This window comes from Gouania willdenowi, chromosome 21 (genome assembly GCF_900634775.1).
Source record: "Gouania willdenowi chromosome 21, fGouWil2.1, whole genome shotgun sequence".
Classification (NCBI taxonomy): Eukaryota; Metazoa; Chordata; class Actinopteri; order Blenniiformes; family Gobiesocidae; genus Gouania; species Gouania willdenowi.
The window spans coordinates 14,774,894-14,919,072 of record NC_041064.1 but is presented as its reverse complement, the minus strand read 5'-3'; the positions used below and the strand labels follow the sequence as shown (position 1 = coordinate 14,919,072).

At 38.1% G+C, this 144,179-nt stretch overlaps 3 protein-coding genes across 5 annotated transcripts; 2 read left to right on the top strand and 1 right to left on the bottom strand.

The window, feature by feature from the left end:
• Nucleotides 1-6,934: 6,934 nt before the first annotated feature.
• LOC114454861 (protocadherin-17-like) lies at nucleotides 6,935-23,348 on the top strand. Its single transcript, XM_028435679.1, has 4 exons — nucleotides 6,935-9,734; nucleotides 10,876-10,934; nucleotides 11,070-11,239; nucleotides 22,036-23,348. The coding sequence occupies exons 1-4, from the start codon at nucleotides 7,266-7,268 to the stop codon at nucleotides 22,611-22,613; spliced, it is 3,276 nt and encodes a 1,091-aa protein (XP_028291480.1). The 5' UTR covers nucleotides 6,935-7,265; the 3' UTR covers nucleotides 22,614-23,348.
• Nucleotides 23,349-83,854: 60,506 nt separating this feature from the next.
• Nucleotides 83,855-87,873, top strand: slitrk5b (SLIT and NTRK-like family, member 5b). 2 transcript variants are annotated; one of them, XM_028436999.1, is made up of 2 exons: nucleotides 83,855-83,902; nucleotides 84,757-87,873. In XM_028436999.1, exon 2 carries the CDS (start codon nucleotides 84,800-84,802, stop codon nucleotides 87,386-87,388), a length of 2,589 nt encoding a protein of 862 aa, XP_028292800.1. In that variant the 5' UTR covers nucleotides 83,855-83,902; nucleotides 84,757-84,799; the 3' UTR covers nucleotides 87,389-87,873. The 2 variants fall into 2 exon arrangements, with proteins under 2 accessions (XP_028292800.1, XP_028292799.1); XM_028436998.1 differs by lacking the exon at nucleotides 83,855-83,902 and adding an exon at nucleotides 84,100-84,328.
• A 27,821-nt stretch (nucleotides 87,874-115,694) lies between these two features.
• On the bottom strand, nucleotides 115,695-121,305 carry fastkd5 (FAST kinase domains 5). Of its 2 annotated transcripts, none has more exons than XM_028436464.1 (2): nucleotides 121,195-121,305; nucleotides 115,695-118,148 (listed from the first exon to the last, which is right to left on the bottom strand). In XM_028436464.1, the coding sequence occupies exon 2, from the start codon at nucleotides 118,134-118,136 to the stop codon at nucleotides 115,764-115,766; it is 2,373 nt and encodes a 790-aa protein (XP_028292265.1). In that variant the 5' UTR covers nucleotides 118,137-118,148; nucleotides 121,195-121,305; the 3' UTR covers nucleotides 115,695-115,763. The 2 variants fall into 2 exon arrangements, with proteins under 2 accessions (XP_028292265.1, XP_028292264.1); XM_028436463.1 differs by having other exon boundaries at nucleotides 121,202-121,286.
• Between the last annotated feature and the right edge of the window lie 22,874 nt (nucleotides 121,306-144,179).

Below are 144,179 nucleotides of genomic sequence, written 5' to 3'. Positions count from 1 at the left end.
GAGATTGCTCGGTAACTCTTTGTAAAACTCTATCCACAATTATAACAATGAAAACTTATGCCGCTGCATGTGTGGATTTTAAATGTGTAATTGATAATCTATGTTGTTTTTTTTTTTTTTTTTGGCTATGCTGAAATAGTTCTCATTAATTTACTCTGCGATGTCTGTTGATCATTGTTCCCTCTCTGCACCATCAGTATTCCTGTGTGCGGCCAGATGTGTAAAGCAACCAGCAACAGGAGGAAAAAAAAAACCCAGAATGATAAACTATTTAATCCCTGCTCTAATCATGCTTGTGCAGAGCAGCGAGTGAATCACATGAGTGAAACACTGAGATATAACCAGTAACGCCTAAATAAGCAAAGCTACTGTTTGTCATTTCATTTTAAGTGGATTTACAAAAGATAGGATTTTACACCAAAAGAGCAGCATAATATTCTCCAGGAAAGCCACATTTATTGTGAAGTAACCAAGGCTTTTGTGCCGAGGTGTAAAAAGTACTGATGTATCTTACTCAAGTAAATGTACTGTTATTTGATTGAAATTGTACTCAAGTACAAGTAAGTCATACATAAAATACTCAATAAAGTAAATCAAAGTAAAAAGTAGCTCAATACTACTACTCACAGTAAAAGTTACTAGTTATTGTCACCCCTCACATTTATTTTTTGGTAATAAATTTTGCCATAGTTAATGTATAAATGTATAAACTTAAAAAGGAACAGACCAAATCAAGCGTAATTGGAACTTCATTTATTTTCCACAAAGGCATCTGTATAAAATTATAATAATTTACAGTTATCAAAATATATATATATTTTAGTTGGTGTTATTTAAAAAAAAAAAAAAAACCATCAATAAATTTAATTCAAAATCAAAATAAAAAAATAAAAAATAAATTGTCAGGCTTTACATTTATGAACTGTAAAACTGAGAAAATAACCAGCATGCAATGCTGTTTTTGCATTATGTTTAATTTGGTTGGTCGGCTATGATGTGATGCATTTGATTGTTTCATTTTTTGTAGCTTCACAATGTCCGTTGATCATTTCAAAGCAAAAAAATAATAATTTACTACGTAACAGTTCGGTGTAGAAATGTGACAAATTTCTTCTTTTAAAACGTACTTAAAAAGTAACTAAACCCCAAAATCTGCTGAATATAAATATATTTGGGTATGAAATAGTGCTGGTGATTGATCCTGGTCCAACTCTCAACATTTTAGTCAAACTGTTTGAATTTGGCATATTTTATTGTAAAATGTCAGAGTGACTGACCTCTATGGGTTGAAACCTGGCTATTACAGTTGATTTTTGCTATTGACTAAGAACAAGATCATGTGACATTTTGGGACAAACGAGCACTGTTAGCCCCGCCCATTTTATAAAAACTAACACCTGTGGGCTTTACAATCTGTGGTGAGTAGGTTGGATTGATAGAAGAGTGAATAGAGGTATATTGACTAATGAGTAGCTAGTTAACATAGCATAGATTGTTCATTGGAGATTTTATACGATAGACTGGGTGTGTCTTAACTGCTCCAGCAGCCCCGCCCATAATCAAGGCATTTTTTGAATTTCCCTCCAAGTGGCAGGTCAGGAGAAAACATGGTTTTAGTAACTCTTTAAGTACAAGTAAAATGACTGATTTAGAAATATACTCAAAAAATAACAATTACCTATTAAAGCAACTCAATTACAGTAACGTGAGTACTCTGCGTTTGTGCTTTTACAGCCAACAAAGCATGAAAGTTCACACCGATCATTCCGAAAAGTTGCCTGTAAGAAAGTCGTCGGCCAAGGCTTCACCATGTCATGATGTGGTTAATGTAGCATGGATATTAACCTCTCTCTCATTGAGAGCTCGGATCATTTTAAATGCTATGACGGTAACAATGCAGACACAATTGTCAATAGCAGTTCTTTCCTGGGGTTTTAACATAGACTGAATGATAATTAGTTTCCCTTTGTTGTTCTTATCTTATACCTGCAGAAATGGCCAATTTATGCAGGCTGTAGCCTGGCCAGGCAAAGTTGATGGTCCCCAGAGAAGGAATGCAGCTACGTTTCAGACAATGAAAATGAACTCACGGACAACTGAAGGTTGATTCAGATCCTGGGCAACAAGATATTAAATGATGTTGAATCAGCCTCGCTCCCGCACCACCAAGAAGTGCCACTCTTCCCCAAGATCTGGTCGAGAGGGAATAAAAAATGCAAAACTCATATTTTTGAAACGCTGAGTGAGCTAAATGTCAGTCCATTTCTTCAATGTGAGATGTGAGATTGACGTGGATAGGCTATGGAAGACAAGTGTGATTGCTGCAACAAGGCAGGTTATACCAACAGACGTGATATTTGAGCTGTGAAATAAGCCTTGTTTTCTTTACAGAGATATACTCAATTCCATATGGATTTTATCAAAAAATCATGCAGGACACACATATAGTCTGTCCTTTAGCTCAGTGATTCCCAACTAGGGGTACACGTACCATGTAGGGGTACAGGAGCACAATATCATTCAATTAAAAAAATAATAGGAAACTGTTTTCAGGGCTATTCTTTTAACAACTTTACCATAAGCTAACAGCATTGCACAATAAAATACTGTGTAGAATAGTAATTTATTGAAACAGTGTTAATTCAAGTTGTAAAGGCTATTTCATCCCATTTCTGACAGTAGAACACAATAATTAGTTATATCCTACAAAGGAGACAGTATTAACAAATTTTGAAGTAATCACATGAAAGTTGAATTATTTCTTCTTAAAATAAACACTTATTATTTTAAGTTTGTGGATTAAGCCTAAAGGAACCAATGTTCAAGACCCAAGAAGGAGTTTAGGAGAGCCCCCCATTTCCTGTTACTGTTTTTGGACAGTCAAAACAGTGGAGAAGTGAGCCGTCACACTTTTGAAACATGTTTTTCACAGTTTTGTTTTATTGTGCCTGTTTGTCTGGTTGTGTTTCTACACAAAAACATCCAAAATGATGAAGTTTACCTTCCAAACAAGAGGAGATGGCACATCAAGATACCACTGATGCGTTCCTAAGTGTACAGCTTCAGCTAGATGTAATTCTGCTTTGAGTTTTTTTTTTACATGCCCACAAAAGGATGAGCTGCAAAAAAAGTAGATCATCAACATCCGGAGAGATAAACCCTAACCCCTAACACTGACAGGAAGGAGCGATCAAATGCACAAGGGCGCCGGAGGAGCTGTCCCCATTCTTTTTGAATGGAATAATTACTCCCTTCCTGCACCTCGTCCTGGTGTTTGGGAGCGAAGAAAACGACTAGACTTTCCCTCTGAGGACCCCGAGGAGGTAATGGATGTACCATGTCCTGACCACAAGTACTGCTCCTGTGCTGAGCTGGGTGCAATGGACTTAAGCCCTCAGTGTTATAGAGGAAGTCCGGGCGGAGAACGCTGCGCTCCGGAGACGGATGGAGCAGATGGATCAGGAACAAGTTTGGCTTGGAACTGTTTGCTGCTTCAGATTAGGACATTAGATTTTATACAAGGTAAGAAATGCTATCAAAACCTATCTGTAGCTACTGTATTAAAGTAGCATTAGCGCCTAGCTAAACATAAAACAAGAGGAGCAACTCTGAATAAACGGGAAAAACTGTTTGTCAGTGAAAGGCCAGTAGCTAATGCAAATGTTTAAGATGCCCTCTGCTTTTTACTGCTATTGTTGAGTTGCGTGAGATTAATATGAAAACTATAGTCATTTGTAAAATAACAGTAGGGTTAGGAACCGGAAGTTCTTTCATGGCCTTCACTCAAACACGGAAGTGAGGCGTGCATTTTTTTGAAGTGAAAATAACAAGACACTGATTAGTAAAAAAAAAAAAAATGTCTTATGCATTGATGACATCAAATCTGTCTGAGTGTATTTACACATTAATACCATCCAATATCAGGTTAATAAATGGTAATCGAATCTTTAAAAAAAAAAACCAAACTCTTATGCTGTATATTTTAGTCGACTATATCTGTAACAGATTTGGTCGGCTGAAATCTTAATGTCATTTATTTGAGTAAAACTAGACTATAACTGAAATAGTCGTAAAGTGTAAAACTAGACTAAAACTATGGTGTATTTAAGTCAACTATGAACAAGCGCTGTGCGTACGGCCTCGTCTTCGCAGTTGCGTCACCTTGTGCAAAATGTGGCCCCCCCATGTGTACGTGTAGCACATGTAGAGCACAATCAGTTCTCGCGGAAGTACAGGCAGTTAAAGTAAACTATCTACCAGTTGACTAGTAAGCCCATTTGCAGCAACAGTAGTGGCTACATGTGTATCCTAGCTTACTAGTGTAAGTATAAAAAAAGCACTAGTCAAGAAACACAAAACAACGATAAGGTGGGAGGAGCGTGAACTGAGGCTTCCAATTGGCTGTCCAGTCCAAAATGAAACCTGACAACCAATGAATGCTCAGTATTTTGTTCTTATCCTGCCTGTTGCATTTTCACTAGTTCACTATTTAACACGTGTTCTCAGGAAATGCAGAGTGTTAACTTGAAAGTGCATCTTGGTGTGTAGAGGTTAACAAGTCATAAGAACAGTGCTTAGTTAACTACCTAGGGTTTATTGTGCATTTACATAATTGATTACACCCCACAACACAATATGCACAACTGTTAGCATCACATTGCACTTTCAACATTCAAAATGGTTGATCCTTACCCACCCCTTCCATTGTCCTACCCTGACTCCCTCTCCCCTGTAACTTTCCCCTCTCACCAAGGTGTAATATTGCCCTCTCTTTTTATATTCTCCCTTTAATAAAGTTGTTCTTACTCTTCATTAGAGGTCTTGTGATGGTCACTACTATGCAATGAAATAATTGTATTTATTTCATTGCAGTAATAAAACATGCATAGCTGTTGTGAAAAGATTGCACACTTGCATGTTTAGTTATTTTTTACTCCATTTTTTTTCTTTAATATTTATTCATTTATCTATTTATTAATGCTTTATTTTTTTATTGTACAGCCAAACTACTGTATCTGTACTTAAGGTACATTTATTAATACTAACCAAGGCTGTCAAGTTAAATGCATGTCGTTATACGATCATTTTGTATGATACATTAAATATGAGGTGAGTTGGGGGGGCCCTGAGATCTAGACCCAATAAGGGCTCCTATTTGGTTGGGTGTGGCCCTGCTCATGCATAAAGAGGGGGTACAAATGATTTAACAAAAATGCAAAGGTGTATAGGGCTTTATGGACGATACGGACCAAAGCGCATAGCTCAATATGTTTTTCTCACAATGTTAATTTAGATATTTTTAACTCAAAGTCTGATCAGAAAGACAATTCAGGGTTAAATTTGCTGATTCAAAATGTGACACAGGCACATCTATTAACAAAAAGCTGCACAATATGTGCCACTAATGGCTTTCTCTATACTCTAAGAGACAGCAGCGACGACTTAAACAAGTATTTCCAATACATAAGCTAGAAAATATATATCTCAGAAATACGAAAACATTGTAAATGACATTGTCTGACTGGACTGAGTAATATTATATACTTGTATGATGTGATCGTATGAATAAAAACAAGTTAAAAAAAAAACTTATATCAATATCCAATATTGTCATTATCTGTATCGCCAAAATAGAAAACTTGATATATCTTGAATTTCGATATATTGCCCAGCCCTAAAAGTGGGGTGCACGGGACAAACAAGGCACTGTTTTATTCTATGTTCTCATAACTTATAATAGCAGTATAATAAAAGAGACAAATGATGGCCCTTTGGCTTTAAATATTGATAGGAATGTCTTGCTCTGAATTTCTTAGCGAGCTTCATTGACTGCAAGGACATAAAAGTTGGAGTGAAAGAACCTGTTATTCTTCCAACAATTTGTCTCCTTTCATTTTAGATCACCCAGCCTCTTTGGCCATCACATGCACTTCCTTCTTCTCAAAAATGACCACTTGTCAAGTCATCTTTTGTCTTTTTTTCCTCCTCCAACTACACATCAGCCAAGCACATTTCATCTATTGATCCACTATACCTCACTCCCGTCCACATGTATTAGGAGAAGCACGTTTCTCCTGTGATGCTGCTGATGCTGATGCTGCTGCTGCTGATGCTGATGCTCAGTGCGCGCACATCAGTAAGTGTATCACGTAGCACTACAACAGCCTTTCTTCATGCGCTCTTGCCAGACCTATTGGAGAAATAATACCTCCGGGCAAGATCTGTCACCGCTAAGTCATTTGCTGGAAGACGATCAGAAAGTATGTTAAATACACGGGAGTGTGTCACCGAGACGTCGACAGGATCCCGGTCAGATGAGCTCACAGCAGAGGGAGCAGGTTTCAACAGTTGACGCGGAGACCTGAGCGCAGCAGCAGCAGGAGCGATTAATTTCCATTATCCCGAAATCATCCAGTAATCTGCTTTTTTTCCCCCTTCTCTTTCTTACACGGACTGGGTTTGAAGAACATTGTCCGGATGAAGGATGTGAGACCACTGGGTCCAACTGGACTGGATTATGGGATTACTGGACTGATTATAGGACAATCATCGGGCAAAAGTGGCAGCCTCGCTGTGGATGCTCTTGAATGAAGGGGACACAAAAGGTTGGAGAGGAGTAAAAAAAAAAAAGAAAGAAAAGAAGCTGTACATCGTGCTTTTATTCCACTTTGCTTTGGGGCTGTGCGTGCTACAGCAGCGGTGCACAAATGCAACAGTGTGTCGCACAGTAGAGGGAAGTGAATGCTTTGGGAATGGCAACGTCGGGCGATGCTGCATTTTGAAACGGGCATGTCAGAGTCTGCTGTAGCCTAGGTGGAGATGTCGCATGGGGGCAATGCGCTTTTGCAAGCTACGATCTAACCTTCACCACAGAGATTCAAACGCTTTAACCTTGGATGCAGAAGGGTGGGTGGGGGGGGGATATTAATACTTTATAATCATCGATTATTCATTAAGTCTCCCCGCTGCGAGGCAAAGAAACAAAAGCATTTTTGCACACAAATATGCTGAATTTGAGATTTAATTCATACATCAGGTGCGGTCATCTTTGTTTACAGAAGGAGTTTATCACATCTGATTGGCTTGTAAATAACTGTAGAATACACATTTAATACCAATTTGGTGTCTAATCTGCTTGTTCACATGTCTGGGTTCCCATGGTTTGGGTTTAGTTTCATAGAATTGCTGTAATCAACAGGTTGAAAGTCAACGAGGTTTTTTTTCTTTCTTTTTTCTCTGCCTCCACTGCAAACCCACTTGAAGGGATGCGTCTCTCTGTGCCCATTTTCTTGCTGCTGTGGGTTAAAGCCCTAACATTAAAAAATCTCAATTATTCCGTCCCCGAGGAGCAGGGACCGGGAACTGTTATAGGCAATATAGCAAAAGATGCTGGATATGGGAACATGGAAAGAGGGAAAAAATCCAATTTTAGAGTGCTGGAAAATTCTGCACCACATCTGGTGGATGTTGACCCAGAGAGTGGACTTATCTTCACCAAACAAAGGATTGACAGGGAAACATTGTGCAGGCGCAACCCTAAGTGCCAGCTCTCCATGGAAGTGTTTGCCAACGACAAGGAGATATGCATGGTCAAGATTGATATACAAGATATTAATGACAACTCGCCCAGTTTTCCTTCAGATCATGTAAATATTGATATATCTGAAAATGCAGCTGCTGGGACACGCTTTCCTCTGACTATTGCACATGACTCTGATTCTGGAGAAAATGGGATTAAAACGTACCAGGTCACAAGAGATGATTACAATACATTTTCTTTGGATTTAAAAGTGAGGGGTGATGGGACTATATATCCAGAGCTGGTGGTTCAGAGACCTTTGGACAGAGAGGATCAAAGCCATCACACCCTTCTTCTGACAGCCATTGACGGAGGGGAGTATCCGAGATCAGGCTCCATGCAGATCAACGTCAGGGTGACTGATTCGAATGACAATAGCCCTGCTTTTGAAAAAAACTCCTATGTGTTAGAGATGCCAGAGAATTCGCCCCCTGGAAAAGTGCTCATAGACTTAAATGCCACTGACCAGGATGAGGGAAGCAACGGACAGGTGGTTTACTCCTTCACTGGATATGCTTCCGAGAGAATACAAGATCTGTTCTCCATTGACCCCAATACTGGAGTCATCAAGGTCCAGGGAGAGATAGACTATGAAGAGAATCCAATTATAGAGTTTGATGTTCAGGCCAAGGATATGGGTCCAAACCCGATACCGGGTCATTGTAAAATTACCGTCAAAGTGCTGGATAAAAACGACAACTCACCTGTAATAAGTTTTGTTTCTGTTCGACAAGGAGCTATCAGTGAAGCAGCACCTCCAGAATCTGTCATTGCGTTGGTCAGGGTGACAGATAAGGACGCCGGCCGTAACGGTCAGCTCCAGTGTCGTGTGCTGGGAAATGTACCTTTCAGGTTGCAGGAAAACAATGATAATTTTTACACGCTTTTAACAGATAGACCTTTGGACAGGGAAATGAAAGATGAATACAATGTAACAATTGTTGCTAGAGACAATGGGATTCCGTCTTTAAACTTCACCAGGTCCTTTACTGTGAAAATCCTGGATGAGAATGATAATCCACCACGCTTTACAAAGTCAGTTTATGTACTACAGGTGCCTGAGAACAACATCCCAGGGGAGTATCTGGGCTCCGTTTTGGCTCATGACCCAGATGTTGGTCGAAATGGAACAGTGTCGTACTCCATTCTCCCGTCTCATATAGGAGAGGTTTCAGTTTACACCTTTGTGTCTGTAAATCCCACCAATGGTGCCATATATGCCTCACGATCTTTCAACTATGAACAAACTAAATCATTTGAATTTAAAGTTCAAGCTAAAGATGGAGGTGCCCCTCACATGGAGAGCACTTCTATAGTGAGGGTCAATATTCTCGACGTCAATGACAATCTTCCAGTTATCATCTTACCCCTCCTCCAAAATGACACAGCTGAAATCCCAGTGCCTAGGAACGTTGGCATTGGCTACATTGTTGCTACAGTGAAAGCTGTGGACCATGACCATGGAGAGAGTGGCCATTTGACCTATGAGATCACAGAAGGAAATGACGAACACCTGTTTGAGATAGACCCGATGGGAGGAGAAGTCAGAACTGCCCATGCTCCGTGGGAAGAAGTCTCAGCAGTAGTTGAGCTGGTGGTGAAGGTAACTGACCATGGCAAGCCGCCCTTATCAGCTGTGGCTAAGCTGATCATTAGGGCGAACACAGAGACAGCATCAGGAGGGGGTTCCAGTGCAAGCGGGGAACAACAGCACTGGGATGTGTCCCTTCCCCTCATAGTTACCCTCTGCATTATCTCCGTCATGCTTTTAGCAGTCATGACCGCCATTGCTGTCAAGTCCAAGCATCAAGATAAGGAGACTGGGAATTATAACTGCCGCATGGCTGAGTACTCCAATCCTCCAGTGGGGAAAGGAAAAAAGAAAAGGATCAACAAAAGTGACATCATGCTGGTGCAAAGTGAGATGGAGGAAAGAGATTCCGCCAGCCGGATGAATGTGGTGAGCAGCCCCTCGCTCATCACCTCACCAATATGTTTCGACTACCAGAGTCCGCTACCACTGACACTGCCCAGGTCAGAGGTCATGTACCTGAAAACCACCCCAAACAGCCTGACAGTCCCCAGGGCCGGGTGCCACTCCAGCTTTGGTGGGCTTAGCACAGATACTCCAGCAAATCGAATGTCAGTTATCCAGGTAAGTAAGATGCTGAACTGTCTGCTTCATCTTTCACTCTTTCTTATCTGCACACACTTAGCCATACATATCTGACGAAAGAAGAAGGAAAAAAAACTGAGTGCAGACATCATTATCTGCTCTTTTTCTGGTATATGCAACCTGCTGTTGAGCCACACTCATGCACTTTTTAAATCAAAACTACTATTTAATTGAAACTAGTTCTTCTTTTTGTAAATCTTTTGGAATTTTTTTACAGTGTTCTCCCAACAACCAGAAAGTCTTCATAGTTAGAAAAACAAACAATTTCAATCCCCAACTAGGCGTTTGTGACCCTGCCTGCTTCACTGCTTTAGACTGAAAACAAAACCTTGCATGAAATGTAGGATTGGACAGGTGTTTGAGCAGCTTGTCCGATCACATTACCAAACCAGTGTGCAGCAGACAGCTAGATGCACACAGCATAACCTCACAATCACATTTTTTCACTACCCCGCAAAGTTGGGCCAAAATCACCCAACCAAATCCAAAGTTGGCACAATAATGCAATAATACGGTCCAGCCTTGCCTTGTGTCAATGGCAGTGTTGCATATCTGAGCCAGCTAACATGCTAATTTGACAGCATGAGCGTGTAGTGGAGTTTAGCACAGCAACATTATTTGTTGTAAATGATGTAAATATCTAGGACAGCCTCGCAGACAGCCTCATTTGGAGATGATAACACAGATGACAAGGCCTGGCACTGTCACCAGCCACTAGGGTATGTGGGTGTGATCAACACAAACACATTATCCTCAAGATAGGAAGAGAGGATGCTGATGACAGTGGCTAATGCTTAGCTCTTTGTCTTGCCAGGGACTACTTTAGAGATTTGTTCATATCATGCCTTTTTGACTGCCAGGCTTTCTGTGTATCTAAATTAGAAATTCTCAATACGATATAATGGACTGGCACCCTGTCCATGGTGTGCACCTAGGGCCCTTTGAGTGCTGGAGATAGGCACCAGTAGACCCCCTCCCAATCCTGATCATGAATGAATACTCCAAATTACTGTTGAAAATTCAATACCAGATTAGATCATTTCTTTGCCTTTTTGAATATCGCATTGCTCTAAATTTCTAACACGGCTAATGCAAAGTATAATTTCCTTTTCTTTTCTAGACTGAAAATTTCCCTTCTGAGCCCAATTATGCTGGCAGCAGGCAGCCATTTGTTCAAAGGTAAGAGAACATGCCATTACAAAGGATCTTGACCAACTATCATTTGCACAATGACTATAGCCATCAAAAAAGTGCTCGCACACCAGTAATGGTCTTTTATGTTTTTTTTCCCCTCCTTTTTTGACTCTCCCGCAGTTCAACATTTAAGGATGCAGAACGAGCAAGCCTTCGAGACAGTGGCCATGGTGATAGTGACCAGGCTGATAGTGACCAGGATACTAATAAAGGCTCACAGTGCGACACGTCTGCCAGGGAGGCCCTCAAGATGAAAGGAGCAGCAGTTAATGGCCAGTCGTTTGAACAGGGTGAGTGAACATCTTGAAACTGACTCTTGTAACGAACCTTGTTTGTAGTTTATGCATAGCGCATGCTGCTTCTTTGTAGTTTGATGGAGCACCAATGGTTTCCAGGTAAGCACCTTCGCGATTAACTTCGACCATTTTGTTTTTCTGTTGTACCCCCTTTGAAGAGTGAAACATTTTCAACAAAATGGGTAAAAAAAATGAAAACTTTATTGAAAAAGGTAAAACTTGTGATTATTAATATTTTGTTTTTCAAAACATGAAAAAAACACAAGATGAGCAATCACATAAAGCCATTTTTTTCCACCACACTTCCACTATTTGACAACCTGCAGCAAGTTGTGTTATTCTATTCCAGTGTGCATTAGAGAAAAGCAATTTCAGATATGGCATTATAGCCAGTTGGATATTTTCAAGGATAAAAGTGTCCATTGGCTAGAGGTAGACCTCCTAAACAACTTCCGTCTGATTTAGTCATCAAATAGACTCATATGCATTGCAAAGTGTACCACTGCCTGCAACTCTTTTGATCGTGTCAGCATTTGAACACATAACCAGCGCATGCATGTTTTGAAGAACACAACCGAGACAGGAAAGCGTGACAGACACTTGCAGAGCAAAAGTGACAGATATTTCTGGTGCAACACGACAGAGTGTTTCCACCTTTTGCTTGGAACGATGTTCACGGTTATTATTGGTTCTGCTGTGGTTACAGTACTTTGCAAAAAAAAAAAAAAATGATAAAAAAAAAAATTTTTTTTTAAAAAAAATCAGACTTTACTAAACTGAAAACAGAAATGGTACATTGCAAATTTGACACAATCCATTCTGCCAGCAGATTATTCATAGATGCCTGTCAATCTGTTACAACCAGGACAACCTCAAATGGTATGATACATTTAGCAATTGTGGTCGTAAACTGAAAACACGAAAGCAACTCTCTCTGGAAAGATAAAAGATAATAGAGGACTTGAGTGAAGTAGTGAGGTTTTTCATTTCCTTGTCTGTGCCCTTGGCAGAGAATGGCTGTGGTCATCATGTCTCTATGCAGCATTTTCTACACCATTTGCATTGCTGTGAACTGTTTGTTTGTGGCATGCTCGGGGGGGCACGAACGGGAACACTCTTATGGCTACATGAGGGATGTGTGAACCTCCTTCTCTCCCTTGAATCTCACGCATAAATGTGAGACTGTGTATTTTTACGTGTGTGCATATGTGTGTGTTATAGCTGGAAGGAATTATGTCAGACTGAACTTGACTCTGTGGGAGGTGTAAATTCAATCAGCTTTTGTTGCACACTTTAGAATGATTCAATCTATGTTATGAGGCCAATCACATGGAGAGATATTATAAATGTGTTTTATAAGTGCAAGGCTGAATATTTACTTCTGGTGCTTAGCTGACAAAAAAAAAAAAAAAAATGTTTCATTTAAAAACCTGAAATTGTAAGATAAGAATAAATGCAGTGAAGTGAAGCATTGCTTTTAATGCCAATGAGTTCTTCTAATGCATTTCCTGTCTGCTGTTGACATATATAAGGAAAAATAGTTTTGATTAAATTCAGTTTTCTTCTTGTGGGGTTGGTCAGTTGAATAATAAATTGATGTCACCGTCTGCTAACCAGTGACGGAAGGAACACCTACATTATGTATTGTGGCTTAGACTAGATCACATAAAAACATCAACTCCAACCCACTCACTCCTTCTCTCTCTCTCTCTCACACACACACACACACACACGCACACACACACACACACACACACACACACACACACACACACACACACACACACACACACACACACACACACACACACACATATGCAAACAAACAAACACAGGTACATTTACTCTGCTGCAAAGCCACCGTTTTACTGATTTGGACAAGATAACGCTATTAAACAAAATGGAGACGCCACCAAATTTTTTGCTCCAACTGCTCCAACACATAAGCTTGCGGGTTAAGTAGTATTGCTTTTATATCTTTACCTTTACCATCCCTCATCTCTAGGCTGCTTTGATACAGGTAATATATGCACCTGTGCAGCCTCCACTATCATGCACTCTGAATATTTATTCACTTTCACAGACACCAGATGCACAGTGACTATGTTGCTAGGCCTTTTTTTTAATTCTATTTATGATGGAGAGGCGGTTTCTTGCTCCCTCTCTTTTTTTTTTTTTTTTTTTTTGAGAGCACGCTTTTGTTCCATTCCACCGTTGCACATAAGATCACAGCTATTTGTCCTTTTGTGATATTCCTGTGATGTGACACAGTGAGTATGACTGGAAATTGGAGCCACTGTATAAGGCCTGTAATTTTAAAGCTGGTTTTCATGAAAAAAAATAATACATGTTTTTAGCCAATAAATGGAAGTCAGAGGAATACATCTGCAGAAGCAAAGAAAACAGGAAACAGAATTATTTTTAAGCATTGTTTTATTTATTTTTTTTCCCACTATTTAACACTAAAATTTCGATTTCTTACTAACATTGTAATGTGCATTTTGCTATATACTTTATATATATATATATATTTCCCCGTTCTTAGTAGTCTTTAACAGTCGCGGCATCAGCCAGACTCCTGTACACACTGTGTGTACAATTTTTTTGAAGGTGTGGGAAAAACATTTTTTTAAAGGTTTTTTTTTTTTTTTTTTTTTTTTTTCGGGGGCATGGGATACTGGTTTGTAATAGACTAAACATGATGAGTCCATTTATTTTTTAAGCCAATTAATTTAAGCCTAACATAAAGGTCATTTACTGTACGTCATTTGGTTGATTTCACGTGACGTCACATTGCTTCATCGCGAGAACGCAAAATTCAGATGGAGGGCAGGAAGTGAAGTAGCTTGAGAATCTGAAATAATCATAATGCCCATGTTTAGCTGCTCCAATCGTACTAACCGAGAAAAGGAAAAGATATTTTATAGAGTGCCGAAGGTTGTGGTTCACAAAGGTCAGAAATGTAAAAATCTCACAGAACAAAGCTGTAAAAAGTAGATTTTAAACCTACGTCTGCGGTCGGGAGGAGCAGAGTCTGTTGATGCACGTGTCTGTAGCGAACACTTTGGCAGAGGTATGTTAGCGAGCTAACTTTGTTTTGTGTTTATATAGCATTAGGTTGTTGCTAAATGCTCATTTACTAAGTAATGATAAATCTAATATGTTGTTGGTGATATCAACAGCCTCGATGGTCAGCATATTTTTAGATTCTGTTGAAAACACACTCATCTTAATGAGATACGGGTCACGCCCAACATATTTGTGAATTAATTATTTGTATTTTTGTCTTGAAACTGGATCTAAATTAGTACAGTACGGACTCTCTGTAATTGTTTCAAATTAGTAGGAACATTATTAGCCAGTTTTTATTTTTATTATTATTATAAAGTGTGTTTTTACCATGTGTCTCTGCCTGGTGCGCCCTCACCATAACGTTTTGCTGGGCTGTATTCATCTGTGTTTCTGTACGCTGTTACCATCCTCTGCTATAAAGCCTAACTGATCGTCATTTTTTTGCACATCTGGTGGGCCGGGGGGAGATATCGGGGGATCTGTGCGTACTCTGAAATTGAATCCTGGCGGTGCCACTGGTCTTTAAAAAGCTTGTCGTGTCATAACATTATTTTTTTCTCTGGTTTAGCTCAGTTAGTACATTAATCATTAGCACTATATGACCCCTAAATGAATGGCTGTTAACACACAGGGTGCATTAACATTAAGTGGTTGTTTATGTGTATCCTAACATCCTCCACTGAGACTGCATACTGTGTAATATTACTAATAGTATTTCCTGTTAGGTATTGTGATGCCAATGTTAATTTATACAGTAATTGAATAGAAAATATTTAATGTTGAATGTTTTACAATGCCCTAGTTTCTATAACCACTTAAAATATGTGCCACTGATTTATGCTAAACAGGACCGTATGTGTCATCTTGTCAAGAACTAATTCATATGTAAACATGGAAGCATGCTACTTCTGATTACCTCTGCATGTCTCCCTGTAGCTCAGTTGCAAAACATAACACACACACGCACACACACACACACACTCACACACATTCACACCTGACTTTTTTGTTGCCATAGCTTTTAAAGAACACACAAACCTTTGCATCAGCCTCCATTGCTAGTTTTTCCGCCACGGTGATGGGTAGCATGGAAATTATTTGTGCATCTCCCTGCTCCTTTTGGCTTGCGTTCATTGTTCTGGCCTCTTGTATTCATGCATAAAGAATATTTTTCTCTGAGGTGCAACAAGAAATATGAAGAAGCACACATACTTAGGGCACAGAGCTGTAATCTGGAGTAGTGATGCATCAAACTGAAGCAATAACAACATGCAGGTCCATGTTGAGCTTTTGTCAAATCAAAAGCATCCTTTGGAATTGCCAAGAAAATAGTACTTGGTGTGCTGTCGAGACAAAATGTCACAAAATTACAATGAATGTTGAGAATGTGTTGTACAATATTATTGTGAGTTTTAGGATTTCTCTCTTTTCTTCAGCCCTTACATTTTCTCATTGACATGACAGAAGAATTATAACTATTTTTGTTAGTTTGGTTACCAACCAGTTACTACCTGGAAACGTTGATGCAGGAACGTTCACAAAAGGGTTAAACACCTGGTCAACAAGATATCAATTTGAAAACTGGTCCAAGCAGTGCCTGCACCTGAAAGGTTGCGAGTACAATCACAGTGTTTGAAATGCCATACTCCATACTATGCTCTACAAACTCAATGAGTATATACCGTCTATTATGTAATATAATTACGGTTAGGATGGTTAGAATGATGATCGTTCCCACTGAAGTATACTTCCAAGTTTCCCAAGATGTATTTCGAACTACACAACTGCAAAAACCTGAAACACAATGAAGCTAAATATCTCTGTTGACTCGCCACCTTTGAAAGCTCTGAAAACATTTAAGCAAGAAAAAGACTAAGAAGAATATCAATATGTGGTCATTTGATCCATTAAAACTTACGGATCACATTTCATGCCAACATTACTGAGATTTTCAGAGACTCGTAATTGTTCTACTGACAAAACTTCCGTCAACTTCAAAACAAGAGCCCTATTTACAAAATTGGTAAAAACTAATGGACGACAAGAAGAGATGCTTTTGTTTTGAAAAGGGGATGTTTGAGTTTACCTCATACTGACATCGATTATGAGCATGCCCACTACTGGAAAATTAATTTTTGCTAGTTTTGCTATGAGTTTTTCTCCTTCCGTCGTGCTGAGATTGAAAATTAAATTTCAAAGTTATTTTAAAGTTTTATTTTTCATTTTTATTCAAAGTTATTAATTTCAAATGCTATTTGACGAGTGCTGAATGGCTCTTTTTCTTGGGGAAAAATAGGAATAGGAATAGTTTATTAAATTAAACATTAAATATAAATAAATAGAAATTAAACTGTACAGTTGGCATTTTATATATGTATAGTTATATTTATATTGTTTTTAATAGATGTGGCTTGCATAATATATATTGTTTGTATTGTTTGTATATCTGGAGCTGTAACAAAAATAATTTCCCCCTGGGATTGTTAAAGTATTTCTGATTCTGATTCTCCAAAAAAACATGATTATCGTAAAACTCAACACAAAAAGGAATAATCCATTTTCCAAAAAAACAGGATTATAATATACATTGCAATAAATAACAGTTAACATAATGTAACTTTACAATAATAAGCTGTTGTGTTCATATAAATCTGATCATGACAATCATATTTTTTTTTCTTTTATCACTGGTTGATTTTTTTAAAATCAGTACAGCAATCTCTGCGCATGGCTAATCCAGCACGGGTACATCTCAGTACGTAGCAGTCACGTACTGAGATTGTAAGAGAATCTCAGTACGGAGGTAAACTCTGACCGTGACACCGGTCCCTTGCATTAACTGTAGGACTGGACCCTTCATGGTGGTCCTTGCCTTTCACCCGTAATAATCTGGAATCAAGCACCTTGTGACAGTAGGAAACTAAGCAGGTTTCAGATCTTACACCTTGAGTAAGGTGCGATAACTCCTCGGCACAACTAACAAGATGAGTGCGTAGAAACGTTGAACAGATGGGAGGATAATGTAAAACAGCCTTGATGTAAAGTCAACAACCCCTTTTAATGTTGTCTGGTACTGCATAATTATCAGTTTCATTGTATCCCACAGCTCCAAGTGGCTATGTGGGAGTGTTGGTGTAGGTGTTCGTAGACTTGAGCAGCAATAAGTGATAGTCGTGGCATGTACTTTGCAAATGAGCTCGCTTTGCATGTGTGGTGCTGCTTTTCACACCTCTTGGGAGTTGTGGCACGGAGAAAGGAAATTTTTTTTCAGTCTTTTGAACTTACTTCCTAAGTTAGTATTTCCTCCAGATAACTAGTTCAGCCTGCTGTATGTGGAAGATACTGTTTTCTTTGAATAGGAGAATTTTCCACACCTGTTTTGGAGCAGCTCTGACAAGTGAAGCCTCCTTTTCTTTCCCTCATACCCATCAGAGCCAGGCTTGAAAAAAGTGATCAAGGAACATTTCACCAGCTACCGGTTTACCTTTTTTTTCTCTTCTTGTTTTGTTATTGTCTTATTTATAGACCAACAAGCTGAATGGAATAAGTTTGTAATTGAATAAGAGATGAGATGACAAATGTTAACAAGGTGTAAGGACTTTCAAATTTCCTTTCAGACTATTTTGCTCGTGTTATTGATTTTCTGTGGGAGTGAATGAAAAAGAGATGTTGCAGACTTTTTGGGTGACATGATTTATTCATCTATACCAGGAAACATAATGAAAAATAGCCAAATAGAAAACGGAACAATTAATCTGTTTCTCATTGTTTTAATGACTTTGCATTTATTGAATGGTTGTTAGAAACCTTTTGGCAACTACATCAAAAAGAACATTTGTTCAAGTTGAATCAGTCAGCAGAACAACGGGACGGGTTTGCTTGAGAAAAAATAGATCCACAGATGAAATTGCTGTTTCTGTTTCATGTATAACAAATGAGGAAAAACTATTATTTACCGCTAATTTATGAGGACATGTTTGACATTTTGCATCACGCCTCCACATGCAAAACTCATCAATGCATCATTGTCAAATTATGTTTGATAGCACTGTGTAATGGTCCCGAGTTTGGGGGGGGGGGGGGGGTGTGGGGGTGGGAATGACACCTTCTACATTATAACCACATGGAAAATGGCTTCTTTTCTCCTGGTGCCCTGTATGTGTTCTTTTAATGCTCTGGGGTTAGAAGTGGTTTGAAATTGAAAAGATGGAGTGACAGCACAAAGACAACAAAAGCCTCGTCCATTTCACCTCTTTGTATTGTTGACACTAATAAGCATGGTGCATGTTGTTGTACAGTTACAACCTACTGAGCAGGAAAGACGATCCTATGAAGAACATAATAATGTAAAGCGGGTTCAATCTGCATTTATTAGCATCAAAAGACATAAACGTTTTAAATCTTTATGACTTTGGCTGGCAGGAGAAAATAATAAGCCATGATAATAATTAATAAGCCATGAATTCTTGTGTAAATCAGTGGTTCCCAACAAGGGGTACGTGTACCCTAGGGGTAATTGCAGGGGCTACATGGAAACATTTATGAATTTATTTCCAACAGAATGAATAATTTTATAAGCCTATTTGAAACACTGTACATGCTCGGCAGGCTGCTTTTCAAACAATATAGTGGCCTTCAAAATCTTGATTAACATAATAGAGATTATTCAACTTATTTTCAAACAATTAAAGAAAATATATTCTCTGATATACAATATTTATGTATGCATTACTTAGTTTTAAATATTTGCACTTCTGAAAACAATTGATATTTTATGCAGGATAAACCGTGCATGTTGATATGAATACGCTGTTGTTGTTCAAGCTGTAGAAGAGAGTTCAGAGGTCAACATGTAATTAACATGAATAAAACTAGGGGGTAATTCAGTTGTAATTATGTCACATGATGGCAGTCATTTTTAATCACAAATTACTGAAAGAATTCAAACATTTTCCAAAATCTGTATATTTTCCTGAAGTTACTCCCCAAAATTTCCCAAATTGAATTCAAATTGGTCACAAATTGAAGGACATTCAAGGGAATGACTTTCCCCACTCCTTCCATTGTCCCACCCTAACTCCCTCTCCCCTGTTCCTTTCCCCTTCACCAAGATGTAACACTGCCCTCTCTTTTTATATTTTCCCTCTATTAAAGTTTGTCTTACCCTTGTTTAAGGAGAGCTGGTTATGATCACAGATATGCAATACAATACATGTGTTTATTTCATTGCAATAATAAAACATGCAATAAAACAACAAAAACAGCGACTGATATCTGTCACTAATTGAAAACTGGCAAATTAATGTTGAAATAACTTATTTTTGACCAACTATAATCTGCATCCCACTTAAGATCAAACTGCTGCGTATTTGGCCCCTGAGTTAAAATGACTTTGAAACCCCTGCTGTAGTATGTGTGACTAAATACGAGGATGCCAGTCCAGCACGGGGCACACACACAAACATTACCATTCACGCCTCCAGTTAACCTAACATACATGTTTAATGAATGAATGTGGGAGAAAACAGTAGTAGAGAAAGCCCAAATAAGTACGGGGATGCTAATTTATCATAGAAAAGAAGGGTCACTCATTATACAGTTTTTCTTGTTGCATCTGATACATGATACTTGTTATGTTAATGTGCAGCTCTTTTTGCTGGGCTCTGACTATGTTTAACTTCTTCACAAAATAAACTGATAAATCCATTATTTTCCATTCAAAAATTGTACGTTTCCTGAAATGACAATTTTGCGATGAGTTTGCAGGAAATGTGCTATTTTAAATTTAGATATGGGGAATGGTGCCCTGCATTTCAAAATATGTGTTACTGATGAAATGCAAAAATCGTCTCCTACTAAATTCCTTTTAATCGTGTATAAAATTGTAAATTATTGTGTTGTCAGCGTGACATTTGAACATTTACAATAAATACCTGTGAAATCAAAAAATAAATACTTTCACTTATAAATACAATTATATGATAAGCCAGAAGAGCCTATAAAGAACTGTAAAATGACTAGTTAATCTCAGACTTGGTTCTTGATCCATTGTGCACAAACTGTTGATTATAAAAATGTAAAAATATAAATGAAAAAGAGAAAGAAAAAAAAAATGTCACTTCCTCTGCACCAGATGATATATTCCAGGAAACACCTACACAGGTTGTTGAGAGCTGCAGTGCAAAAAAGGACAAATCACATGTTTGTTACAGTCAGCTGGAAAATCATGATGAAAAGACTAATGTTTGTATATGATGACACTCTTTCTGTCCTGTCCAGGGTGTACTTTACTCTTTTTTTTTTTTTAGGCATTTACTCATTTTAGCAGAAAAATCACAAAATAATAAGAACCTTACAGCAGGTGTGCAATATTCTGCAGTGAATGTATTCATATACTGTATGGTTATAAAACATACTGTTTTCAGCCTTAACTCTGCCCTTGAATACATCAGACTGTATATATTATGGTAAAGAAATACCGCTGTGAAAAAAATATGACAATGTGCATTGGTTGAGGCAGATATAGTTAATGAAAAATTCAAATCGATTAAACGGCAACAACTTGCAGTGAAATGATATTACTGGTAGAATGTAAATGGGAACTTTGCACGGCGTCGTATTTTAACTAGCTCCTGTTAAGTTTTACAATAGATTTTAAGATTGTACTGTATATTTTTAATGGGTTGGCAATGGCACCCTCTTATCTTTCTGATATTTGAATCATGCACAATCCTTCTCGTTCACTGAGGTCTATCTGATGACCAGCTGCTTCTGGTTGTTCCAAGGTCTATTCTGAAATCTAGGGTAGATCGGGCCTATTCTGTAGTTGCTCCTAGACTTTGGAACAGCCTACCCCTCCATAAAAGGATCTCTCCTATAGTTGATACTGTTTAAACTTGTTTAAAAACCTATTTATATGCTGTGGCTTTTTAAACCGGACTGAGAACTGGCAGCTGACCTGCCACTGTCCGAATTGATCTCTTTTCCATTTATTTATATCTTGCACTTTTATACTGATGAACGTTTTATACCAATGCACTTTAATTCGGATGAACTTTTTATTTTTCATGAACTTTTACCGTACCTAATGCTGTTTTTATACTAACTGTTTCTGTTTTGGCTGTAGTGTAGTTGAATGTGGTTGGGAGGAGCATGAGTAATTTCATTGTACTTTGTGCAATGATGATACAATGATTCTATTCTATTCTATCAATAAAAATATGTTTACATATGTATATAATTTTAATATTAGCATTTGGCACCTTATCATTCATTTGCACCTTTTTATTCAGTTTACCTTACGACCTTATTTTCTGCATGTGTATAATTATTATTATTATTATTATTATTATTATTATTATTATTATTATTATTATTATTATTATTATTATTATTATTATTATTAATGCTGTTTTTTTTCCATATGCTGCTCAATGATTCTGATTCAGATTATTGGTTCTACAATTGTTTTTATTTATTTTTATCTCTTTTTATTTACGTGTGTAAATGTTATAACCTCTGTACAGCACTTTGGTCAATGTCTGTTGTTTTGAAATGTGCTCTATATTGACGTGACTTTATTGTTTTCAAATAGAACTTAAATTCATGTCTCTTGGAATTGTCATTCTTTTAATAATGATTTACACCTTCTCTAGTTTGTTTGTACGTTCCCCGGCCGGGTCCGATAACAAATGTGCATTTTTCCCTTGTTTTTGCAGAGCAAGACAAATCAGCCCACTGCACAGATGAATGCCGTGCACTGGGACATTCTGACAGATGCTGGATGCCAAAGTTACGGGTAGGAAGCCAAGCAGACAGCGCCGATAATCGCACCAACCTTTTCATCCCTGTGGGAATGGATGCCATGGTAGAGACAGAGATTTATGGCACCACTAGTTGCAGCAGCAGAAAAACCCTCAGCACATTTGGAAAAGAACAACGGGACACTACAATCCTTGTGGCCAATGTCAAACCTTACATAAAATCGCAGCGTGCACTGAGCCCACCGCTTCAGGAGAGTCCCTCTGCATCCAGTAGTCCCACCAAGAGTAGTGTGCCTCTGGACTTGGCCAACCAGAAGTCTAAAGAAGAGCAGGGCAGGGGCTCAGACAGCAGTGCCTACGGCCCTCCAGATGGCCAGTGTTCCCCACTGCACACTGAAATGGAGGAGGCGTCTTACCTGACCTGCGTACTCAGGCCTAAGTCCCTGTCAAGCAGTCTCATTCGCAGCTCTGTCATCAGCCAGGAGTGTGGGGGGTCCGACTGTGCACTCGACCCACGGGACTCAGGCAACTGACAGGTCAGATGTTACAGCTCACGCTCATCTGCCAGGAGTGTGATGATGATGATGATGATGATGATGATAATATCGATATCACAGGTTATTTGACCAAGAGGCGATTTATTTTAGCCCACAGAAGTGTGAGACACGCATTGTATAACCAAAAACCATCTGCTTTCTATGTTTCTTTGAGTTTGTGACTTGTTGTGTTTCAGTGGAATATGTGTCCTTGACTGCTGTGAGGGGGTTTTTCCCAGGGGTTGGGGGGTATCAGTCCTTATCTGACTTCAAGTGTTTCCATGGTGTACTGTACTCGTCAATTTAGATGTCTGTATTTTACACATTTCAAACTCCAATTCTGTGAGGCTGTTGAACAAAATTGCTACTGTTAAGCTATTGAGTCCTGTCTGCTTTTGTAAAGTGAAGCTCTCTGTCTCCGTTTAGTGTTTAAGGAACATCTCTTTGATTATCACAGACAGCTGAAATACATATCAGTGACGTTACATTCAAAAGTGAAGTGTCTTATGAACTGTTAATGGCGGGGGACACGTGGAATGTCCCCCTTTTCATGAAACCATTTCAGGTTCCTATGGAAGAAAAAAAAAAACAAAAAACAGCAACATTTTTTTAAGAATGTATTTGTAATTTTATCGTTGTCTCTCCGCAGTTTATGTGAAAATAAGCTGAGCTTACACGTGAATGTGGGCTACTGTACTTGTTGTGTATTTTATTAAATTTGTATACACCGTGTGCATGGAAGGCAATTATTTTTTACCAACAACTTCCAGAAGTGTTCTATGTGAGAGAAGTGCATTCATGTGTACAAGGTGCTTAATGTGTGTTATTGACAGATAGCACTAGTGACTCTGCAGATGTGCCAACTTTAGCTCTTTACTGTGTACCAACCAGCACATGTCATTTAGGACTAGCTCGGCTGTTAGAAACATCTAAAGAAAACCCCCAATGAACGTTTTCCTCAATCGTTTATATTTAATAAAAGTGAAATAAAAACAGGCACTATTTATTAGTGCACCCAAAAGAAGATGACTTGACTTCCTCTACTCACTGCTCGTAATAAAAGTATGCATCATCCTGTTGAGATGGAGACCTCGAAAAGGATATTTTCAAGTTCGAAGCCTTTGGTGCTGCTGTCAGTGAATGTCTGCAAGTGATTAGATGTTTGTATAAATATGAATGTCATGAGTCTTTAATCCAGCTAGCATCAAAAATGTAACATCTGCAACTAGGATACAAGTCTTTAGCAGGACGTTAGCATTGAATACTTTGATTAGATTAAATGAAACTTTAATGATCCCTGTGGGGGATCATTAAAGGGGGATCGAACATAAGCGCAATAAAGGTTAGAAAAAGCACATATGGCTGAAAAAAAAAATCATCAAAGTCACAAAAAAAAACTTCCTCATCCAAGAGCTTATTTGAAACATCGCTAATTTTAGTTCATTTTTGAGCGTGCATAACGTCAATCCATTCCAGTCTTCATTAGACTGCATGATAATGTGTAAATTACCGTATGCATTTTGCACAATTTTCAATTCAGCCAAATGTAGAAAGCGTTGATGTTATGAAAGATCCCCAGTTTCTACAGAAATATTTCATACTATCCCAAATAATTGCAAACTTCCTTCCATCCATTAAAAAAAGAAGAAGTACAAACTGGTTTGAAATCATGGCGGTGGCATATTTCCTTCCTCTGCATCGACATTAATGTAGCTAAAACCTGAAAATTATTTGTTTAAAAATAACTGAAACATTTCTGTTGCATCTGCCTGTCTATAAACAGCGATTAAGCAGAAACATCAGTGTATGTTTACCGAGCTGGATGACTAAACTTGGAAACTCAAGGAGTACAGCGTTGTTTTTCTGTTTTGCATCTATTAAACAATCATACAAAAAGCCTCCAGTTTCTTCTCACGTTGTTCAGTTTAGTTTCTCCATCTGGAGACATTGACTTTTGTACCCGAGCTCAGTGAGCGGTTTGAGTGTTGCCTTGTTTTTTCACGAGCTCTGGATAACAGAATCCTGTCATCTACTGAGAGCTGACTATAAGTAAGACTCGCTTTCTCCTTGGGGAAAACACATTAATTTGGATTTTGATTTGCATTTGTTTTGGTGCTGGTATTGACACAATTCCAGACCTAGATGTCTCTTCTCAGCAGGCAGCTCTGATGAGCTCATCTGCATAAGTTGAAATACTCTTTGAGACGGGAGATTGCGTGGGTCACAGCAACTCATCCCATTGAAATACAGACAGAAACATCAGATCATTTTATCTGTATCAGTCCCAGGGTTTCAGAACACGGGGGATGAAGGCAGGTGAGCAGAATGTCAAGTAGGAGAGGGCTGAAGAAGCGTTCGCTGCGACACTTACACCTCCAACTTTCCAGCACCAAATCACTTAAGAATTTAAAACAGGTTAAACTTCCACTTCTGTCATAATTATGCACAATTTTCTTTGAAGCAAAACCCTTTCTCAATTAACGCAGTGCAACAGTAGAGCAGCTTGACAAAGACGCGCAATGTTGTTGAATGCAGATTAAGGACTAGCATGCAGGGCCGATGAATATGTCTTGTCTCTCAGAATGATTTGAGTCACGGTGAAAAGGGAATTACAGACAATGAAAGTGATCGGTGTAATACTTCTATTCTTCTACATTTAACATACACAAATGTTCTATTCAGATGAAAATGGAATGAGTACGGTACCATTCAGTTGAATGAAAAATTGACATGCTCACCCTGAGAACTTAAGCTTTTAATTCAATAATTCAATAACACAGGCGATTAAGAGCTTGTCTTCCACATCCACTAAATTCTATGGGAGATGGTTCCACTTGGTTGAGATCTGTCGGTGGGGAAACTGGAGTGAACACAATGCATAAATAGCATTGGGAGTGTAGCTTTCATTACAACCGCAGATGTCATTGAACACAGTATGTGTGCCTTTAGGCTAAATAGAAAGATGCTGCTTTATTCGCATCTTTGTTTTCAGTGGGATCATAAAACTTGGGTTTCAATATGGTACAACTGTGCATCATAAAGTTATTTAACCCCAGCGTCTGTGTATTTGCCAAGGAGGTGTCAAGTTGCCACCATTCTGTTGCATACTTTGCGAATTCATTTAATATTTCATGAAGTGGGTGCGTTTTTAAATGAAAGAATGGAGCTCAAAACCTTTTCCTTTAAATACTGTAAAATACTTGACATGTTACAAAGATGACACTAATGTGCTCTTTGAAATGCAAATAGATTTCATTTTATCAGTTAAATCAGGACTGAAACGTTACTTTTGGGGAAACAGCTTTCTTGCTAAGGATTCAGATGAGAGGACAAATCAGACTTTTTGATATCTAAGAATTACGAGGACATGGATTCTGACTTGAAACTGCAGGAGAGCAAAACTGAAAATGAAGAAAACAACTGAACGAAAAGAAAAATACCTCTGAACCACATTAATTCAGAAATACGCCTCGTTACATAAATTACGACAACAAAAAGCAGAGTTGTAGAAATGGTAGGTTGTGGATTTGTTACAAGTCGTGTAATTCAGTCGGTTTTCAGTCTTTTTGCCTCTAACTGGCTTGTGGGTGCAGTGTACAGGCACAAGACATCAATCTCTTTATCTAACCTGCAGCAACAGCACAAATAAAACTATAAATTATGATTCCTAAAATGTCACAATATTTTTTTTATTTCATTGTTGCTAAATAAAAACTTGTTTTGGAGTTTTAATACCAGCTTGTGCCAAACCATAACCTTCAAGACAGTTCTGTTGAAATAGCAGAAACAAAAGGTAGGTCTGCACACAAAAAGTATATTGCCATAAGTATTGGGACATCTGTCGTATAGCTATGACATGGATTTCCGTACGGTTTAGGAGCCCATTTTGATTTAATGCAATGAGATCTGATCAAACATAATCTTACGGGGAAACATGGCTCGGGTACAAAAGTAATAGTTTTACATTTTGTGCGTGCCATCACTACTTCCGCATTTTTTTGTGCGCACGACACAAATTTCAAACTCTTGTGTTTCGTATGTAAGTTAGTTAGTTCAGCCAATTGCTTCTTTTTACAACACTCCATGGGTTTTGGTTAAAGGGGCAGTATAATGAAAAAAACACTTTATAATAGTTTTGCTACAGTGTCATACATCCCTTTAGCCTCATTCAGAGGGCCAAAGTTGAAAAAGTTGTGTTTCCTCCCTCTCTTGTTATTCCACATTTTGTAAAAAGTCAGCTCCAAACGGGCGAGTTGGATTTTTCTCATGTTGTGATGTCACATGGGAGAAACTCCTCCTCCTGACAATCCTGGCTCATCCTACCCAATATAAGAATGTGAGCTCCTCCCTCTCAAACTACCTCACCGGTAAGACAAACACTGTGGTTTAATATAGAATATACATTATACTTTATTGTCATATATGTAAAACTGCAGACACGAAATGTGTTCTCTGCATTTAACCCCTCCCTGAGAAGAAGCAGGCTGCCACAGAGTAGCACCCGGAGCCGTTGCAATTCGTTCCACTTTTAGTAACCGTTATACTGCCTCGTATTGTCTTTGAGATGATCTGACTTGTTTGTGACCCAATGCAATGCAGCGGTTGGACAAAACAGTGGACTATCATCTCGAATGGACTTCCTGTAATCAGTAGTGGTGAGGATGACAAGAAAGCAACGTAGCAGCTCCAGTGAGTGTTTGAAACAGCTGAGACAGCTGACAGACTGACTGACTGCTGCTGATGTGATAAACATACACCGTGGAGCAGCGTTTGTCTGACTCAAAATAACTTAAATAGCCATGTGTTTTACTGTAATTTGCAGTTTTTTGGCTGAAAACAATAAGAAAAGTGTGTGGATAGCAAAAGAATATCGCTATAGTGATCAGCTGTTGTGTGGAGTCAGCGTCTACAATCATGCCCACTCATACATATGCACGAAGGCCCAAAAACCGTTTTTAGAAGCGTCATGAAATTGACTTTTCAGAGGGCTAAAACTCCTATAAAGCCTACTATTTTGTTGGGGTTCTTAGAACAAATGGAGATGAGTGAAAATAGCACAATACTGGACCTTTAAAAGGGGGGTATCATGTTTTTTTTCAGTCACATAGGACCATTCTGTAGCATACTATATAAATAACTATGCTACCCAAAATTGTTCGGAAAAATCAGCAAATATAAAAAAAACAACTTAAAAGAAATTTCCCTTTGTAGCAACACTGTTCATGATGCTTCAATTACGCCTCTGTCTCTTTAATATTTATGTGTTTGTGCATGCGCAGTCAGTTCCTCAAGATGACAACCATTTACATAAAAGGCAGCTCTTTACGCTGCCTTTGGCCATAACTGTGCTATGCTCAATGCTATACGTAAGTTCGCAGTGCATTAGTGAATTGATCCAGCGTGGCCGCTACAGCTGCTACGTTCTCTAGCTAGTGGGCAGGATAAGACTACAGGCAGGATGAGAGCGCTAGAGACGACAAAGAAACTTTCTTTTTAGGAAAAAACGAACGTACTTTTCACAGTGAATGGTACAAAAGATAGGATTGGCTTTGTGGATGAGCCTCACTGAGGCTGTTCTGAGTTGTTGTTGTTGTCATTTTCACCGTGTTTCTGTGTTTCCAACACAAACAACAGATGTGCTGCCGTGTCATGAGATATATCTTGTTGAGAGAGTATGGAAGCTATATTGAATAATTGTTTATGTTTCTTTAATGGTGTTTTACGATGTTGATTTTGTTTGATTATCACTTGCCAGCAGAAACATATGGAATTGTCATTGGTGGTCTCGATTTGCAACATGCCTAGCCAACCCTAGTGGTCACGGCACGTCACTGATCCCCCTTTAGTATATCATCCCAACATTCATGGATGCTGTTTACTTCTGTTTTTTTCTGTACGCTGTTTTTGGCTACTTTTTACATTTTTTTTCATCTTTATTTTGAACAATGGCAACGCAGGGTATTGTGCAAGCATGCGGTCAAGTACCTATTTCCAAACCAGAGTGATTTACCTCATAAAACTTTTGTATGTTTTCTTTCTTCAAGTCAGAGCAACAGTGCCATAACATTAATATTTATGTATGTGGTTCAATCGGTCTGTTAATCATGTAGTCCATGTATGAGGAGCAATTGTTTGGACTCAACTAAAAGTGCATACAATATGATGGCACGCACTTAACGTCATTAGTAAAGCATCAAACAGTTTAAAAATGTATATTCTATAAAACATACAAATGTGATTCTAACACATCTGTATGTCTTACTACAGTACTAAATTTAAAACAAGGAATATTGTATTATAAGAATGGTACAATGTAAACTTGCTACAATACATAGAATGGTTATCAAAATGAAGAATGCAACAACGTTGAGTTAGAGTATTGCTTACCCGTGCTGCTGCTTCTGGCTCTGAAGAAGTAGTCCTCTTTAGAGTAGGGATCACATTGTTTTTTAGTGTCAGTGTACTTATTAATCCACTTTCAAATAAGCTCTTGCTTTAAAGCAGTCATCTAAAAAGTGCCTGGAACAAACATAGCAGATCTTTTTGGGACAAAGGCCGCTTCCAAAGATGAACTTCAACCATTGTTGATGAATTGTTTCATCTTTGGGAAGTGTAAAAAGAGGGCGGTTTTTGTCGCATCCCAAAATACATTTTCTTGCTGAAGGCAAATTTAAAAAGCAAGGGCAGGTAGCTACTATGATGAGCAAAGTAGATGGATCGACACAAAGTTCTCATTCGGTGGTGTGTTCTGGAAGGCAGTGGGAGGGAAGCAAGTTATTTTAATTATTATATTTTTTAATTCATACATAAATGAGTACAGACAACATAAGCCATGGGTTTTTTACAAAAGTGTTTAAAATAAGTACATTAAAAGCTAAATCTGCAGAGGCGGGTGCTGTGGGCTGAACTAAGGAAGAGAACATAGGAGGGCCCTCGTCCCCAGGCGGAGCCTCGTCACCTCACACAAAACAGCAGACAAATGGCTGCTGGCAGGAGATTCACAGATTACTCAAAAATACATGAATCACTTTGAGCATCAATGGAGTTATGTTTTTCAGGAGATACATACTAACAGCTTGAAAGAGTTATTTTTACATGATACCCCCCCTTTAAGGTGATAATTTACATTTACATTAAAATGAATCATTTTGCAATCTCCACAAGGCAACACCACAACATTTCCTGACACGCAGCATGAACATAAGACGTGTCACGGAGCGCAAATCTATCACAAAAACAGCCTTCTACCACCAAAAGAACATCTCCAGAGTGAAAGGTTTAATGACTCAGAAAGATCAGGAGAAACTGGTCCATGCTTTTATCTCCAGCAGACTGGACTATTGTAATGGTCTTCTAACAGGAATCCCCCAAAAGAGCATCAAACATCTACAGCTGGTTCAGAACGCTGCAGCTCGGGTCTCAACCAAAACAAGGAGGTCAGAACACATTACTCCAGTTTTAAAGTCTTTACACTGGCTCCCAGTCAGCCTCAGAATAGACTTTAAAGTTCTGCTGCTGGTGTAAAAATGAATGGGTTTGGTCCAGAATGCATCAGTGAGATGTTAGTCATGTATGAACCCAGCAGGTCTCTCAGATCTATGGACACAGGTCAGATAGTGGAGCCCAGAGTTCACAGTAAACATGGTAATGCTGCTTTTAGTTGTTATGCTGCAAAGAAGTGGAACAAACTGCCAGCAGAGCTGAAGTCAGCATAATGTGAACATTTTTAAATCAAAGTTAAAGGCACTTTTGATTTTTGGTCATGTTGTTGTTGACGTATTGTGTTTGTTGATGATTTTAAATGTTTTTACTGATGATTGTAAATGTTTTTTGTTTCTTTTTTGCTTTTAATGTTCTTATTGATTTTAAGCTGTTGAATGTTTTCTGTTGCACTTTATGACTGTGTAAAGCACATTGAGTTGCCTTGTGTTTGAAATGCGCTATACAAATAAATTTGCCTTGCCTTGTGTTTTTAAGCCCTCGAGGCTTTAAAGGTCCTTTCTAAACTAATAAATTAGGGTTGTTTTACTAAAAGTCCAACGTCCAAGCAGGATGGATGTGAACACCTCCTGAAAACACTGTCAAAACAGCGCAATTAACCAAAGTGATTAATCTGTTTTCAAATTTCTACCGGCCACAGTGACATGGAAATAAATGTGCATGCTGACTTTCAACATTTAGGAATAATTTTCTTAATTATAGTACAAAGTAAGACAGTTGTGATGTGTATGTGTGGAAGCTCTTTCAGAATGTGTTTTTCTTCGGTAATGGCAGGCGAGCTTGACAAGGCAGTCTTTGGTAAAAATATCCTGCCTCAAACCCTGTGTTCTGCCTCCTATTCTCAAAAGATACATGACATCGCTGACTGTGTTTAGTTTTTAGTCTGACTCGTGGGAATTAATGCCCCTTTTATTGACCTAGTCTGACAGAAAATTCCAGACGAGTGCTTATTTAAAAGGTGTTACTGAGGGCAGTCTCCTCAGGGAGGAGTTCAAATACACAATAGTTCGTCAATCATGATTAATGTCTATCGCTTTTGAAAAAAAAAAAAAAAAAAAAAAGGAAGTGATCCAGCAGAACTTCACATAGGTTTTACTATTTGTTACTAGGTCATGGCATACTTTCCTCACTTTGAATTGAGCAAAAATAGTCTACATGCCTTTTTAAGCAACAAAGTAGGACAATATCTGCTTAAGTGAAAGGCTAATGTGCTCTGCCGTATGCTTGAATGTCCAAAAAGCTTTGCCCTTTAAGTGCTTTGTCTGCTATCATAAATACGTTTTTTAAATTATTTTTTTAAGGAGAAAAGAGGCTCTTGACAGTGCAACACCAAGTAGAAAACAAGCTCTGCTTTTCAAATGCAGTGGACAAGTTATTAAATCAATACAGATTGATGTAGTGCAAGTCTGTCTGATTGAAGTGTTAGATGTTGAGTCAGACGGCCAATTAAGTGACACGCAGGCATTAATGTGCCATGCTTGGGCTTTCAGACACAAAAGGCCCCAGCACTGACCTGCTGTTTGACACTGTTGAAGTAAAAAGGTCTAATATCTAAAACGCCTCCAAAAAACACAGCGTGATAAGCATCGTAAGTGCACTCGTAGGAGCGTTGCCTTGTGGCGTGATGTGTTTTCAGCTTCACTTTGTAATGTTTTAAAGTTTGCAATAAATTTGAAGGCATTACCACCTTAATTGCATATGTTAATTTCTTCATCCTCACAAAAAGAGGTTTATAATCCTAAATGAGGAAGTCCCTTCTTAAATAAGGTGTAGGGCTCCGTACACAATGAACAAATAAAAAATAACGGACACATAAACCACCATTAATAATTGAAACTGATTACAGCTTACAGAACAAGGATATTACTGTGGAAATAGTTATGCAGCATTCACTCATACCACTCTTATAAGACCATTTAAAAAAAAAAAAAACATGAATTGATCAGGTTTAAAGGAACAAATTTAACTTTAAAAATCTACTATCATTTTGTTTGTAATGAACTTTTTGTCAGGTTATCTGTACTGCAAATAATATATTGGGCTTTAAAGGGGACATATCATGGTTTTAAATCCTTCCTTTTAACATACTGTATAAATCATACAGTTGTGGTCTATATAAAGCGGAACTGCAATGCTTGGGTCTGAATTCCTCATTATTGTAGCTCCACAGACCCCTTTTCTACCCCTTTTCTGATGTGCTTCTGAGAGCAACTCGTTTTGGTGCGGTCTCTTTAAATGTAAATGAGACACTCCATACCCCGCCCCCTCTTCAGGTGACACTCGGTTCAACTCCACCCTGCTCGGCCATTTTTGTAGTTTGATAGAAGAGATACGGTTATGTAGCTGCGCATAAAGTTTTTATTCAGAGGTTATTTACAAAATGTCAACAACGGAAGACTTGTCCATCCAGCTTTACATGTTTGAGCCAGAGTCGGACCCAGTGGAGCGAGATGAAAATGAAGATAATGAACCTGCAGAACCCTAACAAGTGAGCTAACACAAGCACCGAGCTAACGCTAGCGCCAAGCTAACGTCACGAAATGCATTTTAATACAGTCTTTTCACAAAAACGGCAAAATGAAATGACTAATGAAAACTTCAGACTCAAATTAAATCACGTTGGCCATATCATCAAGGATCTAAAACGCGCTAACATATGAAGTCTGAAGATGGTGCAACTGCTAATGCTAACAAAACAATGACAGGGACGTCTTATCATCACACTTTTTAGGTTTATTTACAGCTTACCGAAGTGCTCTGTTCGTCGTCTCCAAAGACAGAAGGAATTGAACCCTCAATCAGACGAAGTCTTTCATCAAATCCTTCTTTATACTGGCGGAGGTTGCTGAAGCAGTCATCCTTGAAGTGCTTCGCACACACAAAAATGACCTTACCCACAGATGTGGGTACATTTCCGTGAAAAATAAAACTCAACCAGGCACTTTGAAAAGGTTCTGATGCTGGGAGACGGTGTAATGAAGCGTGTGGGTTACTATATCCAACAACGTGGATTACAAAATTGCAGCGAGAAATAAAAATGGCGGATTGCTCGAAGTGTTGGGCCTGGAGTCGATGTCCTAATTTGGAAGTTCCGCTGCAAATACAGTGACGTTATTGTTCAAAAAACGTAATAGAGAATCAAAAAATCGAAACAGATTGAAAAATATGACCAAAACAGAATATAAAGATATCAACAGAGCACCTGAAGAGACTAATTTGAACTTTTCTGTACTTCTAAACAATCTAAATATACATCAAAATGCATTTAAGGGCTAAAAAAGTGGATTTAGCATGATATGTCCCCTTTAAAGAGTAACTAAACCCCAAACCCACGCTGAATATGTATTTGGGTATTAAGTAGTGCCGTTTATTAATTCTAGTCCCCCAAAGTATTTTAATTTTGCTTTAATGTCAGAGTTACTGGCCATTGAGGGTTGAACACCGACTATTACGATTAATTTTTGCTATTGGCTGAAACAGATTGTTTAGATTCCCCTGCGTCATCATCTTTCACTGTTGGCCCCGCCCCTCCTATAAAAGCTGAGAGGAGGGAGGAGGGTTTCCTCCAATCACAGCATTCAGTGAGCAATGATTCACAGTTTTAATGATGAAGTCCACTGTGTTCCTTGTGAAACAACTCGCAGTAGCGGTGATGTTTTTGACTCTGTACTTCTGTAAAGACACATCTATGCTATGTTTGTATTCCCGTCTGGCTCTGTGTGTGCCCGGATGTGTGTGTATGTCTTATTGCTGTGTGTGTGAGGAGGTGGGAGAGCAGGGCTGTTTGTCCCTGAGTGGTGTTTGTATATGAGGGGTGGATCTCTTCTAAATTCATGCGCACCAGTACAACGAATGCTTAAACGAACGCGTAAACGAACACGTAAACAAACGCGTAAACAAACGCGTACCCTCCGCCTTCACGTCTGCCCGTCTGATCTTCATTTTCTATGCACATAGAATGGGTACACGGGCATAATGCGCAAGTCACGTCCACATGTCTGCTTGCAGACATGTTAACACGTTTGCAGACGCTTTGATGTGCATATACATTAAAGTGTCTGCACACCTACGCCACACCTGGATGTGCACCTAACAAAAATGAATATATCAGTCACACGTAGATGCAGGTGTGGCGTGAGTGAAGCAATAGCAATCAGGTGGGTTTCACTATTTTAATACACTTTCCATTAGTTTATTTCATATTTTTAGCATCTATGTATAAGAAGTGTCCTGAGATAAACACAGTTCTGGCTCTCTTTTTTTTCTATATGGATGCAGTTGTAATGTGATGATGCCCTTAATTATTTTTTTATTGGTGTGCAACCTTTATTAGAAAAAATATTCCATTGTTGTTATGACTGCAAAATGAAATGAAAAAAATTGAGCCTAGACTTAATATTTCAAAATACCATGACACCAAAATAACACTCCATGAGTCAAGGTTATTTAATAAAAAACATCTTATTAAAGGGCATCAACTTTCGTTACCAGGTGTTTCTATTCAACTATTGACTACTTGTGACTTAATATTTGGCTTTTTTTTCAATGCATGAACTACATAGTTGACAATAAAGGTGATATATCACCCCTTTGTCCTTATTGTTTTTCTATCTTTTTCACTTTGTGGCTCTCTGACCATCGTATAGTCTATTAACTGCACCAGTTGACATGGTCACTAGTTGAACAGTCAGCCACCCAGAGTGAAATGTTATTGCCTCCAGCAATATCTGCGCTCTTCAATAACTCGTACTGTTTACAAACCCAAAGGGCATCGTGCTCTGCTCAGAACTCAGAGTCTCAGTGGATTCAAACTCTCAATCTTAAAGCTGAGATGCGGTATCGCGACAGTTTTACTTTCCTGCAAAAAAAAAAAAAAAATGTAGAGGCAGATGTTGTCAAAATTCAACCCACATGGAAAACACTAACATTCTATTGATAGTGCAAAGATATAATCCAAAGGCACATGAGAAGTTTAGCATTTCACATGTATTTCACACATATCAAAGTCTTTCTACAACCATGTTTCTCCCACACAGATGTTTTCACTTGTTTTGGCAGATTAAACCTTGCCCGGGGATTGTGTGGGTGTGTGCAGACGAGAGCTCAGCCGACATTTCCCTAACACACTGCTGTTAGTTTTATTGCACCTGTAGGGTCACTCAGTATACACCTTCATGATTATTAGCACACACAGTTTTGGGACCTCATCATGTAATTCTCAGCCAAGTGCTGCGCAACAGAGGTCTGATACAGCAGAACTGGTGTTAAAGTGCCTGGGAAGAGATTAAACCTTAAAATCGGAAGAGCTTCAAGTTTGGCTTTACACTGTCAATCACCAGACAATGTAAACTCCTATTTCCTGGAAAAATATTATAAAATAGCCCAAATAATTTAAGGAGAAGTTAGCACATGCACTAACTAAATTATTTGAAGAAGAACCTCGAGAACAGGGGTGTCTAACTCATTTTAATTCAGGGGCCAAATACTGAGCAGTTTAAGTGGGCCACAGATTTTAGGCAGGAAAATTAGCAATTTAAACATTATTGTGCCAAGAATAGTTCCATGTATAAAAAAAAAAATGATAAAATATGTACAGCACTGATAATGTCAAAGCAATAAGTGACAGGTTTCAGTCCCTGCAGGATCTTCACATTTTTTTTAGATTTTGTGACCCATTTTTATGTAATATGGGAACATTTTGTGGATAATTTCAAGAAAATGTCAGGATTTTGGAAAAATTGAGAGTTCTTTTATTACTTTCAGATTAAAAAAGGACTGCTGTCATGCGATATAAGCATGGGGAAATGTGAGCCCTGCTAAAATTGTGGAGTTTCATTAATTTGCACAATAATTCATGGTTTTTCTTTTTTACTTTCTCATGCTGGGCCAAATTGGATGCTCTATACTACAAATACCATGTACCCACTACTCCTGCACACCTAAAAACATAATAATGTAATGTAATATACAATGTAGTCCTGCCTAAAGTGAAGTTCACCTATCCAGTTAAGGAATAATATATGATAATAACTAGAATATTTGCATTTGAGGATGCAGGTGCTGGCCCACGTGGTTGGCATTAGCTTATCATTAGCATTAGCATCATCTAGCATTAGCATTAGCCTAGCAATAGCAATAACCAAGCAATAGCGTTAATCTTGCATCAACATTAACATTAGCATAGCACTAGCATTAGCCTTGCATTAATATTGCCCTATTATCTTTAACATAGAATTATAATTAGCTTAGCAATAGCATTATCCTAGCAATATCATTAGCATAGCATTAGCATTAACATCAACATAACAATAGCATTAGCCTAGCATTCACATTGACCCAGCATTAACTTTAACCTAGGATTAACCTAGCAATAACATTAGCCTAGCTTTAGCATTAACCCAGCATGAGCCGAGCAATAACAATATCTGAGCATTAGCATTAGCCTAGCATTAGCATTCACCTAGCATTAGCCTTATAACAGTATTAGCCTTGCAACAGCATTAGCCTAACAATAGCATTAGCATTAACCTAGCATTAACATTAACTGCCCTATTTATATTCTAGTTTCCAATATTATTATTGTTATTATGACGATTTGCATACCCTATTTTGGGAACCAAGGCTCTATAGGGTCAAATTTGGCCCCCGGGCCTCAAGTTCGACAGGTATGCTCTAGGATATCCATATTGTACTAGTCGTATTTACAACTTTATTTGTGTTATATATAACAATAAAAAAGGAGTTACTTGTCTGAATTATGTATTTTACGTAATTTACCTGCATGGGAAGAAACAAAGAGCAACAATAGTGATGTGACGTAGAGGCATTGATTCCAGACTATTCAGTGATAATAAACAGTGTTCTGTTACTGTAGGTGGAATGTTGCGGGAGTACAAAAAAATGGCAAATAATGGGTGTGAATGGTAATTGGTTCTGAGTCAATGGATAACGTGAGGGCAGTGAGTCTTCACATTGTTGTGATTCAATGAAAGAAAATACAGATCTGAAATGGCTACCATCACATGGTGCTGATTCAGGCAATGCTGAAGTCTTAGAATTAATTTACAATAGTGAATCCTGGCTTGCTTCAATCGCACTAGAATTAGTCTCACTGAAAAACCGCTTTGTTTGGCCATGTGTGAACACAACACACAACCGGATGTTAGGTAAGCATACTCTACTTCAAATGAAAACAGTGCTCTCTGAGCATTTGGAAGCAAACTATGCTTATTTCAAACCTCTGACAGAGATCTGACTGACAGTCCAGCAGCTCTGCAAAACTACCATAAAATGTAAAAACGACTGATGTGCAGACGTGAGTAAGGTGAAACAGGCATTTCTGGATGTTTGTAGAAACTCAGTGGAGTCACTCACTTTAACATGTTGAGCGGGCAGAAGACATATGGCTTTACAAGCTCAGGAAACGCACAAAGTAAACGCAAACAAGGCTCTGGTCTCACTGAAGAGAAACGAGTTAGGAAGTCAGAGGCAGCATGTGCCTCACTGTTCCATACCCACGGAGCAGTTTCTTACCTGTGACTGTTTGACAAAGACTTATGACGGACATTAACTGGTTGAACCTCGATTATTGTACACGATTTTTGGATAAAGCTTGCAATTTATGTTTACCACAGTTATCCATTGACTAGAGGTGTAAAGAGTAATGATGTATCCTACTCAAGTAGAAGTACTGCTACTTGATTGAAATTGTACTCAAGTACAAGTACAAGTTAGTCATACATGAGTACTCAAGTACAAGTAAAAAGTTGCTCAAAGTAAAAGTTACTTTCACCCCCCATTTTTGGTAATACATGTTGTATCTCATGTATAAACTTTAAAAGGAAGAGACAAAATCTTGCACAGTTTGAACTTAATCTTTTTTCCACAAAGGCATCTGTATTAAATACAAGGTTTTTTTTTCAAAATGTACAATTTTTTTTAAAATAAAATACCAGTAACAGGTGCTTTGTCATCATAGCTTACATAGTGCTTGTAGAATCTTCTGGCAATGCTGAGGAAAAATAACCCTTATTCAATGCTGTTTTGACGTGATGCACTACTTTTAACCTAGTTGGTCGGCTATGATGTGATGCATTTGATTGTTGTCTGGTAATTTCCTTTTTTTATAGTTTCACAATGTCCATTGATCATTTCTAAACAAAAAAATAATAATTTACTCAGTAATGGTTGGATGTAGAAATGTAATGAGTTACTTTACTTCTTTTAAAATGTACTTATGTACGAGTAAAATTCCAGATTTAGAAATCTACTCAAAAAAGTACCCATTGACTCAACTCTATTACAGTAACGTGAGTACTTGTAATCTGTTATTTTCCCCTTTGTCATTAACAAGCTTTTATTTTTGCAAAAACAGGAAGTACCTGTAAAAAGGAAGCATATCTTCAACAAGGTGGGTATCATGCCTCTGGGCTTTTATTCTGAAGGCCACCTTCCTCCCTAGGTAAGCAATGCCACTTTTACTCTTGCTACCTGCTCAGCTGTTTCACCTCTGCTCGTTAACTCTCCCTGTATTTAAACACTCCCTCTGCCGCTGCTCAGTTTCCAGATTTTCTGCATTACCATGACCAGTGTTTTTCCTTGTGTCTGGGCTGATCCTGCTGTGACCCCTGCCTCGTTTTTGTGATTCTACCCTCGGATTAATCCCTCTGGTCTGGTCGGACTGCTCACCTGTATTAACCTCGCTACGACGAAAGGTCTCTGCTTTACAGATTATCTCATTGTACTGTTTCCTTAGCTGTCTACCTGTGTACTGTAACCTTAGCCTGGAATAAACATTTAAATCACATTCCTGTGTCAGAGTCTGCTATTTGTTCCTGTGTTCTGTCTTACACCTCACAGTGAGTGAGAAACTTTGACTCTATTTTCTTGTAAGCCTGTAATTGTAGACTACAATTACATTAAGAAAATATTTGTCTTAGTATTTATTATTCTTTGCTTTAAAGGGATTCTCCACTGTTTTTACTAATGTGGCCTAAAACCTTTGAAATGTCCTTTACAGAAGATCTAGGCCTAACAAAACCCATTATTTTGCACCGTATTTGTTTTGTTAACTTTTAAAAACTGGGACGACTTTGCCCTGTGTGCCGTCATGTTGCAATGATGTCATTGATGACCCATTGAGTTCTATAGGAAGTGAAGCATTCAGGATTATTTAGCAGCTTTTTTAGTCAAAATGGCAATTTGTGCTGCTCTGGGTTGCTCTAAAAATCAGTAAAAGTAAAAAAAAAAAAAAAAAAAGTAAAAAAATCTGTGACTGCAGGAGGTGACAGTTCCAACTCTGCTGTTTCTTCAGATTTTTTTTTTATTTTTTTTTTACCTTTTACTCCTTTTTAGAGCAACCCAGAGCAGCACAAGTTGTCATTTTGCCTGAAAAAGCTGCTAAATAATATAAAACTCAATAAACTAAAAAACGCGATTTGTGTCATCAATGATGTCATTTCAACATGGTGGCGCACACTCTCAAACGGTAAAGTAGTCTCATTTTAAAAAGACAAATATGGTGCAAAATGTGTTTTGTTAGGAATAGATCTTCTAATAGACATTTAAACAGTTTTAAGCCAAATTTGTAAAAAAAAAAAAAAAAACAGTGGAGGATCCCTTTAACTATATGTACTGTACATGAAAACTGCGGGAGGGGGTTATAAAACAAGTACCTATTTTGTTACTTTCAGTTTTATAAAAGTTTAGACACATTTCTATAAAACTGTCTGAGGACTGAACCATTTCATGAATAATCTAACTTTTAAAGTCAAAATTTGCAGGTTGTTTGTTTTTCATTAACTCTGAAGCTTTAAATGATTTTAGTCACCTTTTGTTTGGCTGTCTTATACATCCTGTATTCTAACACTGCATTCAAATATCTCAGACAGACAAATCAAGTTTTTACTGGCCAAAGAACAATGTTGATAAGTTGCTGTACTCCATAAGATAAAACTTGGGTCACATGTTCGTTCCCAATCTAAAAGACTTTTGAGATTCATTGCTTACTGAACTAAACTCAAAGTGTGCAGCTAATAACTGTCCTTAAAGGATGACAACCTTGCCATCCAACGATTACTGGTGTTCTGGGAACACTAGTTAAGGCTGTTTTCGTGCAACTGTAATACCTGCTTGTATGAAAGTGTTGAGATGTAGCATTGAAGAGAATAATCCCATCTACCTCCATCCACTTCCCATCTTAATGTTTTCCCCCAGAGATGGATCAGTCCGCTGGCATGAATCTATGAAAGGCAGCTGCCAGCAACCCCCTCCGTCTTCGAGTGAGCTAAAGTAGGTTAACGATAACACTGCAAGTTGGGTAAATATCACAGCAAGCTGAGCCTCTTAACCTCATCATGAGAACATTCCTGCTTCAGCTCGTACATACCACTCATCAGCTTCATATAGTGTTGTGACATTAGTATTTCATATTGAAGGTAGACTTTGCGCACACACGCACAAAACTGCAGCTCTCACACAGTTTTAATGGCTTGGCTGGAGAAGATTACTGTTCATACAGTGGGTCATTTATTTATTTATTTATTTATTCAGTTCATTTCCGACATGGTTGCATTCACAGAAATTCATTTGACATTCAGAGCAAAATCACATCATTGTTTTTTTTTTTTTTTTTTTTTTTTTTTCCTTTTACATGCCGGAAAGGGCGACGGAAAAAAGCATTATGCTTATCTAGATCCGTCCCCTAATTTGAACACAGATAATTTTACATCCAACCTCTTTTCTTCCCTTTTTTTTTTTTTTCTTTTTTTTTTGTGATGTGTTCTCGTCTGCAGTCATTGTTCCTGCTGTTACTCCTCTTCACAGTCTTTTTCCCCCGTATTTCCACGAGCTTTCTTTTCCAGTCGTTGTTTACGTTCCTCCAACTCTCCAAACGTGAAGTTCTTCTTCTCTCTGAGAACCTTCATATCCTCTGAGAGTCGCCTCAGCTTACGATCCATCCGGAAGGCACATGCACAGACACATACCCCCATCATTAGCAGGCCAAAGATCATGACTCCTAGCAGATAGATGTCCTCCACATCTTCCACTTTCAGCTGGGAGAGACAGAGCATCTGGCTTCTCCCTCGTGCGTCCACGACATATCCACTTGGGTATGTGTCCTTTGGACACGGTATTTCGTGCTGAAGCAATTGCCTCGTTGAGAAGATTTTGTCAATGGTGCTCAATGACCAGTTGATGAGTTCCATGTCGTTGCTGTAGAGTTCAATGGAGAGTCAAGTTTTGGTGCAATCTTTCATTATGTGTAATCTATTTATTCATTACACGTGTGACATTGTATGGCTGTTAATTTCCATTGTTAACTAAATAGAGCCTCCAGCGACTTTGACCAAAAATCTTTGTCGTAGTTTTCGTTGATCACATTTGTTATAACTAGACTAAGACTAAATAAAAATGTGTGGACAAAAATGATATACAGTAACGAATAGAAACAAACTTACAGTTTCGTCACATGGAACAAAATCTGATCAGAACTCACGTGGTCTTAGGCATTGATCACATCAGATCTGTGTATTTACCAACATTAACACCATCCAGTATCAGGTTGATGAATGGTATATTAATCTTTAAAAAAAAAAAAAAAAAAAAAAAAAGGTTTATATTTTAGTCAACACTATCTGTAAAAAAAAAAATAAGTAGACTAAAATCTTAATGTCATTTAGTATAGAGATTCTCAACCTTGAGGTTGGGACCCCCATTTGAGTTCACGGGTCACTGGGAAGGGGTTGCCAGATGTTTGCTTATTTTTACCTTTCTTCTGCAACTCCACCAAACTTGCCATCTAAACGATGGCAAGTTTGTACCCATATTTTTGCTCCTTTTAATGAATTTTTGCTACATTACTCCCATTTCTGCCACGTCTCCATCAAATGTCAATGCCTGTTCTGCACATTTTTTCCACTTTCAAGACATTTACAGCACCTAAAAACCCTACCTACCACTTTTCCCTTTTCTTGTCAGATATGTTGACCCAATAATGTCGTTTTTAACCTCTGCTAATTTTGCCATTTTAACCACCTTCACAATGAGTTGTGCCCATTATTTGCCAGTTTAAGCTAATTGTTCCAATATTGACACTTTGAACCCTTTTTCTGTCGATTTTTAATTACTCTCCTTTGTAACTTTTAACCAATTTCTGTAGTTTTGAGAATGCCATTGTCCCAACCTTTTTCACCATTTTTGGGAACTTTTAACCCATTTTTATAGCTGATTAAAGCAAAGATTCATATCTTAAAGATGACTATACCGTATACTATGGCCCAAATAACACTAAACGTCCTGGATAACAGTGGATATTATTCAGATGAATAAATAAATATGGTTATCACAGATTCATGTAACAATGGGCCATCATTTTCGCTGATTTTATGGATGGGCCCCAAAAAGCGCCCCCATTTATTCCCCCATATAGATGGCCCTGCCTCCACATGATAGTTCTTCAATGTTCATGTCTGTGTTCCACCACCTTAAGTGGGGGTCCCCGGTCTCTGGACCATGATAAAGTTGAGAACCAATGATTTAGTTGACTAAAACTGGACTAACTAAAATAGTCCTGATGACTATGGACTAAAACTAAACCAAATTTGATTCCAAAATTGACTCTGGTGTCACAAAGGTAATAAACAGTAAAAGTACAAGTGGGAGAGCCACAGAGTTGAATGCTGTTGTTTACTGAACACAGCCTTTTTTAAAGCTGTGGAATAGATTCATCATCAATGCCCAATTAAACTATGTCCCAGAACAATCCATATCACCTTAAGAATTAATGTTTCATCTAATAGTCATTCAGCAGTAGAAACATTTGTATCTGGTCTAAACAATGTGACCATACAACAGGATGAAATATGATTTGTTTGAGGAAGAAGTGCATGACAGGTGCCATGGCACTCAAGTGGATTAGCAATGCCCCCTGGGAAATCATCCACTTTCAGTTCTTGCAGGGATTTGAATGTAATTGCATCAAATACTAATATGTCTCTTTTCTCCATCATGCTCATGATCATTTTACCTTTTTCTGATATGGAGTTATGAAAGCTGTTGATAAAAGGCTTTTTTTTTATGTCTTAAAGGCCTTCCATTTTATTTTCTTGACTCTTATGAGTGCAAGGATTTCAATGTCATGAAAGGATTACAGTCAATTTTAGATGTCAATGAAAAGGGTTTTAGTTGTATCATTGATTATCTGCAGAGTGATGTATTTTCAGTATTCACAATGATCTAACAGCCTGTGTATTCTTATAGAATGAATCTTAACACATTTTTGCACTTTCAGATTTTTGTGGTTCAAATATCTTTGTGGAAACAGTGCAGCACTAAAAAATTGAAAGTGACAGGGACAAAAAGAAAGATTAACTTTAGATTTTACATAAGTCTACACTATAATCCTCTGGCATTAAAACCTACTCCCTGCAATGTTTTTTTTTTTTTTTTTCCTTTCTTTTTTCTTTTTCTCATTCAAGTTTTTTTTTTTTTTTTTTTTTTTTCAATTGTGTTCTTCATGACTTCCACAAAGAATAAATTCTTCCTTTGTAGCCTCAGGTACAGATTTACTAGCAATTCCAGATATGCTGCCATTAAAAGCAACAGTCTTAAAGGAAAATGTTGCCATAACTTTACTGCTGTAGAGTTATGTGATACAATGAACTAGATTTCCTTTAGCGTAGTGACACCCTATCAGTAGCTAGTCTTAATTTTGTTGACTAAAAATGTATAGTATATTTATTGTTTTTGTCGACTACATTTTTGAAGTGACAAAAACAAAGATATACATTTGAACGGTAACTATATACGAAGAAAAACAAATCTATTAATGTTCACATAGGACGAAATGCAATCAGAAGTAAGGGACAAGGCTGTAAGTGATCCAATAGGAAATGAGCTGATTGTGTTAATGGACATAAGACGGATCATGTGACTTTACTCATTGATCACAACAAATAAGTCTGTGTGTATTTTACAAATATTAGTACCATCCCATATCCGTAGGACAAATTGTAATTCAATCTTTAAAACTCTAAAAACTAGACAAGAACTGACATTGTCCTGATGACAAAAAATTGACTTAAACTAAGTTGCATTTAAGTCAAAAGACTATGACTAAATCTAAATAAAAAATTGTTGTCAAAAAACATTGTTGGTAACATACACTGACAAGATGCACCCTGAGTTCTGTACATTAAAATAAATCGGTGGACTAGGGCTGGGCGATTTAGTAAAAAAAAAAATCCGATTTTTGATTATTTTTTTCCAATTCCCCTAAAAATGACTGCAGACATCAGATATATTGTCAGAAGTGCAAATGTATTGCTGTGAAGGTCCTCAAGAGTTAAAATGCATAGAACGATCCCAAAATAAAAAGTAAATGAGGCTCTGTCATTAAACAATTTCAAGCTTTAACCCAGGTTTAAGCAAAAGTACAACAGCGCCTTCACAGTAGCTTACATTTTCTGATTAAGAAATCAGATAACTACATATTCTATAACATTACAAAAAATAAAAAATAAACTCTTCCCTTAGCATCTCAGCATAGTGCGAATGAAAAATTAAACATGCCTGTGGCACACATATAGACAACTCAAAGGGTAAACAAAGAGAGGGCTGGCTCACATCGCGCTACGGTAACCCACATGGACGGAACGCAAAAAAAGTCTGGAAAAAAATAAAATAATTTCTTTTTTTAAACTCGTTTGCCAAATTAAAATAATTTTGATCTACAAATTCGATAAATCGATTAAATTGATTTTTTTGCCCAGCCCTACGGGGGACATAAACTTACTGTTATGCAAATTAAGTTTGATTCCGTCCATATTTTTCTCCCTTTTATCTTGTTCAGATTCAAAGTTGACTTTATTATTTTTCCTTTGTGAAAACTTGTTAAATTGAAAAAGACATTATTTTGCAAGTGTACAACACTAACTATACGAGTGCTGTCAAGGCATTTTTAAAAAAGTATGCGTTTAATTAATTATGCTCTGTATTCAATCTCTTTTTTAATCCTAACTAACAATTGCTGAGGAAAAAAAAAATTACATGAATGACATTAGTGGCAGATGAAAAGAATGATAAATAACAAAGTAGCTTTATAAAGTAATTTATTCTTTTGAAAGGTCTTGCAGGAGTGGCCTTGTGCATTCCGCTGTATTTGAGACTAGTCCCAAGGACTGCTGCAACCTTTAGTTTTAACCGTCAGGTGGAATATTGTTTTATACTTTTGTCAATCTCCAAATAATAGAAAATGCAAATGAAATAAAACATCAGGACCGTATGAAGTGCTATAAGTTAACACATCAAAAACTGTAAGACCACTTTTCTGAGCAATGCAATTATTAAACACCAAACTTGTTTTTTCTCCTTCAGTAAATGTTTATCCAGTGACTTTTATTAATTTGTCAGTTATGGACATATTGATTTTGGCTCTGAGCCCTGTCATCTTGTCCAGTGTGGATTGTAGACACTGCCAGCTTGCATGCTGTAGCTAACACAGTCCGAGTGTCTGCACTCGCTGTTTGTGCTAGCTGCTACTTGTTTAGCATTGAGGTCGTAGCGGGGTCTGCAAACACTCCGGTGATCTGCAAACTCTTTCTTGCACAATTTGCACACAACTGGGCATTTGTTATCCATTTGGTGTTTTAATAAACTAAAATTAAAGCCAACGAAGCACAGCACTTTCCCTTCTTGTACTGTAGTCTGTGCATCAGTAGTATTATGGGTATACTGGGAACTCTTGAAATGAGAGGTTCTACACTGTTAGGAGTGAAAAAGAAGCAATTAACTGCATTATTTTTGTTTTTGTGCATTGTTTTTCTGTAATTAAATAATTGCAATTAACATGTTAAAGTCCCAGCACTACTAAATACAATGTTGAAATACACTTGTCGCACATGTAGTGTCACATTAACGTATTAATTTCTTAATTCTGTGATTTAGCATGATGAATAATGAACAGAAGTGTGTATTTCTATTCTGTTTCCCCTTAATCAACTACTGCTGCGCCTTTCATTTGGATGGTGAACACAAAGCTTCTATAGAGGGGTTTTCACTTGCAATTCATGCATTTTAAAGCAGCTTCTACTCTCCACTTTGTGCCCTGAGTTAACTGTGCAAGGATCCAACCTCTTTTGATACCCTGTACAACAGTCAGTGTCAGTTGGCAGCCCCTGAGCCACATTAGGTTGCAGTGACTGACACATGAAATGACTGAAATGTGCTCGACTTTGCAAAGTTCACCCAAAACAAAAGATAAGTTAGAAACCTTTCATTCTTTGACTAAAACTATGCAAGCAAATATGTCCGAATAAAGATAAGAAATCTACTTATGATACAGAGCAGATAAATCTACACACCCTGTCGCTCCTATCTCTAATATTTCCAAATTGTATGATGCAGACTTTTATAGCAGGCCATCATCTTTTTAAATATACTTGTGATATTCAACTGTGTGATTGCGTTTTGACACCTTTATTAGAAATAAATAGAAAAGCAATTATAGGGTGATTAATTTCAATAACACAGTTTTCATAACACAGCCTATGTCTGACAAGTTTTGAAGTTGGTTTGGCCACAGCACGTATTTAGATTTTTAAATGGACATCCTACATGATTGCAGTCCCACATGCTGTAATTTATATAAATGTTAGGCATTAGATGTGATTTTTGTTTTTTTTTAGCACTATTCTCTGATATTTTGACAAAGCTAAAATTTCACCAACTACTTTTGAAACTCTGATGTGCGAGTCTATTTGAGCTTATTTAATGCAAAACTCAAGCTTTAGCCCTAACCCTAACTCTATCCCTACCCAGGAAATACCCTAAAATGTTTTATTTTCATATATGTATTTTTAAAAGTGGAATTTAGTTTTTTTTTTTTTTCTTTTTAAAAATAAATAAATAAATAAATAAATAAATAAATAAATAAATAAATAAAAAATAAAAGTGGAATTTGTCGTGTTAAATATGTTAACACAGTGGCGGGTCATTTTGACCCGAAGACAACAGGAGGGTTAAAAAGAAAGAAAAAAAAACCTAACCCTATAATACCCTATAATGTTTTTTTTTTTTTTTTTTTTTTGTATATGTATTTTTAAAGGTGGAATTTGCTGTGTTAAATATGTTAAAATGAAAATAAATGTCAGAGGTGGGATTTGAACCCACACAACCGGAAGGAAACGTCCTTTAGTCTAACATGGTGTTAATACAGGCATATTACGCTTATATAGAAAAGGTCCTTCAATGACAGAACAATAGTCAGATTGATCTGAGATCCAGGTCCAACTATAGACACTTCGTTTAAAATAATGACTGATCTGAACATTAGTATACAAAAAAAAAATTGTTTACTCTGATTTTCTTGTGCTTTTATATATATTTTTTGTCTGTTTTTGGAGTCATATTGTGTATTTTTGTTTTCATTTGAGTATACTTATTGTTATTTTACATATTTTTTCTGTGATGTGTCTTTTCGTATTAGTTTTGTATGTTTTTGTAGTCTACTTTTCTGTAATATGTAGCATTTTGTGCATTTTTGCTGTTATTTTGTGTGTTTATCCATAATTTTGTGTGGTTTTTTTTTAAGGAATAATTAACAAAATTCGTGTCTGATTTCTATGCAACAGTCAGGTTTCTTCATCGCTTCAAAACGCACAAAAAACCTCAACGGTGCGGATGAATGCAGATGACACATTACTGTCTGAACAGTAGAAAAACTTAGAATGGCAGTGCTGTTTTTAATAACTCAGTGACCCCTGTGCTCTTTCCATGATTCAAATGGTCTGTAATTAAAATCAGAAATCTTGCTGCTTGAATCGAGCTCCATCTATGCTGATTAGAGATCAGAAAGGTTGGAATGTTGACTTGAATCTCAATTCTTTTTTTTCCTGTAACAAGCCTCTGTGAGTGCCGGACATCTGATGAATCAAATGACGGACATGTTAAAGGGTAAAGCATCACTTTTGCGGTTCTTTATCTGATGTTATGTTTTTTTTTTTTTTTTGCACCCTCAGGACAAAATCGTAAGTACATTTTAAAGGAGTAAATCTTTGGATTTGTTGGAGCACCAGGATCAAATGCTGTTTGTGTTGGAGTCTAAACATTGTTTGCTATATTGACCTTGATGTAACCACTACAGCGAGTTAAAGCTCTGACTGTTTTCCGTCCTAGATTTTTTTGTTTGCCCAAATCCAAACCCAGAAGAGGCAGATTTTCATTTCAAACCCTTTAACTGGCACAGGCCGTCCTTCACATTAGATTATGATTCACTCTAATTTCACTTCTTGATGAGGTTCATCTTCACCAAGGACAAAGACAGACAACTCCAGAAAAATGAAAAAGAAAAAAGAAAAAAAAAAAAAAAAAACACTAAAAATGTTGACCTTGCTAATTAAACAAGCATCTTTTCAAGGTTGGTCGCACTGCTGATGAAATAGAAGAAGAAGAAGAACTAGAAGAAGAAAATATTTTAATAGAAAGCACTCATCAAAGCTTGGGCGAGAAATGTATGTGGCACACTGTCCCCTTACCACCGAATCCTAGGCAGAATTTCATGCAATTTGTGCAGGCAAATTCATTCTATTCACTTCTCCCCTTCCTGAAAAATCCACATGTGAGGATGAAAATGGTAGCCAAAGTGGAGTTTCATTCTGGCTTAGATGAGGTGAGGGAGCATTTACATTCCCTTCATTTCTTATTTTTCTTTCTTCAGTGATTCAGTGAAGGCTGTGAAACTTAACCACCCTGACAGACATTCAAAATCTGACAGAGTAGCAACCGTTTAACCTTTCAACATGATTTAAAAAAAAAAAACACACACACCAAATAACAAATCCAGCATTTGTTTAAAAACTTTATCAAAATGAAGAAATAATTGACTATATATTTTATCTAAAATGGTGGGAGGGAATGAAATAACTACATTTGCAGAGGCAGGAAACCTGTTTGGCCGACGTCCTGGATTCTCACCAAGGTATACAACAAATGAGAAACGAAGCACATTCAGAGCTGCCTTGAACAAATTGAATATTTATCAATGGTGTCCTTTGGGGATTCAGCTCTTGCACCAGAGGGAGGAGTGATTGCGTGGGCTCTCGTCATCTTTTTTTTTTTTTACAATCTTTTATAAAGACTCTTCCGTCACAAGTGATCCTCTCCCTCCGTCATCTTAAGAAAGGATATTAGAGCAGGATGTGAATATACTTAACGCACTTTCCACAGCGGAGCTGGTGTTTTTTTTTTTTTCTTTTTTCTGTTTTTTTTCCCTTTCCTTTTCTTCTTTTTATAACTGCTTCTCTTCGACCTTGATGGAAAAACCCGTCAGAAGGTCAAGCAAAACGACTGCAGTGAAAGTGTTGTAACTTGAAGGGAGAAAAACTACTTTGCTCCAGTCATCAAGCTATAAAAAAAATAATAATAAAAAAAAAATCTGTATGTAAAGATGTGACAGCAGTTTAAGATATTCAAACAGAGTGGCTTCTTGGAATAAGACATATGTCACAACAATATCACCTACTTTTTAATACAGTTATGTTCCATGGCTAAAAAGATGAAGCAGTGAAAAGAGTCTCATTATTGACTTGAACACGACATCAGACAGACACAGTAAAAACTTTATCTTAAGGCCGTTTGGCACATAGTGCACAGGTCACCCTTCTGTCTAAGCTCGTCTTTGTTCTATTGGTTTCATCTCCTCAATGCATTTTCTCATAAAGACTTTCTTTTATAGCCTGTCTGAGAAGCTGTTATAAGATATGGAAGGCTAAATTTGGCTTGGGGGCATTTTTCCCCTCCAAGCCAAATTTAGTCTTGTAGTCTCTACCAGTGACGTGCCGTGAGCACTAGGGTAGGGTAGACAGGGCGTTCCAAATCGAGACCACCAATGTCAACACCAATGACAATTTCATATGTTTCTGCTGGCAAGTGTTAATTCAATTCAATTTAACTTTAATTGTATAGCGCAATTTACAACAAAGTCATCTCAATGCGCTTATCAAAATATAAATTTCATAACAAAGAAAAAACCCAACAAGATCCACATGAACAAGTATTTAGCCATCTAACAAAATCAACAACGAAAAACACCATTAAAGAAACAAACAATTATTTAATATAGCCTCCATACTCTCCCAACAAGATATATCTCATGACACGGCAGCACATCTGTTGTTTGTGTTGGAAACACAGAAACACGGAGAAAATGACAACTCAGAACAGCTTCAGTGAGGCTCATCCACAAAGCCAATCCTTCCTTTTGTACCATTCACTGTAGAAAATATGAACAATTTTCTGACCTTACCTTTGCTGAAGGTCTGGTAGCTCAGGTGTTGGTCTTCCATCTTTTAAAAGCAGATGTTTTTCCTCAAAAAAAAGTTTCTTTATTGTCTCTAGCGCTGTCATCCTGACTGTAGGGTTATCCCGCCCATTAAAGAACGTAGCAGCAGCGGTCACGTGATATCAATTCACTAATGCACTGTTTACTTAGGTATAGCATTTAGCATAGCGCAGTTACATCTAAAGGCAGCGTAGAGAGCTGCCTTTGGATGTAAATGGATGTCATCTTGGAGAACTGACTGCGCACGCGCAAACACATAAAAACACGCTATGAGAACAGAGGCAGAGGAGCAACGTGCCTTTGAAAAGGGGTGTGGCCTCCTCCTGCCTTACAGCGGTTAGGAAATAGCGATGTTTAGCAATTTGGGCTATGAAAAGCACAAAATGCTGACACTTTCAAACTTATAGGTACTTTGGGCTATCAGAAATTGAAAAATAAATAAATTATAATTAAATTCTAATTGAAACAAATAATCAAAATATCAATTCACCCTTGGGTAGGCACTGCCTACCTTGCCTACCCTGACTGCACGTCACTTTTTTTTGTATCACTCAAATGAAACAGTCTTGTGTCAGCCTTCAGACGCTTTTCTTCCTGTTGCCATCACATTTAACTCTCAGAATGTGTCATTGTCATCACCTTCCAGGACAAGAACTGTATGTGAGAGAAAACAACAACGTGGTTGAGAAGTGAGTTGACAATTTCAGTGGGAAAAAAAAAAAAGTAATGAAACGACTTCTTCGTATGGATGATTCAGTGCTAAAGTGATGACAATTTAAAGCTAAAAACACTCAGAATCAGAATCAGCGTTATTTGTCATTTGTCATCACAGAGCAACGGAGCAACGAAATTTCATTTCAGTTTCATCCCGTCCAAGAAAAACATGAAACAAACAAATCACATATATAAATCTTATAACGCAGGGAGATTCAAATGGGTGACTGTAGAAACTTTTTTTAAAAAAAACTTGCATGGTTTTCCTTCCTTGTGCCATGAAAGGCTTTTTATTATGTATTGCACTAAACTCACTCAGTCAAATTTACATACAGAATATAATTGTATTCATCTGTGCTATGAATCCGAATCCATCCAGTCCAATATTCGTCTGGATTGTTGGCTGATAAATGTTGAGTCTATTCATTTCCCATCCATTATAGAGTAAAAAAAAAAAGAAAAAACAAAGCAGATTATATTATTGTTTGTCGAAACAACTTCCAACTGAATCTCTGTTTATGTGTTGTTTATTTATTTACATGGTTACCGAGGGAATTTTCAAGATACCCGAGTGATCTACAAAGAACTCTCGAGGAAAGGAGTGCACATGAATGATATGTTACTTAAGGAATAGCTAATCATTAAGAAATCCATGTGTTATTCTCCAAACATGAATATTAAAAAAAAAAAAAAAAAAAAAAGCAGTTTTGAGTTTACCATCCTGTTCTAGTTAAAGATTCATTTATAAATGTCCTATTTTCTTTTATGTTTTGATCATTTCTTTACAGTAAAGGTTTCTAAAAGTGCTCTATGTCCATTTCCGGTAATTATAATAATTGGTTGGGCTGTTTGTCCACCGTCTGGGTCAGTTTAAAAACCTTTGTGTAGTTTAAAAGTACTGAAAATAATTTATGACAGTGATGCTTATTTTTTTTTTTTTTTTTTTGAGAGTGATGCTTATTCAACTGCTCTAGTTTCGGGACCCAGCAGCACTTTCACATACAGAGCCACAACCCAAACTGCGGAAAAACTTCAACTTCAATACAAAAATATTAAATATGGAGAAGTTTATGTCTCCAATAAAACTAACGAAAAACACCCATTAACCCTAAAAAAAATAAATATTTTTACAAAATATTCAAAAATGGCAAGTAAAGAAAAAAGCAATAGAATGCACTTACATAAAATACACTTTTATGCCTATCATTTTTTAGACTGAATTTCAGATATGTGAGCATGCATGTAAGTCAAAATAAGAAAAAAAATTAATTGTTTTCTTCCTGTGACCCACAGAAAATGGGTCTGCCACCCAATTGTTGGTCCTCAACCCACAAGTTGAAAACCTCTGTGTTATAAAACATACAATAAAGTAGGTCATTAAATAGCTATCTTCTGAGAAACTTTGAAAACTCAAATGTTTATCAAAATATGCTGTTATTTGCTCTCTTTTCTTCACCCTGTTGTGTATTTGTCTCCAAAAAACATAGTATTTGAGGTTTATTTTCCCAAACTTGCCTGTTTTCCAGAGTTTTAGCCTCTGAAAAGTCACTTTCTGAGCAACTCTACACAAACAGGCCGATTTGCAGCCTACTTATGCATATTCATGAGTGGGCGTGTCTATACTGACTTCCTCCTCCCCGCACGGTGACATAGGGCCAGACGACGGCCCGCCCTCCTCCCACCCACTCCGTAGCAGAGCTCATGCTGCTTTATAAACACGAGACAAAACGTGGAGGCGGGGTACATACATAGACTGTAGAAAATACATACACAGCACTGCGCAAAGGACGCTGAAATGTTCACCCTTGTGGGTGTGTCTGTTTACATGTCAATCACGGCAGTGAGCTTCCTGGAGGCGCGGCTTCTCAAGCTCAGTGCCGTGTCAAATTCGTCATCAAGGTGGGAACGTGTCATCAAATTGGAGCGAGGTGTTTGCTCAACATGCAGTAAGAAATAACAATAACAATTGAGGGAATCAATTTGTTATTTCCTGATTAGATATTCGTTTATTTAATGTCTTTTTTTATGCAAAGCAATTTCTGTAATCCAAAGAATAATCAGAGTAGAGCAAAGAAACCAGAACTGTTTATCTCCTCCATTTTTAATTAAAAAGATTAATTTGTTTAAAATATCCAAGATGTATAGTTTATTCACTCTTTCTTAATTTTTCAAAGTTACTCAAGAACTTACCGTACTTTGACAATAGACATGATCAAAGTCAGCCATATTTTGTTGACAATTTCAGGCTTTTTAAACATATTTACAGGTTTTTACATCCAGATTAGAGCAGGAGACAAGCCTAACTGGTACATGCAGGAGTCGTTTTGTAGTTTGTGGTCAGATGTTCACTGCCTGTGTGGGTGAGGACATAAAAATCCAGCAAAAAAAAAAAAAAAAAATCCTTCATGTCTGATCATGGCTGACCAGGGGGCAGCAAAGCAGCATTTTTGTTCCATATTCTCAGAATGTCCAAAAGACCAAAAAAATCCCATAATTTATTTTTCCACAACAGGCTCAGGAAAAAATGAATTTTTTCAGTTTCCTGATCCGAGCTTTTTGGTCTCATCATCCCACACTTTGCTGATGGTTTCTTGTTTGCATTGCTCGGTCTTCTTTTCTCTTTTTAGCATTCACCAACTCCACCAACCAGTGGAGGCAGATGGCCGTTACCCTCTGAGTCGGATACTGATGGAGAGTTATTCCTCTCCGCTGTCACTTTGGCGAGCTCATGTGGAGTTGTTACATTTTCTACTGCAAACGCTCGAGTTTTCTTTCCTTGCTTGGATAAGTGCTGTGAGAGGAGTGCGTTAGTAGTTGCTGTCACGTACGTTCAGATCTTTTTTTTTTTTTTTAATCAAAATCCTGTCACCGCTGATTCTGTCCTGTTACTGTATTAATGATGTATTTTTTTTGTCACATCATTTGCTCATGATTGACCTCCAAACCACTCGACTGTCATCCTCTTTGATCAAAACCTGTTCATAAAGGAAGAACTGTCCACATAAAAATGAAGAAAGGTAATTTATTTCTTAATCTATTCTGGTGATATATTGTCTTTCACACGTAACGTCTCAGTGCAGTCCTAAAACACATCAGTGTTATTCTCTTTGACTTTGTGTCAGTCTTTTTTTTTATCTTTCTGAGGCAGCTTTATGTGCACTGAGCATTATTCTCAGTGGTCAAAATGATTAAAGGCTCAGGTCTGTGTGAACCACTGCTCTGTATCTTTTGACAAAAAGGCTTTCTGCTGACTCTGCACTGAGAAGTCAAAAAGGCTAATGAGCAACATTAGGACCAAATCCCAAGCATGTGACCTTGGTCTGCCTCAACAATTTCTGTTGACAACCCCAGTATGACATTTTGAGTGTCTTTGGTTTATTCTTTGAATGGGTGTTCAATCATCACATCATTATTGGGTTTAAAGCGGGGCCAGCCATTCATCACACAAGCTTTATAGCTTGGTAAGAAATCTCAGATAGAAAAAAAAAAAACAAAAACCATTTGACGCGTTTTCTATTGTCTCTATAGTTTATATCCTGATTAGATATTCTTTTATTGAATGTCTTTACTTTGACAATAGACATGATCAAAGTCAGCCATATTTTGTTGACAATTTCAGGCTTTTTAAACATATTTACAGGTTTTTACATCCAGATTAGAGCAGGAGACAAGCCTAACTGGCACATGCAGGAGTCGTTTTGTAGTTTGTGGTCAGATGTTCACTGCCTGTGTGGGTGAGGACATAAAAATACAGCAAAAAAACGGTTTGAGCTTCATGTGAAAGACCAGTCGCATGTTCTCTCTGTACATGAAAAGCACAACTGTGCTGTTTAACACCCTACAGGGTTAGAAACAAAGACGTCCCCAGAGTCCTGGGTAGGGGTCAATTATAATTGTAGCTGTGTAATTGATAATTAATTACAATTATGAAGTAATTATATTTGTAATTGTAAATCTGTTGCTGTTGTAATCGTAAATACATTGCAATGAGATTAGATAATTGACTTTATAATTGTAATGCAAAACTGGGGAACCATGTTACAATTCTATATACAGTACAGTTCTACACAAATGTAGTTAACAGTAACATCAAAATTTGTTTCATATCAAGCTTTCCCACATTTTACCATTTAAAAAAATGTGAAACCGAGGGATTAACTGACACCAAATATATTAAAACCTATATTTTCAATGATTAGGAAGACAAATAAGGTAACCAATAGAAACAAATGAGATGATAGATATTTGATTTTAGTGTATTTTACCGCTGATTTAAGACCTGTTATCATATAGATGCTAACAGAAAACTAACACAAGAGGACGGTTCACTTTTATTAGGATACGTATTTCAGGCTCAGTATTTGTGATTAATTGTAATTCAATTCAATTTAACTTTATTTATGCAGCGCAAATTACAACAGTCACCTCAATGCGCTTAACAAAATATAAAGTTCATAGTAAGAAAGAAAGAAAGAACCCAACAATTGAACTTTAGTAATTGAGAACGTAATTGTAATTGACTTCCTGAGGATAAAAAAAATGTGTTTTAATTGTAATTTGAAAAATTCTGGACTCTGTAATCGTAGTTGAATTGTAATTAAAAATGGATAATTGAAAACTTAATTGTAACTGAAAAATAAAATTGTCACTGAAAAGTGTAATTGTCACTGAAAAATGTAATTGACGCCAAACCTGCCACAGTCCATCGCCTATTGTTAATGTTGCCACACTTATTTTATTTACCTTACATTTTACACTCCTTAAAGCTTAAATGACATTTTAAAATGTGTAATCTCGGAGCTCAAAGGGAACAATAAATCAGCTGTCATATTTGATCATTGTGGGTATTTTGTACCAACGTGTGCTGTATTTAGTGCTCAATTCCAGATGTACGAAGACGTGACACATTTTTTAATAGTTTAAGTGTTGTGTTCAAATTCAGTTGAGCCCAAACTTACAACGAAAGCATACTTTTCATGCTGGCACGAAAAGTGTCAATCACCAGAGCTAAATCTAACTACTGTAAGCAGAGACTGGAGCTGACTAGAAATGGTAGAACACGTGTAGGGCATCACCCGGGACCAAATACCAAGCCTTATAATGTTTTTTGGGTTTTATTTGGCTGTTGCAGACTAAAACGTGACGATTAAATCTATTGGGTATGTTGAAAGTGCAGGGGAGATCATGTGATTTCCAGATACAGTACGTGATTGCATGTGACGTTATTAAGCATTTATGCCATTTGAAAATGCAAAACACCTTTAATTGACAGCCAAAAACAGGGTTAGGGTCAATTTTTTTATTTTTTTTTTTTAATTACAGTTACGCCTTCAATAATCCATGTTCAAATACAACTCAATTACGATTACGGTGACCAATATTTTTTCCAATTACAATAAAAATTGCAATTATTATTATTTTCCCCATGAAAGTCAAATACAACTATGTTCTCAACAACAAAACTTCAATTACATTAAATCAAAATTCATGACCCTTCAATAAAAAAAAAAAATTAAATAAAAAAAAAAACATAAAACTTAGCCTTCCTCTTGTGTTAGCATATCTTATGATAATGACCAATGTCTTAAATTAGCACCAAAAAAATACACAAAAAAAAAATATCTATCATGCAATTTGTTTTTCATCTCTAGGTTACCTTGTTAGGCTTCCTAATTAACAAAAATATTGGTATTCATGTTTTAGGTGTGGGCGTCTGAGCTATTTTTCTGCCAGTATAACCCTTGATTACATTTTTTTCTTGGTATAATGATCCTGAAAAGAACTTGATCTGAAACATATTTTAATCATTATTAACTACGTATGTGTAAGCCATAGAACTGTAACATGGTTTCTACAGGTTCTAATTTAATGAAATTATAATTGACTCTTTTTATGCTGCTTTATAAACACAAGACGAAGCGTGGGGGCGGGGCGTTCACCGGTACATGCATAGACTTTAGAAAATACATACTGTACATAGCAGTGCACAAAGGACGCTGAAATGCTCACCTTCGTGGGCGTGTCTGTATACATATCAATCACGACAGAGAGCATCCTGGAGGCGCGGCTTCTCCAGCTCAGTCGTCATCAAAGTGGGAAGGCGTCATCAGTTGGAGCGAGGTGTTTGGGCTCACCCTGTAGTAAGAAAGGAGCAAATCACCCTCTCACTAACGATTGAGGGAATCAATGAAAAAGCACTTTGGGCATGTGTATGAAGCCCAAATAACACTTTTATCATGTTTAAAGCACAGAAAAGTCCATTCAACATAACATGGGCCCTTTAATTTTGTTCTTTTTACTAATTAAATTGAAAATATAATGCAGGAAAAACAGAAGACTGACCTTGACCTTAAATATGACCTTGTGGGAAGGTCACGGTCACACATTGAAATTGCCAAATACAATTACGACCACGAGTGTTAGTAATTACCAATTTCACAATTACAATTATAATTGACCCCAAGCCTGGCCGAAAGCCTTCGCTGAATACACATTGTTGCTGTTTCATCTAAAATCTATTGTGGTGTTGTACCACAAAATGGCAAACTGCTGACATTTGCATCACTGTCCAAATGTCTATGTGCTAGATAATTAATAGATGCAAATGGGCTGTTTTGCATTATTATTTCTACCTTAGGTCTGGTGGCGCTTTATCCAACAAAAGCAATTTACAGCTTTATTGATCACAGCCTCTGTTTTATTAGTCAACAAAATCAGTCTCTAACTGCCAAGGGTTTTCTATTGCCTCAAAAAGCCCCATTGTTGACTAATCCTGATTTTCAGTTTATTGTTTTCAGGGTCTTATTTTTCTTACTTCTTACCTTCCATCACACTCCAGACTGCTGTAAAGCTTAATATAGAAAGAAAAACACCCTCCAAAACCCATCTTGGTAAGTAAATATAACTGCTTCTCTTCAAAGCCTGTTGAGTGCTTCTCTTGACTCACATTGACTGGGCATTGTCTGGGAGTCACGCTCGCACACACATGCACGCACAAGTGTTAGCGCCAATTAAACCCCTGGCACCACTATGTCAGTCTTCACTTTCTGTGACACATGAGTGATAACACACACCCTTACCTACAGCTCTCATCGGATACACATTAAATGGCACTAGACCCTTGCGTTTCCTGACATTTGGCTGGAATCGATTGCAATTTAATCAGCGTGAGCATGCTGCTATCAGCAACGCTCACAGCAGCCGTGTTCTCTGCTATACCTATACCTCAGTCCCAATGCAAAAACACACACACACGCATCCACAGTTATTTGAAACAGAACATGAAATTCTCATCGAATCAAGCGTGAAAAGATCAAGCAAAGATCGCGGCTCCAAAGCGGACTGATGAAAACGACAGATTTGATTTCCTCTCGAAAGCATGTTTCCATTCAATTTGCACGCTATTAAATATATTGTCTATTTTGAACAGTCATTACCCTCTTTTCGCCTCCCACTCTTTCACTCTCTTGCTGTCTTACGCATTGTGTGCATGTAATTCTCCCTTCTTCTTTCCTGCGGTGGTAAGTGCAATAATTATCCCATTATTCTTTGAAGTTGTCATAAAATTTAAGGGCCCCAAACAATCCCTAAACATGTAAATACATAGTTCTTTTAAGCATTTGAGCTCCTATGAGGTAGATGAAAGCTGCAAATGTTCTTTTTTAAACTTCAACATGTTAAAATTAAGCCCGGAAGAATGTAGTTTCAGAGCATGAAAATACTCGCCGTGTTTTTTTATTTTTATTTTTTTTTTACTTGAAGCTTAACTGATACACAAACCTGTTTCATTAAACCGAGGTGCACTAAGGCCAAAATTAAACTTTGAAAAATTATCTCAGAGCTCACAGCACTGCGGCTCTTTTGAATCCTCCTTAAAACACTGTTGCTTACTGAAGAGAAGATGCCTTCAGGTGCACACAAATAAAGTCGATAGAGCGAGGCAGTGAGATTAACAGAGTGAGCTTTGAAAAAGTCCTCAGAACCAGTTTCCAAATAACTTAATGAGGTGATGAAGTGTTAAAGTGAAAAATTGTCTCTATTTTGGGTAAAACCTTGAGTTGTATTGCCATTTGCAAATCCTCTCACGAACGTGCAGGCACACACAGACCCGACAGTTATTATCATCTCATCTTTTCAATTTGCAATTAAGTATGCACAGACGTTCTTCTGGTACAGATAAATTGGGGGAAATGGATGAAGCACCACATGCTATAGTCTCGACATTACATTCACTCAATGATTCACCCCTATGGGCAATTTAGAGACTACGGTTGATCTAACACGCATGTTTTTTGCGTCGTGAACCTGCAGACATATAGGGAGAATCACTGCAGTGTAGATAGAATATGTACACTCATATGTACACTCTACACAGGAATCCTTGTTTATCCTAGGAGTTCAACTCAGGGCCTTTTTACGCAGATGCCAATATAGCTAATCACTATGCCGCCAATGATTGTGAATGAGCTGAGATACTAGGTAGAAACATCTCGTAAACAAGCGCCCTTACCGTAATTGATTAAAAGCATGAATACATTACTGTGTACATACGCCTGAGTCCTACTCTGCTTCACAGCCTGAGGCGACACATATGAGCTGAAAATGACAGCACCTCCGTGGTGCCTTGTCTGATAAACGTGGCAGAAATGTTCCTCCTGCACCCTCACCTGCTACATTACAGTGTTCGTTTTGTTGACTGAACATTTTCTTCATAGTTTTCGTCGACTGCAGTGACAATAATGAGACTGTAACTAACTTAAAAAATACATGTAAACAAAACGTTTAAAAAATATATAGAGTTTTTTTTTTTGTTAACTAATGAAAACGATACTTAAATCATTAAGACACATGAAACGAAATCCAATCAGAACTAAGTTTTTTTTTTTTTGGAACGTTTCCAAAATGATTTATGTTGCATGGAGGCATTGATAACATCAATTCTGTCTGCGTGTATTCACAAACAAATATCATCACATTCATCCTGTAGTCACCGGCTTCATAACAGTATTAATTCTTTTGACTGAAAATGTTCTTCATAGTTTTTGTTGACTACAGTGACAATACTGAGAATGTAACTAAAAATAACATTTTAATAGTTTTTTTTTTAAAAAATACAGATTTTTTTTCCAAACGAAACTTAAATAGTAACTAAGCCCCTGCTTTCTTCTGACCTGCCACTATGCCTTGATAATGGGCGGGGCAACTGGAGCAGTTAAGACACGCCCAGTCTATTCTATAACATCTCCAATGAACAATCTATGCTATGTTAACTAGCTACTCATTACTCAGTATACAGTATCTCTCTATTCAGCCACCTCACCACAGATTGTTGAGTCCACAGGTGCTAGTTTTTATAAAAGGGGCAGGGCTTTTTTGTGATGCAAGATGGTACCAAACTGTTACATGATCTAGTTCTCAGCTAATAGCAAAAATCCATTGTAATAGGCGGGTTTCAACCCACAGAGGGCAGTCACCCTGACATTTTACAACAAAATATACCAAAATGAAATACTTAATGTTGTGAGTTGGACCAGGATCCATCAACAGCACTACTTCATACCCAAATATATTTGTATTCAGCAGAAAAAAGTGTTTTGGGGGTTTAGTTATTCTTTAAGGACAAAATCCAATTAGAACAAAGTTTTCTTTTTTTGAAAGGTATCCAATCAAAATGACTTTAGTAGCATGGAAGGCAGGTTTTGTTGTCTTACGCATTGATAACATCAATTCTATGTGTGTGTATTCACAAACATGAATACCATCAAATATCAGGTTGGTAAATGGTAACTTATTTTTTGAAAAATACATAAACTCTAACCCCCAATTTCCACTGGATGCGGCTCCGCTGCGTTACGTCTTCCCCGCCCCACCGGAGCTGACAGGTTTCCACTTTAGTCTGTGTTAATTTCCATTGGGTCCGCTGCGCTGTGTGTTTGCTCCTTCCCAGCTGCGACAGTCCGATGCCCTCCGCCAGATATACGCAGGATTTCTATTTCTGGCGGACACCGGAGCACGACGCATCAATCAGCACAGAGCAAATGAAGCGAAACAGGAAGTTAGGCAAGTACTCTGCAATAAAATATCCGGTTACTTTTCAAAAAATAACACTTCCGATTATATTTCAAGTAACTACATCACCAAAACTTCATAATGTGTAAAAACAAAATGACATTCACTATATTGTTTCCTCTCATACTGTAGCTGCACTGTAAACTGCAGCAACTTTGATTGAGTTCTTGTTTTACTGGTGCAGTTTTATCTCTTCTCTGTTGGCTGTTGCTAAAAAATGTGTCTATGACAAATCCAGAGAGTCCAACCTTCTTGTACTCCTTCGTTAGGAACACTGACCGGTTTATCTGTTTATTGTTGTGTTTATAACACATACATTTAACTGAGTTCTCGCACGATTATATAAATGTCGTGAAAAGTTCTCTGTCTCGTGACGTCACAGTCGTCCAACCCGAGTGCACCGTAGCGCACTCAAAACGCAACCGGTGTGGATAACCAGACAGCGGGGCAAAACCGGTTCGGTGCCGTGGTGCAGACGTATCCAGTGGAAACCCCGGGTTAGTCGATTATATCTGTAACAGATTGTCGACTAAAATCCTAATATCATTTAATAACATTAGACAGAAAAAGTCAAATTTGGGCTGAAACTAAGTTGCATTTTAGTCAAAAGACTATGATTAAAACTATATAAAAATTTGCTATTAAAATTAACACTCGTTCTTAACTAAATCTGCTTGACATCAGAGGTAATGGTCAGTCGAATGGTCATCACTAGTGCGGAACATGGACATTAGACCAAGCAGCAACAAACACATGCTGATACATGCATTCATACAGAAACATGCAGCAAGAGACTGTCAAACAACAGGGTACAACATGCATGCAAACGCACACTGGGAGTCAATTATCACATGTAAACAGAGAAGTAGGAGCACAGTGTTTCCCATTACCAAATGCATGAAAAATGAGTGAAACAAATTCATCCCGTTCCTTGTTTAATACTCAGGATCAGCACAAACACATGAACTCTGTTGCTCTGTCTGATGGCTGCAAATGATTGGGGCAAAATGTGTTGTAAGCAGAGGCTGTCATTAAATGCACAATGTGTGTTACCGTGGCAACATCATAGAGGCCTCCATCTTTATAATTTTGTGGTTAGGAACAATGGGCGTTGCACCCAATCCCCTTGTGAATTAAAGCATAGCTAAATAAAGCTCAAGTACTCTGCCACATTTTAACAACTACTTTGTCACCTCTCTGTGGGGAATACTGCAGAAGCCTCTTTCTGTGGAGAATGTAGGCACAGTGTCAATACTTCACAATCAGCCTCATTTAAAGTTCAAACCGAAATGACACACCTGTCAAGATTCGACTGTCATGTTTCGCAATTGTACAACATACACTGATGTTTGTTTACTTCCTGTTTTGGTGAATGATCGGCCGTGGTTGCAGAGGTTCATCTACATTTTCATTTATTGTTCACGCTCCGCCAGGGTGAACTGTAACTATATTTAGCTTCCAACACTTTTCCACTCTGCTCCACGATGACCTCTCTGACCAATGTAATTACCTAGGTTTTTTGGAGTCATCTGAGTCAAAGATAAAACCCACAGAGACTATTCAGCATCAGATAAGAGGTGTCTGTGTGCCTTTGCACTTCACGGTGGGTTGTTCATTCGTAACAAGCAACGGGATCTATGGATTTTTCAGGGGGTTTATTTTTTATTAGCATTGGATCCGTCTGCCATAACAAAGGTGTTGCTTTTTTAAGGTAGTCTCAGCTGTGTGAGAAAGCACGATAAGGTAAATGTAGTATTTAATTAGGAACCCAGGAGTGTCTCTGTGTACATACAGACAGCACGAGGCAAATGACCTTAGTGAAGGTGTCAAGCTATTATCTTGCTCCCATCAGCACTGAACAGGAGTTGTGAAGACAGTAAATAGCTGTGTTCACAGGAAGTCTTTGGATTTTTATTACGTTGCTTTGAGTGGGTGCTAAGCTTGTTATTTTCCAGTTAAATGAGGAAAATGTCATGTATTGTTTTTTTCCCCCCACCCAGCACAAATGAATAATATTTGAACAAATGTGTGACATTGGAGATTTTCTATTATTATAACTCATACAGGGATTATGTCGTCATGCTTTAGAGCTAATATATGGCAGGTCAGCAACATGTTGCATCCTCTGCTGCAAATCCTAACATGGTCAATTGTACGCAACTAATAATGTGGCAGTTCCTGTGTTGGGTCAAAATGTTGCCATTTTATGTGTTTCACACATCTATTCAAATTATTCACGCTTTCTCATCAGATGTCTTCCTGCCTGATGTCTGTTGCAAAGAATATCAAAGAGGTCCAGATGAGGGTGACTAAAGCAATCATTTCCTAAGTCAGCAGCGCCACTCAGAGGCTGAAAGTAAAACTGCATGGCATTTATGAACAGAATGAAAAGGATTTTCAATTTAACAATACCACACATTATAATCTATAATCTTTACTGTAAGCAAAACCTAACTTATGAAATTGAACATTTTGTCCCCTGTTTGACAATTAGACACGCTTTAGACCAGTGCTTCCAGCGCTACCAGTGTCAACATTTTGCTCAGAATACTCTAACAACTATAGAGCATAATATTGGAATGAATGAAGGCTAACACACATTTTAAAGACTCTAACTTTGTAAATAAGTGGAAAGAAACAGTATATTCAGTCCCTCCTGAATATATTTTTTTATTAATTCCTGTAAACTCTCGCCTATTGTGGGACCAAGACAGACCCTAATATTTTCCTTTCACGTTCTAATCAAGAAAATTTTTATCATCATTATTATGATTATCATTTTAAACCAAAAGTATTCTCTTCCCCATTTGAGAAACACTGCTTTAGACATAGCCTTAAAGGGTCATAAACAGAACTATACAATCGTGTCAAGAAAGGTTCAGTGAGTGCGGCCACTGTTCTAGTTGATCACTTAAGTTCAGAAACTAAAAACTAAAACAGGTTTCGGTATAGGTTACATAGTGTTTCCAGGAGACCAGAACGTTAGCTTTAAGGTCTTATGTCCCCCCCCCCCCCATCCTCTTTTTTGTTATTGTTGCAAATTTCTGTTGTCATCCAACTTTGAGAACATTTCCGACAAGGACTTCTTCCATGGAGAATGATGTTGCTCCTTTGAAATCTCTTGCATGTTCCTTTGAATGCAATTGATCCAGTCATCAGTGCACAGGTGAAGAAAAAGACCGTCTGCAACAAGTCCGTAACTAACCTAAAGTCAACTAAAGGGATAAAGTAGCAATGGGAGATGGAGAATTCTCTCAATGAGAAAACATGTCTTGACTTGCCAGTAATGATTGAAGCCATCAGGAGTATTGGAGAGTATTTCATTTCCTTAATCATTGGGACTTTTTTCTAATCATTGAGTATCTTTGCTAGGTCCACAAAAATTATTGGTGACATGGGAAGATATGGTTAGCTACCTGACCCTCTCATTAAGGCCTAAAGGATGGGTTTTTGTCTTCACAGAGATTTTTTTCTCAGACTTCACTGCGAAGTGTCATTTTCTTGTCCATCACTTCACTATTTTCCAACACATTTCAGGACCTTTTGTGAAATGACTGTCTTACTGTGTCTTATACCTCAACACAGTGATGTGGCGAGCTGTGTTGCTGGTTTGCCTTAACAATCTTGCCACATTTAAAGAGAGAATGGGCTTTCTGAAAGTTATCATCCAAGGTTAGTGACAGCTTGAGTGTCGGACTCAGAAGGAACTCTACATTTTTTCAAAGAATATTGTCTTGATCATCTGATAAACATACAGCCTTATTGAGATGTAGTAAATGTATTTATAAGTGAAGGTAAATGCAATTTTCAATTAACTGTTCTTCCTCCTATTCTCCTTTTACTACCTTACACAAATTATCATGTTTAGTTTTTCTCCATTTTTGTTTTTCTATTGTGAGACTCAGACCACCAGGGGTCCTCAAAGTATTATGAGAACGAGAGCATATAGCGATGGCATAATAATAAAAACATCCTTTAATTTTAAGGCCTGATACTAAACACAAATGTGTCTTTACCATATGATGATGAATGTTGTCATCATGTGTATAACACAACAATCTGTCCATCATCCATCTTCCAAATGCTTGTTCCATCCTGGTCATGGAGGGTTGCCTATTATATCATTGTTGCCTTTCAGGAATATTACAAAAGAATACATTTTATTTTATCTCATAAAAGGTTGTATTGCATACTAGCTTGAAGGGTAGAACAAATATAGAGAATGAAATATAGAAGTGGATTTTATTAAAATGATCCTTAAGGGAACAAAATAAAATACAAGGATAGCAACAAAAGAAATTGGCCTATTATTATTATCTTCTGTTTAATCTGTAGATGAATCTTTTAAAATTGCTTGTAAAATGCAAGGTATTTGGTCTACAGTGATAAATGCTAATATAAAATAATAATGCAATGTATGGGGGAAACTTACATTGCATTTGTAGAGTTTGCATGTTCTCCTTGTGCTTGCGTGGGTTTTCTCTGGGTACTCTGGCTGTTTCCTTGACTGTAAGGTTGATTGGAGTCTCTAGATTGCCAGTAGGGATGAATGAGTGTGTGTGTGTCTCTGTGTGTTTGTGTTGCCTTGCAATGAACTGGCACCCCATCCAGGGTGTACCCCCACTTAGCGTCCATCAAGAGCCAGAGATAGGCACCAGCAGATACTCACAATCCTGAAAAGGAGCAATTGGGTTGGAAAATTGATGGATAGATGATAAAATATAAAAAACATTTTTTACCAAGACATTTTTTTACCAAGAGGAGGAAAAACCTGAAACTGATGGCTTGACAAGTTCGATATTGAAGTAGTCAGCACTGAGTGATAATAGAGGATGGCATTATTTTTAGTCCAACCACTGTAATTATACTAAATTGCAGAGAAAAGAGAAGACAACTAAAGAGGCAGCAGAGTTGGAGAAACATGGTGATTTGTGTCTTTTATTAATGGAGCTGCCTGTCATGCAAAGAACTGCCCTCGGCTCTTACGGTTGGGCATGTGGTGGATTGGAGGTGTCATCCATTAAGGTCAATATTTTAACCAACACATTTCACTACCTTACTTTCTCAAGGAGACACAGACATACCCTCAGAGGCATTAAGTCAGGCTGCCTGTCGTTGAGTGTGCTTGTACACATGGAGGATTTTACAGCCCCTGCAGAACCATGCCGTTTCTTTGGCTGCAGTTTGTTTCCCCTTGGCGTTTTTCTCACTGCAGCCTCTCAGTGGTCCCCTGCTGTTCAGTGCACTTTTAAGTTGGTTATTAACCTGATAACGCTGCAAGCAAGGATGTCCTAAACATCTTCCACATGTAGCTCAGGGTCAGCTTTTGTGAGGGACATCTCCAAAAGTCTGGATAGCCAGTGTTGTTTAACCAGTCAAATATCTTATATAGAACTTCCATTGGGGTTTTTATATAGAGCCACATAGCACCTGCTAAACACAGCAACTGGCACTAAGCAGTTTTGGCTTTGAAACATATCCTACAGGTGAGTTTTGCTTCTTCTTCTTTTTCTTCAATTTGTGTGTAACTCAAGACTCCTCAGTTGCTGTCAGAGAAAGACATTTTACTACTAACGGCAACAAAGAAATTACCAAACTACGGGAAGAGATTTGATGCCTTTCTAACGAGCTAAAAAAGAAAGATGAGCTACTCCCCGAGTATATGGACACGGTCGTACAACAGTCAATAGGGCTGTCGTCCCTCTTCCACAGTATTCTGTGAACCAACAATACAATTCCATGGGAGAATCTGGGTTCAAGGCTGTTCTGTTCCTGACCACGCCAGCCATCGTGGGCTGAGGTTGTCATCCGAAGATGGGAGAAAAACACGGAGAATAGCATCCCCCTTCCACTTCCACTCTCCATAATCGCTTTGAAGCTCTTTCAAATGAAAATGGAGACAAACTTAGTCCAATTAAGCCGACTGAAACAGCCGCAAAGAAAACGATTCCGCCACCTCTTGGATTAAATTCCACCGGTTGAAATCATCTGCAGCCTGTCGTAAACTCCTGAGAGCAGTCATCGGAAGGCATTCTAGCACCACGCACACAGCCATCAACAAGCACCGCCCTACTCCATCTGTTGCTAAATCAATTCAATGCCAGCTGATAACGGAGGATCCCACGCAGACATCAATGACCCCCTAGCCGTTGGACACAGAGCCGCTTCAACACCTAACAGCGCCGATAACGGAAACTTCCTTGCAGCCTTCAGCAACCCGAACACCCAAGCACAGCTGCCCCAAAGCCAGCCAACTCCGGTGACGGAGGCTTCACTGCAGCCAGCAATGACCTCCGATGACCGCCCGCCGCTGGATGCTCCAGGTCAGTGGATCAAGCCTACACACATTCCCAGCTTTCTTTTCCCCACGACATCACACATTATTGGAAACTCAATAACAAAGAACATTTGATTATTTAATGCCATCACACACTGCATCCCAGGTGCTACAGTTCACACTATCTTAAACCAAGCGTTACTAATATAGTGTTGCATGTAGGGATGAACAATATCACCCGACGTGAATCGATACGTACCATGAGCGAGTTTAACCTTCTTTTTATAATCCACCATACTGTTCACACTGCTTACACACCATTTACACCCATACTCATTCTAATTCCATTGTAGTCTTGTATCTGATCAGTGGTTCACAGCTCAACTAGTCTGGGACAATCAGATGGTTTATCTCTCTATTTTTTTCTTTTTTTTCTTTTTTTTTATCTTGTCTGCACATACTGCCAAAGGTCAACACTATAAGAAGTGCAATCATTATGAGACAGCAATGCATGTTTTGTTATTGCAATAAAAAAATTATTTATTTTATTGCTTAAATGTGACCATCACCAGCCCTCCCTAAGGAAAGGTAAGAAATCTTTTATTATAGGGAGGATATAAAAAGGGAGAGCAGTGTTACACCTAAGTGGAGAGGGAGGGGAAGGGGGAGGGGAAAGGGAGCAGGGAGGAGAGACTCAAGGTAGGAAATAGAAAGGGTGGGAAAGAATAGATTGTTTTACAGTGAGGATGAGATGTGAAGTTATAGAATATATTGTGCTTATTATGTTGTGTAATCAAGCCAGTATAGTGACAAGTGTGAAGCTTAGCTATAATGGTGGTGGCTGTGGACAGGGGGAATGAGTGAGCGATTGTCCCTAAAGCAGGTATTTGGGATTAACGTGTCTAAAGTTAAGCCCAGTATGAGTTTTATCCCACATCCCAAGGCATGCCAGTGTATCGTATACCAGTAAATGTGAAAAAAAAACCCTACCACAAACCCAGATACTGCCCTGGGCCCGCAGATGCAGCCATGCCAGCAAAAAGAGTGGGGGCCAGGGAGCCTCAGGCCACCCCCCAGACGCCCCCAAGATTCCAGGCTGAGAGGCAGCCACCGCCCCCCACATACACATCCGAGGAAGCCCCAAGCAGCCGAGCACCCGGCGCTTCCCGCCACCGACCCCAACCACCAACTCCAAGGCCCCCCGCCAGCATCCCGCCCCCCCCACCCACCCACACCCAAGCACCCAACCCCCGAGGGGAGGGCCCAGAGAGCGAGGCACCCCAACGGCACACAACCGATGCGGAGCAGCAGCCCACCGCCAAAGGCACCAAACCCACCCACCTGCCAGCCCGCAGATAGCAGGACAGACCTACCAAGCGGCCGATACCGACCTCAACCACCGGAACAGCTAGAGCAGCCCCCCAGCAAAGAGCACCATCTCAGAGTGCCAAGCAACGCCGCTCCAACCCCGGAGCAGAGGCCAGCGCCCCCCAGCGCGCCCACCCCCCACACCGGCGCGGCAGGCCACCCTAGACCCATACGCCACGAGGCACGCCCCCAAGGCAACCAGGAGACGAGACAAGCACCAAGCCCCACCCGTTGGGAAGGGGCACCCCCACGCCCCACCATGCTGGCACCGCCCGGAGAGACCCCGCAAAGAGAGCCCCCACCAACACCCCCCCACACCCCCAGAGACCCACCGCCCCGCCACGCCCGACCGCACCCTCCCGATCCCCACACGGCGGTCCAGCCATCAACAGAGGGGCCCGGCCCCCACCCGACAGGCCCAAATATGTGAAGTTACCCACCACCCTGTTATGGTGCCTCTCCATTCCCCAATGGAGAGGCACTTCCCTATCCCCTGAGTGAATGTATGTGTTTAGTGAATGCATGAAGTGCTATTAAAAAGGGTGGATGGAGGGGAGCGGTGCTCCCCATCCTGCCTATGTGTATATATGTGTATGTGGTGCAATAGCTCCGGAGGGTGGAAGTGGTTGTCCCACCCTCCGGGGGGTGGTGTGTTGAGGTGTAATTAAAATTGGAGGGATTAGTAGGGCAGGCAGAGGTGGGAGTGCCGCCCTGTGCCACTACTTAGTAGCACAGGCGGCGGCCTTCTCCACCCCCAGCCCCACTATCCAGCCCCCCAAGGGTTGGGTATGTGAGTGTGGTGCAACAAGTGGGTGAGCCAGACCAGCTGGGAGTGAGTGATGTGAATTGCCCGTGTAGGCGGCCTGTCTGGTAGGAGCCCGGCCTATCCGCATGGTGGGCCACCGGAGAGGGTAGATGGCGCAAACGGGCACGCGGCACTGCGGGCCCCAGGGACTCGCCGAGCAGCACAACCGGAGACCCCCCGCGGCACCCCCCCCCAGAACCATGCCGGCCGTACGGAGCATGGCGGGACCCCCCTCCCCCCAAGGCGGAACTAGGTACCAGCCACATCCCCCACAGCCCAGGAGGTGACCCCCGCCGCCAGCCGGCCCAGAGCAGCCTGCCCCGCCAAAGCAGGCGGCGGCCGAGCAAGACAGAGGCCAGCCCCTACACCAGGGCCAGCGCAGGCCAGCACGACACCACGACATAGCACCCTCCACAGGTGGGCGGCCCCGGCCCCCCCAACGAGAGAGGACGCCACCAACCACCCAGGCAGGGCCACCCCGCCAGCCACGGACCGACAGGCAGGCGAACCCATGCACCCACAGCCAGGCACCGCAACCCCACACCAACGTCGCCAGCAGAGCACCCCCCTCCCACGGAGGCCACCCCCAATCACCCACGCGCCGACATGAGACACCCCCGATGCCAGCACAGCCCGGAGGACAGCGGGCCCCAACAACCAGCCCCACCCCGCCCAAGGCGGCGCGGCACCCCGCTGGACCGCGGCCAGTCCCCGGGCAGACGGCGGGGGGGCGCGCCCCGAGATGCCGAACCCAAAGATCCAAAAATGGTTTATCTCTCTATCCTGTTCCCTTCTTACTCCTGTTCACTACCCCCAACCAGTCGAGGCAGATGGCTGCCACCTCTGAACCTGGTTCTGCTGGAGATTTCTTCCTGTTAAAACAAAACTGTTAAAAGGGATTTTATTCTTCCCACTGTCGCTTATGCTTGTTCATGTGGATTTGTTCAGTTTTTTCCTTTTAATTGCGATTTTTATATTTTGGAAGCGCTTTGAGATTACTTTTGTTGTAATTGGCGCAATATAAATACATTTGAAATGAATTGAATAACCGAAGAATAGCTCTCAGAAATATGTAAAGGACACATAAACTCGATGACATTGTGATATGATGCTATCCAATGAGACGTATCAGACAAAGAATTCAGGCTTGGAGCTAAACTTGTTTCCAATAAAAGCAGATGCCCTGAACGGCTATGAACAATGACACAAACCTAATATAAATGTATGTGGATAGATGTAGGCCAGGTGTGGCTCATCAGTCAAGGGTGCAAAGGTGCCATGGCAACAGTTTGTCTACCAGTGCCACAGTTTCTGTGATTCAATTGGACAATACCTTTGGCTTGCATAATTAGGGTCAGAGAGAGAGCGAGAGAGAGAGACAGAGAGAGAGAGAGATTTCATGGTTGACAGCCCTGAGAGTTTTCTCTAAAGCAGCTTTTTTCAAAGAGTGGTCTGCCAGCAACTGGTTGTCTTTGAGACACCCCAAAGTGGTCCATTAGTTTATTGCCCTAACCCAAGATACCACATCGAACAACAGACAGCCACCGAGCAGATGGGCAAGCCCCCAGAGAGTTCCGCTAATAGACCCACCACCCCAGACCCCATGGCCCTGGGCCCCCGACTCCATCACCCAGGACCCAAGCCCCCCGGGAGGCTATTCCTCCTATCAACCCTGCTGGCACAGACCCGACAGCCTTTGCCTGGCTACCCGGCCGATGAGAGACTGTACCCCCCAATCCCCAAACCCTCAAAGAGCAGGCACGAGAGAGGAGGAAGAGGGGGGAGTCAAGGCAGGAGCACAGAGAGAAAGAGGAAAGGGTGACAGAGAAGCATGCATACCCTTTATCTGAATATGAAAATCAGATTTCTATAAAATCAACACTGTCTTTGAGGGGGATTAAGTGTAGAATGATGAGTCAGCAAATTTTGAAAGACATCAGTATGAATAAAAACAGTCAAATGAAAATGTTTTTTTTAAATGCAAAAGTATTTCAGAAAGCAACAAAAGAAAAGAAGCAGAAATGTGAGATTAGCAGACGTCCCATTACAAATATTGGGGCAATATAGGCAGAAAATATTAAATTGTGAAGAAATTACAAAAAGGTTGTTGAACACCAGAACATAGCATTCTGAAAAATTCAAAATTATCCAGAATTTTCAAAGTGTTTTGTAACATTAATCATTAAAATAACCCCAAAACTAGTTAGAAGCTATGTCACTGATTTAAAGATTTTTTAAAATTTTATTTGATCCTGTTTCATTGTGTTTTAATGTATAAAGTGTCTTGAAAAGTGCTGTACCAAGTACCACGCCCTTAACAAAGAACAACAGCAACATGAAAGCAATGTTCTCTGCCATTTGCTTTCACTGTGATCTTTGATTGTTATCTTGGCACACAGAAATCTACACCTTGAGAAACTTTAGTGATAATTTTTTGTAAGATTCACTTGTTTTGCAAGAACATTGAGAAAAATGGAGATAAAACAACAGAAAAAAGTTACTGCTAACTGTAATAGTCATGGGACCTCATCCAACAGAGGTAATAAGGCTTCCTACTACAGGAAGGGTAAACCAAACCAAGCTTGGTGGAAGAAAGATGGTTGCAAATTTGATGGACGTGAGACAAGAGTTACTTCAAGTGACTATGACTTGGACGTGTCTTCCTTTAATAAAAACATTAGAGATTCAGTCCACCTGAAAGGAGAACCAGCATTGAAGAGGGATGTGACGCAGCTGGTGAAAGCTACTGTCCCAAAAGTGGAGCAACCTGCAGTGCCTAAGAAGGTTGAAGTTAACCAGCCACCAGCCGCTCTAAATGAGTCTGCTGCTGCTCCAGTGGCTGTCAATGAACGACAGGATGCTAAAAAACCAGGTTCAGGCTCCCGACCTAAGCCAGAGTGTATCCAATGTGTAAAGCGATCAAAAAAGCCAATTTTTGCAGCTATTCTGCTTGAAAAAAAAAGAAAAGCAAGACTTCTTTCTTAAACTAGCTCTGTCAAAAATGGATGAAGAGCATAGAAACCAGATCGAAGAAGAGCGAACAAAGGTGGAGAAAAGGGAAAAGGAAACCAATCGAATCCTTCAAAACCAAAATGATGAAATAAAACAGAAGGATCGTCTCTTAGATGAACATCGAACGACAATTTCAGAAATGGGGGCCGTCATCGAAAAGATGGAGGAAGCTCACTGCCAAAATGAGAGCACGTTGAAACAACAAATAATACAACTGCAGACTGCCCTGGATGAAGCGGAGAGAAAACTGGAGCAGTCCACCAACAAGATGACTGTGTCCACAGTGATGGCCTCCCTCACTGAAACTCAGGAAGCATTAGAGAGCACACAAGCCACCACTCAGGAGAAGACAACTCCTAAAAAGAGATTTAGATGGAAATGGCGCTGGTTGAAGGTCCCCAAGAAGAAGCACAATAGGTGTCCCCTTCATCCTTCCACAGAAAAGTAGACCAGTGAAGATGTTGGGATTCATAAAGAGCAGCGGTCAGCACTCTGGCACTGAGCACTTTCTCCATCTTTGTTAACATGTTGATGCTTTAACATGTTCTATCCATCATTTTTCTCTCTCCTCAAAAAATATAAAAATAAATATCAAGAATTTCATTGAATTGAATTTTTTTCAGAGTTATAGATAGTGATGTTTATTATTCTATAAATACATAATTAACAATTCCAACTTTGTACACTACCTTTGTTTGATTGAGAATGAGTAAAAGCATTTTTAGAAAATGTTCACATATATCAAAGTATCATGTTTATTGTATTCAAAATAGAGAAAATGGTGTGTGTAAATACAATAATAAAAATACGACTAGTAATAGAAGTAGTAAATTGTGACAAAAACATACTAATTTACAGTAAATGGTTCAAAAGAACAATGACATGCAATTTGTGTAATGTATTTGAGTGCTGGTGGGCAACATTGTAACTTGTTGGGGGGGCTTGGGCTACTTCCCGGAGACCAAGGTCAGCTCGGCCCAGGGAAAGGACAGACACCAGCCTCTTCAGGATGAGTTTGGAGCATTTGTGGAAGAAGAGTGGGTCAGCAGGGGGGTGGGACCTGGTCAGCAGGGGACATGGACAAGGTGGGGGAGGGATTGCATGGTGTAACATCATGCCGGCAGACTTCCATAGGGTCCAATTCTTAATGTAGGCAGTCTACGATGCACTAGAAAGCCAAGAAAACCTCCATGTCTGGGGAAAGAACTAAAAACCATCCTGGCTCCTTTGTTCTGGAAGAAGCTCTTTAGCGTGTGCTTGTGTGTGCGATTGTGAGAGAGAGGGAGGCAGAGATAATTGTGATCAAATGACATTTTTGCTCTTTATTCATCCTGCTCAGGTGTGTATTAGCTATAGGTTGTTAAATAAATAAACAAGAGCACTCAGAGAGCCCAAACCTCCACCAGCACCAAAACTCCTTTTTGCCAGAAATTAGCAATTATCTGGATCATTGATCCTGATCATGTAACCATGATCATTTACATTTTAAATGCTTGGTAGAAACAAACAAACAAACAAACACATAAATAAACCCAGATTAAAAATATTACCTCTTTGGCAGGAGTAACAATATTAATATTTTTTTCCTAATGACCTACAATTGACTTGAATAATTTAATAATGAACTTGTCCCTTACCTATAATAAACATGAACACATATACATCTTAGTGGGGCAATGGTGTGTGAGTATTGTTGCCCATTGTTACCTCTGCCAAATAAATGGCTTTCACAGTTTTTTTTAAATTTTTTTGTTTATTTGTTTGTGGATTACGGTACGTTAAAAATTAAAACAAAATTAAAACTTTTAACGAAAGATAGATTTCACTGTTTTGAGCACGATTTTGTTTTTACTCTATGTCCTTCCATTAGGAAAAATAATCCAGAGCTTTGATGATGTTTCATATGATTTGTTTGCTGATGATATTCAGCTTTACTGCTGAAATCCAGAAATGAAGTTCTTTGCTGAAATGTCTTGCGCGAGTTCAAAAATGGCTCTGCGAAAATTCCCTGCAACTAAACTTAGACAAAACGGAGATGCTGGTGATTGCCCCTGATGGCGCCATTCCAGGGATTTACCAGTATCTGAACGACCTGAGTTTGTCTGCTAAAACAAGCCTCAGAAATCTTGGCAATGTCTTTAGAGCATCACTCAAAACTGCTAACAAAGAATTGTTTTTACCAACTGAGAAAAATCTCTAAACTTAGAACAATTGTGTCCAGAGATGATCTTGAAATGATTATCGACGCCTTTGTGTCTTCTCGTTTAGACTACTGTCACAGTTTATTTTCTCGTCCAAACAAAAAGGAGCTGTCTTGTCTTCAACAGGTACAAAACTGCAGCGAGGCTACTGACTCGCAAACAGAAGGGCTCATATTACTCCCATTCTAAAAGCCCTTCATTGTCTACCAGTCACTTTTTGTTTCAATTTTAAAATCCTTTTGCTGACCTTCAGAGCCTTGCATGGTCAGGCTCCCTCCTACATTAGAGACTTGTTGTGTCCTTATATCCCCTCTCGAAGGCTGAGGTCTCTGGATCAAAATCTGCTCATGGTCCCTCGTACTTATTTCAGGACCAGAGGAGATCCCTCCTTCCAGGCCGTCACGCCAACGCTCTGGAACAATCTTCTGCCTTCCTTGCGCTCACTTAATTCTGTTGATGTTTTTAAGAGCACATTGAAAACCTATTTGTTTCAGAAAGCATTTTAATTCCACTGGATTAAGGGTTGCGGTCTTCCCAGTGTAAGCTACGTGGGTGTGTGGGGTAAAAAGTTAAGTCCAAACTCACAGGTTCTGCTCATAACTCCTTTTAATCAGAGAGCTCTCAAAAACCACAGACGGCAGCCTTCTCTCCCTCTCTTTTTCTTCTCCCTTTTAATATGAACATAAAACAATATTGTAAACCTCACAAAAACAGTACTGTAAACAGTCTCCGAAATACAATTTTCACTCTTACACCAGCAGTTCCTGCATCAAGACCGAGTGGGAGGTGTTCTGTCAAAACTACCTGAAAGACAGTCAAATGAAACCTTTTTTTTTTAAATGCAAAAGTATTGCAGAAAACAACAAAAGAAAAGAAGCAGAAACGTGAGATTAGCAGACGTCCCCATTAGAAATATTGGGCCAATAAAGGCAGAAAATGTTCAAATGTGAAGAAATTACAAAAAGTTTGTTGAACATAGCATTCTGGAAAAATCAAATTTATCCAGAATTTTCAAAGTGTTTTGTAACATTCATCATTAAAATAACCCCAAAACTAGTTAGAAGCTATGTCACTAATTTAAAGACTTTTAAAATTTTATTTGATCCTGTTTCATTGTGTTTTAATGTATAAAGTGTCTTGAAAAGTGCTATAACAAATTATTTTATTTTATATTATTACTCATATTTTGATTGGTGGCCCTAACAGCCAATCAGCATTCAGAGACTTGCACTAGGTTTTAAAACCATGACAACCAAAGATGAAAGGCCACACGCCCTTAACAAAGAACAACAGCAACATGAAAGCAATGTTCTCTGCCATTTACTTTCACTGTGATCTTTGATTGTTATCTTGGCACACAGAAATCTACACCTTGAGAAACTTTAGTGATATTTTTTTGTAAGATTCACTTGTTTTGAAAGAACGTTGAGAAAAATGGAGATAAAACAACAGAAAAAAGTTACTGCTAACTGTAATAGTCATGGGACCTCATCCAACAGAGGTAATAAGGCTTCCTACTACAGGAAGGGTAAACCAAACCAAGCTTGGTGGAAGAAAGATGGTTGCAAATTTGATGGACGTGAGACAAGAGTTACTTCAAGTGACTATGACTTGGACGTGTCTTCCTTTATTAAAAACATTAGAGATTCAGTCCACCTGAAAGGAGAACCAGCATTGAAGAGGGATGTGACGCAGCTGGTGAAAGCTACTGTCCCAAAAGTGGAGCAACCTGCAGTGCCTAAGAAGGTTGAAGTTAACCAGCCACCAGCCGCTCTAAATGAGTCTGCCGCTGCTCCAGTGGCTGTCAATGAACGACAGAATGCTAAAAAACCAGGTTCAGGCTCCCGACCTAAGCCAGAGTGTATCCAATGTGTAAAGCGATCAAAAAAGCCAATTTTTGCAGCTATCCTGCTTGAAGAAAAAGAAAAGGAAGTCTTCTTTCTTAAACTAGCTCTGTCAAAAAAGGATGAAGAGCATAGAAACCAGATGGAAGAAGAGCGAACAAAGGTGGAGAAAAGGGAAAAGGAAACCAACCGTATCCTTCAAAACCAAAATGATGAAATAAAACAGAAGGATTGTCTCTTAGATGAACATCGAAAGACAATTTCAGAAATGGGGGCCGTCATCGAAAAGATGGAGGAAGCTCACTGCCAAAATGAGAGCACGTTGAAACAACAAATAATACAACTGCAGACTGCCCTGGATGAAGCGGAGAGAAAACTGGAGCAGTCCACCAACAAGATGACTGTGTCCACAGTGATGGCCTCCCTCACTGAAACTCAGGAAGCATTAGAGAGCACACAAGCCACCACTCAGGAGAAGACAACTCCTAAAAAGAGATTTAGATGGAAATGGCGCTGGTTGAAGGTCCCCAAGAAGAAACACAATAGGTGTCCCCTTCACCCTTCCACAGAAAAGTAGACCAGTGAAGATGTTGGGATTCATAAAGAGCAGTGGTCAGCACTCTGGCACTGAGCACTTTCTCCATCTTTGTTAACATGTTGATGCTTTAACATGTTCTATCCATCATTTTTCTCTCTCCTAAAAAAATATAAAAATAAATATCAAGAATTTCATTGAATTGAATTTTTTTCAGAGTTATAGATAGTGATGTTTATTATTCTATAAATACATTATTAACAATTCCAACTTTGTACACTACCTTTGTTTGATTGAGAATGAGTAAAAGCATTTTTAGAAAATGTTCACATATATCAAAGTATCATGTTTATTGTATTCAAAATAGAGAAAATGGTGTGTGTAAATACAATAACAAAAATACGACTAGTAATAGAAGTAGTAAATTGTGACAAAAACATACTAATTTACAGTAAATGGTTCAAAAGAACAATGACATGCAATTTGTGTATTGTATTTGAGTGTTGGTGGGCAACATTGTACCTTGTCGGGGGGGCTTGGGCTCGGGAGGTGTTCTGTTAAAACTAACTGTGAGCTGCCTCTCAAGCTCCTGCTAAGCAGGGGAGGAGCCAGGTGGAAGCCCCTCCCACTTGTGAGTGTGAACACCTGATTCTTTTAATCACACAAACCAGCCACTGTGGGGAACTGAGGCAATGGTAGTGCATGCTTAGAAGAAGAATTTGTTCTGTACCCTCAGCTGGGACTGAACTTTTGTGAGCAAAGACTCTTTTCATGATTGGATGGAGAGCTGGTTAGCGCCTCTAAATAACCACAGGCTCATAAAAAAAACTTCTGTTACTTGGACAATTCATTCTAAAGCAATCATGAGACTTGAACTTACACATTGTTTAGCATTGGAAATTAAGTTGAACACATTTCTTGTTTGTAAAGTTTGTAAATTGTTTTATGTTCAACAGCCAATGCAAGTAATGTATATTGAGGTTGATACTTGTTTGATTTAAAGGTTGATTATGCTTATATCCAGTGCCATGTTAACTGCATAGTTAAAACTAGATTAATGGTTGATGTGAAACACAAATACGCTATGATAAAATGGTTAAAGTAGTTGGTCACATAAGTAGTTTAAAAATGATTTACATTGTTTAAAAATGCTGTGGTTTAAAACAGTGTAAAAATACCTGAGTTAAAGTATTAAGTTAACTTACTTAAACAATCTGATTTTGTTAAATGACGTGGTTAAAAATAATGATGATTATAAATATTTGATTTGTTTCTTTGTTAAAACTGGGCAAATAAATACCAGACATAAATGTTAAATACTTTAAAATTTGGTTGTTAAAATACAAGTTAAAAAACCAATAATTTAATATAATTGAGATTTAAGTGGAAAACCTTGTTTAGAAAAAATTGTACTGATTTAAAACTTTAACAACTAAATGAAGTACTTTGCTAAATTTGATTTCATTGAATGAATAGTTGTCTAATTGTTGTTGTACTGTGTATTTTAGTTTTGAGGTTTTTTCACCTAAGCTGATGTACCAACCTACAGTCAATACTTTAAATAAAAAGAAAGAACTCGTTGAAGGTCTGGTTCTTTGAGTTAAAACCAGGAAACACCATCCAGAAAAGAGGAGTTCTTCTCAAGTCAGGAACAGTACAAACTTAAGATTGGCTTGACATGTATTGTAAGACTTTGTTTCAATCTAACAAAATATTTGAACATAAATCACAATTTAAAAATATCTATAACAAGACTGAAACAGGCAAATTGCTTATATGCCCAACATACTGTAAATAATATTCAAGTAAGTTACATACAAGAGAAATGCAAGCATTTAACAATTACATTTGAGTAGCCTTTTTTCAAATAATGCAAAATATATAATACATATATACACATGTACCTTCTTTTATATACAACATTTAACTAATGTCAAAAAACACAAACATTAATCTACTGCTTCACATAACCCTCTAAAATATATTGTGACATTTTGTTTTTGAAATTAAATAATGTGTCACTCATTTTTATTTCTTAATCAACAGAATTCCACAAATTAATCCCAAGAACAGACATACTGTACATCTTCGTTTAACTACTAATCTTGCTTTTGAAAAAAAAAAAAAAAAAAACATAAATGGATCTCTTAGGCTGTATTTGCTAGTTTGTAGTGTGAAGTATTTTAAAACGCCTTCTGGAAGAGGGAAGAGTTTTTTTTTTTTTTTTTTTTTTTTTTTTTGAACATTATTTGTGTTATTTTATAATAAACAATATCTTAAAGTAACCTAAACACAGTTAAAATCATACAGAAACCTTTCCCTATCGACACAACATTATCATGGCCTAATCAAGTGTATATGGACCTAACCCTCATTCGCCCTCTCCAATTCTCCAACAACTGTTCCACCTTAAAAAGAAAGCAAAGCATCTCTCCCTACCAACTGGTAAGGAGGGGGTTTCTCCAAATCCCCCCCAACAGGCCACCACACGTCCAGTTTGATCACAGTTAATTGCACTCTTTCAAGTAAACAGACAATGAAAAAAGTCACAATTAACTCTACAACATCCAAATCTTCTGTATTGGCTAATTGTATGTCTTGCATAAAAAATAAAAAATTGCCACTGTACAACTCAGCTTTTACAATAATGTGTGAGAAATTACCATGTTGGGTAACTATTGCACCTGAATAAAAAATTAAAGAACATTTGCATATTCATCATGGACTGTGGGCTATAAAATAATACAAAGATCAGGATTGTTAAGGTCAACTGTGCTCAAGAGATTTGCCTTCGGATGTCAGGGGTGGTAGTGTGTGAACATTCAGAGAGACGACCCAGGGCACACTATGTCCTTCAATTGAAATGATCCAGTGCAGAGTTTTATTACGCACAGCTTTACTGACAATACTTTTAAAGTGCAATAAACAAAAATAGAACAAAAAGTGCTGACATTTCAATCCCAACCACAACTGAATATATTATGCTTGTTTGCTGAACAACTGAGAGCCCTTGTCAGCTCTCTGCAGAACAACAGCAGAAGTGTTTACTGGGATGTAGACTGGACTTATCCACTCCTTCTGGACACCGATAACAAAGTGTGATGTGTTGTCTGTAAAGAATATACATCAAATCCTCTTCTGCCAGCATCCATTTCTGGCATTTTTCCAACTCCCTTCGTGTATTTCTGACCTTGGAGCACATAATTGTTAGTCATCATCATGCTTTTCTTGCACTCATTTGCCATGCTGATGGCTTTTTGTGCAAATGTGTGCGTGTGTGCCAGCATGCGTGCACGTACTGTATGTGTGAGAAGAGACTGCTTTCTTTTTTCTTTTTTTTTACTCCCAGTTGGTGAAGATTATGCTCAGTGTCATGGAAGACTTGGGGAGATACTAAATGAGCCTCATATCATGCATCGCCAGTGTGAGCCTCATGTTCACGCAGCATATTGTAGCTATGATGGGAATCCAAATGTCACTAAGCTAGATCTGCATCAGAAGTCTGATATGAAAATGGAAAATACACACACACGTTGCAAATTTGAACATGTATTTGATGCAGGGGAATTTACCTTTTGTTTTTCACAGTAAAACAAACCCAAATGCTAATTTCTTTTTTGAGAGAGTGGTATAATAATGGCTTTAGTGTGCCCAACCCAATACGAGGAGGAAGTCTCTAAAGGCAGTTAAAGCAGAATCACAAATAAATTGCATGCAGCTTTCCAACTCTTTAACATGAGCCACAGGCAGTGTCCCTGATGTGCCTGCTATTCTCCCATGTGAGCCAGAGCCAAATGGAGACGATGATGGATATGGCTCCATGAGGACACAGCAGTATGAAATGATACTTGACATGTTTCCGCTTGAGCAGTGCCACATCAAGTTGAGAGAGTCATGACAGGTCAGCTTCTTTACCTTTCAGCTTTTTCACTAAACCGATGTGACATTCTGTAAGCAGGATGTGCCACCAGATCAGATGCTACATATGATAAACAAAAAATGAACTAACTAACAGATGGGTGCACCTAATTCGAATTCTGTGATATTTCATTCCCGTTTTCATGGAGGTGAAAAAAACACTCAGTGGGCACAGTGAGTCACGCTACGTGATTCATAGTTTGCCATTTAGTTTAGAAACAAACAGACAAAATATTTCTGCCTTTTACAAGTTTCCAAGCTTTCTGCTGTCGATCAATACACATTCCACTATAGAGAAATTCTGCTGTTTCATGCATTATGGAATAATGTGTTGTGATGTCCACACACCACACACATACACACACTGAAGTGAATTATTTCATGGATGGCTCTGGACTTTTGCCTGAATCACTGCTTTCTTGGCACAACCTGAGAATGTTCAAGGAAAAAAAGAGACACAGTTAATGTCACAAAGGCTACATTCACACTGTGAAGTGACCCAAATCTGTTGTTTTCGCCATCATTTGTCAGTCTGGATGACAAAAATCATTTTTTTTCTCTTAATGTAAAAGGTCACTTTCATACTGGTTGGTTGTCCTCACTCTGTTACACACAGTTTATGTGTTGTTTTTTAGCAACTTTAGTCCTTTCCAGGAATTTAATGAACATACTCTAGCTAACTGCTTTTTAACTGTAAATAATGTGTATGCAAAGACTATTTCAGTTATAAATGAATAATTACGTGTCTGGACACAAAACCTCCTCACAGTGTGTGTGAGAAACACTGGTTATCATTCTGTAGCTGTTCACCATCATTAGCATACTGCTCACATTCAAGCTGTGTTGGTCTGTGTGTTGCACTGATTCTGGCATGTTAAGCAGTAAGTTGGACGACGTATAACTTATAATTAATAAAACACATCATCACACTTCTTTTTTTTTTTAGTTTAAAACGTGTAGAAATGAATAAAACATAACACGGAAATTTGAACACATTCAACGTGACACGTGAAACTAAATTTCTCACATTGCGTTGACGTAAAGCCTCTTCTTTTGCTATTTCTTCTGCAGTTTATCCACAAAGTCTGAGAACAGTTGTTTTTTATTATTGATTCCAGTATCCTTCATCCATCTATTTTCTTACTCGTTTTCAGTGTCACGGGGGTCTGCTGGTGCCTATCCCTACTGTCACTGGGCACAAGGCCGTGGGTACACCCTGGGCAGGGCGCCAGTGTAATCACAGGGCAACGTGCACACACAGACAGACAGACAACCACTCACACTCACGCGTACAGGCAATTTAGAAACTCCAATCAACCTAATTCATTCACAGTCAAGTTATAGGATGGTGGGAGGAAATCGGAATACCCGTGAAAAACCCATGCAATCACATAGAGGTGTCCCCGATCTGATATTGATATCGGATATTGGTCCAATATCAGCCAGAAAGCAAATATTGGATTTTATCGGACTGCATCTAAAATCACCGATATAAGCTCTCCGATAAAATTTTCCGTTCAAGCACTTCTATCCAACAAAGTAACCTACTGTTGCTGACTATTGTTCACTGTTAGAGTAACATCACTTGATCAAGCCTGTTCTAACATTCCACACTACAAAATAAGTAATAAAGTATGTACTGTATGATTCGTGCTGATATCGTATTGGATCAATATTGGTATCGACCGATACGCAAGGCTGCAATATCGGTATCATATCAGAAGTCAAAAAGTTGTATTGGGACATCCCTACAATCACAGGGAGAACACGCCACACAGAAAGGACCCAATTTTTTACCCCAGGTGCTGAATCCATGATCTCCTTTAAGGCGGATGTGCTAACCACCACACCATGGCGGGCCCCTTGATTCAAACAAAAATTGACATTAAAGACCTGCCTCCTGTATTCACCTGAGCTTTCTTGGCAGTGCTGATGTCATCCTGTAGAACAACAGAGCTGAGTAAAAATAGATTTCTGACCTAAACAGGTGAGAAAACTGCGAGAAGACAGACTGTTCTCTCTATGGACCACTGGGGTTTTTGCTGTCCAACCTTGTAACTGTGTCAGTGTTTGTTTTTTTTTATGCTGTCCAAGTTCATACATTAGAGGTTCCTTGCTATAAAGTTAGATATGGTGCCAGAATCATTTCTATTCTGACTGGGTGCCGATTTGTTCAGTAGGAAACCTGAATCCTAATGGACAATAGCACCAAATCTCTGAGCATTTTATCTCTTTGTAGTAACGTGTGAGAAATTGTAACATTTAAGGACTTTACTGGGATCAATAAAGCAATTAGAAGAAACAAAAGTAATTAAAGTGTTCACTGTCTACTGATTTTCCCTGTTAAACCAAAGAAAACCCCTTAAATCCATCAACCCCTGACCTGAGTCAGACAGCAGAGAGAGGCTTGGAAAGGTGTCTAATCACTACCGCTCTTACACCTTACCCACTGTCAGAAGGACAAATATAGCAGCGAGAGAGTGAGAAAAAAATCTGCCAGACTGATGCTTGAAAGATGCATACCATTCCTGCAAGGTGGCAGTAAAAGATACAGCGATAGCTCTATAACAGCACTCTCGTCACCCAGAGAAACAAACTGCCAAAGGTTTTCTTTCCAGGATGAATAACATGATCTGCTGTTTACCAGATGCAGAGGCACGGCTGATCTGGTGAATTATTGATATTTTGGGGACATCTTTGCTGTAGGTAGGTCAACATCTTTGTGGGGGTTGGATGGTGGGTAGGGTGTATCTTGGAGTGATGCTCCAGTGAGCGGATTCTGTGTGCATGAAATGACTTGACATCCTCGCGACCACGTCGTGGGGCTGAGTGCGTGGGGAGCATTCTGGGAGAGAGAGAAAAAAAAGAGAGAGGGAGTGGGAGAGAGAGAGAAATAGAGACTGGTAGTAAGCAACTTTGTTCAGTGGCAGAGCCGTGTCTCCTCCTGCACAGCGTGTTTAGAGAGAAGCAGTTGGCAGTTATGGATGATCAGCAATTCTTTCATCCTCCTCTGTGCATCACTGACAACAAATCCGCTCCGGCGCAATTGGTCCTGCCTCCTATTCTGGATTAGGATTTCAAAAAGATGCTCTGAAATACCCCACAGCCAACCTATTCTTCAATGTGTGTGAGGTATGTATTCATACCAAGTGTTAGATAGAAACTCTGCTGGATGATTTTAGGCTAAACCTCCTGTGATTGTACTTTCATTTATATTAATTATATCTAGGTCACTCTTTGATTTATTTTTGCTCCCAAGTAAAGACTTGCTTTCCATCACAGCAGATTTAGACGTTTCTTTGTTTTATGGGGGGGGGGGGGGGGGGGGGGGGGGGGGGGGGGGGGGGTTTGTACATGTCTTTCTTTGACCTTGCTGGTATACATAGCTTGATGGAGTTGCATTGTATCCGGCTTTGTTTGGACCATTTTAATTCACAGACAGAAGTTACCTCTGGGTAATAACAAATGCAGCTTTGACTCATGCTACTTGCACTGAAGTTGCTTTCACTGCAGCCTGACAGTTATTTTTTTACCTCACCATGTGTGTCTTTTATTTCTAGATGACAATGAGGATACTGTGAGCTTGCATCCTGTGGCAGGAAAATGCATCTTTGGATTTCATATGTTGTGTTAAGTGCAACATCTGTGTGCACTGTGGAGATGTTTGGCCATTATGGTGAAATATGCCAAGAACTGTGTGGCTGTGAGGAAAGAGAAGGCGTGCTTACAGTGAGCTGTGAAAACAGAGGGATTGCCAGTCTTTCAGATGTCGGCCCAGTACACTTCTCCCAGTATCATCTGCTGCTCACAGGGAATCATTTGAAGAAACTGTCCACCAATGATTTTGTTGACTACAAAGGACTAACAATATTGCATCTTGGGAATAATGAAATATCTGATATTGAAGCGGGATCTTTTAATGGACTACAGGTATTAAAACGACTACATCTCAATAATAACAAAATTGATGCTTTGAAGGAGGAGTTTTTCTTTGGCCTTGACAGTTTGGAATACCTGCAGGTTGATTCTAATTATATCACTCAAGTGGTGCCAAACGCCTTCAGCAGACTTCATCAACTGGAGGTGTTAATACTAAATGACAATTTAATATCTTCTCTGCCTGTTAACGTTTTCCAACATGTACCGTTGACTCATCTAGACTTACGGGGAAATCAGCTCAAAGTTCTTCCCTACGCAGGTTTGCTGGAGCACATGAACCTTGTTGTGGAGTTACAGCTCGAGGAGAACCCATGGAACTGCTCCTGTGAGTTGATCGCTCTTAAAACCTGGCTCGAGAGCATATCATACACAGCTCTGGTCGGTGATGTTGTGTGTGAGTTCCCTTTTCGACTTCACGGCAGAGATCTTGATGAGGTTTTGAAACAAGAGTTGTGCCCGAGGAGAGCAATTGCTGAATATGAGATGCCACCACTTCCACATTTGAGCACCGATGCATACTATAGGACCACGTCAGGCATAGTTACAGCTTCTCTCACCTCATCTGGAATTGCACGATCTTCATCAAGACCTACCAAGGGACCCCGGCTGTCTGCAAAATTAAAGTCAAGACCAACAGCTCGAAGCCCATCCAACAAACCCCAAAACTATGGCCAAATCATATCCTATCAAACTAAATCTCCTGTGCCTTTAGATTGTCCAACTGCGTGCACCTGCAATCTTCAGATTTCAGACCTAGGCCTAAATGTGAACTGTCAGGAAAGAAAAGTCGAACAAATTTCTGACCTAAATCCCAAACCATACAATCCTAAAAAGATGTATCTCACGGGGAATTACATTTCTATTGTGCGTAGATCAGATTTTAATGATGCAACTGGATTAGATCTGCTTCATCTTGGTAATAATAAAATAGCTCATGTACATGACAGATCTTTTGCCGATTTGACCCACTTACGAAGGTTATACCTTAATGGGAATTTGATAGACCGTCTTACAGGTGATATGTTTTATGGATTAGAGAGTCTACAGTTTTTATATTTAGAATACAATGTGATTAAGGAGGTTAATTCAGATACCTTCCAGCATGTACCCAAGCTTCAGCTACTTTTCCTGAACAACAATCTGTTAAAAACGTTACCAGCAGGTACATTTAATGGTTTGACATTAGCCAGACTAAATCTTCGCAACAACCATCTGAGATATCTGCCAGCAAGTGGTGTTCTAGATCAGCTTACAGTACTAGTACAAGTCGATTTGTTTGAGAATCCCTGGGACTGCTCTTGCAGCATACTGGAACTGAAGTTGTGGCTCGAGCAGCTTAGCATGGGCACGGTTGTAAACAATGTCATCTGTGGATCTCCTAAGAGACTCGCAGGGGAGGATATGAGATACATTAGGACAAGTAATTTCTGCCCTAATAACTCTGATATCCTTGCCTCCATGATACCACCCTCTGAAGAGTATTTCCCTGGCAGCACTATCACCATAGAAACATCCCTTGACTCTGACACTCAATATAGTACCATCCCTTTGTCTGTAATGATCCTTGCTCTTCTCCTCATGTTCATTGCCTCTGTCTTTGTGGCTGCAGGAATGTTTGTAGCAATGAAGAAGAGACAACAAAAGAGCCAAAAGGAACACAATAACTCTATGAATGCTTGCATCAGCTCACTGAACATGGAATATGGCCTTTACAAAAAGGGATCAATCCCCAAAGTAAAGACATCTGCTGGTCATGTGTATGAATACGTCCCACCTCCTACAGAATCCACATGCAAAACTACAACGCACACCCCAATGGATGGATTTAGAGACTTTGATGAGCTGAGTGGCACTTTCCTGGGCAACTCGGATGAAGAGGCAGGCAGTAATGTAATAAGCTCAGAATATAGTGCCACTACTCCAGAGCCTCTTAACAAGTCCTCCACCCCTCATCGAGATGATCCGTGCAACTACAGAGATGTGCTTGAGCCTGACAAGCACAAGCGCCACAGCAGTACTTTACCATGCAGGCATAAGGGACATCTATCAAACCGTTACTCCTCAGACTTTGCTGCGGGGCAACAGTATGTGCCACCAGAAAGACTACAACAGACAATACTTTACTGCACGGCACCAAGTACTGTTTATGTGGAGCCCAACAGGAGCGAATACTGGGAACTAAAAGCAAAACTTCACATTGATCCTGACTATCTTGAAGTTCTTGAGAAAAGAACTACATTTACTCAATTTTAAGGAACTTTCTTTAAAAAGGACAATATGTACAATGGTTTCATATTTAAATCAGGTAACACAACTTTAAGTAACGTAATAAGTTGGTTCTACATGTTTTTGCAACTTGGTGATATTTTCTTTTGTGAACCGCGGCTTGCTGTTTAAAGAACTACACAGACGAGAATGATGACTGCTGCTTGTTTAAGAGTATATCACTTTATCCCTTTGTTGTTTTAGTGAGGCTTATACTTCTAACAATAGAAATAAATACCACAGATCTGGAGCTTTAATGACTCATCCTATCATAAGATATTTCCTGGAGCTGTAATATAAACAATAACATGAGGCTGAGCTCAGATTAACCTTATGACTGTTAATAAGCCATCCTTGTTCTCATCATTAAGTAAATCATCCCGACTCTTGTCTAAGACATGTCGTAATGCCATTTCTGTCTTTTCGGATTATCTTTTTTTATTATTATCATTAAAACCTTATTCACACCTAAATGTTGGTGTTACATGTTTTCAATCTGTCAATCAGTTGGCTCTCTGGGATTAGCATTATGCACATCCTTTCCAGGGTGCTTATCACAGATCATAAAACCATTCATGTTTTTGTGCTCCCCTTTGAAAATGTAGTTTATAAGTAAAGTGATTTATACAACAGTGAATTGACATGCCCGTTGCATAGTTTGGGGAAATTCAATGACAAATCATATGCACCTGTGATTTTAAAATCACATTTCTTCACATTTAAAACAACTGTGTTATCATCCTACCAACATTGTTGTTTGTAATAACAGTGTCAAATGAAAAAAAATAACAACAAAAAAAACCTAAAGCTTTGAATACAGATCATTTTATAAGCCGTAGAGCTACACAATTACAGATTATGGTTCTTTAATTAGATACAATGTAATATTTATGTGTTTTGAAAAGAAAATAATTTAAAAACATATACTAGAGAAATCTTTAAAAACATGTGTAAAGATGCAATTTATTCTATGCATGTTACATGCTAATATGCTTTTACAACCATGTTGCCAATTTTAGATTTGTTTGAGTGACATTTTGTTATCTTTGAAATTATGTTATTGCTTTATGTCAAAATAGAATTGTTGCTATCTGTATTACAGTTTTTTGTGGTTTTTTTGTAAAAGAAAAAGCACTATTGACCTGTTCTGGTCAACAATGATGTCACCTTTTGAAATGCACAACATATTGTAAGACATGTATGTATATACTCTATACATAGCCATAGCAATAGGATTGATGAATGCATAAACAGACACAAGTACACGTACGTACTATGCATTGACACAGAGCCAAATTTTGCAATCGGTTCAAATTAACTGGCCTTCGCGATTAGTTAGTAGACTCTTTTATATATTATTTGTTTTGTTAATTTATTACATGTCAGAGCAGCTCATTTAAAATTCAGTCCCAGATTTCAATCACTTAAAAAAATAAATTACATTTTTAAAAACAACGAAAGATGAGGAAAAAGTAAATATTTGTGTCCGTCATTGTGAATTTCAAATACAAATGTTAATGCTAACCCGAATCAGGAGGTTGATAAATGGTAATTAAATCTTCAAAAATGCACATACTCTTATGCTTTATATTTTAGTCAACTATACACATGTGTCTGTAACAGATTTAGTTGACTATAATCCCAATGTCATTTCGTTGACCAACACTAGATTATACAGAAACTGTAAAAATTCTGATGACTACATTTTGACTAAAACTAAATTAACACTGGTGTGCATTATCTTGAAAAAATCGTAAAAAGCTGTAAGTCTGAAAAGCACAAGGAGTGTATGCTGCAGCTGAATAAATATGAATGCATAAAATAATTTGAGCTCCAGAAGAAGAAATTCAGCACATTATGCTGTCATAGTACAATCCAACCAATTCATGGATGATTGACATGAACCAAAAAAAAAAGTGAGAGTGAATATGCATCCATAGTATGCTGTATCATGCACTGAACATGTCATCTCCACTCAGCTAATTGGAAAAAATGGTATATCTGGACTCTGTCTGCATGTTGCCAAGTATTATGCTGCAGCATTAGTCACGCTGTTTAACCAAACAGTCCTGATGTGTTGCCTTGTCTTGTTTTTCTCACTCGACATGTCTTGGCTGTTTAGAAGTTCATCCGAAAAAATGAGCTGAAATCTATAGCACAGTGAGGAATGTCATGGTTGTTTCTGGTGGAAACACTGTAAATATGCACCAAAAATGATGCAAAAGAGATTTTTTTTTTGGGGGGGGGGGGTGATTTTGTTGTAAACAGTTGTAAAAACTGGGCTGAATAAACAAAAACTTGTAAACTATGTAGATCTAAAGTTCTGCGGAAAATAGGCCAAAATAACTCATTGACTATGTTGCAAATATTATGGTTATGGTATGATTTGATGTTAGAATTCAAAAACTTGAGATGAAAGAAAAACTAAGTGTAAATAAGAGAAATAATTTACATCTAGATGTATGTAATCAATTGTCAGGAAAGGGAAGAAGAAAGTGTCATATTATTACTGGTATCGCTTTTATTTTCTCTTTTACAGGAGTGCTTCGTTTTTCATATATGAAAATAACTCTATGTATCAGTTGTAAATAGGACACCGTCTCAGCTCTCACTCAATCTTTAAAAACGCAAAAACTGGTTTTCCTTTTGCAAAATGCATAAATATCAGAGACTTTTTTTGGGTTAAATATATCAGTGGTGTGCTGGTTCTTTTTGTTAACTCATGAATAAAAAAAAAAATATGCATTCATTTTAAATACGGCTACAGTTCTCCTCCCTTCTTTTTCAGAGCTTTACTAACTGTACGGAATGTGGTGGAAAACGTTCAGATCAAGCCCACTGTCTGACTTTTGTTTCGATGGATGTGAAATAATGAGAAAAGCTATGTTACGTAATCACGATGACAAACTCTGTATACTCTGTGATGCTGTAGTTTTACCAAGTTTCCCCAAAGACAGTTTGACTAAGAATCTAACATTTCAGTTTAGTCTTAGAGAGACAAAATGCGTGCCGCCTTAACCACTCTGACAACAGCAGTTACAGATCAGGCTTTGAGTGAAAATAAAAAAAAGCAGTTTGTTATTTCACTGATTTCACAGCCATTGGTGTAGACTCGAGTTTCTTTCTAGTAAAGGGCTTATTTGCTCAGGTGATACAGCCTAAAAAAAGTACCTGACCTTAGAGTAACTATGCAGTAAAGAACTAATCCGCTTGCATATGTCAGCAGACCTTACACAGGTAGTCTTTGCAGAAACATCTTGCAACCTAGAAGCGCTGTATCCATGGAAACATCCAATTACCTGACATAGAAAAACAATCCAGGGTTTAAAAAAAAAAAAAACCTAAATGTCAGTGCTGAGCATGAGCAAATTCATTACTTTTATCTTTAAGTCAAAGGTAATTACCGTACTCCACATCCTCAAATATGCATTACTATAAAAAAGCATTGTGTGTGGTATAATCTCCTATTTTATTATTATTCTTCAGAGGTCTGACAAAAACTGACAAATAAAACAATCCATGTCAGAAGAGTCAGTTCTATATATATATATAAAAAAACAGCCAGCTATAAATCAACTTGACTCATGTTTGTCAGGATTGATGGTGTTATGTTGTTTAGCTGCTTGACGACCCCGGTTTGGCAAAGGGAGCAGGAAATTAGGGCAGATTTGCATTATGTAAGCTTGAAGAGATGTGTCACACTGTGTGAAGACAGCATATGACTGTAAGCATTCACCGAAGGGGAAAAGCTTTCTTTCCATCGGGCTTGTAAAAAAACCAGTAACTTATTCAGACCTCCCTGATACTTCTTCCATTAAAGATTTTTCTTTTTCTCTCCCACACACATACGCACTTTGTAATGTCTTAGTTTGCGTGTTTGTGTGTGTTTAAGTGAATAAATTATTGACTCAGTGTATTCACGCCTACCTCAAGGACTTTGGCCAAACAGCACGGCAATACAATTCTTCATTTGGTCTTTTAACATTTTTATTTCACGGTTCTCCCAGCAGTGCACCGCTGAGCAATAATTGATATGACTTGGCTGACCTTTACTGATGCCCAGCATGAATATTTTTTTTTTTGTATAAAGGTAACATTCACTGTTTAAGTGGAACTGAACAACGTACACTGCTGAAATCAGATTATAGTTACAAACCCAGAGACAGGGATTTGGATTTGAGTGGGAGAACATTTTTTTTTTCCTTTTATGTGCAACAACTGGAAACAGTGTGTGCTAATATTTATGTGGGCTTACCCAGGCTTTTGGCTGCCAACCTGAGAAAAGTGACAAAATCCTTCCTTATCCTCCACTTTTATACTTATCGGAGTGAACAAGGGTATAAAGAAAAAGCTATAAGCTTCGGGTAATGGGCAAAATAAAATGCAGCGTCGTGAATATATTGAATTGATGGTTTTAAGAAGCTTTTGCACCTCCTGGGAGCTTTACCACAGTTAGACTGTTATAGCTGGGTGTATAATATCAGTCTCACATTATTCATTATCAAATTAATAAGATTTGCCAGTAAGAGAGGCTTCACTGAGAAGCTTTTTTTTTCTGTAACCTCTAACAAATGGTGTTGTTGCTCTGCAGAGGTGCGTCTACACACATGAACATCTGTCTCTGCTTGATATCAGTTCTCCTTTATCTGCCTTATTCCCTAGTGGTTCCTGATCAAATCAAGGGCACGTCCTTCTCTATATCTTTGCCCTTTGTCGGGCTACTGTCACACAACAAAGCGCATGCAAGTCGAACCCAAGATCACCAAAAACCTTAATAACACAGCTGCATAATGTGATGATCATATATTCAAATATAAACATCGGAAACAAACCCGCTCAGCACTCGGTTATATATCTGAAGCCTTTATTCTATGAGGCAACAATGCTAAATCCTGATGTAAACTTCAGTTTGTGATTTATTTATGCGGCGCAGCAGCATGACCCATGAAAACAATGTCTCCTTCTGACTTGAAAAAGATGTGACCTGAAAGGATGCTGCTTATAGTTTTCTTCTTCATTTTTACAGAGAGCAGGCACACAACGCTCAAAACATAACAAATGTTCAATAAGAGCCAAAATCTAAGCCAGTTTTCTGAAAAATGACTTTTGCCAAATGTGTGCTGCAGAAATACACAATTACATTACAAATATTGTTTATTATTAATGGAGAGGAAAAGCAAAAAAGTAACCTCAAATATCATCTGGTTCAGGGGTGACAGAAAACAACCTTGAGTGTTGAGGGTGAGAGCAAAGTTAAAAAGAACAAAACGGGACTGAGAGGTTGAGAAGTCACAAGTTGGCAGGATCCGTGATCACAGATCAGGAAATCATAAGCTCCAAAACACCTCAAGCAAAGAGAACTGTTAGGACTTTAGAGAGGTGTTTAATATTGATACCTTTAACACTGAAGGGAATCAAGAAATAAATGCACATTACACCAGAAACTAAAAAGAAACATAGAGAACATGGACAAAAAAAAGTAGTTCCCTCCAGCCCTAATTGTATTTTTTAATAAAATATGAACATTTTAAGGCTAACCACAAGGCCAGCAGTCCAAAATGAAAGTGCTTTGCTTAAAAATGTAATCAATCTGAGCCTTTTCAATAAATTGTCCCAACAGTTAGGGATTACAATGAGGATTTTGACATTACTCAAGAGCGCAGAAAAATATAGTAAAAGAAGTTTGAAGAATACCATCCATGATGCACAAATATTAGATTGTATTGTTTTGGCTCATGATTTATTGCTTAAAAAGCTTCTGGAAAAAAATGATGAAAAGAATCCTTGGAAGTTGAAGTAAAATTGCATGCAAGAGGCAACTGTCAAAGAACAGACCAATGTTACTCAGTATGCAGCAATAGATGAAGCCATTTCTGAGGGCTGTTGTGATCAGGACCGTATTTGACACAGCTTCACAGAGCACAACATTACTTTTAAGTGATAATTTCACAGAGCTGTGACATTTTGTGAGCACGCTAAAGCACCGCCGAGAAGGAAACTGGGTTTTGGTTTTTCCTCTGATGATAATAAATGATAAACCCAGGGTTTTTGGAAGCTTTTTTAAACGTTAACTACATCCAGGTTGAGCAAATATTTTACAAATGTAGTTATTTAAGATGTTTCTTTTCTAGTTTTAGCTGCCACAGTCTCATTAGATATTAAAATAAATTGCATCTATCTAAAAATGGCCTCAATGCTATGGTATATGAGTAAACTATTACATATTTATCCGTGGACTGTGAAAAAAACATGAATTAAATGCAGCCTGGGCTGCACCATTGCATATTTCCTGCTTCACTTTTCTGACTATCTCATTAAATCAAGCTGACAGCTGGGGGAAGGTGTCAAGCCAGTCATCCGTGAATGTGTAAAGGTTTGGTTTGTCCTAACGTGAAGTGCTTCTTTCGGATAAGACTATTTCACAGCAAAATGTATGCTCTCTGCACATTTATTAAGTTACATATTTTGATCATCATTAAAACATGAATGGATTTTCTAGCATAAACTGTTCATACTGCCACACGACCAGTATCCCACATGTTCTTGGACTGTGAGAGAAAACATCTATACCAGGATGAAAACCAGTGTTCAATTTTAATTTAGTTTTAGTCATAAGCTTTTGACTAAAATGCAACTAAGTTTTAATCAAAATGGAGTCATCAGGACTATTTCAACTACAGTCTAGTTTCATTCAACTAAATGACTTTAAAGGTGCAGTCTGCAACTCTTATAAAAGTGACTTTTTGTCATATTTGCTAAAGCTGTCACTATGAAAGGACAGCTTTACATGAAACTAGTAGTTTGTGTGAAAAAAAAAACAGGCTCATTGAGTCCCTTCTGCTGCTCCTGCAGCCTTTGGCAGATTGCCGGAATGCACCGTGACCGAGCAAAAAGAACCAATCAGAGCCAGGATTGTGTTTGATGAACTATCTGACAGCTGTTGCTCACAATCCCCACCCCTTTCCCAGTGCTGAAGATCCATCTTTTTTACAGTGTATGATCTGGAGGAGTAGAAGATAGAATTGGTGACTGTTCTGCTTGAAAGATAATTACTGCTGCTTGATTTACATTTGATTTGTAATTGTTACACTAGAACTCTGTGGTGCATGTGTTGTTTGCACGCAGCAGCCTCTGTGTGGGCTTAGAGTAACTATATGACACTGTGTTGCTGCTGCTGCTGCTGCTGCTGCTGAGGTGTGTGCACATTGAGAGAGAGAAGCGCTGCAGTAACAGAGCATGTTAAATTACTGTGATGTTGCTGTCGGCCTAACTTTAACTTGAGGGAGGGACTTTGGAAAGTTTGGAGGCAGGGCAAGTGAGCAGCGGGGAGGGAGGGGGAGAGTTGCGGACTGCACCTTTAAAGCAACACCGTGTAACTATTAAAGCGGTTAACTTCTTGAATAAGCCTACATTCTGAGTGAACTCATCCTTTAGTAACTCCGTAAGTTGATCATTTAAACCGTAAAAGCCGAGCTGTCTATGCTAAGTGCTGTAAACGTACGGCCAGAGAAGAAGGAAAAGAAGTGATCAGACCTCTCTCTCTCTCCTCTGTCACCGCTTCTACACACACACACACACACATACACACTGTTCCCTGCTGGTCATCGCGTCAGTGGAGCGATGAAGTGATGTAGTGACCTAAAAGCGCCGCTATGTTCAAGCGACTCATCAGGGGCGATTGAAGTGCCTCCTCAGAAGCAGTTTTAAACTTTTTGCTTGCCTCGGCCATGACCAGGAGTTGATCAGGTGGAAAAATAGTAGCAAAAGCCTACGAGTACATCAGAGCCTGTGGTCACATGACTGGCCTAAGGCGATATGTTCTCCAGGCATTCTCCAGGTCACATGACCTGGCCAACAATGGTTCGACTTCTCTAAATTTACATGGGTGGTATTTCAAAAGGGCAGCCCCGCTTGGAGCATTGATACTGTCAAGCGCTGTATATTGGCCTGAGGAATCATTTAAAATAACTCATATGCGTCAACTTGTTAGGTCACAAAGTCTGCGGTGTGTCTTTAAGATTTTAGTTGAATAAATGTGGTACAGATAGAGTTGACTCAAATATAAAGCATAAGGGTTTATGCATTTTTTAAGATTGAATTACCATTTATCAACTTAATAGGGGATAATATTAATGTTTTGTAAATACACAGACAGTTTTGAAGTGATCAATATATTTATCACCACATGAGCCATCTTATGTTCACAAACACAATCAGCTTACTTCCTTTTGGATCACTTACCGGCTCGTCCCGCCTTCCATGCAACAAAAGTAGTTTTAAATGATACCTTCAATAAAAACAGTTTAGTTCTGATTCGATTCCGCCCCATGTGAAATGTATAATTTTATTTTTATTAGTTAGCAAAAATATCAATGTATTTTGATGTAGTTTTTGTTTTTTAGAAGACATAGTCTTGTTATTGTGACCTGAAAAATATAGTCGACAAAAACTATGACTGAAATTTTTTGTCAACAGAATAAGGAGAACATGCAAACTCTGCTTAAAAAGGCTTCGGCTGAGGTTTTAGTCAATAAGCTCTGGAGCTTAGATGCAGCATCTCTACCAGTTACCAAATAAAAAGTGACATTGAAAGTTGTGTAAGATGAACTTGATCTCCTTATAGGTGATCCACTCGAGTTCAAATCCATGCTGCTTTTTCTCTGAAGGGCAAATTCTATTCATAGTTAAACACACAATATAAACCTTATGGAGGAACATTATGAGCAGGTCAGTGACGGGATGGCAGTCAGGCAAATAACTGAGTGTGACAACATTGCTAATGCCAGCAGTTTATGCGTCAATGCTTAATGTGATCATTTTTTAAATGTAAAAAATGTTAATCCTTATTTAATTAACAGTCTTTTGCAGTTTTTTTTGCAATTATGAATGTTTTCTTTACTCTTTCTTTCTTTCTTTCTTACTTTCTTTAGTGTTTATTATTTTTATTTGTAATATTTCTCGAGCCTCTGTCACACAAGTAATTTCCCCCAGGGAAACTAAATGCTTCTGGAAGTGTAAGGCTGACCTCAAAATGTATTTCTATTCTTTTTATATACACACTAAAAACTAGTACCGGTATTTGGTCCACGACGGGAGTAGAAACTTTCCTAAAAATGAATCACAGCCTTGTCAAAAGAGCAACGACAGAAAACACCAGCCAGCACCATGGCCTCTTATCTCCCTGTTGTGCTCCGAGCTGCTGTGAGCATAGCTGCTGATGTGTGTGTGTGTGTGTGTGTGTGTGTGTGCGTGTGCGTGCGTGTGCGTGTGCGTGTGCGTGTGCGTGCGTGTGTGTGTGCGTGTGCGTGTGTCTGTGTGTGTGTGTGTGTGTGTGTTATAAGGTTTGTGTGCCTTGAGTCGCACTTACCCTTTATCTTGATTACATCAAGGTTGTACCGGGTAAGCTGATAACAACATTTAAATTCCTATTCTATAAATAGTCTTTTGAACACATTTGCGAAAAACAAGGTTGGGGTAATAACTTTTTTGTTTTTTGGAGTTGCAATACTTGTTGTGTCAGATAAGTGATGCAGCACCTCCTGAGCTGGTATGAATTTAGCGTGCTGCTCAAGGACACTGCAGTAGAGCCAACATGTGGGGTGACAGCAGTATCCACCATGGCCCTCATCTCCATTTGCTCTTTTGGCACTGGTTCAGAGATTTCAGTGCATAGGGCATCAAAGTCTACAACAGGAACCTCTGGCGTGTCTTGAACAGGCTATTGTCCCTTTGCATTAGTTTTATTTGTGGACTTCTTAGGTAGAAAAAAGGACATTCCTTCGAGAAATATTTCAGTTCCTGTTTATTTATTTTTTGGGTGGTTTTTTTGGTGTTGTTGCTATGTGTGTCTGTGTGTGTCTGTGTGTGTGTTCCTCTTTTGTTGTGTAATACCGTGTAACTACTTCTCAAATTTAGGACCCATGAGCCAAATCAAACCCATCCAAGCTTCCAATTATGGGCTGTGAAAGGATTTTGCTTTAAGTGAAAATTACAAAGAAAATATTATTCATTGACTTGGTAAATCACCTTATTGTTCCAGTACAGATATCTTTAATTGAATGTTTTACACCAAAGGGAATGCTTATTGGTTATTGTTCAGTAATTTACATTGGGAAGGGTTAATCAAGGGCACAATAATGTTCTATTTTTTCCTCTACTACTGGGTTGTATGTGGCCCTTAAATTAAAATGGTTTGACACCCCTAGTATAAGTTGATGGCATACCCGACTTTGCGAGAATAATATGCACACGTTGCCAGCATCAGCACAAAGTCAATGGCAACCCATGCAGCATTGTAGCTCAACTTCAGCACAACTTTTTTTTTAAAGTAGCAAATAGTTCAAGTCACCGCAAGGTTTCGCTGTCATGCTGAACTCCCGTGACAAGCTAAGAGGTTGCTGTGGTTCCTAAAAGCTCTTTTCTGTGTTTCTGTCTCTCCTCTCTGTGGGTATCCTTGTGGGACTCACAATAAGCTACAATAGATCCAGACAGATGACAAGGTGGGGGGCGTTGGGTAACCATCTTGAACACCACGGGAAATACTGCTGTACACATGCTGTCAAACAAATGTCTTCACACAGTGTTTTATTTGCAATAAAATAATAAGTTCCTAACCTACATGTTTTTTTTAAGACTGTTCTGATACCCGAAGAACTGTAAACGGTCATCCTGTTCCTACGTCCATAAATAATCTCTTTTACCATTATTGTTTGTCTGCCAGCATCATCGTCATCACATCCTCCAATGATGCATCAGGGCAACAAGACCATCAGGAATTTTCATGAAGTAAAGTAGCAAATAGGTCATGGCTGACATTAATATTCAAAAAGCGGTACTTCAAAGAGTCATACTGCATTAACTACAATTGACCATTCATAGCTTTCCTCATTAGCAACGCTGAAAAGCCTTTTTTTTTGCTGAAGGCTGTAAACTGCAGCCTGATGGGAAATGCATGGAAACAGTTCTTTATAGGTTCTTTAGGTTTCTACAGGGCTCCCATCAAATGAAAAGACTGAGATAGTTGTTTATGCAAAGCATTACTTCAGTAATTCATTCTTGACTGGATAACTGACAGGCTGTTGTTTAAAGGCCGCCAAGATTTTCCTGATTCCCTGAAGGCCTTGTCAAACGTGTCCAGCCTCTGTTTTTCCCCAGTTTAGACACGCAAACGTGCACATCTTTAGAATGAGGGTTAGCAAGGCATACTCTACAAAGAATAACTAGCATGTTCATTTAAGGTCTGGTAGGTCTACCATCTGTCTGTTAGTTGTAGATTTCACTTGACTACACAGCTATAGTACATAGCAGGGTTGGGGTCAATTACATATTTCAGTTACAATTACATTTTCAAAGACCTAACCTGAATTACAATTAAATTAGGTTGACAGTGAACACCATTTTTTCCAATTACAATTAAAGTAAAAGTATTTTTTATTCTCAGAAAGTAAATTACAATTTTGTTCTCCATTACTAAAGTTCAATTACAACTAATCACAATAACTGAGCCTGAAAGAAATAACCTAATAAAAGTTAGCTTTCTGCTAGCATCTCTTATGATTACGGGCCCTAAATCAGCTGTAAAATACACTAAAAACAAATATGCTCATCTAATTTCTTTCCTAACTCTTGGTTATCTTGTTAAGCTTCCTAACCAATGAAAATATAGGTTTTATTATTTTTGGTGTGGGCATCTGAGCCTTTCGTCTGTCAGTATTTCACTAGATTTATATTTTTTGAAATGTTAAAATGTGGGAATGCTTGACATGAAACATTTTAGAATTGTTAAAGGCACACCGTGGACTTAAAGAGTTGACCCATAAGAGTTATTTTAAATGATTCCTCAGGCCGGCACTGTTTACAGCGGTTGACAGTATCAATGCTCCGAGCGGGGCTTCCCTCTTGAAATACGGACTATGTAAGTTCGGAGGAGATGGACCGTCTTTCACCAGGTCATGTGACCTGGAGAATGCCTGGAGAACGTTTCACTTTACGGCAGTCACGTGACCACAGGCTTGTATATACATAGTTCATCATAGACGTCACAACATACGGGCATTTGCCAACGCGGCGCTATTGTTGTGGGCAACTGAAACGAGTTTAGCCTCTGTTTACAGCCAAAAGAGCACCACATGGTAGTTTTGTGTTGGGTTAATGGTGCACTAATTGCCGCGATAGTTCAGTTAAACGTGGATTCTTTCGTAAGGGAAGCTGGCAAGTTGGATCCGTAACTTTGGGATAAGGATTGGCTCTCTGGAATGGGCTCACGCCACGGCTACAGGTAACCCTGGTATATAGGTCAGCCAACTGTATTAGTCGATTTGAACCTATGACCTCCCCAGTCCACTTCGCTGACCGCTAGGCCACCACTGCTTGTTAAACACATGAACAAAAATAGGCTAACACATTCATCACATGTTTGCTGATGTACAAATGAAAAACAGACCCTGACAGTGTCGTGGCCTGAGGGTTACGTTGGAGTGGTTGGGTTGGGGTTTTGCTAGGCCTAGTGTTTTATGTATTTCTGTATCTATTTTTTTGTCAACTAGTTCAAGTCAGTTCCAGACTACTGTCTGTACTCAATGCTAATTTGATCTCATTTTGTCAGTCAGTGAGTCAAATGCTCCAAGGTTTGGTAATTGTATTTTGAATATAGACACTTTTCTAAAATGTGTGCATTTTCTATGTAGACAAAGTTTAGGTTATTATATTAATATATGAATTATTATACCTAAATGAACAGCAGGGTTTTTTTTTTAACTAAGGAACAATTTAGAGCATGCCCAAAACAGCAAGGTGCATCTAATAAATACACAACCAAAGCCATAAAGCTGATGTAAGCACAAACACACACACAAACACACACTAACAAAAAAAAATCAAGGCCGATCCCCGATGAGTCTAGAGCACAGCTGCAATTGCTGCTGCAACATCAGCTCCAGTAACTCGGATGACCCCGAGCCTGAGAGCCTTAAAACAACACAGCAGCAGGCGACTCGGAGAAGAAACAATGATTCACAGAGTTGGGTTATTCAAGTATGAATAATACCCTGATTAGGACATGATTTTTAGTTCATGTGGTTACATCCAAAACAAGGGTCTGGCTGAAATGAGTGTTTATCATGGGCTTATTATGTAACACCCTAAAAGCATTCTAGTTCTAGATATACTTGCTATCCCTAGAGAATGAGGCTGCACATTCTTCTTGCAACACTCTCAGGTGTAAGGTAAGTAATTACTGCTCTGGAAGGAAAGGAATATTATATTTGCTCCAAAGCTAGCTGTGTGTATGTACGCTCGTGTGCGTGTGTGCACAAAACACATTCAGACCTGTTGTGCATCATTACCAAATGTAATTAGGCTAACTGAGATGAATTTGAACAAATGTTTAGATGGTGAAAGGGAAAATATGGAGAAATTGAACGTCTGACAGCAAATCAGTCTCCTGGGTAACAATAAGATTACAAGTGAAACTCATGAAAATGTAAGATGAATTATTCAATGACACTGTTTTACGTAGATTGCACAATGTCTTAATAATTTAGAACATATTCTGCACATTTGAAAATACCTGCATTTCTGTGGAACGTGCATATTCATAGCATGTTTCGTCTAAAAGATTCAAAATCTAACAAAGGGGATAATTTTTAGAAACTATTTGTCATTTCTTTGCCTCTTTTACCTTTGGTAGGGCAGATAATAGCGACCTATAACAGAATCGCATAGAATGGCTTCACCTTTAACAAGAGCGTGAAAACCATGATAAATTTTCTTTCCCACTGGGAAAGAAAATCTCCCACTGGTTTAACCACAGTAAAACTCATCACCTAGCCACTGGCTAGCAGATCAAAGCAACATCCTCACACAGAGAAACAGTCAAGCAGGGAAAAGGTTTGTTGCTATAGCAACTTCTATCTCTTCTTTTCTGGTCACACATGGAGTTTTAATATGAGGGCCGACGTATATTAGTAACATTAATCAAAGGTAATCCCAAGCTCAAACAGTGTCTTTGGTGACTGCAAATGTCAGCTACAGGTTTAGTACAAGCTTTAGTTCTGTTGCTATGTGAGCGACTAAGATTTAAAAATAGGATTCACATTTTATATCAATTTAATGTTAATGCTCCATCTTGAAATAGGGTGGAATAATTCTAACAAATGTAACAAAATCATGACCGTCACGCGTCTTTTTTTCCGTATTCATACAAACCTCACTGTGATAATTTGGATTCATGGTTTTGGCTTGAATTGAGGGAAATCGTATTATATGGACCCGAGAGAAAAGTGTGGTACTGCATGAGGAAGTCAGGGGTGACATTTGAGTGTGGCACAGGACGTGATTAAAAGAGGACAGACAGCAGTGAGGTGTATATTGCACTGAAAAAGAAAAGTAGTTGCACCAACTCTGTTGAATTGTTTCAATTTGCAACGCCTAAATGAGTTAGGTTTTTTAAAATTAAATTAGATTAACACAATTTCTTTAATTGACTTAAAGTTTTCCATTTTTCAGCTCAATTTGTAAAACACTAAAGTAAATTGCTGCTCCTCTCTAAGCTGATACTATCTTCTTCTTTCCCTCTGCCACCCTTGAGGCTGCAGCACCGAGGAGCCGTTAAGGAAAAGGGCATTGTGCAAGGGCCCATAGCGTATATAGCATATTGGGGTTCGAACCAACAACCTTCCAGTTACAAGTACGATTCCAAAACCATTGTAGTCTAATACAATGGTTTAATTTAATTTTAATTTTTTTAAAGCTTTTTGTAGTAACATTAAAGGGGGCATATATGAAATTTTTCCCCCATCTCCATTTGTTCTAAGAACCCCCAAAACAATCTGTATATTTAAGGTTTATTTTCCAGAGTTTTAGCCCTCTGAAAAGTCACTTTCTGAGCAGTTCTGAAATTGGGTTGTTTTGGGGCCTACTTACGCATATTCATGAGTGGGCGTGTCTATAGACGCTCACTCACTTCATGTCTCGCTCTTTTACAGCGATTTTTTTTTTTTGCTATCTACACACTGTTGTTATTGTTTTCAGCCACAAAAAAAAAACACATGGATATTATTATTTTGAGTCCGTCCAGAGTGTTAAGCTGCTAAGTCACTTTCTCCTCCTCCTCCTCCTCCTCTCCTCTTTAAACTACAGGATTAGTGCATTTAAGGTTTTAATCATTTGTTTTCTCTAACCGCTGCATCGGATTGTGTCACAAACACGTCAGATCAGCAATACAAGGCGATATAACAGGTTCGCCAATGAGCCGAACCACAAGACCGGAGTACGCTTCCGCATGAACAAATAGTACTTACACTACAGTGTACGCTCACTGTGGAGGCGTGGCAACGGCAGCAGGAAAGTTCTGTATTTAGTTTTACTGGTAGCCTTCACTCCTTCGCTAGCGAGAAAAACAATGGCGGACTTTCGCAAAAGTTTTCATCATGTTGGGGGTGGATTCAATGGGTGGAGTTACCAGCAGAGGGGAGGGTATTTTCTTTCCCGATTTAACTTGTGATGTCACAAATCTGTAAAATTTGAAACTGAGTAATTTTCTCTGTTGTAGGACTTACAAAGACCACAAAAAACAACTGGATGGATTTATTTCACATTTTGTGTGCTGGTAGACACCCAAGTTACCTCATATGTGATTAAAAAAAAAAAAAAAAAAAAAAAAAACATTTAAAACTGCAGAAGTGGATTTTTCATATTATGCCCCCTTTAAAATGGAATTTGAGTTTTCTTGATAACTAAAATTACAATTTCAATTTGGTGGAAAATATTAAATCACACATAAACACAAAGATTTTCTTTTAGAAACTTTTCTGGTGAAATTTTAGAGAAGGTGTAGACGTCATGAGAAACCTGTTGATATTTACTCAAATGAAAATTCCAGATCTTTTTTTAGATTGAGCTGGGAACCTTTGAGTTGGCCTGAATGGGAAACAAATGTAATTCACATTAGTCATTCATATCATATTTGTGTGTGTGTGTACATGATCATGACGAATTATACAGTATATTATTATTACTACAAAGGTGGTCAAATGTTTATTGTCGGTCAAGAAACCCTTTGAACTGCCCCGTTTTGCTACCAACAGACGATTCAATAATCATACAGTAATTCAATTTAAAATCAGGGAATAAAAGCCCAGTTTGGTGCAGTTTTTTAATCATAAGTCTCAACTTAAAGAAAGCCAATTGTCAGGTTACTTACCTTCATTTCCCCCAAAGTGCTGTTTCCGTCCAATAGGCAAAGATTTAGATACCTTTAAAAACCATTAGCTGAGTAGTCGTCAGTGATTTATCAGTCTCTGTGAACACAATAAAGTGACTGCCTGAAGTACGAGAGTATATTAAATGCTTTGAAGACAACACACTCAACTGGAAACTGAATTATGCTTTACATAAGACAAATGTCGTGTTTTACTCTGGGAGGAAGGGGGGGGGGGGGGGGGCATTGCGTGTTTAAGCTTAAACATTTAATATCAGGCAAAATGGTTCAAATAATCAATCTTTGAACATGAGTCCCTTTTTCATGCATTAATCAGATTCCCTTTACATGTATGTCCTCTTGTCCCTCTGCAGGGATGGAATTTCTGGTACATATGTAACAGTGGCGACATCAAATATTCACAGAAGGCTTTACCATACTAGGAGTAAGAGCGTCTTTGGAAGACGGACATCTCCTCTATAATTAAGTTGTCCGGATTAAAGCAGGGATGAAACCCTAATCAGCAGAAGGATGTGTTGATAAGTATGTGGCCACGCAGACATTCTTTTTTTTTTTTTTATCTCTATCGAGAGGTTTCATTCTGGATCACTTCTGAGAAATGAGGTCAGCACTATGGATTTTCATACTTTCAGATTGGGTAGCTGTGTGGCTTCAATAGATATGGTGGAGATTTTTATTGACGGTGTGTAGAAAGAAAGAGAAGAAGACTAGAGCAGTCACAGAGGAGGACAATGACTTTGGAATAAAAGCCTTTACAACGCCCCATTCTTTCTTTGGTATCTTTAAAAATAAAAAATAAATAAACACATTGTTTCCCCGATCCTCATTGTGAATGTTAAGGTCCTTACTGTGTTCTGTTGTTGTGCCTTTGACATTTGTCTGTTTTTCCTCCAGGCAGATTTACTTTTTATTTGCTCTGGCCTTTAGCCACTCGAGACCCCATTTAAAATCTTCACAGTCTCTGCAACACTTTTCCGTTTCACAGGAGTTGCCCTCTTGCACACCACTGCTGTCGCAATGCCTATCAGTCAGTACTTGATACGTGGTTATGAGGCTGTTACTTATCAGAAATAAAGAACTCAAGCCTTCTCTTGTTTAGCCTGTGAATGAACAGACATACCTAAACACTGACCATGGTTACATGATGTTTTTTTTTCATTTGGAATGAATTGTTCTACATTCAATTATTCAGAATTAAAGTGTTCTGCTTGTTGTTTACATAGAAATAGTGATTTTGAATTGAAGTTTACATGGAATACCCATTTATTTGGCTTTATTCTATCCCTCTTTAGGTCTGAGGGTTGGGTAGGGTTCTGATTGGACTGTGGGTGAACGTGACGCATCATGTCCCCGATAAAACCTATTTTGTTTGCCGATGCCCATGTGTGTGTAATGGCAAGGCAAGGCAAGGCAAATTTATTTGTATAGCGCATTTCATACTCAAGGCAACTCAATGTGCTTTACATGATAAAACATTCAATTGTTTAAAATCAATAAGAACATTTAAAATCATCAGTAAAATCAATTAAAATCATCAATAAAATTATCATGACATCAACAACATGACTAAAAATCTCTCTCTCAATCATATGCAGTAGAGAAAAAAAGTGCCTTTAACTTTGATTTAAAAATGTTCACATTAGATGCTGACTTCAGCTCTGCTGGCAGTTTGTTCCACTTCTTTGCAGCATAACAACTAAAAGCAGCATCACCATGTTTACTGTGAGCTCTGGGCTCCACTATCTGATCTGTGTCCATAGATCTGAGAGACCTGCTGGGTTCATACCTGACTAACATGTCACTGATGTATTCTGGACCAAACCCATTCACAGATTTATACACCAGCAGCAGAACTTTAAAGTCTATCCTGAGGCTGACTGGGAGCCAGTGTAAAGACTTTAAAACTGGAGTAATGTGCTCTGACCTCTTTGTTCTGGTTAAGACCCGAGCTGCAGCGTTCTGAACCAGCTGTAGCTGTTTGATGCTCTTTTGGAGGATTCCTGTCAGAAGACCATTACATTAGTCCAGTCTGCTAGAGATAAAATCATGGACCAGTTTCTCCTGATCTTTCTGAGCCATTAAACCTTTCACTCTGGAGATGTTCTTTAGGTGGTAGAAGCTGTTTTTGTGATAGATTTGATCTGACTGCTGAATGTAAGATCTGAGTCAATCAGAACACCAAGGTTTTTGACTTGGTCTTTAGCTTTTAAAGATCGAGACTCAAGATACTTGCTGATAGTAGTCCTCTTTTCCTTGTTACCAAAGACAATCACCTCCATCTTGTCATGGTTTAGTTGAAGGAAGTTTTCACTCATCCAGCAGTTTACTTTTTCTAAACAGTCACACAACACCTCAATGGGACCATGGTCATCTGGGTTCAGTGATAGATATAGTTGTGTGTCATCTGCGTAGCTCTGATAATCAACCATACAGTTCTGTAAAATTTGTCCTAAAGGAAGCATATAAAGGCTAAACAGAAGAGGTCCAAGAACAGAGCCCTGAGGCTCTGAGACATTCATAATTGTGAATTCCCGCATGGTTATGCTTCTGTACATCCACTCGCTTCATTATATCCATGTCTTCTAAGACTCTTATTAAATAAATAGTCAGGGCGGCCATCTTGGAATAGGTCGTCACCAGCGCGTCATCGCAACACAACGAGCATGCGCAGAATGACCAGAATCAATTTAAAGCAGAATTAAACGTTTATACAAGATTGAGAAATTATTCAATACGGAATTAAAATCAAAATAAATCAGCCACTTAATTTGGGTTTAGGTTTAATTGAGAATGGCCATTTTCATTTGGTATTAGATGTTTTACAAGGTCAGTTTAAAAGGATTTAACTTTTATTCTGAATAAAAGGAGATTTAAGCTCTCATGTAAACGTGGCCACTCCACTGTCATATTTAAGTCCCTGATTGTTCTCACACTCTGAAGAAATGTAAATGCTCTCCAGTAATGTGTTGCAGAGTGAAAAGTTTTACAACGTCGAGACAGTGTGGATGCACCAGTCATCACTTATTCATGAACAGCAGTTGGAACATTGGAAAGATTTTAAATTTCTCCTACTACTTCATCAACGTGTCCTCCCATGTATGCTTACCGGTGATATGATGAGATAAGGAGTGGAGCCATTTCCCCTCCATGCACTGATCAGTGTCGTGTTTCCAGATGTAGTGCACGCACGACTGTTTGTTAGGCTAATGCGCCCTTCTCAGTAATTACCCAGTTAGCTCATCTCAATACCTGATCCCTCACTGTTGGAGATAATATAATTAATCATTATGTAATGGTTAACACATCGCTTTGAATTCCTCTGCAAGGGTTACATGGGTGTAATTACATACTAAAATATGAATTCCTATTAAGGCGAAGATGGTTTCTCTGCACTTAAAAAATGTGAGAACAGGTTTAATTTACACTGAGGGGTTGGCTCTGCAGCGATGCGAAGCACATCGCTTAACAATTAAAAACCTCTTTTGCCATCAGGTGGGTTTGGATAGCGTTACTGAAGAATTCCAAGTCTGTCACATCATGAAGAAAAGTTTCGGACTGAAAAGTTCATCTGGAAGAACAACTTCAATAAATTTCTTGACGTTCGCTGTGATTAGTCCCACCTCGTTGCCTCATCTTATTTATCGCATGGCTTCTTCCATTTATGATAGCACTTGTTATAGCGTGAGCTAAAAAAAATTGGCTAGGACGGGCACAGGATGTCTTGAAGTCTATATTTTAACTGCCAACATTAAATATAGTCCCATCTCTGCTGCTTACTGGATTAAAGGATCATGATGAAAGAAGCTTTTCATTCTCGCTTGTTCTGTTTACACTAAATCAGGAATAGATAGATAGATAGATAGATAGATAGATAGATAGATAGATAGATAGATAGATAGATAGATAGATAGATAGATAGATAGATAGATAGATAGATAGATAAATTTCTTTCACTTTCACAAAAAAAAGCTAAAGATTTTAGTTTAATGTCATTTGGAATTCCATGTTTCTGAACATTTCTCCAGACTTCAGTCACTTTATTCCTTGTGTTTTGGGTGCATTGAGCTTTAGACTAATGTGCTCAAAAAATGCCAGTGATCCATGCCAAAATTGTAGCTTCTGTTCAGTTGATTGCAGCTGTTTCTATCCTCGTGAATCCTGGTGTGTTGCAGACCTGCTAGTCAGTTGTAATTAAAAGCTAAGGTTCAGACATTGCATTTTGCAGTGAATATCCATCTACGTAAAGGATCTAAATATTTAACAATTTGTTGCTGGAACATTATGTTAAGAGAGTATATAAAGATTAGTCACAGATGTCTTCTGTGCTCATGTATTATTCATGAATTATCGCTGGGATGGCAATAAATATCTGTTTTTGTGATATGATTAACCATGTGTTATTTGCACGTTTAAATGAGTTTCACATAGTGTGTATCCTTGCAGCCAGTAAGTGAAAAATCTCCCCCATGGGGGAAGAACCAGTAGATAATTGTCAAGTGACTGTGCAGATCCGCTCAGTTCAGTGTCATCCTACTCACACTCGGCTCACCTCAGCTTGGTAACAGCAGTAGCTCCTGCAGGCAGCTGTGCACTAGCTGCTGGTACTAGGCAACAGGCAGATACTGTCAGTAATGAGCCGCTGAGTATGGACTTACCACTAAATCCATTAACTTAGCCTTCTTAGGTTTTTGGTCCTAAATCTCTGATATATAATCTGGTAATTATTCTTGTTCATCATTTTATTTTATTATTATTTTAGAGTGGGTTGTCCAGTAACCGATGGATTGGAGGTTCAAATCCCGCTTTATCAGTCATAGTCGTTGTTTCCTTGGGCAAGGCACTTTACCCACATTGCCTCGTACGAATGGGTATGAATTGTGCACGAGTGCTGGTGGTGGTAGGTGCAAAATGGCAGCCATGCTTCTGTCAGCGTTCCCCAGGGCAGCTGTGGCTACATTGTAGCTTACCACCACCGGTATGACTGTGTGAGTGAATGAATAACGGTTTCTGTACGTGCTTTGAGTCTCCTTGAAATAAGCGCCATATAAATCCAAGCCATTATAATTATTGTTACTATTGATAATCATATATTCTTAAACAGGGGTCACCAACACGGTGCCCGCGGGCGCCAGGTAGCCCGCATGGAGCATGTGAGAGACCCTCAGGAGCTCGAGTCACCAATGAGTCACTAAAATCTGAATGACTTAAACATAGTGACCAATGTTTAAGTGCTACAGATTTTGTGTATGTGCTATATATATATATATATATATATATATATATATTAAAACGTGTGGTGGTGGATTTTCGTAAAATATGACGTGATTGTACCTTTTACACATGTTACATGTTAGACAATTAGTTAAATGTTGTTTGTTAGTAGCTAGTAAAATAGGAAAATTATCATTTTCTATGAAATGTAATGAAAATTAAACAATTGCATGAATTAGAATGAGAAACAAAGTGTTTAAATTACTACGAGCCTTTCTTATTATCTTACCCTCTCAAGTGAGACCGTGAACATTTAGCTTTTTAGACTATACAGTACCTTTGAAGTAGCTCATAGTTTCAGAAAGGTTGGTGACACCTGTTCTAAAATATCTTGTGGAATTTCTTTTGTACAATTTTGCTGAATCGCTTAAAAAAAAATCACCTTGCAATTCCTTTTCAATGCATTGATTTTCACAATAATATTCTGTTAAGCGTAGGCCATGTTTACATTGCCAAACAGGAGCTTTATTCCAGTGTCTTGGTTGGTGATACATTTATCATGTGCCTTGTTAGCATCCGTCCTGCTTCAGTCATAGTCATTTGTTTGAGAGCCATGTGATTATGTAACACAGTTGCTTGCACATGTGTTATCTTGAACCCATCTCACACAGGAAAACACACTGTGTTAATTAGCATAAAACGCACAAGTGATTCCCCCCCAGTACCTTCCTCACCAGTTACACACTTGCTAAATAAGTCCCTGTTGTATGATTGATAGGGTTTTTTTTTTAATTACATAAGGCAGTAAATTTAATCACAGTAAATTCATTTTTGCTGAATGTTTTTTTTTCTTTTGACCTGAACAGCTTGAGCACGTTATTATTATCATTATAATTACTAAGACTTCTTCTACTTCTTCGCATCCATGTGCCTCTGAGTCATGAAAGTTCTTATGGGTCATTTGAAGATGCATGAGCTAAAAGTAGCGACTACATAAGCATGTATAGAGATCTTGTGCATTAACATGCATTTTCTATACCCCAATTGCTGGAAAATGTCTTCACCCACACATAATTCGAAAGCTTCGGCAATAGTCATCATTAGTATTACACTGGCATAAAGGATGGATATCCTGCCAAAGTCCACTGCCATATAGAGGAGGAAAGATTTATCCACCAGTAATTGTGAAGCCAAGCGTCAAGCCAGTAACTTGGTGAAGTTTTTTAAGGTGTATCAATGGCAGCTAAAGAGAGGTGCTGAATACAAACACTCCCTATCAGTGTGTCCCTGGAGCAGTCGGTTAAGCGCACTCTGTGTGTTTGGAATCTTAAAAGCGAGGGTCCACGCTTTACTATTGAATGCCAGCGAAGAAGAGGTCAGAAAAGGAAGTGGCAGCTCTGAGTGAGCGATGCAGCAGCACTCCAGAAACAGCCAGTGCTGCAAAATGGTGATGGGACAATTTAACATTTGACACACACACACACACACACACACTAAACAGAACAATTAGCATATGTTGGGCCAATCCAACAGTGTCTGCTTCAATTCTACTAAGGCGAGTGGAAGGCAGTGAGTTGCATATCAGTGACAAGTAGCAGTACAGGTGTTACATCAGTGTCTGGTGAAAAACAAACAGTATTGGGATTTTGTCTGTTTAAAGAAAGCACTGCTGGATGATGGATAGTCCAGCATCTGAAGAAATGTTAATAAGTTAGGGAAATGTTGGCCACATTCAGGCTGTGCTAGATTAGCTTCCAGAATGAGGAAAGTAGAAGAATTGAAATGCAAATAAGATGGGGATTACTGAGAGTGCATTCACTCCACCACAGTCTCCTCCATTAGTCGGCGAAAAATGTGGTCACGTCCGTAAAACACTCTAATCCTGATGGTAATTCTCTGTATACTTATCTCTCCTAATGACAAGTTAATAAGCTTAATAAATGTCTTCTGATTAACAAATAAGCAAAGATTTAACCACCTCACATCAGTCTGAATACAACATGCATAATGCATCGCTCTAAAGATGATAATCATCATCGCCATTATTCCACTCGTGCTAATGAACCAGGAGCTCCCTAGTCTCTAAACAAGTTTGTCCTTGTTATTTTCCGAAGATGTGATGTCCATTTCTCAACCCAATGAGGATCAGAGCATTATCACCCAGTCAGATGTGTTTGAATCCAAAAGAAAATTGTGCAAAATGAGAAAGTGAATCATCTCAACTTCAAAAGCTTTCCGCCTGCACACCCAAAGTGTGAAATTTGTAGCTGCAGGGGGCGGTGACGACTTGAAAGTGTCCCCGTTGCATAGGTTTTTAGATGTGTGCTGAATCAGAGGAGTCTTGATGAACTCGTTTGTGTGTTTGGGAGAGAAAAAAAAACTGTAGGTGCTACAAACAAATAGTTTATTTTTTATTTTTTAATCTTTCTTAGATCTGCAAATGAATCACATTTTGGACAGATTGTTAGAAACTAGCTACATGTAGGTGGGAATTGGGTTTCTGCAGATAAAGTGAGTTATAAGAAAGTAACATTGTGTTCCATATGGTCCTGCATCATTATTCCTTGGGTCGGTATCGCCCTCTGCTGGATATTTGTGAGTACTGAACTACTTGACTTCACAGACAATCAAAATGGCCAATTTCCCAGCATTCTATTGGGGATTTACAAGGAGCCAAACATATCTGGTCAAAGTGATGCTGATTGAATTGGTGGACTCTGTTCTGATCTTTTTTATACTACTGAAAAATGAGTAAGGGGACTTTGATTCTCAAAAGTGAAAATAAATAAATAGGTTATTTTTTTTATTTTTTTGTACGGCATAGAAAGCCAACAAGACAGATATAATTCATTCTTAATCTTTATTCATTATTGTGTCTATATTGCTACTGTAGTCCCACTGTTGTTTTTACTGTCTCCAGAATCAAGACCTTGTGAATGATTAAATTAATGAACGTTGTTTATTTTATATATATATATATATGGTGACGGTTTAGACGTGAGACAGGTTAGTGTTACCCTGCTGTTGATATATATATATATATATATATATATATATATATATATATATATATATATATATATAATACAATGTAAATACAAGAAAATCAAAACAGATGTCAAAAAATGATACTCAAGTTTGAAAAAGGAGTATACACTTTTTAGTATCCCTATCTGTCATCGTGTTACCTTAAGTTTTGAAAAGGCTAGCAAGTTTAAAAACAGTGCCAATATATTCAGGGACACAAAGACAAGAAAGGAAGAGCAGAGAAAAGGTCACACACGTTCATAATAGAGGGGAAAAAAGAAAAAACAAACATCTGGAGTTGCTGAAGGGAGTCCTTACCCTCAAGGTCTCCACTCAACTGTTCTCAAGGAAACACTGCACACTTGGATGTGAGTCAACAGAAGCCCATTCACATGAATGAACTTTGAAAGTCAGCTTTAAAAATCATTTCATCAAGGTGAAAACAAGTGCATCAGTTTTGTGTTTCTCTTTTATATATAAATATTTATCAAGATTGAGCTATTCCACGTGTGACAAATAGCATAATTTAGGTTGAATTTAGCAGAGATTTTGGGCCATCATGCTACAAAGTGTTCTCAATGCAGACAAACACTTTGTGATTTTGACAGCTAAGAACAGTGAGTTGTTTTTTTTTTTGTTTTTTGTTAAGTAAACAACTCTTCTGTTTCTGTAGCACGTATCCATGTCTTTGCAGCCTGCCAGAATATAAACTAACAGGAAAAATAGAAAACAAATCTTAACATTATTTTTCAACCTCCAGAAATGCACTCTTTGAGCAAACCTCATCTTATTTGTGGTATAGTGCAACAGTAGATGGTATAACGTGGCCTCTGGAGCAAAGTCATCTCTCAGCAGCTTCATGCTTTTGGTAACTTCAGCTTTTTTTTTAAAGAATGAATTCTTTCTCTGGGTCAACAAGGCTGCGACTGCGCTACCACTCGCTTGGTCAGCCGACTTTGAGTTTAAAATGTGATTTCCTTTTAACATTTGGCTGGATTTATAAACATAACCCTGACAGTAGGAGTAGTGAATACATAATTTGTCTTAAATGTTGAATTGTATGGATCGGGGGGGGGGGGGGGAGGCCTGTTCGACTAGGGTTAAGTTGAAATGTAGAGAGGTTTTTCAGATAAGCAGAAGACTAGCCATGTGATTTGGTCCATCAGAGAAGCTACTGTTGCTAAAGTTGTTGCAAAAGTTCATGTTGGTTATTATGGAAAGATGTCAGAATTTAAAGTACATTACAGTTATTTACCTCTGCCAAATAAGTTATGGTTAGGTTATGGTTTTGCAGGTGTTTATTGATTTATCTCTTTGTCTGTGAAGAGCCTAACTCAAACACTAATAAGACACATTTTGAAGAAATTTTCAGGGAAAATCCAAAATGGATAAGGAACTAGTGATTAGATTTTGGGAATGATTCTGGATCAGGATTTTTTTTTTTTTTTTCGTTTTATTTTCATTAAAAATAGCATATGTTGGTTTGTAAATGGCCAATCTTTATGAAATTTAACTCAGTTATGTCATCACCACCAAGTATCACACCAATCGGATCAGGATTGTGCATTCATTGCAATTTTTTTTTTTTAATGGAGCATTTGGACCTTTTGTATTGTTATTAATGGAAATAGAGATTTCTTCCAAGCCTTTAAAGTCTGATTGATCATGGTACCATGATCAGGATCACTGATCCAAATCATGGTTTGTGCACTCATGACTGCTCATGTTTCATATTGAACACCTACAAAATGATCAGTAAGTCACAATGTGAACTGTTGGGATTTTTTACCCATATTGTTAGAATAAAAGCATAAAAGCTGTTGTTCTGCCTTTGTCAAATAAAACTATTACAGTATGTCCTGAAGGCTTTGAAAAGTAAATAATGTTATTTGGAGAGGAACCTAAATGCTTTTGACCGTCCTGTAAATGAATTTAGTTGCATCACAGGCAGTAATATACTCAGCGAAACATGTTGTCTGTGTGCCTGATTTGCAGATGTCTATTCAATTTTTATAACTGTAATATATTGAAATGATACAGAATGCAGAACAGTGCCTATTTTCCTTTTTATGACTAAGATATTACCAAAAACCAGAACCGTTCTTTAAAACCACAGGACAGCAAAACATTTGTTTTTCAAAAAGAAAATATTAAAGCATGTCGTGCTATAAAGCTGCATCTGACAAAGACACCAATTTCGCTTCCCTGTGTGCGTTGAAATAGACTGATCATCAAAACCTCATGGGAAGCCAAACTGTTGAATGACTTTTTGAAGTTTCCTGTCACACCTGTCCTTTTAAAAGCTGCTCAAAATGCATGAGCTACCCTCAACTGTGCAGATGCCAGCTTTCCTCCGAACATGAAAAACACCCCAGTGCATTGTGTCAAAAATGGAAAACATTGTTAGAAATAAAATACACAGTGGAGCCAAATCACGCCACTGAGGCAGGGATACACCTCATTATTTGCGAGCAAGCCAGCCAGAAGCGGATGAGCTCTGTGCACTTGGTAATAAAAGAAAGTCTGCCTCACAGACAAATATCTCATTTAAATAGTGACCATTAGCTTTTCTATGGTTTAACATTGTGCCCTCTTGGTAATAGGATTGCGACATGCGTTTCTTTGTTTTTTTTTTTATCAAGCAAAGCCAACTTTCTTTTTGCCACAATGGAGAGATTTTTAAAATGTGTTGTTTTGATTCCATTATTGGACTCTTATGGACTATTTCAAAAGACAGAGGTGAGCAACTTCCACACAGCGGGGGCCACAAAAATGTGTTTGTTTAATGGAAGGGACACAATATCAGCATACATGCCAGCATTTAAAATAATGACCAATCTGAGCATTAACACAGGAAAGAACAAATAGTTTTTAAACTAATTTTGTGTGATTTTTGTTGTGCTTTTGTGTATTTTTCCTTTAAAATCTGTTTTTTGGAGTCATATTGTGTATGTTGTGTTCTGCTTGTTTGTAAAAAGTCATTTTTTGTGTGTTTTCCTTGTCTTGTTTTTGTTTCTGCAATTTTGTACATTATTTGGAGTCGTGTATTTTTTTTGTTGTTTTGTGTTATTTGGAGTATTTTCTGTGTTTTTCTTATTTTTTACTGTATTTTCCTGCAGTATTGTATTCCTTGTAAGCTTTTTATGTATTCTTGCGTCATTTTGTACATTTACTTTAGGGACCACATAAAATTAGACCATATGTGGCCCCCGGGCCGCCAGTTGCATATGTTTGTCATAAAATTTGATAAGCACAGTGGGCTGTCAACAGACAATATCATCAATTCCTCATCTCTGCACAAAGGTACAATTTATTGACTAATTAAAGTGGATGTTATAAACTCAAGACCTGGGGGCCAAATCTGGCCCTTCAGTATCCGATTCGCTGGAGAAATTTAAAATGAGAGGGAAAACATAAATCATTGAGTAAATTACCAAATTATTCAGTTTTAATTTGTGGTTTTTCCAAAATCGTGATGTTCTTCTTAAATTATTTCACAAAATCTCCCCGAATTAAAAAAATAGTTAAATCAAAGGTTATTTAAGTATCTTTCACTTATTGCAAAGATATTGTTTATGCCTTCCATACTTTGTTTCATTTATAACTGGAAGTACAAACTTGGGCATATTAATGTGGAAATTGTTTGTTTTCCCGCCTAAAACCTGCAGCCCACTTGTGATTTAACTGGTCCGTATTTGGCCCTTGAACTAGAATGAGTTTGACACCGCTGTTGTGGACATAAAAACATTTTACAAATAGTACAAAAATGAATGTTTTTATTATTATTTTCAGATGCAGACATTAAAAGAGAAATTGTATTTTTGTTTTGAAGTCAACAGTTACAAAACACAATTCAAGGTTTAGAAGCATTATAGTCAGACTTTTTTTTTGATGCTCAGTGAATCCTTACAGATTGTCATAGAGTTTACAGTGTAAATATGCAAACTTTTCTCTCCTGCTTTTCTTTAATAACGGAAACCATTCCTGAGGCCTGAGCTCCACAACTCTAAAACCTGCCAACTTCAAATGTCTTATCTTCATGGCGTGAAGTCCCAGTAGCTGCTGGGACTGGATGCAGTAGTGGTTCCTGGTCCACACTTGGATAGCGACTTTGACTATTTTATTAGAATTATTGTGTGTGCTTGATTTTAAAGTTTCTGTGGCTTTGGTAATCAGGTGAAACAATCTCTCACCGTCATCAGGCGTTAATCTGCGCAGAGACGTTGCTTTAGGATTAGAAGGAGTAGGTGGAGAATGTGGGCTGTTATTAGTTTTTATCAGCTGTACTAATAAGTCCTCCGTTATGGGCACGCCAATGGAAAATTCTCTTTCCTGGACTGAAGGAACTAAATCTGGACTGGACTGTGGAGTTACTGAGTTCACAGGAATTGGTTGGCCAGCTGAATTCAAATGTACTTCCAGGTCAATGGAACGAGTGTGAGGCAATATCATTCTCTTACTGACAAACTGTTCACCCCCGAGCAGATCTTGCAGCGCCGTCTCGGCCTCCGTCACCTCTGCTTTCTGGCAAACATCTGTCTGTGCGAACTTCCACAGTATTTCTGACACCTCCTCCCTCAGCTCGCTGCTTAGCCGTGGGCCTTTCCACTGGGGCATCTCCAGAGCAACGCTTTCATTTAAAGTGAAGAAGTCTTTTTTCAGCTCCAGTTGTGTGTTTTTCAGTGCTTGATTGACAAATTCAGGACTCAAAGCTAACGCAATTAGGTCCTCTGGGAACTGAGAAACAAAAGCCAAGCCAAGAAGCCCGGTAAGCAGATGTTCTGGGTATCGTTGAAACATAGCTTTCCTCTGCCTCAGGGCTTCTGTAAGACTCGGGTAGAAATTTGGACTTTGAGTCGGGAGGAAACCTAATTGGCCGAAGGCCCACAGGAATTTGCACACGTCTTTGATCCTGCAGTGCGGCACTAGCGATGGCACTCTCTCTGCGATAGCGCTAAAAATTTGATCATTGCTGTAGTGTAGAGCAGAGCAGGTCAGGGCCACATGCATCAGCCCCTTCACACCCATCCCAGGGGCCCGTCGAGGAACTTCCTCCACCATGGCCTCCATCCACTGCCTGTGATACAAATAACTGAAACGCAGATATTTCAGCACGTTTGCCATGGCAAAGTCTGTCATCTTCTCCACTTCAGAGCACGCCTTATTAACAATGAAAGTCAATGATTTCTCAGAAAGGGACGTTTGTGATTTAAATAGCCCTAGACAGACAGTGCCCACCTCCTCTGGGTGAAGCTGTTGTAAATGACCAATCAGAAGCTTCTCTACTGGGCGGATCAAGTACTTAGGGCAATGCCTACCTTCTCCTACAATATAAAACAAATGAACCATCTCAGGAAGCCCCACCTGGTTCAGATACGGGTGGACTGAGTTGTAGAGATGGTGTAAAAAGTCCGGCACCTGCTTTCCAATACAGCGCCACAGGTCAGCAGCAAACATCAGCTGGTGGAAAGTCATCTGGTCGGCCCGGCGGCTGAGCTCAACCTCGTAGGCCTCAAGCACAGAGTGGTTGGAGGGCATGTCCATCCACACAAAGGCCTGCAACACGTCCAGCAGCTGTGGATGTGTGAAGAGGCACAGGTGTTCCACAGAGTAACGGAGAAGCATGGCGAAGCGTTGGTCGTTCCTCAGCAGTGACATGTGGTCTGACTTCAGTCGACTCAGCTCGGAAAAAAAGCTTGACACGTTAGATGGTTTCATGCTCCCTCGTAAGGCACTTACTCTTTGTAACAGTGACAGAGCCTCATCCCATTCCACTGGCTGAGGTCTCTGAGTAGAATCATGGCTAACAGAGGCGTATTCTGTCCGACCTTTAAGAAAGGCACGTGAGTCTACTTTGACATCTGGTGGCATGTGGGTTCTGTGGTAGGGCTGCACTGAGCTTTTCTGGGATTCAGGGCCTTTGTTGAAAGTCAGGTCGAGAAGCGTATTTTTCATGCTCGAAAGGTGTCGAGAACAACTGATGCTATAGCGATTGCTTTGTTGCCAGGTGGAAGGTGCATGAACGGCGAGACAGCGCTCCTCTTCGTCACCGTCTGCTTGGCTGTTGAAGGAACTGGGAGCCTGATGGTATGCAGATGGGTTGTAATACAGTTTGTATCCTGCATGGACGGTGACTTCCTGGTGTCCCAATGCTTCTTTCTTGTCCTCATCATCATTTTTTGTTCTGGCATGTGTGTGCTGAGCAAGGGCCATGTGCTTTCTCAAGCCTGAGAGGCATCGTAAACGGACTGCAGGTCGGCACAGAACACCGGCAGCCATCGATGAGCCGGTCTACAAAAGAAAGAAGCAATTAAAACACAATGAAAAGTGAGAAGTGACACAAGCATGGAATAATTTCAAGTTGGACTTTAGACCATGGGCGTCAGATTCACTTCAAATCAAAAACCCAGTTTGATCTCAGATGGCTCAACCAGAAAAATAGTGAATTCTTTGATGAAAAAAGTGTAATTATGTGAATATTGTGTCCTCAATCGCTCGTCACTGTTTATATAATGTTTGTAATTCACTTAGAACATTGGTACACATGAAACAATAACATTCATATTAGCGGTGTCCCGATCCGATATTGATATCGGATATTGGTCCGATATCAGCCAGAAAACGAATATCGAATTTCATCGGACTGCATCTAAAATCTCCAATATATATTATATTTATTCAATTGTAGAATACTGTAGATATTATGTTGAAGGTTAAAATGTATGTAACCAATTGATTAATAATAAATGGGTTAGTTTTTCTCATACCTACTGTTGCTGACTATTGTTCTCTGTTTGAATAACATCACTTGATCAAGCCTTTTCTAACTTTCCTCGCTACAAAATAAGTAATAAAAGTACGTATGATTTGTGCTGGATCGCATCGGATCAATATTGGTATCAACCAATATGCAAGGCTGTAATATCGGTATCGTATCGGAAGTGAAAAAGTTGTATCGGGACATCCCTAATTCATATGAAGTATTTCACGTTGAGAATTATTTAATTTGCATAATTATTTTTCTAAATTTGTGGGAATTTCTATGTGATTTTTGTGAGAAATAACACAGTTTGGAGGAAAAATTGAGTTTTACCAAAAAAATGTGTGATTTAAAAATACTGAAATCCTCAAATAATGAGCATAGAAAGATTCAACTTTGAATACATCAGGTAAAGTCATTCAATTTGGGAATTTACAGAAACTGCAATATATGGAACTGAACTTTATAGTGATCTTTTTCATAAAAATGTTCTCTGTAATTTTTACTTTGAACCAAATCCTCCCGTGGCCCGAATAAAAAGCTCTAGTTGCTGGCTTTGGCCCTCGGGCTTCAAGTTTGGCACCCCTGCTTAAGACTGTTTAAAAATAGTAGATTTTATACATCCTCATTACTGTATATGATATTCAACATTTTCTTAATTAAATAGTAATAAATATTGTTGATTGTATATATAAATATAATAATATCAACTCTTTAGGTTTGCTGAGAAGTGTGAAGAGAGCTTTGTGAAGCAGTGGTGAGAAGTCCATCATCCTTTAACTCCAACTGAGAGGAAACATATTGCTTGGTATAATGTATAACTGATTAACTGTGTCAAATCATGGCTCTTTAAGCAAATTAAACTTGTCGATCTGCATAGAGCCAAGTGTATTCTTACATAGGGAGGAGTTAAGAAGATGCGTGTTCCTGTGGGCCTTACACTTTGTTTTCAGTTAAAGCAAATATCAATGTTTCAGCAAACATGACAACTACGGCAGTCAATTTCATTCTCCCAGATTTGTAAAAGACCGTGTCTATGGGTACGTTACACGTATCCACAGACTGCCACTCTACGTATACGCAGCGCCCCTCATTGGCCAGCTTAGGTCACGTGATAGGTACACCACGTGACTAAAAGTTCCGTCAGTTGTATTTTAGCTCTTATTTATTTTTAGATAACCCTTTTATTTTAGCCCTATCCCTAACCCAGGAAATATCCTAAAATGTTCATTTTTGTCAAATATGTATTTCTAAAGGTGGAATTTGCCGTGTTAAATATGTAAAAATGATCAAAACGATGGAAGACTTGGGAAAATACGAAGGATCCACCTAAACAACAACATTACTGATGGTAATCATGGATATGGACCCAGATCTATATAAACACTGGAAACAAAACTCAGACAGTGATTATTTTACGGAGACTGAATTAAATGTGGAAACCAAGAGTAAAAAAGGTCTGTCATTTATTCATTTCAATTGCTAGGTGGTGGGGTGATTAAGGATTACATTAAATTTAAATTCAAAGTGTTTATTGTCATATGTGCAGTTAAAAACACGTTTTCCTGTCCAATGAAATTACTACCTTGCTTATGAACTAAGATATAATAATGTGTTTATACAAGTTAAATCTAACAGTGGAAAATACAACACTGACAATAGAACTAACAACAGCTGGATTAACCTTGATGTAGAGACAAAACAAGCTGCAAACTTGTGTGTCCAAATGAGACATTCCCGAGTGGTGACGTCATGGATGAAAAGGGAAAAACCTTCCCAACACCTTCGAAAGAGGAACTATTCTTGAACTGGAGGAATGCTAACCACGTCTGGCAGGGACAACACTGACTACAGATGAGAATACACAAAAAAGGACTGTTCAGAACAACTCAAGAATGTTTGACCAGAGAGACATGTAAACCCATGTAAATTTGAGATGGTAAAACAGGATACGGGACCCAGATAAGCAAACTGCTTCTCTCGTCTCCTTTTTCGGCATGTACAAAAAAAAAAAAAAAAAAAAAAAGTGAATGTAACCATGTCGGAAATAAACTTAATAAATAAAATAAAATAAAATAAAATAAAATAAAACTCTTATGTAAAAAAGAACCGGAAACGTACCTACAGTCCTGGAGGATATGGCTACATTTAACGCAATCTCTAGACACTTTCTTTGAGAAAACAGATAAATATCCTCTATAAAGCCAGGTTCTGACCTCAAGACAACACTGTAAAGATTATTAATATTTCACAGTTGTGCGAAACATAGTAATTACACTTTAATGAACAATAGTACTATTACATCAAAATAAAACTAAAAACACTCCACTCCTAGTAGAAAGGCATGCCAAAAGGTTTGAAGATCCTATTGCTTAATATTAATGTGTGTATCATAGCAAATGTCCCACATAGTGTTTGGGTAAATAAAGATTTTGGTTGCTGCTGACAGTAATCTGTCACGTTTTTGAGCAGCCTAGTGTATCTGAAGGTAATTTGAGTAAACTTCCAATGAGCAACAAAATAGAAAACACTACAGAGTGAATTGTGAGCAAATTGTGAGCAAAACTTCAGACTCACCTCTCACCATGTGGCTCTAATACACCTTATTAGCTTCAGTTCACTGTGAGTACCGGGCAGAGAAGAAGAGAGGGCGACATTAGAAAACGTGCTGCTGCATAAGCATAAGCTTCATAGACTTTTCAAAATAAAAGATACATGTAGTAAAAAGCCTTGTCACATTTCCCCGGTGCAAAGAAAATGTTCACAATTAAACAGAAACACGTATGAATGTTTTTAAAAGAAATCTAAATGTTGAATAAAGTCATCAGGTTGCGTAAAAAAAACTGTTCCAGCACTTTGTCAGACATATGATATCTTATTCTGACATGTCATTCGGGCTTCCGCCAAAAGCGGCCATAGCTGGATGCCGCATGACCTATGGTAACTGGGAAGGCTCAAACAAAAGGACAACAAAAGGCGAAATAAAAAATGTCAATCAAGTGTTTGGAGCTAAACTCATAGTTTTTTTTTTTTTTTTTTTTTTTTTTCGTTTTCTATTCTAATATGTGGAGACAGTCTTTTTTGAATTTATATTAGTTGTAATAAAAAAAAAAAAAAACATTAGCAATTACATCGATTAAGTAATTTCAAAGGACGTCAGTAATAAAAACTTCACTTAAAAAACTAAAAAGAATTTTTTATTTTTTTTTTTATTAAAAACGCCATTATTACTTGTTCTTTTTCAGGATACATCTATTATTCTTTTCATTATAATTAAATAAAAGCAACAGAGCAACAGCAATGCTTTTAACAAAGGGCTTACATAACAGACCGTGTTGCCTTTGCTTTGTAACTAAAATATGTATTCAATTTGAAAACTGCTTCTCTGTTGTAATGTTATTGTACACTGCATTTTTCCCCCTTTCACTTTCTTATTATTTCTACTACTTTAATAATTTTAAAAGCCTCCTGTGGAAAAGTGTTGCAATTATAAATTGGGTTACAGAATGCAATTTATATTGAAATAATAAATAATAATAAAAAAATCAATATAAAATCATTTAAATGAGAGTAGGTGGGGGTTTTTTTTACCCAAAATATTGAGTTTTGTGCAGCCGTCACATTCACAAAATATTTAAAAAAACCAAATTTGCAAATTAAATAAAGAAAATATTCCCTATTTTTCCCTAACAGATTAATCTCTGTGTTCTTAGCTCCACATCATTTTCTTACATTTGAGCTTTAACTTTTGCAGTATGTTTTTTTTTTTTCTTTTTTTTTTTTTTTTTTTGTTAGGATAAGACTAGATATTAAAAGTTGGAACGTCACAAGATGTATTGTCAATGATACAAGAAGTATCGTGAGAGGAGAACATTTACTACAAACCATATTGTTATGGTTAGTTTATTTATTTATTTATTTTGATAACCCTATTGAGTTGAATAGGTCATAACCAGAGTAAGTATTTCAAAAGTTGAAGTCAAATGAGGGACTTTTTTTTTTTTAATTTTCAAACTGCTATTGTTTTTGGTCTTTTTTTCTTTTTAAAAAAATATTGTGTCAAATTGTTATTGTGAGCACATTAATCTCTTATGTATCGGAAACACTGTTTATCATCCCACCTCTACTAGATATGCAGTAAAATATGTAAAATATGTAAAATAATAATAATAATAATAATAATAATAATAATAATAATAATAATAATAATAATAATAATAATAATAATAATAATAATAATAATAATAATAATATAGAATTGTATTGCCTATGTATTCAAGTAAATGTCTTTTGTTGGACTTTTTTAATTGACTTTTTTTTTTTTTTTTTTTTTACTGACAATTAATGCAAATCTCCAAAGTGGATTCTAGTGTGCATAATTTATGTCAGACACTTTGGTGACTTACATATGAGTTAAGTGGTGGAACTCCAGAGCAGCACTCAGGGGGAAGTGGCTCATTTATGCTAATGATTGAGCTCTGCTGGCTGGGAGCCGCCCTTCATTCACCACATGGTTAAACCCCACACTCCACTCGCGCCACTTTTGCAATCCCACTACGATTCCAAAACTCCAGGCAAATTGTAGCCCCACATGGCTGCTCACTTATATCCCTGCTAATGAGAAAACACGCGAAGCTACTCTTTTTTTCCGGGCGTGCAGATATTCCAGAAACAGTGAGTTAAAGGTGAGTATAATATGATATGATGTGTTTTTTCTTCCAGAAGTCGGGCGTCTGTTATTGGCAGGAAACCTGTTGTTAGGTTTATGGGAGATGCTACACACGTTGGAGGAGAAAAAAAGTGCAGAGGATTGAGCTCTGAGTCACGCTGTAGTGTTTCCACGTGCGAATTAACATTTTAATCGTTAATTTCCGCACGTGGAAACACTGTTGCATAGGCGCATGGCAACCTCTCGTCCTTAGTAGCAGAATGAGGGAGATTTGAAAAGCATGTGTTGCCGCTGCTGCACCGAGGAAGTGAGCTTCGTCACTTGTTGGAAAAATAACGTGTTGCGCACTTTGGTGAAGGCTGGCCCCGGCGCACGCACCTGTGCTCGCGCTGTGGGCTGTTTGTGGACCCGGTGTGAAGTTTGTCGTGCGCGTGTGAGCACCGGTGTTCATTTAAAAGTACACGAAGAACAAAGCAGCAGCAGCAGTAGCAGCAGCACATGGAGCTACGACAGGCCTCGAGTTAGCTGCTAAGGCTAGCTTAAAGCCAAACACTAATAAAACTACTTCAACTAACTTTAATCACCCGTTCATTCATTGTCTGCTTGGCTTACAGTTTATAAATGTATTGTAGATTAAGTTTTACGTGTAAACATGAAAAAGTTGTATTTATGAGTGGGGGGGCTAAGTTTGCTATGACTGGACAGCACGACGTACAGATATGTATCGCGATCTTGAAGATACAATGTTTTGTATCCTTATGTTAATCGGGGAGCATTTGTATTGTTTAATATGTGTAGCAGTTACCGCAGTGTTTTTGTTTGGAGGGCTAGTAACTACTGTGGTAGGATATGATACAACAATGTCGAAGTTAGCTTCTGATTGGACAAGGCTAATGCACAACTTTAGAACAGATGCTAAGCGTTTATAGTGATCACATTTTATTACTCAAATTAAATCACGTTGATTTAATTTTTTGAATAAACTATAAAAGAAAGTCATTAATATCATGTCAACTTGTCATTTTTACTTGCATCCCTTTGTGGGACAAATTATATCTCATTTATGCATATTGAAGTGAACGTGGTGATTTCATAATACACAACCTATTGGGTAACTTTATAAGTGCTTCTAACATTGCTGAAAGATTGTGTTTTGGGTAAAAGCATATCGTCTGTGAATAGATTGTCAAAGTATATTGTTGTGCTATAAAAAAAAATAGGAATGTTAACATTTATATAATTTAAAATGCTTTTGCGCCATGTAACTTTGTTTTCCGTGAGCTCTTGCTAAAACGTTTGTTTTTTAAAATAAAAATAATCCTTATTCCTGTTATAAATCGTCCGCCAAAAGTTCCAGAACTTTCCATGTTTGCATTATTACTGAATGTTTAGCGACATTTTCTATTTTTTTTTATTTTTATTTTTTTTTCTCACACAAAAAATAACATAATACAAACCAATAAATCGTACGATGTGTGTGGATTTTAACCTATTTTTAGATACTTTTTAAAGCCCCTTAAATAATGTCTAACCTCTCTGCGGGGTCGGGACCCTCGAACCGGAGGCTGACTTCATCGTCCTGTCTGCACACGCGTTAGCCTGCTAAGCTAACTCACGCTGCCTGTGGACGGAGCTGTCCGTCACCAGTCGCTCGTTTACCGGACCCTAAAGTTTGCTTCCGCTCCCACATCACACACAGCAACCCAGTAAAGACGCATGGACCACCCACTCACACCACATTCAATCAATATTTACACCACAACTTTCGTTTTCGTTCGGTTCTCCTAATATGTTGGAGCCGACTTGTTAAAAAGACTGAAACTGTTGACTGGTGGACGCCATGTTGGTGCGTGGGGGAGGGGTACAGAATTGACTATTCATTCTATGGTGTCCAAAAGAACTCTGGTGCTCTCTCCACCTTGGCTATAAAGACTGCCTAAAATTTAATGTGGTCTGAAATATCATCTTTACTTAGTTAAAAATGTAAAAAGTGGACTTCTTTCAACAATTAATATCAATGTCAGTGAAAGAGGTTTATATTGTTTTATAATGTATCATATCAACATCCAATATTCATGTTCGAAAGGTTGACCATATCTATTTGGTGACTGAGTTGATCCTTCATGTTCCGTTTGACCTTAATCCAAAACCAATCCTCGTGTAAAAAGGTCAAATATACCATCTCTCTATTTTATTTAGTCTAACCACTGTCACAGATATTTACATTTATCATTTAAATGTAGTTCCAAATCACCTGCATGATTTATTTTTAAATGTTACATTAAAATATATTAAGACTTGTTTTTTAATTTTTGATGCCACAAATACAGAAATCAAGTTGGGCCTGGTGTAGTGAAAAATAATCCTACTCTTGAAAGTCTCCTACAGGCGCATGTGCACTAATAGCGTAGTCAATATTACACGTATACATACAATATGTTGCTACCTTAATTTTTCCTACAATGACAAACCCTAATTATAACCTTAAAATTAAAGGACAGATTAGTACCTTTTTTTTTTTTTCAAAATGACGGACGCGCATGCGCAGTTTGCCAGGTGCGCATACCCACTGTCTGTCGTAGGAAACGTTCACGGTAGGTTTAATCTACAGTACACCGGTTTTAAGATAAAATAATGGTTTGATGTAGAGGATTTTAAAATTTAAAGTGACATTTTGAACATTCAAATATCAGCTCAATCATTAAGTCAACTATCCAGCTTTTTTCATTAAACTCTGAAACATTTGCATTAAATATTAAACAACACAAATTACAAAGTTGCAATGAGAGAGAAAACCTGTATACTTGTGGATTGTCTGAGGAGGAATAATAACTTCAAGAATACTATAATGGAGGGGAAAAAGCTCATACAATAATTATCCAACCAAACATATTCTAGTTGATTGCTAATGCTCTTTAACAGTACATCATTTATATACATTTTATAATTCACATTTAAACCATTGAGAAAAATGATTTACTTCAACAGTACCAGATAATGACAACAATATAGGCTTGCTGCTGTTGCGTACTGTAAAACGGTGTCAAGTCAGTGCAAAAAATCCCAATAATTCAAATTAAAACATCGCTTATTTTTTGTCTTTAAAAAGTTAGTTAGTTATGAGTAGTTTTTAGATGCTGTTAAATTTAGGTCTTCACTCAAGGTGCTCTACAGCAAAACATACAATCATGGCTTTTTAGTAATAAAAAAATCACTTTTGGGGTGAAATGTTGCACAATAAGAATGTTAAATGTCTAGAATTATGTGGTATAGGTTATTAATGCATTGAATTCCACCAACTTTTTTTTTTTGTGTGCAGATTCTCATGTTCCTGGATTTCCTGGGAAGTGCATAATTTGGCGTTTAAAGCACCACAACGTGGAATTGAAGAAAAAAAATGGCCTTTCTGAAGCGTTTGCAGTCACTGTAGTGTCAAAGTGCTTACAGTGCAGGTAGTTATCTGTAATCTACTGCAGTGAAGGCACTTTCAGCACTCTTCTGATGATGCTAACTAAAGGATGGGACCTTTTCCACACTCTCAGCTGCTACCTGCCCACCCCGATTAGACCGACACAAAATGCTCGTGCCACTGCACATTTACCAACTCCTTGTCATCTCGCTGTGGCATTTGCTTCCTGCTGCTCAAGAGCTCCAACTGTTTACAGAACCCTTTTACATTTGTGTCATTTTAGTCTATTGCCATTTGAATAGACATATACGTAGCGTTCATATTCACCAAGTTTGATAACTAGTGTCCTCCACTTGTGCTTATGCTAAGGTGCATCTAGTGCAGATAGTGAAGTAGACTAGCACCTACTGCCCTAAGTGCTCCTTCTGGCATAAGGGGCTGGGACTCATCTGCTCTGTCTTCTTTTGTGTCCATAAACTGGCTCTTCAATAGCGGCGGCCCACTGTTAGTTTTGCATAGTTGCGCTGCAAGAAGTAAGTTGTGCAAATCTATGCAAAACTGACAGTGTTCTGCGTTTTCATCCAAGTCCTTTTTCCAAGTGAAAGTTCCTCTGCAGCAGTGCTCAAGCAATTTCCCATTGCTGCGATGTTCTGCGTGGAAAGATGGGGTTCAGAAGTATTAAAGTGCTTATAGTGCAGGTAGTTTGATGTATTTCTACTGCAGTGTGAGCACTTAAAGTACTTCTAGACTTTTTTCCTTCCGGATAAGCAACAAATGTAGCCAAGGCACGTAGGTCTCTGGTTAGTTTTGCTGGTTTGCTTTCAGCTTTTCAAAGTAGTGCTGTGCAAATCCATGCAAAACTGATCATAGAACTGAAAATAATCAAGGAGATGTGATCCCTTTCTGTGCAGGTTGGGAGAGGGAGCAATGCTCTGTGCTGATGTAGTATTGCACTTGTCCCGGCCTATTAAGAACATTGGGAATTCTTCTGCAAGTCTGAGGATTTAGTTTGGATTTCAACTCTTTTTATATATATATATATATGCGCATGTATTACATGATGGCTTTGTGTACATGCAACTGTATTACCAAGTTAATAATTTATTCCTTCAGTAATTTATTATTGCGCTTGTGTGGCTTTACATTTGATAATAAAATGATTAAGGAAATGAAAATATTGGTGTTTACAATTTTTGGTGGAGAATATGAATCACTGATTACCAGTTGGTTAAATATAAAGAAATACTTTTAAATGTTTTATCAAGTTTTTGTTGTTGTTGGTTTAAATAAGCTAAAAAGTTTCCAATTTGACTTATTTATGATCTTGTTTCAAAGTACATTATTTCTAATTTCAAGCTTTGCTGTTAACTTTATTCCAGTCTTACTTACATAATATTTTTGTTAGGTGGTTGCAATACTAGATAGTCTGAAATATAATCCAATTACTGATATAAGTTAATACTGTTAGGAGTCAAAAGTTTTTGGTGAAAGGTGAATTTTCACCTTTAAACTGATATCCATTTCTATGACTGATGTGTATATACAGTAATTTACTTGCAAAACTATTTTCTACATCTAAGAAATGTACTTAATTTGGTGTTGGGCTAAGTCTGTCCACTTGTTTGCATCTACTTGCCTCAGTTTGAAACAAACCAAGATGAAGGATAAGATAACTGATTTTAACCTCACCTGAATGCTAATTGCAATTTTGTTTCCAACCAACAGAGGGTGACAACTGCATAGTAAACTGGGTGACTTGTGGTTTCCCAATGTGAGTTGAACTGAATACAGAACTTGGATTACAAGTGTTCTTTGTAAAGACCAAATAACTGTTGACCTTTATGCTTTACAAGGGCTGTGTCTGTTTCTTCTTTAGAAGGTTAATAATGCATTAAAACCAACTTGTAAATTCTGTGAAAGCTTCAAACCTCTTGTGTGTATTTCACAATATTCTGCTAAGTGTTCCCATGATTCAGAGTTGTTTTGAATACCGACGAGAAAAGCCATTTACCAGAGGGTTCAACCCTCATTATCATGTCCTCTTTACTTGACAGATGAGATAAATGGGACCCTTCCATAGAGCACATGGACATAAAGATGCTTTTCAGGATGTCAGACCACAGCCATTGCTCCAGTAACCTCTGTTCATGTTAAAGCCTCTCAAATCCTAAGTCTTCACTTACACTAAATGCATGTGGTTAGTCAGTGTGTCCATGTTGTATTACTGTGATGGATGAAGACGAATGAAAAACACTGGTTATTTTTAGAATTGACATCACTTTGGTAATGTTTTTAATGATTATCACAAGCATTTTTTGAAGCATCTTCATTTTCCTATTGAACCTTGGGTGACCTTTCTTTATTCTTTGCCTACAGGCATGAGTTATGTATGTAGGCTGGTATAGGGCATCTCATTAAAATGTGCAACTGAAACTGTTTTAACAGCTTCTCTCTTTTGGAGAAATCAAAAAAGATAATAGAGGATGACTTGTTTCTGACATGTTTCACAATGAATTGGAGTTTGTTTTGTCTTGAACAGTGTTTCTCAAACCATTTTAGCTGAAGTACCCCCTTTTTCTTATTACTAAATCCAAGTACCTCCTTTGACTACAACATTTAGCTTAGAAAACACCCATAGAGCATAATGATGATTGAATGATAACACATTTTAAAGAATCTCATTGTGTAAATAAGTGGAAAGAAACTATTCAGTGCAGTGGTTCCCAACCTTTTTAGAGTTGTGACCCCATTTTGATATCAAACATTTCTGTTCTGTTAAGATTGTTTTAATTTAAAAAAATTTTTTTTTTCAATTTTTCAGATATTTCAAGCAACCCCATTTAACTCCAGGCAACCCCAAATGGGGTTTTTCCCAATCCCAAGGTTGAAAAACACTGATTCAGTGGCTCCTGAATAGATTGATTTCTTTTTTTTTTTTTTTTTGTGATTAATTTTTTATTAGGCATATTTTGTTTTATGTTACAAGAACATCCTTGTGAGGAGTATGGAAAGATGACAAGTAATAAAAGAAAGAGAACAAAAGAGAAAATAAATAAAACAAATCTATATACAGTGTTGGGTAGTAACTGAACAGATGTATTCAGAATACTTATTTGGAACACTTATTCCAGGCAACTGCATTCAGGTACAGTTATTTTTTCGTTTGAGCGCATTCAGAATACAGTCACTTTCTCAATATCAAAGGAACACATCAAAGCACTCAGTCATCAAATTTCAGTTTCATAACTTTAACATAAAAAAAAAAAAAAAAAAGTCAATCCAGCCGGGGAAAAGTTTAGCTGTTTTTCTGGGATGTGGGCATTTGCAAAGTGTTTTGTTACAAGAAAAAAAAAAGATTGATATCTATAGTTTTTATGATTTCTGGTTAATTCACACCTGGGGTGGGACCAAGACTGACACTTTATTTGCTAATTTTCATCTCTCTCTCTTGTACCCCCTGTAGTGCCATGGTGTACCTTCATTTGGGAAACACTGGTGTAGAACAGTGGTTCCCAAACGTTTTACAGTCCCGTACCCCTTCAGATCTTTAATCTGAAGTCATGTACCCCTTACTCCTGTACACATAAAAACATAATGTAATGTAGCCCTACAGTAAAATTTGTACCTGAATTTCATCTATCCTGTTGGGGAATAATATATAAGAAAATAATATAATTAACTCTAAGGACACAAGAAAACGTTCAGAATTATCACTTGATTAATGTAATTAATTAGCATTTTCAGTACAAAATCTCTTATTTTGGAAATGAAATCGACCAAACTTTGGTTGATTGAACATATGGCAGTAATACAACATATTAATCACCCTGAAACTGTGAAATACAACTTGCTACAGCTTTAATGAGAAGGGTGAGGTTGAGAGAATACACATCATTCTGCAATGTTCGGCTGAATTTGAGAGAGTCTGAGACTAAAACTGTTGTCCATGCAAAGTCTTGTTCTGTATTTTGTTTTCATCATTGTCTATTGTAAAAAATCCACGTTCACACACGTACGTAGTGGCAAAGGGCACCAAGCGCGTTTGGCTATTGCAAAGCAATGTAGCTCTCGCCATATTTTGGCTTTTTTAATGAGATTGTTTCGCTGCGGGGGACAGTCGCTCCAGTGGTATCTGTCATTGTGTCCTTGGGCAAGACACTTAGCCCACATTGCCTAGTATGAATGTAGTGTGTGTTGGGGCCGATGGTGCACTTTGGCAGCCTCGCTTCCATCAGTCTGCCCCAGGGCAGCTGTGGCTACAATAGTAGCTTACCATCACTAAATGTGGAGTGAAAGAATAATCCCTTAATTCTGTAAAGCGCTTTGAGTCTATGATAAAGCACTATAAAAAAATCCAATGCATTATTGTTATTATTACTGTCACCACTAGATGCTACGCCCAATGACAATTTGCATACCCCACTTTGGGAAGCTAGGGTCTAGAAGTTGATTTTTGGAAGTTGAGTCTCCTGCTGGCCTTATTTGACCCTCTGTAGATGATGGTCCTGTGGCTTCCTGCTGTCTGACTGGACTGGACTGGAAGCAACTTTCAGGGAAAGTCCCTGGATGAATGAACTGCATTTCTGCTGAGTTCAAACCAGTAGATTAGAACAGTGAAGTCTGCACGGAGCACAATCTCTGCCAACTCTACTTCCAGACCACATTATGCCATGCAAAAATTATGGACTGAGTCAATGGACAACCTATTATTGAATGTCTCCAGACGAGATGACCTTTTACTCCTAAAATGGAATATGATTAAACCCATTGTCTGCAGTGTTATTCCCATTAAGTGCTGTCATTAATGGGTTTTTATTTCAGCAGGTAAATGCGTCTTCTGACACCGCAGAATAATCTCTCAGAAATAATAATTGGCATTGATGTAATGATAAAACTAAATTCCAAGTACACGGGTCACAACCCCAAAGGACTGGTGGCTGTTCTTGTAAAGATTTTCCAGAAAATGTTCATTGTTCATTAGATTTTTATTTTTTTATTTTTTTTCTTTATTCTACTGAATGTTGCACACACTGACATCAAAAAGTGAGTTTATTGTTTTAAGCATTTTAATTCAAAGGTTGTTTCTGTCCAGTTTAATGTCTTGCAATTCCTGTACTTTGACCCCATAAATAAACCCAATAATTTCCTTCTATTTGAATGCATTTTAGAATATCCTTGTCTTCTCTACAATCCTTTGTTTAAGATATTAAATAGTGGAAAAGCAACAATATACAACAAACAGTGAAAGAGTTTTGATTTAACTGGGGAAAAGACGTTAACTTGAACAAATGTAAGTGGTTCGATTATTTATAACGTTTCATGTCACAGGCAGTGTTCATTTTGATGTTTTAGTCAGTCTTTTGACTAAAATGCATTTTAGTCCAAATGTAGTCTTCAGGATTATTATAATTATAGTCTAGCTTTAGTCAACTAAATGACATTAAGAGATTTTGGTCTACTAAATCCTTTACAAATGTAGTAGACTGAAATAGAAAACACATAAGACTTTATGCATTCAATATTTAATTCCCAAACTGATATGGGATATATTAATATTTGTCAATACAGACAGATTTGATGTGATCAATATTGTGTATGATCACATGAGTTCTGATTGGATTTTGTCCCATGTGATGAAAGTATACTTTCATTTTCATTAGTCGACAAAAATCATATATTTTGATATAGTTTCCGTCAACATTTCTGTTGTAAATTAGTCATTGTCTAGTGACTAGTTATTGTCACTTGGCCTGGAAGTTTTGATTATCTTGTTGCTTGTAATGGGTAACCATGGGTTACCATGAGATGGTTTACTACTAAATGTTAAATGGTGAGGTTTGTTTCCAAATCTTTGGGAAATGATTGATCCATTTGCTGTTATAATTAAGATGATATCCTCTTTTTTCTTTTTTTTTTCTTTTTTTACGGCGAGCTATTGAATGTTTGGTGTTGTTCATCAATTAGACTTATTTACAGTATATTCAGTTAACCACATTCCTTATTTTTAGATTTTTGGAGCACAAGATATGTCATGACTTTAGTTCCACATTGGATTCTCAGCCCTCAGAAATAAAGACGCTATAGTTAACTGGGCTAAATTAACTATTTATTAATTATCTGTATACAGTCTGTTTTCATTCACTATGCCAGACAACAGAAATCACATTCAATAATGCACTTTTCACAGAGGATCAAACAAAATGCAGTCTGTATCATAATTATTCACATTCTCATGCAAAAACAGTTGTGATTTTGCAATGGATTGCAGGGTGTATTAGTATTAGTCATTCATCACAGCTGTTTGTGTGTTTTAGGTTTTTCTTAATGGTCTCTGCCTCCCTAAAGAAGGCCTCAGACATTTAATCAGAATAAGTCATGGACTCAGGTGGTAATCATACAACCAGTAATGTGTAGCACTCATGACGATTACTTGTAAGCAAATATCTGTTTGTTTTAAGGCCGTGGAATGTTAAATTATGTTCATGCTCGGCAAGGTGTGACAGTTTACAGAGACTTGGACGAGTGTTCGTAATTTTTCTAATGCTAATGGAGTATACAAAAGAGACCTTGTGTGTGTTGTTATGTCTCATGGGGTTGTTTAATTCTGCTAACCAACAAAAAAAGCTTGTGTCAGCCATGGCGCTGAGGCTGCAGTTCATTGCTGGCGTTCCCTCTGATGGGGGGGTCTGTTCCTTCAGCTGACCTCTGAGATAACCATGGCTTTATCTGGAGGATCGTGTTCGACCGGAGGTTGAACTCTACTTTTTTATGCATGCACATGGCACCACCGCAGCTGTCAATTTATGCTAATAAGCTTCTGAATTAGCCATGAAAAACAATTAATTTTCTGTGCAGGATGATGAGGTGTTTTCTCTTCAAGCCTGATCACAATCTTTTTGTGTTGGAACACTTGCTGACTGTGTGGCTTGGGAAATGAGACACTCTCAGAATTCAAATAATGCTTATTTGGGTTCAGGAAACAATGTCTCTCCTGTTTAATATGCTCTACACGTCCTTCATCATCGAAGATGCTGAGATGAGCTTGGTTTTTACCATGGGTTTCATGAAACAGAATCCTGGCTTCAACGAACCTGTTTTAATGAATAAATAATTGGTAACACTTTACTTGAAGTGTCATACATTACGGTTGACATTACGCTGTCATACCTTTCATTATCATGAAGGCTGTCGTTAAGTGTTGTTTGCTAATTTATGACACCTTTGGAGCTATGTTGGCATTTTTTGGGTTAAGTGGAAGGATCTCGTGAGGTTAGGGTTAGATAGAGGAATGTTTTTTTTCTCAATGAGAGGGTTAGGGGTTAGGGTGACGAAGGGTTAGGGTAAAGAACAACGCTTAATGACAGCCTCCATGACACCTTATTCATGCTAATGACGTGTCATGTCGTAATAATGACAGCGTAATGTCAGCCGTTAAGTATAAAACTTCAAGTAAAGTGTTCCCAAATATTTTATGTAATCAACAAGTTTTAATTATTAGTATTATTATGTACATAGAAAATGTAGCTATTTTGTGCACAATTTTCCGAAAGTTATCCCCACGTTATAGCTATCTAATCTTTAGAAAAAAAAAAAAAAAAAAGGTAAAAATGTGTCTAGTTGAAAACAAAAACAGGAAAGTCCATACCAAACAGCTTGAGTGCACTGTGTAAATAAATTAGCTCTGCTTTTGTAAATCAAATCAAGTCTTCCTCCACACCTATTTTCACTCACCCATACCGTCACCTGTCTCTCACCTCCATTTCCTCTGAGAATCAAACCTCTCCCATCTTTTCATCTGACCGACTAACTTGCATTCAGGCGGTCAGTACAGCATGAAGTGCCAGAGGTTTTGGCTAGTAGACATTTAACGGACCAACAGTTTTTTCGGCCCAGCAGACTGAGAAACAATTTCAGGGCTGTTAGTGACTGGGCAGCAGAGGTTTGCCTCTTCAGTCATTTTTCTTTTGTGCTGTGATTTTTTTTTTTTTTTTTTTTTTTCTCCAACAAATACATAGACACAAATACACCAAATGATGGAAACTGGAGACCTTTTATTGCCACAACAACTGATGGCAGTGCCAGTAAACCTTTGGTGTATTTGTTCTAAATCCCTATTAATAGATTTTGGAGAGGCCGGACAGCAATTAAACCAGATGCAGTCTCTTGGGTCCTGATAGTAAATTGTAGGGAAACATCTGCAGGTATCCATCAATGTTAAATGTTGTGACGCATCCAAAATGTCCCATCTGTACTGGAATGATCCTGTGACTGCATGACATGTTGAATAGTCTATTTTCTGCCATATTTCAAAGGCAGTTTGAATAAAGTCTATCTAACTATCACAGTGACCTAAACCTGAGAAAACTTGCTTCTTCTATCGTTCACATTAAACGATTTATAACAATTCACAATCTTGTGCAAACCACTGCAACCCACTGGTATATAGTGCTATTTAAACTACTTTGCTGAAAAATTAAAGGCACAGACACACATCTGTAGCAAAAAATATTACAGTAAAAATTGCAGGAACTATCAATCTGGTAAAAAACAAAAAAAGTGCTGTTAGACAAAACACCTGAGGATCTCACACCCTATCACCAAGGGAGAGCCCACCCACCAGGTTGGAGTCAATTACATTTTTCCATTACAATTATGCTTTAAATTATCCATGTTCAATTATGATTACAATAATCTGCATTTTTTTCAATTACAAATAAATTCCCCCCAAAAGATTCCCCTGAAAGTCAATTACAAATACATTCACAATTACAATTTTACCATTTTTTATTCATATAGCGTTGTGATGATTGTATGTGGGTTTTTTTTTGTGTGTATGATCTTGTTTTAGCATCTTTATATTTAAATTTTAGTGCATTTATTACAGTATATTATGTAAAAGGCCAACCAACTAGAGACAATAATTTAGAATTTAGCAAGAGTTGAAATTGTACTGTTCCTATTCAATTTTCATACTTGTTAGCTACTTACTGTATGTGTAAGCCATGCACCTATTTGGAGTTTAATTAAATTGTAAGTTTTGGTAACACTTTAGTTTAGGGAACACCTATTAACCATTTATTAGTTGCTTATTAGCATGCATATTTAATTAGTCAGTATTAAGTACTTATTAATGCCTTATTCTGCATGGTCTTAATATACAACCAGTAAGCCATTAACTAAGAGTTTTCCCTCAATAACCTCAGAAGTATTACTTATTGGTTTTAAGTAAGGAAGTTGTTGCATATGAATTACAATCTTAACATGCTAGGGTTAGGATTAGGTTTAGGATTCAGGTTTAACCAAACCCTAATCCTAATCCTAACCCTAACCCTAACCCTCTTTGGACTGCGAGATTAAGTGTATAATAAGGCATAAATACGTACTTAATAATTACAAATTAAGAGCCAATATGTTACTAATGCTAATAAGCAACTGGTTAATAGATGTTCCCTAAACTAAAGTGTTACCTAAGTTTTTTATTGAATTTCCATGGTAATTACAATTACAAAGTCCATTCTTTTAACTTCATTCCAATTCAGATACGTTTTCAACGGTGACAGATTCTTAAGATTACAATTATGAGTGAGATCTTTGCCTTTCGGCTCTGCGTCCTCTTCACCAGGACAGATCGGTGCAACGCACCAATCCACCGTTCCCTCACTCATGAACAAGACCCCAAGGTACTTGAACTCCTCTACTTAGGGCGGGACCCCATCTCCAACCCAGAAAACAAACTCCACCATTGGTAAAATACTTTCAGCAGACAGATTGATGTTTGAGGAGAAACACTAGCATAATTAGAAAGTTAAAAAAAAAACTTTGCAAACTTTTAAATGTTGTTAGTTGAACCTTGGTAAATATAAATCTCTCAACTCAACTCAGCTGAATCTAACTTAATATTTCATTAAATTGTACAAAAAAAGAAAAAGAAAAAAAAAAAAGGATGATTTCCCCACAGAAGAGCAGCACAGGGAAGCCAGATATATTTTTGATTGTTACAAATTAAAATCAATTTGGTGACATTCAGCGATACAAATGGAGTGTGGTTTTATTGAACACATGAATCTTTTGAGGGTTTTCGGACTCTGGGGTTTCAATGTGCTTTATTGGTGTTTTGGGCTTGTACTTGTTTAGAAATCTGGTGAATAGATACAAAGTTTCCTCCAAATCTTGAACAAATAGAGCAATTGTTTTGAGAGGGATTTGAAATGGCAGATGGCAGCTCAATAACAGCAAACAATGATTTGAGTACTGTGTAATTCCTCCCAGCGCAGAATGAGTCTTTGTCTGGCGATGTATAATTAGGTTATATTCTAGAGCATTGATTACTTAGTTTATGTAACGATCAGCTCTGTTGGTTCACACAGTCAAATAATTGTTTCATTTATTTTTCTATTTTCTAAAAGTATGATTTCCTACATTTTTTTTTTGACACCCTCATATTTACAAACCGGTGTCACGGTCTGAGTTCACATCGTACGTGACTGCTACGTACTGAGATGTACCCGTACTGGGTTATACTGATTTAAAAAAATAAAGTTACATTAGGTTAACTGTTTTTTACTGCAATGTATATTATTATAATCATGTTTTTTCCAACATGTGCTTTATTTTTATCCAAACAGAATACAAGTCTGGTGATGGCGTGCCCTTCACCATGAAGAAGGTTAACTTGTCTATCATTTCTTTGTGATGTTGGAACCTCTCCTGCCTCGTATATTGAGCAGTTGTACATTTTTGTACAAGAAAAGAAGCCATTCAGCACTCGTCAAATAACCTTGAAATTAAGTTTCTTATCTCAATAAAAACGGCGGAAGTAGACAAAAGCTAAGCGGAAGTAGCATAAATTCATTTTCCGGTAGTGCGCATACTCATAACCGTGACACCAGTACTGAACAGTGACACTATTGGCATGAATATTGGATTGAAGTGGATTTATGACAAAATGTGTCATTCTATTTCATGAAATTGTTTTGAAACATTTTATGGGCATTTTGTATGATAATATAAAACGCATTGAAGCGAGCAATACAACTATTAAAAATCATTTTCGCACTGTTCTCAGGTTTGGGAGTTTTTGTTTTTATTGTTTCATCTCTTGATATTTGTGTACATAAATTTATGAAGACTGAATAAAGTAAAAAAAAAAAAAAAAAAAAAAAAAAAAAAAAAACCTTATTGCATGACACTTTCATTGACTGCTCAAATTCCAATTTTTTTTCCTCAATAAAGCCAGCTGAGAGGAGAAACACATGAGCCTCTTTGCTGAGCCTCATTAATTAATGGTGAGCCTCAGAGTGATCGTTTTACATTGCACCTTGTATACTGTTTTGTGTGTACAGTGTGTGAAAACAAACGTGTGGGGATTTTTAAAACTCTCAGTTTGTCAACTAAAGTAAAGCCATTATTTCAATAAGATTGTATTTAAATCTAAAATATGTAATTATGCTGGAATACCAAGACTTCTTCTCTGCATGCTGCACCATATGGTGTGTGTGTCAGAAACTGGATAGTTTAGCCCACTGATACCAATCCAAACACGCTACTGAAGGAAGGATTAATGACTTGTAAGTTTATCACTCTATTATTGAAATACATCATCATATGTTATTTGACCCACAGCGACAGGTTTGCACTACTTGAAAAATATTCACCCTGCACAGCCCCTGTGATAAATACATTTACTCTTCCACCGTGACCATTGAATCATATAATTTGTCATTGCAGAGTGATTCCCCTCTGAGCCACTATTAGATTCACATGTCTTCTAATTACTCAGCCTGAATTTGCATAATATTCCAGTTCCGCCTTTTGAAAGTTTACAGAGTGAGGCTGCAAGCTATTATCTGTCAGCATCTTCAATCAGGAGAATGGACTGTTTAACCCCTCTTGTCTGAGAATCACTCTTGACACTTGTACTCCTGCAGGCAATGTCAAATGAGACATCTGGGGCGACCACTCAATGGCATGGCGCACATCACTGAGAGCTGCTAAAGATGTTCGATGTTTTTGAAATAAATGAATATTTCCCTTAAGCAAAGGTTACCAGCTCATTTGTCTGCTGTGAGGCCATTCTTAGAATAAATGATACAGATTCTACTACATTCAAAAACCAGTGGCGAAAACCATTTCTAGTGTGGTTAGGGCCCTATGCAGGATGATTTTTGGGGGGCCCCAGTTTGCGTACTGTAGCTACAGTACGTGGAGAGATTCCGCATCCATTAAAGCAAGGGTGTCAAACTCGACTTACTTCAGGAGCCAAATACGGATCAGTCTGAGCTCAAGTGAGCTGCAGATTCTAGGTGGGAAAACACCATTGTGCCCTAGTTTGTACTTCCACATACAAATGATATGTAAAGTATGTAAGGCGCCAACAATATCAAAACAAAGTGACAGATATCAGTCCCTACCTTTTGTGACCACATTTCATTAATTTCGGAATAGTTTGTGGAATGATTTAAGAAAAAGTGTGGGAATTTGGAAAAATGGAACGTTCTTTCAACAATTTACAATTAAAAATGACAGCCATCATGTGATATAAGCATGGGATTACTGTGAGCCCTGGCAAATATTGTTGAGTTTCATTAAATTAGTGCATTAGGAGGAGCTGAGATATCTACAGCTGAGTTAGTTATTTACAATTGTTACAAACAGTTTTCAACATTTTTTCACACTGCGCCACATTTTTTACGTTAAAAAAAATATCGCCTGTTTTAGATTTTTGTTTGGCAACTTACACCTGCACCAAAACTTGCCAGTCTTATCAGCCGTCATACTAAGTCACCACTTAATAAGACAATATTAATTAATAATTTAAACACCAGTCGGTACATTATGTATTTAGAAAAAGGAAGGAAAAGAGTCAGAAGTCTTCTGTATAAAACTCTGACCAATCCCTGCCATTTGGTTCATTTGGAAAAGAGCCAATCAGATACCTTCATGTCTTGTCCTGCCTACGTTCCGCTCTGACCCACCCACGCACGCTCCAAAATGTGCTAAAATGGCTAAGTGGGGGCGTGGCTTTAGACAAGAGGTGGCAAACTCCAGTCCTCAAGGTCCGGATTCCTGAGACTTTTAGAGGTGTCCCTGTCCAACACACCTGAATCAAATGAATGGCTTGTTATCATGCTTCTGCAGAGCTTGATGACAACACACTGGTTTCAAACAAGTGTGTCGGAGCAGGAAGACATCTAAAAGTCTCAGGAATCAGGCCCTCGAGGACTGGAGTTCGCCACCCCTGCTTTAGACGGAGCCTTGACGGTAGGGAGAGGAGGGGGTGGAGCTTAGAAGCGGTCTTGCTAGCTCAAATCTTGCTAGCTTTGCAATAATGCGAACTGCACATTGAAGGCCCTCAGAATGTTGCTCTGACACTAATTTTATGGAGGTGTTAAACAAACTCTTTTTACCAGTTTTTACCAGTTAGTTTGTATTTCTCGCCTATCTGGCATTTCTCATGCACATAGTTTGGTTACCGTGACCTTCAACCAATCACACAATGAGATGTCAAATTCATTTTTAGTTTTTTAACTATTTACATGTATAACTTCCTCCAGGCTAGCATTTCCAATATCTGCTCATCACTATAGAGTGGAGACATGTAGGTTATTCACAATGACACTACCGGCCTTCACCTTGCAAAATGGAGTGATGAAAAATATGGCGATTCCTCTCATAGTATGCTCTCTAACTTCCAGAAGTTGGAAAATAAATTGCCTTGTTTTTTTTTTTTTTTTACAAATTTTTCCCTTTTTACTTTCTCTTGCAATGTCCAATGTACCCATTATCTTTTCTATCTTAAGGCGAGTACCCCTTTATTTTGTTAATTTGTCTCAGAAGGCTCGTCTGAAAGCTTCACTCATATTTTTCTGATGTTTTGACACTTTTAGGTGTTAATCTTCACCTTTTTTATTGTATTTTTAAGAGTTGTGCCACAATGTATTATCGATAGAAAAGGAAAATGTCTGCGAGCAAGCTGAAATTTGTCTCGTAATTTTAGAAAAATAAACTGACAAATGTTGAAGTACCCCTAAGGGTACATGTACCCCTGGTTGGAAACCACTGCTCTAAAGGGACAGATTTGGCCTCAGGTTCTTGAGTTTGACACATGTCCATGAAAGGATCCATGAACTGCTAAATGATGGTCTCTGCTCGATCCTTCCCATAATAATCCTATAATGGGATTTGATTATGACTCAAAAAATACAAACCACAGCTAATGATAGCAGTTTATTTTTCTTCTATATCCTACATTTATTTTGAGCATATCAGAAATGAAGACAGGCCATTTGCATTATCCTTTAAAAGAGTCAGAGGACGCAGCTTTAGGAACCTCCAGTGGCTCATGGGGCCCAGTGCAATTGCATAGTCTGCCTATAGCCAGAAACGCAAAAGCCAGTCAACGTCAACGTGGTTTTCAAAGTCTGCGGAAGAATTTCATCTGTAGCAAACGGTTATTCAAAAGTAATGATTTGTACTTTTGAAATCAAAAGAATTCTAAGAATAACTATCAATGACACTAAATTATGGTAATTACAAAAAGCAAAGGCTTTGAGTGACAATAAAAAAAAAAAAAAACAGAATAGAGATGAAATGCAGAGTAGAATAGTATAAAATCACAATGAAAGGATAATGTTTTAAGAAGGAAGCACTCTTTAGTTATTACCCCTAATGTGTAAATATATTTGGGCAAGTATGTGAACAATAGACCTCACCCCATAATGGCACATCAAAGTAGAAATATGAAGTGCTTTGTATTTGCTTTGTGTGAGAAGAGAGGGAATAAAAGAAGAAACGCGTGGGACTGCATAAAAACAGAAGGCAAAAGGAGCTTATTGATGAGTTAGTGGGTGGACTGTTACATTGTGCATATGTGCAGCTACAAAGGGTGTTTGGACTGGCTCAATACACAAGAGAATTTTTTTTTGCCTTTAAGGACATTTTTATCAACAAATAATCAACCAAAAAGCATGAACTTAGTTTGCATTCACACACTTGTATATAATGACAAGACAGAGTTTGGAGGTATCAAATAATGTAGAAGCAAGAAAAAAGGGAGCTGCTGCTTTAGCCTCCCTTCATGCCAACCATGAGTAACAGAGGCTTGGAGTTAATGAGCTGTAACCTCAATAGCACAGTCATCTTGGTAATGGAGTGTGGACTGAGTAGGTGCACATTATCTCATTGTAACTCAGCACAAAGGCCAGAGAACGGTGAGTTAGTGAATGAAGACAGATTTGAGAAATTAGCGTTTGGTCCATTCCATCCCAATGTCTGCAATCCACCATCTCTACACTACCCAGGGGTGGGTACTGCGCACTCAAACATCAGTAAGCACCTGATAGATGACACCAACACGCAGTAAACCACTCATCCACCAGTAAAAATACCAACATACCGGCAGAGACTTTAGGGGTTGCAAAAAGCTCAACCGACTTTGGTTCCAGAGCCAAAATGAGTCAGTAACGCTTTATCTACTCCACCAGCTGCAGCTCCTTACCCACCAGCGAAGGTACGTCCCAAGTCTTAAAACCCAGTTTCCATGACTGAGATTAGGCCGCTTAGGTCCCGGCCTTGGCCTGTCCAAAACACAAAGCACCGACTCCATTGGCATCCCCCTGCCATTGGTTGGTCCACTGGAGGATGAGTCAATGTCACCGTTCCACATGCGGAACCTGGGTCAGAAGGTGCTTGCCTTCAGTCCTCTGATTCAGGCTTACCTCCAGGGTGGATCCTCTGTATCCCTTCAGACTGGGTACAGAAACTCTCAATTTTATCCGTTATCAAGATAAAATCAAGAACAATTGGCTGTGGGTGACCCTACCAGGGGCGAGTTTCTAGCTTCATTAGGGCATTTGGCCTCCAACATGTTAAGGTGACAATATAGGGAGAGGAAAGTTATATGAGCTCTTGGGGTGACACCATCACTTATACTGCTGCTCTGAGCAGCAGTCCGATCCTGGTGGCCTGTATTTAAATGCAACCGGAGCTCTTCTTCTCTTTTTCATGCCGTCTACGATACAGCAGAGTTGTAACTGTCACTCCCTGCGGTCACAGATTTTTTTGGGTCACAGATTTTGTTTGTCAAATTTTGGTAATCAAAAGAGGTTTACATCGACTTATTTAACATTTGCTGATTTTTACAGCAACCCAAAGCAGCACAAGTTGTCATTTTGACTGAAAAAGCTCCTAAATGATCCTGAATGCCTTCTCTCCTGTAGAACTCAATGGACTAAAGAAGCTATTTGCGTCATCAATGACGTCATTTCAACATGTCGTCGCACAGACTCGAAAACGGTAATGTAGTCCCATTTTTAAAAATTAATAAAAATGAGTATGGTGCCAAATAATGTGTCTTGTTGGACATAGATCTTCTAATAAGGACCTTTCAAAGGTTTTAGGCCACATTTGTAAAAACTGGAGAATCCCTTTAACAAAAATAAGATAATAATTGGCGAAAAAACATTACTTGTTCATCTTTGTTGTCATGCATACATTTTCTTCAGTAATCAAATGGTTTAGTTACTGGCAAATTAATTTCAATACCAATAGGTACATTTGCAAAAAAATGTGTAAAAATCGATATTCCTTGTATCTTTTAATCCCATTCTCTTGTGCCTTTGAAATGCATTATTTTTTTCTCTTTGACCTCACCAATATTGATTGTATGCAGTAATGTAAATTGATCCAATACTTTCTGTTGACTAACTTAATTTGTTTCTAAATCAGAAAGCATGAGTTGCATGCAATATTTACATTAAACAAAGTTTATTCTTGACCAACAGATAGAGAGCGCTAGAGAGTGCCCCAGGGTTCTTTAGACTCCTCTGCCACTGTAGACTCTAACATACAACTTTCATTTATTCTCTTTTTCCATATTTGTTGCAGTGCAGTTTTCGAGATTAAGTGTATTCTTGATGAGTGGATGTGGGAGTTGGCAGAATGTCAGATTGACAGCGTTATCTGCCTTTTAGGTGTGAAGCAAATTAGACTTGGGGAGTCCCAGAGGATCCCAGAGCCTGACACAGTGTTGTCTGTCACTTTCTTGATGGAAATTCACTTTAATCAGAAGAAGTTATGAGGCCTCCTATATTGGAATTGTTCACAGACTGTTGATTTTTTTCTCCGAGCAAATCAGGAAGCATATTTTTACATTTTAAACAAAACTATGATTTCAAGCCAATATACGATAAATCCTTTTTGTTAGAAAATGAAATGTAAAAAAATATTCATTACTTGTTTTACTTGTTCCTAAAAGCAGGTACAAAAGTGAGCTGGAACTTGGATTATGATCAGTTAGCCATACTTTGAATTATAGACTGTTTATAGATTGATTCAATTATTTTGGCAATAGTTTGCAGCCATAGACAAGACGCAGAAATAAAACTGCCCGTCGACCTATAACAATATCCTGAGCACACCGGGTACTGAAATAATTGTTTTTATCTTGAAAAATTTTACACATTTCTGAAAAGAGTTTGGGGCAAT

What these genes read in the sequence shown, in the direction of transcription:
- LOC114454861 (XM_028435679.1), top strand. Translation starts at nt 7,266, where the DNA reads ATGCGTCTCTCTGTGCCCATTTTCTTGCTGCTGTGGGTTAAAGCCCTA. An exon ending in ATCGAATGTCAGTTATCCAG is followed by an intron (nt 9,735 to 10,875) that starts GTAAGTAAGATG and finishes TTTCTTTTCTAG; the next exon opens with ACTGAAAATTTCCCTTCTGA. An exon ending in AGGCAGCCATTTGTTCAAAG is followed by an intron (nt 10,935 to 11,069) that starts GTAAGAGAACAT and finishes ACTCTCCCGCAG; the next exon opens with TTCAACATTTAAGGATGCAG.
- slitrk5b (XM_028436999.1), top strand. Translation starts at nt 84,800, where the DNA reads ATGCATCTTTGGATTTCATATGTTGTGTTAAGTGCAACATCTGTGTGC.